Below are 144,179 nucleotides of genomic sequence, written 5' to 3' on the forward strand. Positions count from 1 at the left end.
CATGGAGCTCACTACTGACCCCGGGCCCTCGGGCAGTGCCCGAGTTTCCAAATGGTCAGTCTGCCCCTGCATGTTAATGTTGGAATCTATAATAAAAATATGATTTTGTCTTTCACATAACTAAATGATTGAAATTAAACTTTGTTTTAGTCCTTTATCAAATAAGACTATTGATTTACACTGAGAAAGATGAACTGTCACTGTGTTGCATTACTAACCAGGGAGCATTAATGCATAAATAAGGACCATCTATGACTAAACATTTTTTTTAACAAGGACTTGTTTATAAGGTATGATCCCAATTACAGTACATATACTACATTGTCAAAAATACTAGGATACCCCTCCAAAAATTTGGATTCAGGTGTTCCAAACACCTTCTTGGCCACAGGTATATAAAATCAAGCACCTAGGCATGCAGATTGCTTCAACAAACATTTGTGAAAGAATGGGTTGCTCTCAGGAGCTCAGTGAATTCAAGCATGGTACCATGATGGCAGACTGGCTGGCGCCAAAGAGTCATGAGAAGGGGTGTGGCCACACCCATCAGCACACCCAAATTCACACTCATACGATAGCCCTTAAAACCGCCCTCTACATCAAGCACACAGAGAGAGAGTATGAGAGGAGCAAGATGAAGGGCATATGACCAGCATACCCAAAAGTCTCCATGCCGGAGATCTCCCTGGTAGACACAGGCATCCTCTTGGGACAGCGCAGATGTTTCAGCCTGGGGCTGGTCAGAGGGATGGACAGACATTGCTTGATTTGCCCTGAGTATAGGAGACCAACCGGCCTGATCAAAGCCTGGGTCAGGTGTGGGCACTGTCGAGAGATACTTAACCAGCTGCTGCCATGCAATCTGACACCTTGTGCATACAGTGTGGACCTGCTAATGGGGCTGTGTACTGAGAAACTGGAAAGCCGGAAGAAGGCTTGATGCCTGAATTGCAGAGCAGGGTCAAGTGTCGGGACTGCGACTCCTCTGCTCCTATGGCGGACTCTTGCAGTGGAGGATGATAGCCTGCTACTATCCACCCTTTGCCCGAAGATGTTGCTGGAGGGCCGATGCCCACAAGTGCTGCCCAGACAGAACCAGCTGATACCCCAGATCAGCCAGCCTCGTCTATCAGCCCTGACAGTTCTGCTTGGAAGGAGCCTAGCTGCGAAGACATCCAGTCCTCAGGTGAGACAGCAGAGAGTGTCAGAGATATATTAGGATTCACCTAGGCTGTTGGCAGAGTTTAGGCCTTTAGAAAGTGAGCAAGAAGGGTGGTCTTCAGAGGAAACAGAGGAAGAATGGGACTGGGGGGGAGCACCACAGCAGAGCTGGACTCACTAACGTGACCATCAGCGGAGTCTTATACACCAAACTCTGCTGGATGTCCCTGCAGGTCAGAGCCTGTCAGGATACCTACCCAAGCCTCAACATCTAAATTCTCCTCACCATAGATTAGGGCCAAGGCCAAGCCTACTGATCTGCAGAAGTGGGTCATCCGTTCTCCTCCATCCTGTGTGCAGCCAAGATTGGGGGACAAAAACTTCCTTCCCCCTTTCTCCCATCTACAGAGAGAGATACAGAAGAGGGTAGCTTTGGTTTGGGGATTGGACTACTCATATGTCCCTCAAGAAGTCATGGACAGTTGAGGAGTCCAGGGCTCAATGGGAAGAGAACTTGATCTGGGACCATATGCATGTCCTCAGACACTTGAGAGGGCCCCATCTGGAGGAAGCTTGGGCCCGTGTTCATGATATGAAGCAGAAATGGAGCAAAAGTCGGGCTATTTACAGGGACCTTTTCTTGTAAGTGACCAACCAGAAAATTATTTAAAGGTCACCAAATCGCGCCAGATGCTACTAAATAGACTAGTATATTATATTATATTGCTGCCACTTATCTTCCAGTATAAGACATAAATTTATATAGTATCACCTCTACTTTAGTAATTAATAGCGATGCATAACATGTGTGATATATATTAATAAACTCTAATTAACATTCACGTGCATCACTTTCTGTCTTCATTAATATTCCTGTAACATAAAAATAATGTGCAAAAATTAAAAAATTCATATATGTGACTGTGAACATAAACAGTGATGTTCCATAAAAAACAAAAAATATAGAATACAAAATATAAAATAATAAGTCCCGTGATAGAAAAAATTAAAGTCCAGTATAAATGTTGCACAGTGTGAATCCAATTTAAATAACTTCCAGTGAAAAAATATATAAATACGTTGAAACCTTGTGCTGTGCCCGTCATGCACCCCCACTCAGGTGTGCACTCACCAGAACATAGCCTTTAGTTAGCCTGATCATAAAGGTATCCACTGTTGAGATCAAGAGGTTCCTCCAAGAATCACCCTTATGAATGGTTGCCAGGATCATAGTAAATACTCCACTCCATCATTACATAGAGAAAACATTTCGCTCCAATCGTGTATTACCCAAGGTAAACAACTTTAATAAGCCAAATATTGCACTTACAGCAATTAAAAAAATCAATAATTCCTTTAAAATATTCAATTCAGTAACACAGATGCCACATGGTGCTCTCACCACCTCCGGAACTGCCAGCCAGAACGCTGTCACGTCACTTCCGGTTACAGATCTGCGTTACTTCCGGTCCGCCGCACCATCACGCTTTGACGTGTTTCGTCAGATCCTGATTTAATCATAGGGATCCCTATGATTTGTTCATATGTATTTGTATTTGTATGTTATTGTATATATTTTTGAATTTTGTTCTTGCCATTAGATGTGGGGAGGTAGCTAGGTTGTAAATTAGTACATTTGTATACAAATATTTTTTTATACTAATTTATTTGTATATATTTTATTCCTTCTTCCCAGTTTTTGTACCCTGTTCCCCTTCCATTTTTTTTATATAGGATGCCCTGCTCTTGGGCTTAGGAGCTATTTTTGTTCTTTTTGTCCTCAGCCAATGAGGACATGACTGTTTTCCAGTGGAGGGTGAATGTACCACAGTCCTAGTTTAGCTAGGGGGAGCTGATAGAGGGGAGGGCTGAGTAGCAGCCTGGGTGTGAAAGCCAGAAGATCAAATTGTAGTCAGAATCTGAGAGGCTCTACAGGCCAGCCCCTCTGGAATTTTTCCCTACTCTGTAGCTTTGGAGGAAGGCCTAGAGACAGTGGGTGGATCTGAGGAGTGGTTGGCTTTCATTCTTGAGGGATCCTAGCCAATCCCCAACAGAAGGCTTGGCAAGGGGCTGGGCACCCTTAAACATGTTGGAGCCTGCTCAGTTGCAGGAGAATTCGGGTGGAGGATAGTGGGGCAGATGTGAGGTGAAGGGCTGTGGGGAAGCACAGTGGGATGGGGCCTACCTGCAGGCCTGGAACTGGGGGAAAGGAGAGCTCAGAGCTCACTGGCCCCCGGGGCAAGGACTGCCTGTGTGGAGGGGAGGGAGCAGCTGAGCTGATGGGCCTTGTGGCGGCCACTGGCCCACCAGTGGTGCAGGAGAGAATCTGGGTGAGTGCACCCCCTAGGAGGACAAGGGAAGGAGCGCTCTGGTGAGAAACCAGATTAGCCACCTACAAGTGACTGTTCATCTCTTAAGGTGACATGAACCAGTTCCCTTGTTCATGGATATCTCCAGATTGCTGGGTGAAGAGGAGAAGTTCATCTAGGGTCTGGGGTGGTACATTGGGAGATTCTGGGTAGCTCTCCAACAGAGACGGTGCTGCAGTGAAGGATTGTACATAGTTCCAGAAAGTTGTCCTCAGTTCTTTAGTATCCTTAGGCATTCTGTACACCCCTAACCTCATCCCAGTTCAAATCCCCTAAATAAAACAACAAAGCTCAATGACTGATTTCTGCTTCTGGATGCAAGATATGTGATGCCTGGCTGTGCAGGACTATAGGAGGACCCAAATCTTCTAGTGAATTCTAAGCTACACACTGCTTTTACAGCAGCTAAACATGGGCTTTTGCAAGAGTGTACCGATCCCTGCACCTATATGAATGAGCCCCAAGTGGTGTCAGTGACTGCAATAATAACCACCAAAATTGGTGACAGTGGACTTAGCAACAGCCCCCAGCTTTGGTGTCAGTACTATTAGCAACTCCATCCTGTGTATTAAGGGTCAGTGGCAGTGAAATTTACAACCAGGAAAGTGCATGTCCAGGGTCAGCAACCCATTGATCGCAATCTGGGCTTGCCATCCCAGAGTGTCAGAGTGCATCGAATCAGTGCTGTTAGGCCACAGAGCGAGCATTGGGTGCACAAGCCAATGCTTCTTCTGTAGTGCCAGCTCCTGTCCTAGGTGGTATGATACCAAGTGCACTTCAGCTGGGATCTTTCAAGCAAACTGGAGAGCGATGGAAGCAGAAGCTGGAAGAGGAAAAGAAGGTTGTGCATTAAACAGCACATATACTGCACTTTTGCAATGAGCATATTAGCAACTATAAAAGAGTTAATAACTATTAGGCTGCTTTCACACTGATCCTCAGGTGCAGTGCAGTGCACATGCGGCTTTCCTGTAGGTTAGCTCCACTGAGCTATAGACTTCCATTAAATCCTGTGGGTTTGGTGCTCTTTCAAAACGTACACCACGCCAAGAAGATATAATACAAATTAGGAGTTGCAGAGGTTTTTGGGTCCCCCTATAGTCCTGCACAGCCAGGCAACATACATTTTCCACAAACTTGCATTCTGGAGATGGTGAACAGTCCTTGAGCTTGGTTTGTAAATTTTATTTGTGGAATTGAACTGGATGGGGTAACGGGTGTATGGGATGCCCAAGGAATTTCCTGGCAACTATGTACAAGTCTTTCACAGCAAAATTCTTCTGGGAGAGCTCTCCAGCCTCTCCTGGTGTACAACGCTCCCACCACACAGACCCCAGATAAATCTTCTTCTTTACCCAGCTGGAGGAATCCCTGGGCAAGGGGGTCCAGTGCCTGCCACTTTAATTTGAACAGTCGTACTCTTTTCCCCTTAACTGGCCCAGGAGGTGTAGGATTACTCACTCAGTCCTTTTCCTGTGAGCTGGTTTAGGTAAGTGGCTGCCTTCAGGCTTTCTGCTGGGTTGGCCTCTTTCCTGATGTCACGGATCCACAGTAGCCACCACCAACATGCGACTAACAGTATTACATCACGCCCACGGCGTCAGACCCCAGACCTTCTCACCAAACTCGTGACCGAAGGACCGGCCGATCTAAAAGCGTGGTGTGACGCGCGTAACAAGGCCCCACCCAGCTGCACCCTGCACAGCGATTGTCCAGCTAATGGGCTACAATCGGTGCCTGCAGCCTGAATGCGCTTGTTACTGGGTCAGGTTAATTACACCACAAACCCTTCACACTGCCACCACCGTCATGAAATGTACAGAGAAGACGGACGCTGTCAGAAATACACTATAATGATTGAAAAGTCACCTGTCCAATATGGTCAATTGGGCAGGGAGTAAACAAATACAGTAGCGTCTCTTCAAAAGGCAGGAATTTGTGAATTGCAGGTAAGCACTTAGAAACAGTTTGACTCTTTTAGTAATAAATCTTTCTTTCTGAAAGTGTTAAACAGGTGCAATAAAATATTTACAAAGAGATATCACAAAAATATATATATATGTATATAAAGACACAGCAGAGATAATAATAAGAAGATTATAGGGTTAAGTTACTCGCCCTTAGCCTGGGTTTGCAGATCCAAGTTGCAGAGCAGGACGATTCTTTATCTCCTCCTTCGATGTTAGCTGGGAGATCTGTGTAAAAACTTAAACTAGCTTGTCTCTTCTTAAAAGTCCCTCTCAAAGGGGAGGGGGGCTCTGACTACATGTTTTGGGAGTGGTCAGTGGGAAACTCAGTTAAAACTAACAGCTTCATAATCCATGACATGAAACACACAGTTGACCTGAGGAATGTTCAATTCTCTTTTAAGTCCGGGAGAGAAGCTATTATCTGTTTTATGATGTGGGGGCTTACACAGATTTGGGATCAGTGCTTCCCAATTCTCTGAGAAATGCTGGCCTTATCAGAATGTAGGTGAGAGGTTATATTTCAGCAGACTGCCTGGTACCTAGACTCAGGATGCTTAACCTGGTTGACCCACACCATCTATCAGGAGATAACGTTTGCCTCTCAGGACTGGAAAGGGGGAGTGTGAGGAATGATGGCTAAGAAATAGAAAATATCTCGAATAAAAAGAGAAAAAATGGAAAAGGAGAACTCTGATGAGCTAGTTTGCTACACCTGACTCCACAGGTAGTCCTCCCTTCGGGGACTGGTGAGGCTCAGTGATCCTCCTGTCCAGGTCCCAGACTGTAGGTAGGCCCCCTTCCCACTGGACCCCCTCCCAGGTCCCTGCATCTCTTCCTCTCTCACATCTTCCACTCAAACTCTCCTGCTGCTGAGCAGACTCAGTCATAGTTAAGGGCTGTTCTGACCCCATGCCAAGCCTCCTGCCTGGGGATTGGTCAGGATCCCCTAAGTATGCAGATCAGCACCTCCCCACCCCCGCCCACTGCTTCTAGAATATTTTCCAAGATTCTAGAGTAGGAGGAGGTATCAAGGAACTGATCTGCAGAGCCTCTCAGCCATTACCCAAATTTGACCCTGCTGACTATTCCCCAGGCTGCTACTCAGCCTTTCTAACTAACAATCAGCAACTAGCTAACCCTGGCAACCTAGTGTGGTGCTACAGAAGCCTATGTCCTAGCGCAGCTAACCCACAGGAAAGCCACAGGTGCACTGCCGTGCACCCACAATGTGGGTAAACCACAGCGCATCAGTGTGAAAACAACCTTAAAAGGGGCTGAGGACAGTAAGAGCTCATTGACATTTGCGGCTTGGGGGCAGTAAAACCCCTGAGCTGAGATGTGTTTTTACCCCCAACCACTGGTGTAATGTCAAGGGTTGCAATGGCCACACCGCTTCATGCTTCAGGGGACCCGTGCAGCCTCCGTCGCGTTTTGTTTTACACTTGGAAAAGAGGGGAAGTGGGGTCGGCATATGCAGGAGCCAATCCTCTACATTTTCTTCCTGCAACCACTAAAAGCCAGCTTCTCCTCTCCTTCCTACTGGCAATTAACAGCTGCAAGATAAAAATGTTCATTATGCTATTCAAAACAAAAAATTCAAAATTTAGAAATTTCATTATTTGGTGAAGCTGGTTTTAACTAGTTTCCAAGAAAAAGAGGCTCCACAATATGCATAGCAAGTAGGCTGTGTACTTTGCAAAGGAAGTTGCACATTGAAATAAAAGTTGCCCCAGAGCTTAGTAAATGTGGTAAAGTTTCACTTTACAAAGAACATCCAATCACCTCGAAGGAAAATAACAACAAAAAAAATCAGTATTGCTTGCACATGATTGGCTTATGGAGAGCAGCAGAGCTTAACTTCATTCACTAAGCCAGTGTTTCTCAACTCCAGTCCTCATGGACCCCCAACAGGTCATGTTTTCAGGATTTCCCTCAGATGAAACAGCTGTGGTAATTACTAAGGCAGTGAAACTGATCAAATCACCTGTGCAAAATAATGGAAATCCTGAAAACATGACCTGTTGGGGGTCCATGAGGACTGGAGTTGAGAAACACTGCACTAAGCTATGAGGCAACTTCCCCTTGCAAAGTGAACAGTCCAATTGTCTTTATAAATAAACCCCACAAGACCCTTCTTCAGAAGAAGATATACACAGATATACACTTAGCCAAAAACTGTTTATTATTCTTTTTTTTTTTTAAACATTCTTTATTGAGTTTTTTACTGAGATATACAAAAGAAGCAAAATGGCTAGGCCAAAAGAAGAGATGGTACAGTATACATTGTGTCATAACATCTAAATAAAAGATAAATAACAGTAGCCCATAACATAATTATACTTGCTCTAAGAGTTAAAAGGAAATAAAAAGAAACCTACTAATAAAAACTGCTGTGTGAGTGAGACTAGGTTTGATACCTGATAAGAAAACATGGATGGACAAGCTCCTTTGGGCTTGAATAATCACTTATAGTTAAATGGTATTATTATGGTGCCTAGTGATAATGTGCTAAATAATAATAGTATTGTGCCCATGCTGTATCAATAATGTGGATTTACAGCTGCCCTCGAAAAGTGAAACGATACTTATACAGATATCAATAGTGAATAGGTAGGCGGTGGAGAGCGGGTTTCTCCTCTCAGCGGAGGAGAGTGGACCTCTCCTGCACCTGTCCCCTCAGCGGCGCTGCCAGTGTAATGGCGGTTCCCGAAGAAGAAGCCAGAAACCAGAAGTTGGAAACCAGAACTCGGCTTCACAATGAGGCTTGGAGCGCAGGTGGAGCCGCTCCATCTGTGCTCGCCACACAAGGATTTCCCCTCGCATTTGGCGAGAGGGCGAGCAGCTTTTTCAAACCCTGATACATGATTCAAAAGGAAACATATACTCCAAAACCAAGGACATCACTACTGGACAGTTTTAACTTATTATGAGGGGATGTACAACTTGGTTGCTCCTTCCTAAGGGCTCCTTCTAGGATGGAGCTTCATATGGACCCCCAACCATCTCTGATCAGGAGGCTTCCAACCTAGAATACCACATTACTTAGAAGAATTTTCTCAGGCATTGAAACAAACGAAGCCCGGAAAGAGTCCAAGGCAGTATAGCTTTCCTGTGCAGTACTACAAAACCCTAAGCCAAATACTAACCCTGCAATTTGTGACTGAATTTAACTCACTAACTTTCCTTTCTCACCCCTCCTTTAAAGTGATACAAAAGCCTTTTTTTTTAAATAACAAACATGTTATATTTACTTGCTCTGTGCAGTGGTTTTGCATGGTTCAGCCCAGATCCTCCTCTTCTCGGGTCCCCTGCCGACACTCCAGGCCCCTCTCTCCTGTCTGGTATCCCCACAGCAAGCAGCTTCCTATGGGGGCACTGAAGCAGATGTGCTCCCAAGCCACGGCTCTGCATGTCCATTCACACACAGAACCAGGGCTCGGTCCCATCCCTCCCTCTCTTGTTTTCCTCGCTTACTGTGATTGACAACATCGGGAGCTAATGGCTTCCGCTGCTGCCTCAACCAATCAAGAGTGAAAGTGCTGAATCAGGATGGGGCCCAGGTAAGTGTTAGGGGGGGCTGGGAAGGCTGCTACACACAGAAGCCTTTACCTACACCTTGAACCTTTACAGCAACTATAAGGCATGTAGGGCCTTATAGAATGTTATATTCTGTTATGAATACTGCAATCCTATTTTATGATTGCAAAGATTTGTCTTTAAGATTTTTTCCATTTGGTTATACTGAGTGGATACCTGTTCATCCTTACTGCCTCCTTTGTTGTTTATCCTATTTACATTTTCATACAAAATTGCAAGTAACAAACTGGCAAGTTTCAGAGGGTCACTCAATAACAATGCAAAATGGACAGTCTGAGAGTCTGATTGTATTAAGATACTTATGACATTTAACCTCCCTGGCGGTCTAACTAATCAATATTTTTGAATGTCAAAGCGGTACATTGTTTTGCATGGAAATTTGTTGTTTTATTTTGTAGGCCTGCAATTCTTAGGAATAACTCACTTAAATCTGTCCAAACAAGAGTCTAATAAACTTCCCGGGTATGATAAAGTTTGAAACACGAAATCATAAATTATAATATAATAAATATACAAAATAATAATATAATAATAATACATTTAATTCAATAATATAATTAAACCAAAAACAATGAAACTTGAAATAAAGCGCCAAGTTCGCATATCACTGAGCTCAGTCGCAGAATCATTTTCAGTGTCAGATGACGAATTTTCCCAGGAATCATTTTCGCTCAATTCTGCTAGTGATTCTAATTCACTATCGCTGTTTTCTAGCTGGTCTAAAACCGCTTTTGACCTAAAGGGACACTTTTTGGATGTCATGAACGTTCTCAAGTTTCCAGGTAGAAAGAAGAGTAAAAGTGCAGGCAGGGCACTGGACAAAGCACTAGGAACAACATTTAGGTGAAATGGTTTGATACAGTAATGTAATACTAACAGATTACAATGTATTGTGTGTATGTCATATTTTTACTTTTTTGAATCTCCCACTGGTTTCGCCCTCCTGTGTACTGACGCTCGCAGGGAATGGAACCCAGAAGACGGATGCCGGCATCGGCCGGAGGACATGGCCGGAGGACACAGCAGGAGGATATCACAGGATAGCAGGACAAGGTAAGGATTGGGGGATCGCAGGAGAACACTATAGAGGAATCCCGAGTGTAGCTTTGGGTTACCGCTTTTGGTACTGTAAATTAACCCCCGAGTCGCACTCGGGATTACCTCTAGGGAGGTTAATAAACACAAAGGGGTTGATCTACTAAAACTAGAGCACTCAGAATTGGGTGCAGCTGTGCAGGGTATCCAATCAGCTTCTAACTTCAGCTTGTTCAGTTAAGCTTTTGCGAAAAAAAAAAAAAACTGTACGCTAATTAATTTCTATGCAGAGCTGCACCAGATTTTGCAAACTCCAGTTTTAGTATAATCCTCAAAGTGTATTAAGAATTTCTATAAACCTACCTTGTGTTGAAGGCAGGGGCAGACTGACAACACATGGGGCCCCCGGGCAGTAAGAGATAATGGGGCCCCCTGTTCCCCCACCTACACTCAAGCCACACCCACACAACACCCTACCTACATATTGCAGCTCAGCTGCATAGAAGTTGCATTGAAATATTTACTGCAGCAAAGACTGCATTAATGTTCCCAGCTTCTTTTTGTAGAAGCCACTGGGCACTTCCAGGTTTAAAGATGGCTGCCATGTGGAGGAAGTGAAAGAGAGAGGGGAGTGAGAGAGAGGAGGAGGTGGAGTGAAAGAGAGAGGAGGGGATGAGAGAGGAGGGGTGTGTTTTAAATTACGCTAAAAATTTGGCATGGCTTAAAACGGGTGTGGTTAAATAGTGTTTGAGATGACTTATATAGTGCAGAATGAGGTAATGTTAACAGGGAATGTACAGTGCGGAGTGTATGGCTGTGGGTAGTATGTACAGGGAGAGGAGTGCAGACTGTATGGTGGTGGGTAGTATGTACAGGGAAAGGAGTGCGGAGTGTATGGCTGTGGGTAGTTTGTGTAGGATGGTGTCAGGAGGTGGTGTCAGTAGCTCTTCATTTTTATTAGTATTATTTTATTTTTTTTTTACAATTTTATGATTTGTTTTACAAATTAATGTTTTATTATTTTTATCATTTTTTCAAAATGCTTTTGGGTGGCCAGTGGATGGTGTCCGTAGAGCAATGGTGTGGGTGTCAGGATTTTTAAAATTGTTATTATCTAATTTTTAATGATTTTTTACAATTTACTGTATTTCTGTATTATTTTTTTCACAATGATTTTGTGGGGGCAGTGGACAGTGTCAGTAGGGAGTGAACAGGGAGCACTAATATATGCTGGGCTGTCATTAGCTTGGGATGAATAAACAGAACCTGTACCCCCTTATATTGGAAAAAAGGGAATGGATGGAGGTAGGAAGGAATGAAGGAAATAAATAAACTGGATGGAGGAAAGAATGAAGGAAAAGGAAGGGGAAGGAGGAAAGTAGGAAGAGGAAGGAAGAAAGGGAGGGAGGGAGGGAGGGAGGAAGGAAGGAAGGAAGGAAGGAAGGAAGGAAGGAAGGAAGGAAGGAAGGAAGGAAGGAAGGAAGGAAGGAAGGAATAAAAAGGGAGAGAGGGAATGGATGAAAAAAGAGGAGGGAAGGAAGGAGGGGTGGGAGGAAAGAATGAAGGAAGGGGATGGAGGAAGGAAGAAAGGGGAGGGAAGGAAGAAAGGGGAGGGAAGAAGGAAGGAAGGAATAAAAGGAAGGGAACAGATGGAGGGAGGAAGAAAGGGGAGGGAGGAGGGAGGGAGGAAGAAAGGAAGGAAGGAGAGGGAAAGAAGGAAGGTTGGGAGGAAAGACTGAAGGGAGGGGATGAAGGAAGGAAGAAAAGGGAGGAAGGGAATAGATGGAGGAAGGAAGGAAGGAATGAAGGAAGGAAAGAAAATGGATGGACAAAGTAATGAAGGTAGAGGAGGGAAGGAAGGAAAGGAGAGGAAATGGATGACGGAAGGAAGGAAAGGAAGTAAGAAAAGAAAGGGAATGGATGGAGGAAGGAAGGAATGAAAGAAGGTGAGGGAAGGAGGAAGGAAGGAATGAAGGAAGGGGAGGGAGGGAAGAAGGAAGGAAGGGATGAAGGAAGGGGAGGGAGGGAAGGAAGAAGGAAGGAATGAAGGAAGGGGAGGGAGGGAAGGAAGAAGGAAGGAATGATGGAAGGGGAGGGAAGGAGGAAGGAAGAAAGGGAGGAAGGGGAGGGAAGGAAGAAGGAAGAGAGGAAAAGAGAAAAGAATGAAGGGAGGGGATGGAGGAAGGGATGAAGGAAGGGGAGGGAAAGAATGCAGGAAGAAGGGGAGGGAGGAAGGAAGAAAAGGGAATGGATAGAGAAAGGAAGGAAGAAAAGGGATGGAGGAAGGAAGGAAATGGATGGAGGAAAGAATGAAGGAAAGGGAGGGAAGGAAGGAGGGGAGGGAGGAAGGAAGGAAATGAAAGGAGGGGAGGGAGGCAGGAAGGAAGGAAGGAAGAAAAGGGAGGGAATATATGGAGGAAGGAAGAAAAGGGAGGGAGGGAGGGAGGGAGGGAGGGAGGGAGGAATGAAGGAAGGGGAGGGAAGGAAGGGAGGGAGGAAGGAAGGAAGAAAAGTGAGGGAGGGAGGGAGGGAGGGAGGGAATGGATGAAGGAAGGAAGAAATGGATGGAGGAAGGGGAGGGAAGGAAGGAATGAAGGAAGGAGGGGAGGGAAGAAGGAAGGAAGAAAAGGGAATGGATAGAGAAAGGAAAGGAGGGAGGGAATGGATGGAGGAAGGAAGGAAATGGATGGAGGAAAGAATGAAGGAAAAGGAGGGAAGAAAGGATGGGAGGGAGGAAGGAAGGAAGGAAGGAAATGAAAGGAGAGGAGGGAGGAAAGAATGAAGGAAGGGAGGGGATAGAGGAAGGAAGGAAGGAATGAAGGGGGGAGGAAGGGAGAAAGGAAGGAAGGATTGGAGGGAGGAAGGGGAGGGAAGGGGGAAAGAAGGAAGGAATGATTGAAGGATGAGGAGGGAGGAAAGGAAAAAATGAAGGGAGGGGATAGAGGAAGGAATGAAGGTAAGGAAGAAAAGGGAGGGAGGGAGGGAATGGAGGAAAGAAGCAAAGAAGAAAATGGATGGAGGAATGAATGAAGGAAGGGGAGGGAAGGAAGGAGGGGAGGGAGGAAAGAAGGAAGAAAAAGGGGGGATGAAATGAAGGAAGGAAGGCATGGAGGGAGGGAGAGCGAAAGGGAGGGAGGGAGGGAAAGAAGGAAATAATAGAGGGAGGGGATAGAGGAAGGAAGAAAAGGGAGGGAGGAAGGGAGGGAATGGATGCAGGAAGGAAGGAAATAGATGAAGGAAGGGGAGGAAAGGAAGGGAGGGAAGGAAGAAAAGGGAGGGAGGGAATGGATGAAGAAAGGAAGGAAAGAAGGGAGGGAAGGAAGAAAAGGGAGGGAGGGAATGGATGAAGAAAGGAAGGAAAGAAGGGAGGGAAGGAAAAAAAAGGGAGGGAAGGAATGGATGGAGGAAGGAAGGAAGGAATGAAGGAGGGGGTTGGAAGGAGGAAGGAAGGAATGAAGGAAATGAAAGGAGGGATGGGAGGAAAGAATGAAAGAAGGGGAGGGAGGAAAGAATGAAGGGAGGGGATGGAGGAATGAAGAAGAGGGAGGGAATGGATTGAAAAAGGAAAGAAGGAATGGATGGGAGAGAGAGAGAGAGGGGGGGGGAGTGAGAGATAGAGGGGGGTGGGGGAGAGGGAGAGAGAGAGGGGGGGGTGGAGTGGAAAGGGATAGAAAGAGAGAGGCGGGGGAAGGAGAGGGAAGGAGAGAGAGAGGCAGGGGAAGGAGAGGGAAGGAGAGAGAGGAAGGGGAAGGTGAGGGAAGGAGAGAGAGAGGGAGAGAGGGAGAGAGAGGGAGAGAGAGAGAGGAGAGAGAGAGAAAGATTGTACATTCAGAAGCATCACAGAGCTGCCGGCTGATCTGGATAGGGGAGGCAGAGCAGATCCTCTCTCCTGTGCTCTGCCATGGAGGATGGGGGGGAGGGGCTGGACACTGTCAGAGAAGACAAGGCATCAAAGACCTGCGAGGGGGAGGCTGAGGAGCACAGAGGGGGGCAATCCAATGCACAGTCAGGGATGATCAGTGCAGTGGAGGAACAGTGACAGCACCAATCTCCCTGCATGGATTTCAACAAGGCAGCTGGAAGCCTCCCCTCCCATCACCCGATTCACTCTGCCACCACATGAAGTGACAGGTGATCTACTTCTGGGTCGGGATCTGAGACTGCCTTCTCCTCCGTTCCCCACACTGTCACTGGACAGTGATCCTCTCACAGGCCCCCTACTGACCCCAGGCCCTCGGGCAAAGCCCGAATGCCTGAATGGTCAGTCCGCCCCTGGTTGAAGGTGCTAACTTTTTTGAGTGGGGTCCAAAAATAATCAGCGATCTTTGGAAACATGAAGAACAGAGCTCATACATTAAGGACAATTGAATGAACCCAGTGGTTTTACTGACCAAATTTAACAACTTGGTTAGGAATATTGAAATATTTCCTACAAAAACTGGGTACAATATTTAGATTGAAGGAGACCTGCATGCAGCAACTCTTTAAACAATATGTCTGTTCAATCTTCTCAGAAATACATGACACTAACAAAAACAAGTTTTCAATACCTCTTCTCTTGATGCGGACTCAGATATTTGCTCAAGAGGTACTGGAAGGAGTCCCAAACAAGGGAAAAAGTGGTCGAGACCTGTAATTATACAGGTCCAATCTTGGAGGTGACGCAGTGATGAATGGTGGAGGGCATCACTATGTATGTTTGGTGTGGAGTATCACTAAAGGTGGAGTGTAGTGATGCGAAGTATCACAAGAAGTAGAACGTAGTTGTCAGGGATCTCCTCGATCCCCGCCGCGATGGTCCCGGCGCAGGCACAGTGCACCGCCCTGTGCAGGGACACGGGCACTAGGTCCTGGCCGGACGCGGCGTTCGAGTTCACGCATGCGCAGTAGAAGCCGCGGCCGCCCGCTGGGCACCAATGGCAGCGCAGGGCGGGATATTTAAATGGCCCTGAGCTTTCATTCAGTGCCTTCTGGTCTTACCTGCATCCTGTGAATCTGAACCTGTACCTAGTAAGTTATTTGACCCTGATTGTTCTTGACCTGCTGATTTCTCCTGCCCAGACCCTTGCTTTGCCTGACCTCTCTTCTGAATGCCCCTCATTAGATCTGACCTGCTGTTGCTGACCTGGCGTGTGACCCGAAGATTCTCTGCCCGCTCCCTTGTACCATACCGTCCTCTACGTTACCGACTCGGCCCGTCTGACTTCGCACTTGCTCAGCCATCCATCCATCCCATCGGGGTCACCCGACCTCCTCATATCAGGCTCTCCCTGGTTGGAGCCCCTGGCGAACACCCCTACCACTGACAGGTGTGCTCAGTAGTTGCGACCTGGTCTCGGGGTACTCCAAGTCCATCCCCACCATCAGGGGCTCTGGTGAACAAGTACCCTGGGACTTAGACTCTGCGCTCTGGGCACGCCTGACCAGTGGAGTGCTAGTGGTGCCGCTAGGCGGTCCCTCACAGTACCAGAAGGCCATGACTGAGCCTCGAGGAGGACCCTCCCCGATGGAGGAAGTTTGCAGACACCTGGCTACCCTGACGCAAGCTGTGAACGTGTTACAGGACAGATGTTTACAGATTGAGAACCGGTTCCAGGCCTGCACCATATCTGTTCCTGTTTCACAAGCCCCGGCTCCTGCACCCTCGGTCATAGCAGCCCATGAGCCAGCTCCCGGGCCTTCCGCATCACTCCCTGTGGCGGAACCCCGAGTACCCTTACCTGAGTGCTTCCACGGGGACCGCACACGCTTCCGGTCGTTCCGTGACTCCTGCCTGCTCTATTTTGAACTGCAACCACGGACCTTTCTGACAGAATCAGTGAAGGTGGGGTTTGTTATCTCCCTGTTGCAGGGTGAACCCCAAGACTGGGCCCACCGACTAAGGGGAAACAATGATCCACATCTTGTTTCGGTTGACAATTTTTTTAACGCTATGGCCATCTTATACGATGATCCACAATGGGCAGCCTCGGCCGAGGCCACATTATATGCACTCCGACAAGGTCGGCGAGTGGCAGAGGAATACCCCTCTGACTTTAGGCGTTAGATGGGGGACACACGCTGGAACGAGTTTGCACTTTTGCACCAGTTCCGTATGGGCCTATCAGAGGCTCTGAAAGACGAGCTCGCCCGGGTGGAGGTGCCCGAGACATTAGAGGACTTGATTGCACTAACCATTAAAATTGACCGTAGACTACGGGAACGGAGGTTGGAGAGGTCTGGTCAGGGTCGCGGAAATACCTGGGGGTCATTCCAAGGATCCAGTCAAACTACTAGGCCAAACATCCAGAACCTGCCGTCTGAAGATGCTCCCGAACCCATGCAGCTAGGCCTGGCACGGCCTAAGCTATCGCCAGAGGAACGCCAGCGCAGACGCTCCCAGAACCTGTGCCTCTACTGCGGTGAAGCTGGTCACATGGTACGATTCTGCCCGCAGAAACTGAGTAAGTTCACCTCGTCTTCCTTATCTATTGGCAATATGAATCCGTCCCAATACTTAGTTGTGCCCCTCTCCTTTCAGCTTTCAGAAAGGACCATGGAGGTGATGGCCATAGTTGATTCGGGGGCATGCAGCTGTTTTGTGGATATCAATTTTGCTCACCAGCAGGGTATCCCCCTCCATCCAAAGGAGAAGGGGTTCCACATCTTTTTGGCCGATGGTTCCCGGATAAAATCAGGGGTGGTTAACCAGGAGACCCCTTCCATTGTTACTTCCATCGCCGGCCAGCACCGGGAGCTCCTCCGCCTGGATGCTATTGCATCACCCCTTTTCCCAGTCATTCTGGGGCTCCCATGGTTACGGGCCCATAACCCCCAAATTGACTGGGAAACTGGGGTTATCTCGTTCCCTTCCCCATACTGTCGGGAACTTTGCCGAACTTCGGGCCCGGAGGTCCCCCAGGTCCTCCTGTGCTCTGAAGGTGATGCCAGCTTAAAACAAGTGATTCCTGCAACCTATCATGAGTTTCTTGATGTGTTCAGTAAACGGGGAGCAGATACTCTACCCCCCCACCGCCCGTATGACTGTCCTGTTGACCTGTTACCTGGTTCAGAGATTCCCTTTGGTCGAATTTTCCCCCTTTCTGAGCTCGAATTAGGGGCCCTGAAGGAATATATTGAGGACAGCCTCCGGAAGGGATTCATCCGCCCCTCCACTTGTCCAGCAGGGGCAGGGATCTTTTTTGTGGAAAAAAAGGACAAGACCTTGAGACCGTGTATTGACTACCGGGAACTGAATAGGGTCACAATCAAAAATCGTTACCCACTACCATTGGTACCGGAATTATTCCAGAGTTTAAAGGTTGCAGTAGTGTTTACCAAGCTGGATTTAAGGGGAGCCTACAACTTGGTTCGCATAAGGGAGGGGATGAGTGGAAAACGGCCTTCCGCACCCGTTTTGGCCATTTCGAATACCTGGTCATGCCTTTCGGGTTGTGCAATGCACCGGCCACCTTCCAGCACTTCGTAAACGACATCTTTAGGGACTTCCTGGATATCTTTGTTATTGTCTACTTAGACGACATTTTGATTTTCTTATCTTCCCTGGGGGAGCACAGGGTACATGTAGCAAGGCTGTTGGGGCGGTTGCGGCAGCATGGGTTGTACGCTAAGGCAGAGAAATGTTGCTTTGAACAGTCTAGCATTACATTTCTGGGCCTGATTATCTCCACCGCGGGGGTCGCAATGGACCCTCAGAAAGTCTCCGCGATCCTGGATTGGCCTGAACCCACGGACAGGAAAGGCGTCCAACGGTTTATCGGGTTCGCAAACTTCTACCGGAAGTTCATCAAGAACTTCTCGGGTCTGATCTCCCCCATCACTCAGTTAACCAAGCTTGGGACCCGATTCAGATGGACGCCAGAGGCACAGGAAGCTTTTGCAGCGTTAAAGAGGTTATTCACCTCGGCACCCATTCTGGGTCACCCTGACGCCTCCCTACCCTACACCTTAGAGGTAGATGCGTCAGAGAACGCGGTTGGTTCCATTCTATCCCAACAAAAGGGCACCAAGGAATTACTCCACCCGGTAGCATTTTTCTCACGGAAACTTACCCCTGCAGAGAAAAATTATGACATTGGCGATCGAGAACTACTGGCTATCAAGACAGCATTAGAGGAATGGAGGTACCTGCTGGAAGGTGCCTCACACCCCATCCTGATATTCACAGACCACAAGAACCTGGAATACCTGAGGACCGCCAAACGTTTACGCCCACGACAAGCGAGGTGGGCATTGTTTTTCTCAAGATTCCATTTCCATATCACATACAGTCCAGGATCAAAAAACACAAAACCAGACGCGTTGTCAAGCATGTACGAGGACGCCAAGGAGATCCCAGTACCTGACACTATTCTGCCCGCAGGAAACTTCTTGGCCCTCCAGACGAACCTTCGCTCCAGGATAATGGGAGTATCCACAGCCATGTCAACCCCAGATGGGGCGCCCCTCCAGAACAAGGGGGGACTCCTATGGAGAGAGGACCGGATTGTGGTGCCGGAGGAAGCCCGAACCCTAGTCTTGGGACAGTGCCACGACCACCCGATGGCAGGACATTTTGGCCCGGTCAAGACCCTGGAGCTTCTCCGACGTTCCTTCTGGTGGCCAGACATGGCCAAGGATTGTAAGAACTACGTGGGCTCCTGTGTCATCTGCCAGAGGAACAAGCCTTCAAGGAATAAGGCTTGGGGTCTGCTGCGTCCGTTACCCATTCCTGAATGGCCTTGGCAGAAGATCTCAATGGACTTTATAGTCGAACTTCCACCTTCACTAGACCACACAGCAATTCTCGTGGTCGTGGACCGTTTATCCAAAATGGCCCATTTCGTACCATTACAGAAGACTCCATCGGCAGCCGAGACGTTGCAAGTTTTCATTCGAGAGGTTGTAAGACTGCATGGGGTCCCTGAAGACATCGTCTCAGACCGAGGGGTTCAATTTACCTCGAGATTCTGGAGGGCATTGTGCAAAGCCCTGGATATCAAACTGTCCCTTTCCTCGGCATTTCACCCTCAGACTAATGGACAGACCGAAAGGACCAATCAGACCCTGGAGCAATACTTGCGATGTTACACATCATTTACTCAGGACGACTGGGTGCCACTTCTCCCTTTGGCGGAATTCGCGTACAACAACGCTTGCCATTCAGCAACAGGGCAGTCTCCGTTCTTCTCCAACTATGGGTTTCACCCTGTCTTCCTCCCGGATTTGGTCCCGGAATGCCCAGTTCCAGCAACACAGGATGCACTAACATTTTTCTCTTCAAACAATACGAAACTACAGGAAGCCATCAGTCGGGCCCAAGAAGACTACAAAAAGGCATTTAACAGGAAACGAAGAGGAGATCTGGTGTTGCGGCCCGGAGAGAAGGTTTGGCTGGCTACATCTAACTTGAAGATGCTCTGCCCTTCGAAGAAGTTGGGACCTAAATTTATAGGCCCCTTTTGCATTAAGCGGATGGTCAATGAAGTGGTCTATGAACTTGTTCTCCCTGAGACACTCAAGATCCACCCAGTCTTCCATGTGTCCCTGCTGAAGCCGGTAGTCCCAGATGCCTTCCCGGAATGAGAATCCAGACCCCCAGAGGCCATAACGGTCGAAGAGGAAGAAGAATTTGAGGTGGAAACAATCCTGAAGTGCCGAAGAAGGGGGGGCCAGACCCAATTTCTTATCAAATGGAAGGGCTATGGCCCTGAGGACAATTCTTGGGAACCAGCCCATAATGTCCATGCACCCAGACTTGTCAGGAGGTTTCTTTGTGACCACCCGTGGTGGAGAGATCGGGTGGGCATCCGGAGGTTGCCCGTAGGGGGGGGCAATGTCAGGGATCTCCTCGATCCCCGCCGTGATGGTCCCGGCGCAGGCGCAGTGCACTGCCCTGTGCAGGGACACGGGCACTAGGTCCTGGCCGGCCGCGGTGTTCGAGTTCGCGCATGCGCAGTAGAAGCCACGGCCGCCCGCTGGGCACCAATGGCAGCGCAGGGCGGGATATTTAAATGGCCCTGAGCTGTCATTCAGTGCCTTCTGGTCTTACCTGCATCCTGTGAATCTGAACCTGTACCTAGTAAGTTATTTGACCCGGATTGTTTTTGACCTGCTTATTTCTCCTGCCCAGACCCTTGCTTTGCCTGACCTCTCTTCTGAATGCCCCTCATTAGATCTGACCTGCTGTTGCTGACCTGGCGTGTAACCCGACGATTCTCTGCCCGCTTCCTTGTACCATACCGTCCTCTACGTTACCGACTCGGCCCGTCTGACTTCGCACTTGCTCAGCCATCCATCCCATTGGGGTCACCCGACCTCCTCATATCAGGCTCTCCCTGGTTGGAGCCCCTGGCGAACACCCCTACCACTGACAGGTGTGCTCAGTAGTTGCGACCTGGTCTCGGGGTACTCCAAGTCCATCCCCACCATCAGGGGCTCTGGTGAACAAGTACCCTGGGACTTAGACTCTGCGCTCTGGGCAAGCCTGACCAGTGGAGTGCTAGTGGTGCCGCTAGGCGGTCCCTCACAGTAGTGATATATTATGTGCAAATGAGAGAAGATATTCACGATTTATATATGGACACTCACTGTTAATATTTTATGCATATATTCACTTTTAGTATTTTGAATAGCATATTTATTATTTATAGGATTGTATATTGGATTGATGTATTGGATTGCGAGGCATGGCAATCTATATCTTTTTTCCTTGATGTACATTGGTTGGGGGAACACAACTACATTGCTAGCAGAAACTCCCTTTAAGCACATAATATAACATTATTTGGTTCATTTTTTCATTTGATAGAGGCACGGGATATTTTCACTCTTATTTTTTGTCCTCCCAGAAGGAGCCAAGTGAAGATATAAAAACTTTTTGGTAGCTGATATGATTGACATTATCGGAGATTATGTGAAATAAATTTGGAGGAGAATGGTAGGCGAGATCTCAAACATAAATGTTGGCATTAATGGCATACCTGGAGATATGGAGAACTGATGAAGTTTTATCTAGATCCTTTTAATTACATTCCTCTTTGACTCTTTTGTTTACAAATGATTTTATTTGTCTTTATGAAATAGGCTGCAAAGACAAAATTACAGCATCAAGTAACATATAAAACAGAAACAAGGCACATCTGTAATATACATTCCAAAAAGGTACAATCATGTAAGACATAAAAAAAAAGTGTATGCGCAAAATAGTTAAGAGGGTAGGCAGAAAAATAATGGCACCAACAGAAAAACACGATCAATTGAATCTTAAATATTCATTATTCAGATAGTAAATGTCTATGAGTTTTCCAAACCTCCCACTTTCTGTCGAATAACTGCATCCTAACCAGTAACATGTGAATTCTCTCCATGAGCATCGCTGCATCAACTCTATGCAAAACCGAGGGCAATGGCACCGTGGGCGACCTCCAGTGCAGGGCAATGGCCCTCAGGACAGAAACACAGATGGTATGGATTAGCCTCATAGCCCCCGTCAGGTGCACCTGCCACAGCAGAGGCCACTTCAGAGACTTTGCGCCATACCAACGAAAGACTTGGGCAAGCCCAAAATGTGTGCACCAAGGTACCAGCTAGGCCACAACCCTGGAAACACAGGTGGGACATCCCCGGGACATGACACTCAGCCTAGAAGGGGTATAATACCAGCGGGTTAGTACTTTGAGGGCCGTCTCCCAAACAGATAGAGAAATAGAGCTCTTACATGTACTATCCACCATGGGGTCCCAATCCTCTTCAGAAAAAGTGACACCACTATCTGCTTCCCATTTCTGTCTCTATAAGGGGGGTGAGGAATAGATAGTTACCGAAATAAGACCCCTGCCCTAGGAGAGTTACGGCTAGTACGTTCAAAGAAAGTAATCGGGGACGACGGTGTCAAATCAAAATGTGTATGAAAAAAAATTCTAATTTGCCTATAATGATAGTATTCCCAGAGCAGGATATCAAAAAGTGTGCATAGCATCTCAAAAGTGATATAAGACCCTCCTCTTTGAAAATCAGATAAAGGAATGATCATACCACCAACGAAACGCCTGTGGAGACGAGAATGCTATAATGAATCTTGGGTCTCCAAAAAAATGATGAACCCGGTGGGACAGAAGATATAAGATTTAATTTAAATTTATAACGGGACCAAAGCATCAGTGAGTGGGCAAGGATAGAATTATGGGACAACAACATGCGAGGGAGGAATTTTAGTCCATAAAATATTATTATACAGGATTTATATAGCGCCAACGGTTTGCTGAACGCTTTACATTATAGTGGGAGACAATACAATAACAATACAGTTCAATACAAGAGGGATTAGAAAGTACCTGGTAAATAGAACGGACGTATAGATTGAGTGATTCTTTTGTTATCATAAGAGTCCACTTGATCGGGTAAGAGTCCATTGTGTGTGTGGTGGTGGTGCACTCAGGTTTTGAGAAGATGTGTGGGATATACATTCATCTTCACACTATATTACACAATAATATCTGAACTTTTCTTCATCACTTTGACTTTTTATCTGATTTTCCTATATAGCTCTTAGTTAGACCTCTTATAGAGTACTGTGTTCAGTTATGGAGTCCTCACTAAAAAGATATTAATAGGATAGAACAAGTCCAGAAAGGGGCAACTAAAGTGGTGAAAGGCCTGGGAGATAAAACATATCTGGAAATACTTCAGGAATCTAATATGTATAGTCTTGAGGAAAGAAGGGAAAGGGAAGACAATATTGAAACCTTTAAACACTTTAAGGGTGTGAACAGGGGAGAACTGACAACTCATGGGGCCCCCGGGCAATAGGGGGTCATGGGGCTCCTGTGTCCTTGCCCAAACTCAAAAAAGCCTATGAAAAATGTACCAGGGGCATCTTATGGGGCCCCCTACTGACCCCGGGCCCTCGGGCAGTGCTCGAGTTTCCAAATGGTCAGTCCGCCCCTGGGTGTGAATATGGTTCAGGAGGGCAGGATTTTCAATATGAAGCTAAGATCAAGAACATGGGGAAATGACCTTAAACTAGTAGGATGAAAATTCAAAACTAATCTGGGAAAACTGAAAGTTTAGTCGATGCTTGGAATAGACTTCCATGAGTAGTGAGCCAACCACCTGTGAGTGGATTCAAACATGCCTGGAGAAAAAAATATTAATAAATTTAAAAAAAATGATACAGAATCAATGGACCACTGCCATCTTACTTCTGAGTGTCTGTTTCATCTATATTTTTACAATTATGGCACTTTTGAATATATAGAATATAATGAGACATTTTAACAGGGAATTTGAAGCAAAATGGAGGGCTGAAGAGAAGTTTAAAAACTATCTAACTACTTTGACTGCGGAATCTGACTCATGACTCTGACATCTGACAAATTGACTGACTTCTGAAGCTGTCTCCTGTTTAGATATCATATTACTTTAAAGCAGATAGTATGTGAATTGCAGTGCCTAGGGAAATATCTACATAGTAGATACAAAGACAGCAATATAAACCTCACAGAATGTATAACTTCTGCACACGTTATCCAAAAATAAAAATAAAGTTTACCTGGAATTGATACATTATATAAAAGGAGATTACAATTGGTGTGGGTCAAGTTCTATATTATGTTTATACCTTTTAAACAGAGGTGCTTTATATCAACACTATCACAGATCATAAGGTTCTTGTAAAAGTAGACTGTCGCATTTAGAACTGATTTAGAAAGAGGTGAGCACGTGCAATAGCATATGCCAAAAGAGTATCTACAGGACGCAAGCAGAAAAGGAATACAATTAGAATTCAAAATCCTGTATAGAGCTGATGTTGCTATTTAACTTTGAAGATTGTGTACATATTTATATATCAAAATGTGTAGAATTATTTCTTCCGCATTTCTATATACTAGTTTCTGTAGTTAGAAATATTGAAGCATTACATTCCTATAAGTGATGCTTACACCACTCTATGGAAAATTGCCAGATCTCAAGTAGATTTTATAAAGCCCCTTTGGCATTTGATTGTGTATTGTTTACAAAGGATGCATATACACTTTAGAGTAAACATTATTAACTAGATTTTGATAAAATAACACTGACTTTATTCCATTAGCATCTTAAGAGTTATAACTGAATTCTTTTTTTTATGTTGTGATCGGTTTTCTCAGAGTGGATAATATAAATTCTGCCAACAGTAATGTATGTTTTGCAAACCTCTTACTCCATACCAGCTCCTTGAAATAGCCTTATTCCTGAAGGCTTGTTTTAATTAACTCCCAAAATGGGAAAAAAAAGCATTCCCTCTTCAACTGTCATCCCAGCACAATTTCTAGTGAGCAAAAAATAAAGCATGCTAGTATCATTATGAAACACATATCACACAGTGGAGTGTGTAGTTATTTGAGGCTCTACTGGAATATAGATTTAAACTGAGATTTCTATTTTTTGATGTGAAAAAAGGCACTCTGTACTTGAGTGGGTTATAGGTTTATCTTACTAACTTTAAGAGTTTTTATTTTTCACTTTGTATGTATTCATTTTTATATGCCTCTAGCTGTAACAAATTCATATCCGCAGTGGTTGAGATCCTACACTGTGGATCAATATAAAATGTAGGAGGATGGGTAATCAGCTGAATGATCAGAAAAACAGTAACTGTAATTTGCAGTTTACTAAACAGGTGCAAATTTAGAATCAATAATGCAAAACAGGGTCAGAATGGTAAAGCACATGCATGCACTGCAGAATAATACAATTTAGATTATAAATGTGGCACAAACAAGGATTCTTCACAATATCTCTGTGGTTGAATCAAGGTAACATGTAGCTGCATAGCAAAGACTCTAAAAGACTTTGTAACAACAGAAAGTTAAGCAAAGAATCACTATTCAGAGAAAACAGCTTGGAACACAGCTACTTTCACTTATTCTCATAAACAGAATTTCTCTAAGTGAAGTCCATGTTAGCTCTGGTAACACAAGTGAACAGCCGGAGGGATTTAATAATGAAGCACCACACTACTGGAACTGGACTACTTTGGTATAAATTGTGGAAGGATTTCCACAATAGCTGATCTTTTGGAGAAGCAGCATGCTATTAGGCTCCTGTCTAGCTGCCCGTACACCTGTTCTGACAGTGGAGGGCCCATCACCTGGCTGAAGATCACTTGCCCATCTACTTGACTCGTTAGGTGTGGCCTTTCTGATTTACACAGGGAATGAAATGGAGAAACAAATCTTCCCTGGGATTGTCCAGAAACCCAAAATGTTATGGGAAAGAAAAAAAAAGAAGCCAGTGCCTGCATCAGAGCATAGTGAGTAAATGGGCACTCCACTACACTAACAGTTTTTGCTGTCTAGTTTCAAAAGTGATAATGCTTATAAACTTTAAATTCAAATTAATTCTTGAGGAATATTATTTATAAATGGAGATTGCATCTAATAATGTGCCCAGTTCTACTGCCAGTGCCCCCTAATGTAGATAAAAATTTCAGTAGGATTTAAACAAGCATACCTACTTACTGCCCCTTCATACTTATGTGTGCAAATTGATAGATTTTTTTTGTGTGTGTTGATTTTGAACTGGTCATGTCCATTCATTTTCAACAGGTCTTTAGCTTGCTTCAATAGAAAATAAAACATATGTAAATGGTTATGCAGCGCTCAGCAATAATAAATCAAAATACTCAAAGTGGGCACTAATGGTAGTGTGTGAATGGTGAATTGGTGATTACGTCAAAATGGCGATGTTCGAGTCCATTATAAATAAACCAATTGAAGTAATAATAATGGTGAGTTCAAACACTGAGTGGTAGAGTTCATCAAAAATAGTGCTCCTGTGCTCCGTGTCTTATGATGATAAACTCCGGTACAATAATGTACTTACCAGAAGTACATATAATAAGAGCATTATATGTATATAAAATATAATTATTGTACCGGAATTTATCATCATAAGACACGGAGCACAGGAGCACTATTTTTGATGAACTCTACCACTCAGTGTTTGAACTCACCATTATTATTACTTCAATTGGTTTATTTATAATGGACTCGAACATCGCCATTTTGACGTAGTCACCAATTCACCATTCACGCACTACCATTAGTGCCCACTTTGAGTATTTTGATTTATTATTGCTGAGCGCTGCATAACCATTTACATATATTTCTTATGAGGTGTTGAGGTTTGCCTTTTTATGCCAGCAGCTGTTTGTACATTTATTAGGTACTGTGCTCACATATTTTCTTGTTTTACTGAGAAAATAAAACACAACAACCTAATTTTTCTCCAGTGATCATATCTGAAAGGTAGGTGCATTTGTTTTAGCCATGTTTGTGCACTGAAGTGCTTTTGAAAGTGAAGAATACAGAATGTGTTGTATTGCATGTTAATATGTGGTACAAAGCACATAAAAGTATGAAGTGACCCTCTGTGTTCATAAGGGATCATACGGGTGATATTGCTTTAGAACTACAGTAAATCTGTACTTGACTCTTGTATTTTTTGTCCACTAAAAAGTTTAAATTAGTCTTTCGGTATCTTACACTCCACAGCAGAAACAAAAAGCTAAAGGAAGCATAATATTTTTGCAATACCACATTTATTGCGTAACATACACTGGCATGTGATAACTGTGTCCAGCCAAGGAGTCACAGTTACATTAAGTTGACCAGACTACGAATATGCTGGTATGAAATATATGAATAATATAATTAAAATATGTACTCTATTATTTCATAAAATATGATTTACTCTTACTTAAAGTGGAAGAAAAGACTACCTATTTTACACCTATTTTTAATCCAGTTTGGTCTGTTCACATGATTCAGCTCTGGCTCCCCTGTGTAAGAGAACAATTGACAGCATTTGTGAATTTCTGGAACTCTGATATCACCCATAAGCTCCTATGGCCCAGCTGTTGTCGACAATTCCCTCCTTTCCCCTGCAGCAGCCACTCACTGACACAGGGGAACCAGAGCTGCTAGATCATGTCACCCAACTAGACCACTATAAACATAGGAAAAGTACACAGGGCATGGAAGATAGGTAGGAAGAGTGGGGAGGGGACATTTTTAGGAATAGCTAGAGTTAGTTTTTTCTTCCAGTTTAAAGGAGAACTACAGTTTAAGAAATATTAGTGGTTATCCTTAACACAGCACCCTTATTCATCATTTATATATTTATTGCTAAGTGAGACATCTACGCTTGCCCCTCTGAAACATGCAATCTCTTTTGTGATTCAGACAAAGGTATTAGTAGTGCATACACAACTATAGTCACTCACTTTGGCTTGTCTTCAAGATACAGTAAGTTCCTCTTACACAATGAGTTAAGGACATCTCGATTTTTAGAGAACCTCTTTAATTGCTCCATATTTTTTATAATCATCTCCATGAAGATCGTTGAATAGATAAGGCAGGTTTATCAAACACATTAGTAGGTTAAAGTGTATTTTACCCCCCAAAAATAAAATCCTGTATATGTTTGGTGTTGTACATATAGTCCCCATTACATTCATCCTGTAACATTCCTATTGCCTATGTTTTTGCTATATACCTGGTAATCCAAACAGGTTGCTGTTTCAAAGTTGCCATGCTAGGCACAGAAGCAGATCATTCCTAACTTGGTCAATTTGCACCTTTTTGCCTGACTCTGGAGTTATGGGATGTCATGCCTCAGCACATCATGCATTCCATAGTCTGATTCAGCTTCCTAGCCCCTGTCCAACACTCCACAGTCTGACTGATAGGTACAGGAACCGCACTGTCTGCAGTGTATGATGTTGGCGGAAGCCATCAAGAATCTTCTGCAGGCTCCATCCTAAATTACCCAAGATTTATGAGAGGAGAGAGGGGCAGTCACAAGTCAGTAGCAAAAACAGCTGAAAATGCATCTACCGGTAAATGTTTTTTTAATTGCCATGAAGCTTTGTTAATGTAACAGTGCCTAGTGTAATTGCTTGGTTTTTACATCCTTTCCAAATAGCTACAGTTTAACTGCTCGCTGACCAGGCTATAGCCAAAAGACGTCTACGGCGCAGTTGTCTAGTTCTAGTTCCTCCCAGAACCCTGCCCCCTTGCGTGCCCCAGAGACGTGCATCAGGCCCACTTTGTGATTTTTGTGTCCTTTGGGCACAGCTGATCACAGATTGAGGTGAAGAGCCAATCACATCGGCCCTTTACCATGTGATCAGCTGTACCCAATCAAAGCTGATCACATGTAAACAGACTTGCCAGTTATCAGCAGTCCTTTCCTTACATGCTGTGTCTGCGTGAGAAAAGGATAGTTGATGACCTGCAAGACCGTGAGCATATGGTTAACACTGATAACGAGGACACTGATTATCAGTGCAGCCTTCTCAGTGCCCATCAGTGCAGCATATCAGTGCCTTATATCAGTGCCCATCAGTGCCACCTTATCAGTGCAGGCCCATAAGTGCCTCCTCATCAGTGCAGCTTATTAGTGCCTCCTCATCAGTGCCTATTAGTGAAGCCTCATTAGTACAGCCTTATCAGTGCCCATCAGTGGAGCCTAATCAGTACAGCCTTATCAGTGCCCATCAGTGCAGCCTCATCAGTACAGCCTTATCAGTGCCCATCAGTGCAGCCTTAGCAGTGCCCATCAGTGCAGCCTCATCAGTACAGCCTTATCAGTGCCCATCAGTGCAGCCTCATCAGTACAGCCTTATCAGTGCCCATCAGTGCAGCCTCATCAGTACAGCCTTATCAGTGCCCATCAGTGCAGCCTCATCAGTACAGCCTTATCAGTGCCCATCAGTGCAGCCTCATCAGGGCACATCAGTGTGAAGAAGAAAAATTACTTGCAACATTTTATAAAACAAAAAAACCTTTAAAAATGTTTTCAGGTTTTTTTTTTGGTTTACCAAAAAATACAAGACCCAGTGGTGGTTAAGTACCACTAAAAGAATCTGTTTTAAAAAAAAGCTAACAATTTCATATGGGTACAGTTTTGCATCACTGCCTCCTGGGCTGCCACTGAACCCCAGCAAAAATGCTAAACTAAAACCCCGCAAAACTGGAATAGCTGCTAGCACCCAACTATATAACCAAATAGTGAAGAACCGCAGAGAAGAAGGTGGTGCTGCGCTAATCTAATCTATATGAAGATCAACGAAGAAAGATGGAAAAGATTAATACCCGCAAGTACTCAATCTTAAATGAAATAACAGCCCCAAAAAAACACGTTCTCAACTAAACACAGTGGACACAAACAGAAATGTGCTATAATAGTTCTTTAAATAAACTGAACATATAAGAAAAAAAGCACAAAAAGTGAAAACTATAAAAGGTATATATCAGTGGAACCGTGACACAAAAAATGTGATAAATGTACACAGCCATCTAACGACACATGAAACAACATAAAACCCAAATGTGATGAATAATAGTGAATATATCATAAATATGCATGAGGAAAATAATAAATGCAAGCACATGAGCACACGTGACTAGTGATGCCAAAAATGAATAGTATGCATGTGAAAAAAAACAAATGCAAACACATGGGCACACTTAACTGATTACGCCACAAAAAATATGAGTAAACACAAAAATGGTGTAAAAATCCACAGGAACAACTGCGTGCAAAGTCCAATATTAACTTCCCATGTAAAACTTAAGAGGTGACAGTAAGGGTGATCAACTGGATAAATAATCCACCACCAGCTAAAATGCCTCGTCATCTCCACACTGCGACCCCTAAGGGCCAACACTCATCAAATGTGCTCAACACCAAACGACAAAATCCCATGGGGGCCTTACAGAATAGTCCAGGAGCCGTCATCAACAGTGGTTGTATCCCCTTCCTAGTGAAAATGCACTGGACAGCCTTTCAACCGATCCCAATAAAGAGGAGAGAAAGAAGCACTTTAATATAATTTATTAGGCAACAAACACCAAATGCCCACTTACATAAATAAACAGAACCTGCAGACCCACAAGCTCAGAAACAGCATGTAACAAACTGGGTATACTTTCATGGGTGTATCGAGATGGCGGCTGCCGTCCACGCCGGAACCGATCTCACCACGTCTCCGTCCTACGCGTTACGTCACGGGTCACGTGCCCTGAGGAAGACACACCTTCACACAGCTCATAGGAACAGAGCTGAGGCTGTCATTCTTCTGGAGGTACCTCCTCTGTAACTATTTTTCTCTTGGTGTCAGGAAAACTTGTCAGAAGAGACTCATGCAGATAGAAAAGGAACACAGCAACAGATAGAAATGACACTTAGTGCCCTTAACCACTTGTCCTCCTGAGGATTTGCCCCCCTTCTTGACCAGGCCATTTTTAGCGTTACGGCGCTGCGTTACTTTAACTGACGATTGCGTGGTCATGCAATGCTGCACCCAAAGAAATTTACATTTTTTTCCCATGAATTGAGCTTTTTTCAGTGGTATTTGATTGCCTGTGAGTTTTTTTTTTGCGCTATAAAAAAAAAATGAACATTTTGAGAAAAAATAATATTTTGGATTTTTTGCTATTAAACATGTCCAGTAAAAAAAATTTAAAAATCAAATTTCGTCATAAATTTAGGCCAAAATGTATTCTGCTACATGACTTTGCTAAAAAAAAATCCCAATATGTGTAAATTAATTGGTTTACCTGAAAGTTATAGCGTTTATAAATGGTGGTAGAGATACTGGAATTTTTTTTAAATGTATTTTTACTAGTAATGGCAGCAATCAGCGGCTTATAGCAGGACTGCAGTGGACATTCTGACACTGGGGGGAACTGACTTGATGTCACTGACATCCCCAATACACCCAGTGACACCAATACAGTGATCAGTGCTAAAAAAAAGCACTGACACTGTACTAATGGCACTGGGCAGGAAGGGGTTAACCCAAGGGGCAATCAAAGGGCTAACTGTGTGCAGGGAGTGTTTTACTAGGGGGCCATGTCTGTGTGCTTTACTGTAAGCACACTGTGCACAGCCATCCAAAGCAGTGTGCTTGAACTGACAGGGAGGAGAACTGTTAGTAAACAAAACAGTCCTCCTCCTCGTGGAAGATCCTCTGTAATCACCGGCCTGAACCTGGTGATTGACAGCAGCAGACGCGAATGGCAGCGTGCCCCCTACCCAGAAATGCAAAAACACGTATACATATGCGTGCCACCCTGTAGCAGTATTTCTACTATAGGGTGGTCAGGATGTGGTTAACTGAGACAAATACACAATATAGAGCGATATGCTTTGTTCAGATATTATCTTTTGTAGTTAATCCTGTTACTCTTTTCCTCTTTTGAAGTGTTTTTTTTGTTGTATGTGACTTTTCAACAGATATTGGGAAAAAAGCACCCATTTTAAAATATACCCCTAATAAACACTCTGGAGTATTTTTTTTTTCCATTAAGGTCTTTATATGATTTTGTTTGAAAATCAGAAAATGTGCCACTGAAAAATGGCAGATTGAAAATAAAAATAAGAACCATTAACTCTAGGATCTGTATGTGCTCTTGCAAGCAGAATAAATAGCTCTGGATATATTCAGGTATCTTTCCTTAATAGTATGTTTTTGATTCTAAAGTGAAGGAAATACAGTATAAATTACACCTAAGATGACATCTAGAATGATTTTGATTGCAAACAATATGATGTCAGGAAATGAGACAAATAAACTGTAAAAAATGTAACCTTCAGACCAACATGGAAGCCATTTACTCTTAGCTCTCTAGTGACCATAAAGCCTTAAAGCACACGTGAGATATCCACATAATCAGACATAGCTGTAGAAACATTGAAGTGTTTATATTCATTAGCTAGTTGTAAAATTTGACAGCTTGGTAAAAAAAAATATATATATATATATATGTGTGTGTGTTCTGAATAAAAAGCAGGAATAGGTTACAATAATTTTATTACTAAAATATTTAATAATTTTTTACATTTATTTTTTCAGAATAACAAAGTTATGCATGAAAACAAAATTGGATAGCGCTTTTTAAAATTTGTTTATACCTTGTATCATGGTATTGTGTTGGCTGCTACAAATTAATCCTCTAGACCCAAGTGCAGATCCCATCCCCATATATGAAAACAAAATTGTATTTGCGATAGGAAAAGTGAGTTGTATCTATTGTTGAGGTACAATATGCATGGATGTAAATGTAACCATGTCTCTTCCAGAGACATAGAATGTACTGTGACAAAAACTGCTTCTCGCTGGCCAGCTCAGTATGTTTTAGGTCGCTGGCATTCCCCCTTCTGTTATAAGCTCACAGCCAATTCAGTGTCCATGAACTCATCCACTCCCTCATCATATCATGACTCGACTACTGCAACTCCCTCCTCACTGGCCTGCCTCGCCGCTGGCTATCCCCGCTTCAGTCGATCCTGAATACGGCTGCCAGACTCATTCACCTTTCCAACCGCTCCGTTTCTGCCACCCCCCTCTGCCAATCCCTCCACTGGCTTCCGATTGCGCAACGGATCAAATTCAAAATCCTAACACTGACGTACAAAGCTGTCCACTATACTGCCCCGAACTACATCACCAATCTAATATCCAAGTACCACCCAACACGCACACTCCGCTCCTCACAAGACCTCTCTCTCTAGTTCCCTGGTCTCCTCCTCCCATGCCCGCCTCCAGGACTTCTCCAGGGTGTCACCCATCCTCTGGAACTCCCTGCCCCAACCCATCAGATTATCACCTACTCTCCTTTAGGCACACCCTGAAAACCCATCTCTTCAGGGAAGCCTACCCCACCCCCTGCTAACTTGACCGACCTCCTCCACTCTTCCTACCACTCCATCCCCCACAGCTATCTCCTCCTGTGCCACCATCCCCTCCCTCCTAGATTGTAAGCTCAAAAGAGCAGGGCCCTCAATCCCCTCATGTTTTGCATTGTATTAGTATTGTTCTGTCACATGTTCTGTCCCCCTTTGTAATGTACAGCGCTGAGTGAACTATTGGCGCTTTATAAATACTGTATAATAATTATAATAATAATATTAGTTGAACTGTACAGCAGACTGCTGAACAAACTAATAGCTGTTATCAATGGCTGACATTGATCAGAGCTATTCACCTAAAATATGGTGACAGCACTTCTCTGCCTTGTGTCTCCCCTGCTTCCTGCTGCTCCACATCCCCCCACCATTGTGCTGTGCTCTAATGGCCCCCACAGCACAGATCCCCTGAAACACCACCGATTTCCCTCAACCCAACATGACCCCCCTCCATTGCACAGATAGCCTGTGGCTTCCCTGCAGCTGACAGCTTCTCTTCCTCTCTGCTCTTGCCAACTTTGGGTGCTGCAGGGGAGCCTCAGTGTGATTTAACTATCCAAAAGATCCCCAATGCTGCTCCAACCCTCCAGTACTGGGAACTTCCACGTCAATCCCTTAGCTCCCCCTTCCTGTAGCACTGCTGGTCAGCTTCCCCTCCTCGCCATCCCACCAGCTGCTGCTGTTATTGGGGCAGGATATCTTTCTCGGGATGGCGAGTGATTGGGGGGGGGGGGCTGGTACACGTCTCACGTTTACTAGCCCCTTCCTGAAAACAGAAAGGAAGTGAGACTCTATGTCCTCAGTCACTTTCTCTGTCTGAAAAAAGAGACATCAGGTGTCTGTTTAGACTCCTGATGTTTCACCAACTCCTCCCCACCCTAACAAAATGTAAAACATATTAAAAATAAAATAAAAAAAAATTAAATGAATAAAATACATAGTAAGGCCTTGTTCACATGGGAGACATTACAGCTAGAGATGAGCAAATCGAACATGACGAAGCGGAATTCGTTTCGAAGATTTGGAAAAATTCGATTTGCGACGAATCCGAAGATTAGCAAACTTCGGATGCACGAATCGAATTTTCCCAAAAATGGCGGCGACATGTGTGGCGACAGGAGAAAATGGACAGAGAAGATGGGGCGGGGATCTCTGGGAAGGCGCGCAGACAAGGCGTGCTGACCCATAATGCTTTCATGAGTCATGAATCATGACATGTGATCGCATTAGCCAATCAGCAGCCAGCCAGCCAGCACTGTGTAATGGTGGAGCTATAAATCGCGGCCATCTTCGAATTCTCCATTAGCCTCCGGTCATTCAAGAGAGACAGACCTCTGTGTATTGAGGGACAGAGTTAGGGCCACAGAGACTTTAGGGCCACAGAATCGTTACTCAGGGACACAGAATTGTTACTCAGGGACACAGAATTGTTACTCAGGGACACAGAATCGTTACTCAGGGACACAGAATCGTTACTCAGGGACACAGAATCGTTACTCAGGGACACAGAATCGTTACTTATTGTACGTTCAAAGAGTTAAATCCATTTAGACGCCGGCTGGCGGTAATATTTTTTGGGTGATTAGTGCATTCCAGTGACATAAACGTACAGTTTCCAGCCAACGGCAAGCTGCAATTGACCGATTGTGCAAAATAAACTGACTTTCTGCTTCACAACCACTATTGTACGTTCAAAGAGTTAAATCCATTTACACGCCGGGCGGCGGTAATATTTTTTGGGTGATTAGTGCATTCCAGTGACATAAACGTACAGTTTCCAGCCAACGGCAAGCTGCAATTGACCGATTGTGCAAAATAAACTGACTTTCTGCTTCACAACCACTATTGTACGTTCAAAGAGTTAAATCCATTTACACGCCGGGTGGCGGTAATATTTTTTGGGTGATTAGTGCATTCCAGTGACATAAACGTACAGTTTGCAGCCAACGGCAAGCTGCAATTGACCGATTGTGTACAATAAACTGACTTTCTGCTTCACAACCACTATTGTACGTTCAAAGAGTTAGATCCATTTACACGCCGGGTGGCGGTAATATTTTTTGGGTGATTAGTGCATTCCAGTGACATAAACGTACAGTTTCCAGCCAACGGCAAGCTGCAATTGACCGATTGTGTACAATAAACTGACTTTCTGCTTCACAGCCACTATTGTACGTTCAAAGAGTTAAATCCATTTACACGCCGGCTGGCGGTAATATTTTTTGGGTGATTAGTGCATTCCAGTGACACAAACATACAGTTTCCAGCCAACGGCAAGCTGCAATTGACCGATTGTGTACAATAAACTGACTTTCTGCTTCACAACCACTATTGTACGTTCAAAGAGTTAGATCCATTTACACGCCGGGTGGCGGTAATATTTTTTGGGTGATTAGTGCATTCCAGTGACATAAACGTACAGTTTCCAGACAACGGCAAGCTGCAATTGACCGATTGTGCTAAATAAACTGACTTTCTGCTTCACAACCACTATTGTACGTTCAAAGAGTTAAATCCATATACACGCCGGGTGGCGGTAATATTTTTTGGGTGATTAGTGCATTCCAGTGACATAAACGTACAGTTTCCAGCCAACGGCAAGCTGCAATTGACCGATTGTGCTAAATAAACTGACTTTCTGCTTCACAACCACTATTGTACGTTCAAAGAGTTAAATCCATATACACGCCGGGTGGCGGTAATATTTTTTGGGTGATTAGTGCATTCCAGTGACCTAAACGTACAGTTTCCAGCCAACGGCAAGCTGCAATTGACCGATTGTGCTAAATAAACTGACTTTCTGCTTCACAACCACTATTGTACGTTCAAAGAGTTAAATCCATTTACACGCCGGGTGGCGGTAATATTTTTTGGGTGATTAGTGCATTCCAGTGACATAAACGTACAGTTTCCAGCCAACGGCAAGCTGCAATTGACAGATTGTGCTAAATAAACTGACTTTCTGCTTCACAACCACTATTGTACGTTCAAAGAGTTAAATCCATATACACGCCGGGTGGCGGTAATATTTTTTGGGTGATTAGTGCATTCCAGTGACATAAACGTACAGTTTCCAGCCAACGGCAAGCTGCAATTGACCGATTGTGCTAAATAAACTGACTTTCTGCTTCACAGCCACTATTGTACGTTCAAAGAGTTAAATCCGTTTTTATTTTTGGGGTGCTTATTGAATTAAAGAGTATGTCAGACAACACGCAGAGGAGTGGCAGAGGAGGCAATGTTTCAGGAGCGAGCAGACGTGGCAGCAGAGGAAGGGGTCGAGGCAGCACTAGTCGCAGCCAGAGGCCAGTGCTCCCGGTGTCATCCAGCGGTCGTGTCTCCACCGACAACCCTGCCGTCATCGATTGGTTGACTCGGTCGTCTTCCTCTTCCCAGGTCACCTCTGACACCTACAGCCAACGGTCGGTGGGTACGTCAGACACAACCGTTAGTTGGCATGGCCCGGGAGCAAGCCCACTGAAATCACGTGTCCTCGACCTGCCCCTGTCCTTTGGTGTTCCCTCACCAAGCGAAGTATCGCATGCTGTGGGCTCAGCCCCACTGTACAGTGAGGAAGAGCTAACAGAGGACGGTCAGGAACGGGGGGAGACATCCGCCTCTTCAGCAGCCAGGCGAAGAAGTACTGGCGAGGAGAGTGGCTCGGTAGCCGGTCTAGAGACAGGTCTGTCTCCTGACCCACACGCAGCCGAGGGGGCTAGTAGTGACGCGGAGACCCTAATTGATGATGATGAGGCTGATCGCACTTGGCAGCCTTGTCGTCATCAGGCTATTGCTTCCGCATCATCAGGAGAAGAGGGTGCCAGCTTGCCAGCGAGCAAAACAGTCGGTGGGTTGCCCAGGAGGCAGCAGGGTCACAGCAGTGTCAGTGGAGGCAAACGGCCACGGAGTAGAGCACCAGCTCCACTGCAGCCTACCACCACGGCCAGTAGTGGTGCCGGTGTGCACGGAGGAAGTAGCAGTCAGCCAGTGAGGAGTAGCGGGGGCAAAGTTTCCTACTCGGCGGTGTGGCAATTTTTCGTCAAGCCGCCCGAGGAAGTAAACGTAGCCGTATGTCGACTATGTGGCCAGAAAGTCAAGCATGGCCAGGGGGCCCATGTTGGGACTACAGCGTTGCGTCAGCATATGCAGCGTCGCCATTCGGTGGCCTGGGAAAACCGTGATAAAGATACGGCGGTTCTGCCTGCCCCAGCCCCCGCTCCATCACCCGCTCCGTTACTTGCTCCGTCACCCGACGTCAATCGCCCTCTATCAGCCAGTCAAGGCTCCAAAACCTCTGCTGAGGGGAGTTGTCGCTCGTTGGCATCTTCCGCTCGTTCAGATGCTCCTTCTCCTGCTACTCCTCTTCATGGATTCCGTCAGCAGTCTTTCTTGGAATCCGTTTCCAAGAGACAACAGTTTGCGAGCACGCACCCGACGGTGCAGAAGCTGAACGTCCTCCTGTCCAAGTTGCTGGTGCTGCAGTCCCTCCCTTTCCAAGTGGTGGACTCAGCACCTTTCCGAGAAATGATGGCTTGTGCCGAGCCGCGGTGGAGAGTGCCAAGCTGGCATTTCTTCGCCAAAAAGGCAGTGCCAGCCCTGCATTCACATGTAGAAGAGATGGTGGGCCAGTCTTTGAGCATGTCGGTCTCTGCCAAAGTGCACGGCAGCGCCGACGTGTGGAGCTGTAACTACGGTCAGGGACAGTACATGTCATTTACGGCCCACTGGGTGAACGTGGTGCCGGCACAGCCGCACCAGCAACTTGGACAGGTCACGCCGCTTTTGCCTCCACGTTTGCACGTCCTTGGTCCAGCAAAGATGTCCGCCTCTATCACCTCTTCTTCCGCCGTGTCCTCAGCCGCCACCCCCGTGCCAAGTCCCATTACCCGACCGGCATATCACATGTGCAGGGCGCAACGGTGTCACGCTGTGCTGCACCTGATATGCCTTGGCGAACGTAGTAACACAGGGGAGGAACTTCTGAGTGTAATGAACAGAGAAATCGACAGATGGCTGTCTCCGCGCAAACTGAAAATCGGAACCATGTTGACCGACAACGGAAAGAACATGGTGTCTGCTCTGCGTCAAGGAAGGTTGTGCCATGCGCCATGCATGGCTCACGTGTTCAATCTGGTTGTCAAGCGGTTCCTAAAATCCACCATCCCACTGCAAGACATCCTTAAAATGTCACGTAAACTTTGCATGCATTTCAGCCATTCCTACACCGCAAAGCACACCCTCCTTGAGCTGCAGCGGCAAAACGGAATTCCACAGCATCGCCTGATCTGCGACGTTGCAACAAGGTGGAATTCAACCCTACACATGTTAGACCGCCTTTACGAACAGCGAAAGGCCATCACCGATTTCCTGATGTTACAAGCGGATAAAGGTACTCCCCTGTGTAACTTAGATGTCAGCCATTGGCAGCTCATGCGTGACACCTGCCGCTTGCTCAGGCCCTTTGAGGAGGCCACGCTATTCGTGAGTCGGCAGGACTATGGGATGAACGACGTCATTCCTCTGTTGCACGTCCTGGAACAAATGCTGTTAACAATGGCTGGTCAGGGTGCGGTAGACGTGGCGCACAGATCTCAACGCCACATGACCCCTGTGGGGGCAGGACAGGAAGAAGAGGAGGAGGTAGAGGAGGACATTGGTGCTCAGGAATTATTGAGTGAAATGGGTGGTTTTTCCACTCAGAGGACAGGAGTGGAGGAGCAGGAGCATCTGGTAGAGGAGGAGACAGAGGACCCAGACGCACCGTGGCAGTATGCTGTGGAGATGGAGGCAGGGAGTCCCTCGCATTCCTTGGCACAAATGGCCCATAGCATGCTCGCTTGCTTGCGTAGCGACAGCCGAATAATAACCATCAGACAGAGGGATGACTTTTGGCTGTCCACCTTGTTGGACCCTCGCTACCGTTCAAAAATGGTGGCCTTTTTCACACCTGCTGAGAGGGAGGCCAAAATAACGTACTATAAAAACCACCTATGTAGTCAGTTGGTCTCTGCCTTTCTGCGCCAACGTCCATCCTCAGACACTGTGGGCCCTGTGCGCTCGTGTTTTACTGCCATGGCAGCAGGGGAGGGGTGGGGTGGTAGGAGCAGTGGCAGCTCCACCAGCAGCGGCTTCCTCAGTCTGCAGTCGATGATGAGTAGCTTTCTTCACCAGCGCAGTGAGGAAACTACTAACCAGCCGCAGCAGCAGCAGCATCAGGTGGACCTGGAGCAGGACCTCAAACAACAGGCTTGGGCCTACTTGGACAGCACCCTGCCAACCGAGGTAGACAATCCCCTTGACTACTGGGCAACGAAACTTGACCTTTGGCCCCAACTAGCTGAATTTGCCCTTGAAAGGCTGTCATGCCCGGCCAGTAGCGTGGCATCGGAGCGCGTGTTTAGTGCGGCAGGAGGTATTGTAACTCCGCAGAGGACACGACTGTCCACCCAAAGTGTGGAGAGACTCACGTTTGTGAAAATGAATCAGGCGTGGATTAGTCTGGATTTCAAACCACCAGTTCCTGACACAACTGACTAAATCCGCCATGAATCATGCCCCAAACATGTTATTAGGGACAAATAGGCCGCTGTCTTTACAACTTTATAATTCCATGCAGTATATAGCCCTATCGGCCACTTTCTGGCATCCAGTTGCTGTAGCCCCCATCACCACACTGTGCCACGGGCCCCTGTACCGCCTTCTCATACTGCTGCCAGATCCATCCTCTGCCATGTGCGTCTTTGTCGTCTGCTCACGCTGCTGGGTTCCAGTTTTAAACCTAGGCCTGTGTATGGCTTCCGAATACTGCTGCATCCACCGCCACCCTGCGCCATGTGTCTCTGTCGTCTGCTCACGCTGCTGACGGCTTCCGCTTTTTAACCGAGGCCTGTGTTTGGCTTCCGAATACTGCTGCATCCACCGCCACCCTGCGCCATGTGTCTCTGTCGTCTGCTTACGCTGCTGACGGCTTCCGCTTTTTAACCGAGGCCTGTGTTTGGCTTCCGAATACTGCTGCCTCCACCGCCACCCTGCGCCATGTGCCACTTTCAGGTCTCCTTACACTGTTGGTGGGTTCCATTTTGTGATAGGGTGCTGTATGGCCTTCCATTGCTGCTGCCTCCACCGCCACCCTGCGCCATGTGCCTCTGTCGTCTGCTCACGCTGCTGACGGCTTCCGCTTTTTAACCGAGGCCTGTGTTTGGCTTCCGAATACTGCTGCATCCACCGCCACCCTGCGCCATGTGTCTCTGTCGTCTGCTCACGCTGCTGACGGCTTCCGCTTTTTAACCGAGGCCTGTATTTGGCTTCCGAATACTGCTGCATCCACCGCCACCCTGCGCCATGTGTCTCTGTCGTCTGCTCACGCTGCTGACGGCTTCCGCTTTTTAACCGAGGCCTGTGTTTGGCTTCCGAATACTGCTGCCTCCACCGCCACCCTGCGCCATGTGCCACTTTCAGGTCTCCTTACACTGTTGGTGGGTTCCATTTTGTGATAGGGTGCTGTATGGCCTTCCATTGCTGCTGCCTCCACCGCCACCCTGCGCCATGTGCCTCTGTTGTCTGCTCACACTGCTGACGGCTTCCGCTTTTTAACCGAGGCCTGTGCTTGGCTTCCGAATACTGCTGCATCCACCGCCACCCTGCGCCATGTGCCTCTGTCGTCTGCTCACGCTGCTGACGGCTTCCGCTTTTTAACCGAGGCCTGTGTTTGGCTTCCAAATACTGCTGCATCCACCGCCACCCTGCGCCATGTGTCTCTGTCGTCTGCTCACGCTGCTGACGGCTTCCGCTTTTTAACCAAGGCCTGTGTTTGGCTTCCGAATACTGCTGCATCCACCGCCACCCTGCGCCATGTGCCTCTGTCGTCTGCTCACGCTGCTGACGGCTTCTGCTTTTTAACCGAGGCCTGTGTTTGGCTTCCGAATACTGCTGCATCCACCGCCACCCTGCGCCATGTGTCTCTGTCGTCTGCTCACGCTGCTGACGGCTTCCGCTTTTTAACCGAGGCCTGTGTTTGGCTTCCGAATACTGCTGCCTCCACCGCCACCCTGCGCCATGTGCCACTTTCAGGTCTCCTTACACTGTTGGTGGGTTCCATTTTGTGATAGGGTGCTGTATGGCCTTCCATTGCTGCTGCCTCCACCGCCACCCTGCGCCATGTGCCTCTGTCGTCTGCTCACGCTGCTGACGGCTTCCGCTTTTTAACCGAGGCCTGTGTTTGGCTTCCGAATACTGCTGCATCCACCGCCACCCTGCGCCATGTGTCTCTGTCGTCTGCTCACGCTGCTGACGGCTTCCGCTTTTTAACCGAGGCCTGTGTTTGGCTTCCGAATACTGCTGCATCCACCGCCAACCTGCGCCATGTGCCTCTGTCGTCTGCTCACGCTGCTGACGGCTTCCGCTTTTTAACCGAGGCCTGTGTTTGGCTTCCGAATACTGCTGCATCCACCGCCACCCTGCGCCATGTGTCTCTGTCGTCTGCTCACGCTGCTGACGGCTTCCGCTTTTTAACCGAGGCCTGTGTTTGGCTTCCGAATACTGCTGCATCCACCGCCACCCTGCGCCATGTGTCTCTGTCGTCTGCTCACGCTGCTGACAGCTTCCGCTTTTTAACCGAGGCCTGTGTTTGGCTTCCGAATACTGCTGCCTCCACCGCCACCCTGCGCCATGTGCCACTTTCAGGTCTCCTTACACTGTTGGTGGGTTCCATTTTGTGATAGGGTGCTGTATGGCCTTCCATTGCTGCTGCCTCCACCGCCACCCTGCGCCATGTGCCTCTGTCGTCTGCTCACGCTGCTGACGGCTTCTGCTTTTTAACCGAGGCCTGTGTTTGGCTTCCGAATACTGCTGCCTCCACCGCCACCCTGCGCCATGTGTCTCTGTCGTCTGCTCACGCTGCTGACGGCTTCCGCTTTTTAACCTTGGCCTGTGTATGGCTTCCGAATACTGCTGCATCCACCGCCACCCTGCGCCATGTGTCTCTGTCGTCTGCTCACGCTGCTGACGGCTTCCGCTTTTTAACCGAGGCCTGTGTTTGGCTTCCGAATACTGCTGCCTCCACCGCCACCCTGCGCCATGTGCCACTTTCAGGTCTCCTTACACTGTTGGTGGGTTCCATTTTGTGATAGGGTGCTGTATGGCCTTCCATTGCTGCTGCCTCCACCGCAACCCTGCGCCATGTGCCTCTGTCGTCTGCTCACGCTGCTGACGGCTTCCGCTTTTTAACCGAGGCCTGTGTTTGGCTTCCAAATACTGCTGCATCCACCGCCACCCTGCGCCATGTGTCTCTGTCGTCTGCTCACGCTGCTGACGGCTTCCGCTTTTTAACCTAGGCCTGTGTATGGCCCTCAATTGAAGCTGCTTCTGCTCCTCCACTCTGCCATTGGACTCTTGATAGTCGTCTCCCCACGCTGCTGCTGGGGGGACTTTTTAACATAGGCCTCTGTATGGCCTTCAATTTTAGCTGCTTACGCTCCGCCACTCTGCCATGGGCCCCTGTACCGCCTCCTCATGCTGCTGCCAGGCCCGTAATCTGCCATGGGCCCCTGTACCGACTCCTCATGCTGCTGCCAGGCCCGTAATCTGTCATGGGCCCCTGTACCGCCTCCTCATGCTGCTGCCAGGTCCAGAGTGTCTCATGGGTCCCTGTACGGCCTCCCATTGCTGCTGTCTCCATCGCCACACTCTGCCATGTGCCACTTTCAGGTCTCCTCACACTGCTGGTGGGTTCCATTTTGTCATAGGGTGCTGTATGGCCTCCCATTGCTGCTGCCTCCACCGCCACACTGTGGCTCCACACTCTGGTTTTGGCCCCGTGACTGCCCAAATGAGTGAAGTGTGCGGTGATTCTAAGATCGACGGCACTCATCTGCATGTCATACTGACTGACAGTATTATTTCTCTTCCCCAGCAGACTCCAAGGGCATTTAAATTAAAGGTACAGTGTTCTGCACTAATATAAAGGCTCTCTGAAGCCTAGAAACACCCTTTTTATAAGTTAAATTCGCAGCGAATATATTCGCCTCGAATCTAATTTATTCCGCGAATTCGGCGAATCAGCCGAATCAAATTTTTGAATAATTCGCTCATCTCTAATTACAGCGTTTGCCTGTGTGAGGCTGTGTTTAACTGGTGTTCTGCAAGGGGATGCACAGCTGCTGCTCCCAATTTGACATCTATATGGATGTGGGTGCATGTCCCTGAACTTTTACTTTCTGTGTTTGGGGTCATGCGTGTATACCCACATGGATGTCAGATTGGAAGTGGCTGTTTCTGTCTCATCAGCTTCTGGTGCTTGGTGGAAAACTGTTGCTTTGTAATACTTTATGCCTATAAAGTATAACTGAAGTGTATTTCAGCAGGCGCAATATCTATCTGCACATGCCCAGTCTCTCACAAGACCCATTGACTGTCTTAAACTGAGTACACACTATACGAATTTTGGCTGGATCCTGAGGAACTTAAAAATTCGCTAAATGGGTGGGCCTGTCAATCTCCCATCCTTCAATTGAAGAATGCAGTCACTGTTCAAGTATTCTGACAGGTGTCGGCTGCAGCTGTCAGAATACATAAGCCACAGCAAGAGATTCCTCATTCTGCTCTGTATAGTGTGGATGGGTGAATCCTGAAGGATGAATGAAAATAATGTATGCTCGTATAACCGGCATTAGACTATCCTTGACATACCCCCTGGGCTCCAAGGGGTGTCAGTCACAGCCACTGTGCTGCTCAACTTTTATAGAGTTAGAGCATAGAGGTTTCATGTCTACTACTGTTCACATTTAAGATAGAAAATGTCAGATAGATTTTGAAATAAGGAAAGAAAGTACCCAGAGGGAAATGTAAAAATATAGATTGCTGCAGACTTGAGTTCTGCTTACACCTTTTCATTTCTTTATACTCCTCTTCCCCCCATGTCATGATTTATGACTACATTTTATTTGGAAATGACTAAAATAACCTTAAAAAGCAGTAAATGCTGCACTTTCTACAGTGTTCTATGATGGGCAATTGAGTGACAGTCAGACCCCTCAGCCCAAAATTCTTTCTTTACACTTACTGTTGGGGGGGGGGACAACATGCAGTTTAGCCACGTTTTTAACACCCTTTAGTGCTTCTCTTTAAGCTGCAAAGGTACTGGAAAGGGGTGTACACATGCCGTTGTTGTGATGCAACGCAAAAAGTATTCCTCGTGTCACTTTCAACAGACAGTACTCCCCAAACTACCTATTCAACTGAATGGGGCAATGCCACAACCAAAGACAATGCATGTGATTGTACGCATGGCAGTGGAGATTTTTGAAAAACAGGTAGTAAAAAGGAAACATAACACCTCTTTCCCACCTGTCAAATTCCCTCTGAAAATCAATCCACAGTGGACCATTCTTCTGAGGTCAACACCGGTATAAACAAACTCTTACAGACTCACATTGCAGAAAAGAAGTGGGGGGGTGTCTGACCAGGTCTGTCGCCGTAACAAGAAAGTACAGGCATGTGAATATGAAAATGCAGGTTGTACGATGTCTAACAGAACACATCTATTTCTGGGACCTTGGTGACTTTGGTTGGACTTTAATGTATCCATTCAGTTTAAATTAGATAAAAAGGATGAATGACAAATGTGTAGATCAATATTCTACCTTTCCTCTGTCTGCACCAGAATTGAATGCTCTGGTGCAGACAGGGGAAAGGTATAGGTTTAAGGGGGAAAAGTAGAAAACTGTTACCGTACCTCTAGAATCCACTTTTGTACCGCATTAGACACAGATCTTCCCATCCATCTGCAGTGTATGGATGTTTTTTGACTATGGTCAGTCATATGCATGAGTGTAATCCTGTTGGCAAGAATTGCCTGACCCTGCTTGTGGCTGATTACCCATTTCTGACTGTATCTTTTCCTGATAATTCCAGACACTTACCAACTACCTACCTGGACCTCAACCTGAATACTAATACTCTCTCCAATGCCACATGATTTAACCCATGCCTGGACACTGACTACACTTTTGCCTTCCCCCTAACCCAACCTCTGTTTCTTTGGTGTTTGGTACCTTCTGTTTGCATTACAGCCACTTTGTTCCTGCAACCTCTTGGTGGGGTGATCCTGAGGGCCACGATATGGTGATAGCTCACAGTAAATCAGCCCTGGGGCCACTGTCCTGTTGTTTCTTGCTGGATGTTCTAGTGCAGACAGAGTTGTCAGTTGGACTCCTTGCCTCCTTGGGTGAGTCAGACTTATCTGCCAGGGGTTTCACTCTTAACAACTATTCATGAAAAAGCAAACTGACCACCATGTTTTGGCAAGATCTAAAATTCTCCAGGGTTTGGCCTGAAATATTTTACATTCCCAGAATATGTTTCTAAAGAAGTCTCTTGACAGCCTCAAAAGCAGAGTTTTGGGGAAAGACGGTTTGAAGCCTCTGAGATGTGATGTGCCACCTGGTAATACACTTGACAGCTTTTTCTCAGATAGTAAGTAGGCATATTTTTTCTTTTTATAAAAAAAATAATAAATATGTTATGCCTTTGTTATGTACAGATACAGCACATTCTCCAAAATATGATCTCAGGCTAACACATACACTGTACTTGTTATCTGTTGTAATTAGTTAAAAATGATATATCAGGGTGATCCTTCTGGGCAGGTTTGTACCTATATCTTCAAATAAAAATGTATGTCACGAATCTTCTATATAACCAAGTAAAATTGTGTGTGTTAGCAGTGGTGTCTCCACTGTATTTGATATGAGTTGTGTCAGGTTCTGATTGACAATATATGTTGCAGGTCATGAGTCAGGAGTGCACTATACTACTTTTCAGTGAAAGCACCCATGAAAGTATCATGCATTTAAATATAGACCTTTCTATTTGACAATCAAGAAAAGAATATCTACGATATACCTATTTACAAGGTGTGATTACAATGGTTTAAAATAATTGTACTTGTCCATATGGGGAAAAAAACTTTACATTGCTTGTTGAAATGTCTAGTGATCCTTACTGTACTGAGCTGTTATAAAAGCAATAAAATCATCTGAGGCATAAAAGCAAAATCAAACACATTTGACCTTGCAGCACTAGTGGGACAACAGAAAGACTACAGATACTAAATGGAAAAGCAAAGCAACAGATTCATACAAATTAGAACAGTCTAAAGAATACACTGATATCTACAGAATACAAAATATAAATTTGGAAATTCAGATACTATGTATGTTTATTTTAAACAATTTTACAATTAAATATAAAGCAAAATACACTTTCAATCACATTTGTTTGTATTTAATATACTACAAAGCAATGGATAGATATTATAAAATATCTGTTAAAAATGTAGATCATTCTGTGTCCATAAGGAGTCATTTTGAAAAAACAAATATGTAATTTAAATAGATAAATGAAACATAGTGCTTCATAGGGCATTCGTTCTGTGGAAAAAGATGTGCTGCTCTTCAAACACTATGGTTACAGTACATTCTCAAAGGACTCTGATACTGAGAATGTCCTTATGCTGACTTGGAGAGTCATTCTCAAAGCTCCATTATTTTTTGGCTAGAAGCAACCCATTAATTTTAGCCTAGAAGCAACATAGCTATGAAAGCCAAACTCCAGGATCCTGTTAAGTTAGCAGATCTTCTCCCCAGCCTGTATTAGAATGCTTACTAAATGTAAAGGAGTAAGAGAGAAGACTAGGTGATGGAAGAGAGGTAAAGAGTTTAAAAGAGTATGAGAGAGAGAATAAGTAACAGAGAAAGTAAATGTAGCACTACGTTTCTCAAGGTAGTATAGGATGAACCCCAAGAAGCTTAGCAGGCTTACATCTCATAGGGCGCCAGTCTACTTTCCTTCCTGTAGATCCTGGGCACATCCACTCTCAAAATGGAATCTTTGGCCTATGGAGGGGTAAAACGTTGGATGACAGTCATTTTAATAGTTTTTGTAAATTTATGACATAAGATGTCTGGGACCAAAGGTTTCAGGATACCCAGAAAAATGATTGCGGCACTTCCTACGCACACAGGTGATACTAGGTATCCACCAACAAACCCCAAACTTTCCAATACCTTGCGTTCCCCTTCTTCCTTGTTCAGCTGGTAATCTTTGGCCCTGTAAATACAGCAATTGTTCAGGCTTATGGGAGTGGCAACAGTTTATTTTCCTTTGCTAGGTAACCTTGAAGTGTATGACATTGTAAAAGCAGTCAGAGTCTCTGTACTCAAACGCAGAGAATATGGCCCTTTATAAGAAGCCACGGGTATCTTTTTATATAAACAGTGAATTCTTCTTGCCAGGCCAGCTGCAGCTTCTAATCAGCTCTCCCTGGAATTTTTTCAGCACAGGGGGTTCTCTGTTCAGAAATCCTCCTTCAGGAAGGCATCTATTGCACAGTTCCCTCTACACAAACATCCCATCAGTGCAAACATGGCAGCATTACACCATATGATGCAAGCTCAGAGGACAGAACACTCTGGAAGGTTGCTCTAAACATGTTGAACCTTCTCTCATGCAGTAGGTCTCAATAACCTGAGCATTCACACAGCATACCTAGAAGCCTAAGAAAAACTTCCTACCTTTTTATATAATTCTGAAAAGAAGGTGTCATGGCTGACTGAAAGCATTTCTCAATATGTTCAGTATCTTAATAGAAAGGCTTATGCCAGGTACAAACGGGCTGGAAATCGGCCAAAATCAGCAAGTGCAGTAGACACCAGGTGTGTACAGGTCTCACGACCTGCTTCTGTCAAACTAGCATGCTGGAAAACCGGCATCTGCTCAGTGCTGGCAGTCAATGGCTGCGATTGCTGACCTGTCTGTTCTGGGGGGGTCCAATCACAGCAGGGGAGATCTCTGTACTAACATCACTTGTGTTAGCAAAATGATCTCTCAGTTTTTTTCATTCAGCCCACTGGAACAGGGAACAGGGTAATAGGGTAAGCTCGCTCTCATTAACATACAATGGAACAGCCCAGCTTGTAAATATTTAAGCCTTTGTTAGGACAGACCATGTTCAAATCTAGTATACAACTGATCTGCTAGCACAGCAAAGACAGGGTTAATTATCACAAACACAGCTCCTCAGCCCCCTCATAAGAGAACCAGTAGAATTATTTAGTGCCAGGGTTTGCAGAAAAAGAAAATCTGAAGAGGGTAAGATGCAATACTTACATTTTTTTTTTAAAGGTAGGCTATGTAAGTGAGAACATATAATAATTTTAAAGTAGGTATTTGGCCAGTTTGGCTACACAAAGTAAAAGTACACCTTACAACATGGTTCCTACACAAAACATGTGAGAGAAAAGGAAAGGGCAGCACATAAACAGTTTAAAAAAGACAGATCTACACTCCCGTGGGTTGAATCAATAAAGGTAAATAGACTGTGCATTTAGCAAGTGCAGTTGCACTTTGCAAGGGAATTATGCCCAGAGCTTAGTGAACGTGGTGATTCTCTGCTGATTTCCATCATCCAATCATGTGCAAGCAAAAATTCTGTTTTCTTTATTTTCCTTGCACCTGATTGGGTATTTTTTACAAAATGAAGCTTCACCACATTCACTAAGTTCTGGGGAAAAATTCCCTTGCAGAGTGGAACTGCACTTGCAAAGTGCGTAGTCAGTTTGCCTTTAGTAAATCACCCCCATAGTTTAGTCAGACAGAAAAATAAAAACCTACAAAATGTAATTTGACACATATCTCAAAATAAATCCAAGTGCATTCATCAAACATGTTTGTGAAAATAAAGTATGCATTTAGATTGGGTGATTGACTGAGTCGTACCAAATTTCTTTACTATACATTCCACATTTCAGGAATTATTACGAAGTTTAAATGTAAAATTATGCTTTCATAATCACTTTGATCTGTACAAAATATCCAAGGCTACACAATGACATTTTTAATATTTACATGAGGCAAAACATGTTTCAAGGTGGTTACTGTTTGCAACCTAATTAACCACTAATTAAGCAAATCGGGACTTCACTTCTCTCTGTTGTATTTGGAGATGTGGCTGCATTTAAATACTAATCAAATTATTATGGTGTTTTCCATCGTTAGAAAACATAAAGACATACTAACACCAGTGCACAGAATTCAGTTTTTGCATATTCCAGGTTATTGTTATATAATGTAAAGTATTTACAATGATTTACTTTTACTCATTTCCAGACATCTAATTACATACTTTTCATTTTGTTGAACATCAGAAAATAATTATACACTTGGCTGGACAATATGTGAATGATTATTTTGTTGCAAAATGCTTTCTTTACATAAGAAGTTAGTGTATTGAAAGCACATACTATTTTCCTCAGTCTTTTCCTTTACATTATAAAAACATGTTCTGACTTGTGATTCTCATACAGAGTGGTGCATTAAAATTGTTTCATGAAAGGCTTTTATCAAAGTAAATAATAATTCCACATTTATACCGTATTTTATTTCTCTTTTTGTCAGAGATTCGAAGGAAACTCTTCTTAGTAAAAATAAAAACAACCTTCAAGGAGATATCTTCTAGAAAGGCTTTTCTATGGTGGTTTTATTTTGTCTGAAGCAATTGAAAGTCTTGGGACAAAGCAGCAGGCATGCTCTTGTTGCAACTAATTTATTTCAGATCAATAAAAATCACTTGGTAGCTTGTGGCCTTTGCCGTCTGCAAATTGTATCTGTCTTTACTGTTTAGCATGCCATATTGTCCAGACAGGCCTTGGTTCTTCAAAAGGTGAAATGTAGTAGGAGATTTAAAGGGCATCTTGCTGGCCAAGGATTTCTGATACTATGGCCAGTACAGTGTGCTGATAAGAAACAAAACAGCTATAGTGTTTATAGTCGCTTTCTTTTCTTTATTTATTGAACATAACTATTTTTATATTTTAACAATAACTTCTAAAAATAACAAACAACAAGAAAGAAAAATTCCCAGCTCAATTTACCAGCCAACCTGCAACAAACCGAATTGTCCTGTCTAACAGTTCACAGGCTTTAGTTTGCACACATTTGCAAATACATGCACAAGTTGCAGAGGTCATGTCACGGCACCCCAGTATTATCTGCAGTCCTAACTCTATAAATTTTGAGAGCCCCCCTAATAGGAGAACATATATACAGTATCTTCTAAAAAATACCCATTTGTCATACAGATTATCTTTTTGTCACAAAATGATGCTCAATCTACACATAGACATCAGAAAGTTAAAGGATTTGACACCATCCTCTAAGTTTACAGAATTTCCTCAGTCACCATTTCTTAATGCAAAATCTAATCCACTGACCTTTACACATTCATATGTACTGTGCAGGGTCTCTTATGTAAAAATCAATCCTCTTAAGGGTAATTTTTTTAAATTTATTTTAGGACTTTAATTTAGTTTTTTCAAAATATCCAAAGGAAGCCATTACATCTCACACTTTATGACATACATCAATCAATGTCCACGGATACAGTAGAACAATAGCTACATAGTACCATTAGTTAAAATAAATATTTATCCTAACAGTCAGTAACAAAAATGGAAACAGATGAAAAATGATTACTGAGTTGTTGTTCACTGTGGGATTTCTATTCATATTTTTGTTTAGCAGGGTATGAAAGGATAATAATGGTGTCATAAATAAACAATGTTGTGGAACCTGTAAAGAGCAATAGGACATCTATTGTAGTGTGATAACTAACAAGAGTATGTTTTATTGATAAAGAGGAGGAGGGAGGAATTAGGAAGCATAAGAGAAGACGGGGGGCAAGGGAGAGGGAGCAGGTAGGATCCCAAATGCCAGGCAGGCCTTAACCATCCCTGGTATCTATTCTGGTGTTTGTTGACAGTTCACTAGGGCTTATTAAAGTGGTTGCAAACCCTTACATATACCCAGAGAAGCCAGTAGCCTCAGGCGGTACACAGAGATTAACACCTTGACTCCGATCACACACAAATATGCGGCCTTACTGCACTGGGCCTTATGCCATGGGGCCACATATTTGCGTATCTCCCTTTGTGCTTGGAGCATGCCGCATCATCAGGACAAGGAGAATTTATTTTGGGTTGTTCTTTTCTGGTAGCTTATGGTAGTAACAAGAAATATACAGTTACATTTTTTAAAAAATGATTTGTTTACTATTTTGGGCCAGTTTTCCTTTGATAATTTTAAAACTTTTAGGAGATATCCAATACCATTTACCACTAAATAAAAGCACAATTTGTCCTGAAAAAAACATGATATAATTCACCTGGATGTACAAATTAGTTGTGATATATACAGATTTACTAACACATAGTTTTGCAAAGTTGCAAAATTGTGCTTAGGCGTTTTGTTTTACTCTTAGGTGTAAAGGTGTTAAACAAATCCTCCTACATAAGATATATTTGTTTATTTGCAGCCCTCTCTCCTCTACATCCCTTCCAAGTCCAGAATGCATAAAGTTTGTCTGAGCTTTTACAGAAAGCAGGGGGTGGGGAGCTACACTCTGAGCAGAGCTCAGTGAGAAGGGCTCTGAGAGCTGATTGGAGGGAAGGGACACACCCCCTCCACACAGCACACAGGAACAGAGCTGAGGCTGTCAATCACAGGCTGTGTGCTGGACCTTTCTCTTTTGTCACCTTTTTAGCTCTTGGTGTCAGTGAAAAGTGGCAGAAATGACTCATGCAGATAGCAGAGCAAAAAGGCAGCAGACAGAAATGACACTTAGTCCTCTGCATTGAGACAAGTACACACTATAAAAGGATATGTTTTGTTCATATTTCAGGTTTATAACCACTTTAAGATATGTGAGTGTAAGTTTATTTTAACCAGGTCTATCCAGGTTTTTTTTCGTGTTTTAAAGCTTACTTGTGTAAAAATGTATAATTATTCTATCAATTTCCATATTGAATTTCAATCATTTCTAGCATATTCCTATTTATTTGGATGATCCTAAAATTTGTAAATGTACTTTGTGAAGAATCCCCACAGCTACTTCATTGAATTTCGTGACACCTATTCGCTATGCCCTGTGAGTAGGCACTGCTGTGTCACAGAGTTCACAAAGCCTGACTTCTGAACTACAGAGGTGCTAAGACAAAGAGTTTCAGGAGGTGGAATCAGTACAGGAATCGCTGCTTGCAGTCAGCAAGGTACCATGGGATATGTAGTTCTTAGAAGTCAAAAGAAAACAGAGGAAAAGCTGCAAAGCATGCAGGGAATGCAGGAGAGAGAGTAGTAAGTTAGTAAATATAGTAGAAATAGATAGCCAGCAGACACACAGCACTCTTAATCCACGAGGAGGTTTTTCAAGTAAGTTTATATTGGATTATCAATAATAACTGTTGTTTGTATAGTCAGAGCACAGTACAGAGGATGTTTTTTCAGTCTCTGGAAGGCAATGGAGTTGATTTACTAAAATTGGAGAGTGCAAAATCTGGTGCAGCTGTGTACGGCAGCCGAGCTGATTGGTCTCTCTGCAGAGCTGCACCAGATTTTGCACTCTTCAGTTTTAGTAAAACAACCCCAATGACTTTCCTAACCTGTATCTTTGATTAACAGTAGCTATCTGAGTGAACAAAAGAGACACATGATCTAGAGGGTGGGGGGACAAAATAAACATATCAAATCAAAAATAAACAAATTGCTGTCTCGCTACACTACCAATGGATGCCAGTAGACATGACTATATAAATATAGAGAACCAATCAGCACAGCAAAAAATTGACAAATAAGAAATATATAAATACATTGAGAATTAACCCTTCAGATGGGCGATATAATCATGTGTTTCTAGCACTGGAGCAATGTTCTAACAGGAGCCTCTTCACCATTGTCCGAGCTATCTGTCATGTGCCACTGCTTTTTACAGGTTCATATTCTGAGTCTGATTCTAACGGTGAGGGCTCCCCTTCACTCTCATCTGTCATGCGCAGAATCCTTTACATCTACTCACTAATATACTTTTTTGGACATTTTGGGCACTAACTTTACAGGTACCTAGTGGAAAATATGGGAAAAAGATCTCCTGGCTATCAATCAAGGCTTGCTTGTGCACTATAGATAAGATGAACTGCTAGTACTAGCAGAGATCAGCCCTGAACTTGCTAACACTGTGGACAATGTACAAGAGGCAGCAGTGATCTGAAAAGTTATACTGACACTGCATTTGTTGGGGGGTGGAGCTAAATGCAAATGCTGGCAGTGATTAGGGTGATTAAGACTGCATTTTTGGGGACACTATACTATTGGGGACACTAGTACAGTTTTTACTGTGACTAGGATACTGACTCGAACAGATAGTATACTATTAATATTGGTATTGTGTGACTGTAATTAGTGTGTCAGGCAATCAGGGACTGCAGCTAACTGACATTGTTTGTGAGGGACACTATCTGATGTCGTTAGTGACACTTATACAGGGATCAGTGATAATAATGTACAGTTTGTGGGGGACACTATCTGATGTCATTAGTGACACTTATACAGGGATCAGTGATAATAATGTACAGTTTGTGGGGGACACTATCTGATGTCATTAGTGACACTTATACAGGGATCAGTGATAATAATGTACAGTTTGTGAGGGACACTATCTGATGTCATTAGTGACACTTATACAGGGATCAGCGATAATAATGTACACAGTTTGTGGGGGACACTATCTGATGTCGTTAGTGACACTTATACAGGGATCAGCAATAATAACGTACACAGTTTGTGGGGGACACTATCTGATGTCGTTAGTGACACTTATACAGGGATCAGTGATAATAATGTACACAGTTTGTGGGGGACACTATTTGATGTCGTTAGTGACACTTATACAGGGATCAGTGATGATAATGTACACAGTTTGTGGGGGACACTATCTGATGTCGTTAGTGACACTTATACAGGGATCAGCGATAATAATGTACACAGTTTGTGGGGGACACTATCTGATGTCATTAGTGACACTTATACAGGGATCAGTGATAATAATGTACACAGTTTGTGGGGGACACTATTTGATGTCGTTAGTGACACTTATACAGGGATCAGTGATGATAATGTACACAGTTTGTGGGGGACACTATCTGATGTCGTTAGTGACACTTATACAGGGATCAGCGATAATAATGTACACAGTTTGTGGGGGACACTATTTGATGTCGTTAGTGACACTTATACAGGGATCAGTGATGATAATGTACACAGTTTGTGGGGGACACTATCTGATGTCGTTAGTGACACTTATACAGGGATCAGTGATAATAATGTACACAGTTTGTGGGGGACACTATCTGATGTCGTTAGTGACACTTATACAGGGATCAGCGATAATAATGTACACAGTTTGTGGGGGACACTATTTGATGTCGTTAGTGACACTTATACAGGGATCAGTGATGATAATGTACACAGTTTGTGGGGGACACTATCTGATGTCGTTAGTGACACTTATACAGGGATCAGCGATAATAATGTACACAGTTTGTGGGGGACACTATTTGATGTCGTTAGTGACACTTATACAGGAATCAGTGATAATAATATACACAGTTACTGTAAAAATGAACTTTACTGGTGACAGGGGTGATCAGGAGGGCAATCTAGAGGTTATCTATGTGCCTAACAAGTGTATGTGTGCTGATTTTACTCAGACTGGCTGACTTTCCTTTGTAATCTCAGTTATGAACAGTAAGTGAGGTCAGGAAGCAGAACCAGCCAGATCCGGGTTGTGTTTTTACTAACATATTGATCTCTGTGATGTGGTTGTTCAAAGTCATGAGCAGGTTTACAGCCAAAATTATTGACTGTGAGCCTTTTCAACCACAGCAGGAGCAGCAGGGGGTGCGTACGCTTGTAAACCAGGATGTTCCCCCACGACATACGTTTCTGTTGTGGGGGAACAACAGGGCCGCTGGCCAGCAGTAAAAGTTAAACTGCTGGTCAGAAAAATAGATAAATCATATGTTCATACTAGTATGACACACTAAAACACATCTACTAACTTAGCATAACAACCCCCCCCTCCAATCACATGGTTCCCCTGGGCAGTGCCCACCACCATGCTATTTATGACAACCCCTTGCCCATTATCCCGGGAAATGGGCATTTTTGATGTGACAGATTCAAGGTTTGGGTTCCACATCCAAACTTCTTTGAAGTTTTCTGAACCCCACTCGAACCAAACCCAGGGAAGCTCAGCTCATCTCTACCCGGACATTTTCTCATGAAAGCTGCAAATTAGATTCATATTCATCCATGTATGCCTTGTTGCCTGCATGCCTTAGTAGCACAGTAGCAAGACTCCATCTTTAGATCTAACATGCATTACAATCTGAGACTAAGGGGCAATAAAGCTGGATCACCGAGATACCATTCATAGGTAATAGCCCACAGTAAAAAAACAGAGGGGAGAAGGAGCTACAGCAAAGCAAAGAAACTATTCAAATAAATGCACACAGCCTATAGGACAGAGTCAGGAGGAGAAGTAGCAGAAGTAGAACATTGCAAATGACAGCACACAACACAGATCCAATGGAGAGAGGTAACCACGCTGCAGCAATGGAGAATTACAGATGATAGAACAAAGCAAGGAAGAGAAGTAGTTGCAGAATTGCTGTTGCAACAGCAAAATAGCAGGACAGTGACAGCACAAAGATGGGAGGAAAAAGTAGCTGCAATGCAGGAGTGGAACAGTACAGATGACAGCACACAGCATACAAAAGAGAGCCAGAGGAAAAAAAACACTGAAAGTGTATAGAGCTGTCAGGATGCATAAACTTCCAAGGGGCATAAAGCTGAATGTGTTATCCTGCAGGACAGGAAGCAATACAAGCTTGTCTATCTTTATATAATACAAGATATAATTAAAAAGGGAAATCAAAGAGAAAAAATATGTGCGTCTTTAATTTTTAACTTAAATTGGAGTAGTGTTACTTATGTAATTAATGAATTTACTTGTATTGTACCATTTTTCTGCTTAAGAAACAGAATACATAATTTTATGTGCTATGGTTTATAAGGAAACCTTTTGATTTTTTAAAAGAAAAAAAAACACTAAATGATAGTTTATCATTACAAATATGCTTCTGTTTACATCCTTATTGGCTGTTTGTTGCCAAGAAATTCTTCTTTAAACTACAGCAACATACTTCTATCCATCTGGCTATTTAACTTAAGTATGTCTTGTGAAATGTTAACACGAGCTTTAGTTTGCAGTCTACGTGTTAACACTGCTATACACAGGGACACTGTGAGAGGAAATGTTGTTCCTAGGAGATAACTGCAGAATCATTTGCATTTCCATTTTGATGATATTACAGGGAACATTAGAAAATATGCATTTGGAAAGGAGTACCATGAACCTTTTACCTGGAAGCTATTCAGCTTGTGTCTAACTGGTTAATGCTTTGATGGGAATTGTGTATTTGTATATGTCATTTTGCATTTGTCTGGAACAAAACAGTAAGCATATCTAGACTAAACATTTTTAATGTTGTTTTTTTTCTTCTTAGTCAATCAAATAGTAATAACTAGATGTGATATTATGTAATATGATATGAGTTACATATCATATTAGCCCAGTGACCTACCATGGCAAAAATATGCAGGTTGCCAGTGCTGCCCTCCTTCTAAGGCTCCATGTAAATTGGCTTACAAAACGCTGCTTATCCCTTTGAGGACCAAGGGACGTATTTGTCCCATGTTTTTAATTGCGTGTATCATCTGAGCAAGAACTTAAAACTCTTTTTTTTTTTTGGTTTGAGTCAAAATATTAGTTCTTATCAACAAACAACAAATGGATCTAGCTTTTCGCCATTTCATGAAATGGCTTAGTTACAGCAACTGAAGTGTACGAACTTTAAAAACAAAAAAATTGATTCTTTTGACGTTCCAAAATCTTACGGTCCTCAGAGGGTTATAGCCAAGTTTAGCGTTTTGCCAGTGGAAGCAACTAATATTATCCTATGTGTCCATGCACATTAAATAGTCTGAAGGTCTGAGTCTTAAGCTCAGCATTTAGAGGCAGAAAAAAACCCTTCTGTTTTGCGTTTTTGAGAAAGTTTTTGTGGAAGAAAAAACACTAAACGCTCCAAAACACTGCTAAACGCTCCTAAACACTAGTACATTCAAAAGTAGCACTTTTTTGTACCAAGAGCACTGGTGTTTTATTTTAAGCCAGTGTGCATGGAGCCTAGAAATGCTAGTTTCCTGGTGACCACACATATCACAGGCGATACTGAAAATGTCAATTCACTATGTGAATTCACTATGTGAATGTGCTAGTATGCGGTATTTACCACAAATATCAAAAGCGCTCTGTAAATACCGTATAAAAAGACCTTAACCTCCTTGGCGGTATGATTATTTCCGATTTTTGGTGCTGAAAGCGGTACCATTTTTTTGCATGGAAATATGTAGTTTTTTTATTGTAGGCCTGTAATTCTTAGGAATAACTCACTGAAATCTGTCCGAACAAGAGTCTAGTAAACATCCCGGATATGATAAAATTTGAAACACGTAATCATAAATTATAATTTTATAAATAATCATAAAAAATAATAATATAATAATAATACATTTAATTCAATAATATAATCAAACCAAAAACACTGAAATGTGAAATATAGCGCCAAGTTAGCACATTGCTGAGCAAAGTCGCAAAATCGTTTTCAGTGTCTGATGACGAATTTCCCCACAAATCATTATCACTCAATTCTGCAAGTGGTTCTGATTTACTATCGCTGTTCTCTAGCCGGTCTAAACCGCTTTTGACCTAAAGGGACACTTTTTGGATGCCATGGACATTTCTCAGCTTCCAGGCAGAAAGAACAGACAAAATACAGGCAGGGCGCAGGACAAAGCACTAGGGACAAGATGTATGTGAAATTGGTTGAGACAGCAATGTTTTACTATGTAAAATGTAAAAAAAAAAAAAAGACATTTTTTAAAATTTTTAAATTTCCCGCCGCCAGCGGCGCCCGTACGTCCCGACGTCACAGGGACAGGACACAGAAGCCGGATGCCAGCATCGGCCGGAGGAGATGGCCGGGGACGCTGCAGGGGACACATCGCGAGAGCGCAGGGTAAGGTAAGTGAAGAACAAATGCCGGAGCAGTGCCGCATGGTATTCCCGAGCATAGCTCGGGGTTACCGTTTGTGGTACTGAAATGTTACCCCGAGCTACACTCGGGAATACCGCCAAGGAGGTTAAAGTCAATTCACATAAGGAAATAAATAATTAAATGCATGCAGTAATTAAGTAGTGGTCTCGACATGCAGCATGTACTGGCTGTAAAGGAGCAGGTGGCAGCTGGCATCCTTAACAACTAGTAACTGTTGTGGTTGTTAAGGAGTGGGTGGCTGCCAGCATCCTTAGCAACCAGTAACTGTCATGGTTGTTAAGGAGAGGTTGGCTGCCCCATCATTAACAACTGATGAGTCATCAGCTGTTAGCAGGGTTCTCTGCTGACAGTTAAATGTAAAAAAGAGACAGAGAAGGGACGACGCAGGTGAGCACATCTCTGGACCCTGGGACAGGTAAGTGTGTGTTTATTAAAAGTCAGCAGTTACAGTTTTTGTAGCTGCTGACTATTAATAAACACAAAACTGTCTGGAACTCCGCTTTAACCACTTGTCAACAGAATGACGGCTACAGCGTGGTTGTCCAGTTCTGGGAAGGCATTATATGACGTCCTTCCAGATGTGCCCTCCCGCGCACACCCAGCGATCTCCATGATTGCTGTGTCACATGATGAGGTAAAAGGCCAATCACAATGGCCTTTTAACATGTGATCAGCTGTGTCCAATGACACAGCAGATCACAGAGTAAATACAGTTGCCGGTTTTCACCAGTATGTTTCTCATGCTGTCATAGCGTGAGGAAAGTACTGCTGATAACCGGCAATTGTCACAGAACAGATCGGCACTGATCATCATGGTACTGATGATCAGTGCCTTGATGATCAGTGCACAGCAGTGCCACCCACCAGTTTCCAGCAGTGCCACCCACCAGTGTCCATCAGTGCCCATAAGTGCTACCCATGAGTTCCCCCATCAGTGCCCAGCAGTGCCACCCATCAGTGCTGTCCAGCAGTTGCACCAATCAGTGCCCAGAAGTGTCACCCATCAGTTGCACCCATCAGTGTCGCCAGCCAGTACCATCAGTCAGCACTGCCCATGAGTGCCCATCAATTCCACCTATCAGTGCCCATCATTGCTGCATATCAGTGCCACCTCATCTGTGCAGCCTGTCAGTGCCCATCACTGCTGCCTATCCCTGCCACCTCATCAGTGCCTATCAGTGCCCATCACTGCTGCCTATCAGTGCAGCCTCATCAACACACATCAGTGAAGGAGAAAAATTACCTGTTTGCAAAATTTTATAACAAAGAAAAACTTTTTTTTTTTAATTTTTTGCTTTTTTTGTTTATAGTGCAAAATATAAAACACCCAGCGGTGATTGATTACTGCCAAAATAAAGCTCTATTTGTGTGAAAAAAAATGTAAGAATTTCATATGGGTACAATGTTACATGAATGTGCAATTGTCATTCAAAGTACGACAGTGCTGAAAGCTGAAAATTGGCCTGGGCATGAAGGTGGTAAAAGTGGCCGGTAGGCAAGTGGTTAAGGGGACCTCCCCCCCTTACTTTAAGCAATGAAAAAATGACTGCCCATTAAAAATGGTACTTTCTGAATTTTTTTTCACTGATTCTTGTCTCTCAGGACAGTACCTGAATCCCCATACCCCTTTTATGGCCACAAAGTCGCATATAAGCCTTCAAAACGGGCACTTTTGAATTTCCAAGTTTGAGTCCCATAGACATGCATTGAGTTTGAAGTTCGCGGTCGAACGTTCATTAGGTTTGAGCGTTTCGAACGCGGACCAAACACGGGGGTGTTCGGCCCATCATTAAAAGTGGTGAACAAATGCGTTTTACCTAGGTAAGTGAATGACAAGCAGAAGGGGAGTATCCAGCGATATTTGATTCCCTGATCTTGGAGAGGCTTCAAGAATGGTTTAAAAGTTTGTCATTTCTTGGCCATGGACTGCGAGATGCCAGAAAAGATTTGAATATCATGGCCTCCTATCTGTATATTAGGGTTTTCTCTGGATTTTGTCATTATTCGCTCCTTGATTCCATAAAAATGGGGCTTAACAATGATGTCCCTAGGTGTTCCATTTGGACGGAGGGCCGTTAGGTCCCCTTGGGCTCAATCCAGCTCCAGTTTATGGTTCAGTTCATTATGGAGTAAAGATTGCATCGTTTCCATAACTGCTGCATGAGTGTCTGTAAAGGACTCGGGGGGACCTTGAATTCTGAGGTTATATCTTCGGGACCTCTTTTCCAGGTAATTGATTTTCACCAGGGCATCTTCCAGTTTAGCATGTAGCATGTAGCATTTGGTTAATATTCTGGTTCATCCTGGAGACCATAGCATCCAGCTAAGTTTCCAGGGTATTGATACGATCACCTAAGTCTTTGAATTCTTGCTTAAGCTCAATGGTAATGCATTTGCTCACCTTCTCCAAGCCCTTGTCCAGCAACACTAAAAATCTTGCTAATATGATGGGATGAAAGGGTTGGGAAGGTAAGGCATGCAGCTTGGGGCTGGCAATATGGCTGCTTTGGCTGGTAACAATCTCCCTTATAGCCCTATCTAATGAGGAGCTGGTGGACTAGGGGGGAGTCTCTGCCAGTGTAATCACCCTCTTATGGAAAGGCACAATGCAGGAGAGAGGGGTCTTGTTCACCCTGGTTGAGAAAGGAGAGGTCCGGTGATGCAGCTCCCTGAAGTTCAGCCTGCCACGTGGTGGATTCAGTGAGGGGAGCTACGGTAGCCATGTTGGTGTCTGCCTGGTCTGGGCTCAATTCTGCCTGGGTTGTGCCAACGCAGTCTTTTTTGTTTCTCCTTTGTCATGGGGGAGTTCCGTGTATGTAGTGAACTGGCGGGAGTGATTTTTGAGTGGCTAGGTCCCCACAAGCCACTTGAATCAATGCAGAGCGGAGTTCAGGCCGCTGCCATCACCCGCTGTGAGCTAAAGTATTATATTTTTCACAACAACATTTGAGTATATCTTTATAAGTTCACATTAAAACTCTAGACAGAAATACAGTCACAACTGCCACTGTCTGTCAAGAAGGCCACATGATTACTTACTTAGCACTAACATGATGGTCACATATTAAAAATAATGCACTAAGCTTAGTATTATTGTTGGTCCTGCTTATTTCCAAAGACACAGATCATTATGTTAATGCTGACATTGAATTATTTTTTGCCTAATGCAGTATGTATGGCAAAATTTGAGACTAATCCTCCTAAAATGTTGGCAAAGGTAAAAATGGTAATTTTACTGTGAAATCCAGTTTAGCGAGATCACTGCACTCAACCCTACTCAACATTTATATTAAAAATGTGATTGTTCTTTTCTATTTCTGTATAGCCATACATTAATATATTATGCATTATACATAACAGGAATGATTTAGAAAACCAAATGAAGAAGAGCAAGGATAAACTGCACAAGTATGCTTCTTTCCTGAGTACATGCATTGAATGTGATCCCTAAATCTTGCTAACAAATCATACACTGATATTCAATGGGAATGGTCCTTATTTATCTAGCATGTTGAATATCCAAATAATGCTGCTTTTTTACCCTTGTTGGCAGCATTACATAAATAAAAAAGATGCAAAAAAAAAAACTTGTGACCAACTCACTAATCACTTAAATGTTTATGTGCTAAGGAAAGCATTTGTTAAAAAATTCTGAATGCCATACTTTTAGAGCAAAAAAGCTGCATAATTGTGGGCATTTATTATTGTAAACTAAATTATGAGCAACAGATTATGAATATGAAATGGTGCACATAAGCTACTGGTGGCCACAATGAGCATATATGCACATTTGCACTTTTTATGCATGCACTATGACTTTTGCTTAGCAAGCACTACTTTGTTTTGGTTTTAGTGTTTTTACTATCTTTCTTAATGAGATCAGAGCACATGTGGTTTTGTTTTACATTAAATGATTGTGACGGAGGAAAGGCAGGACAGGACACACAGAGTAGATGACAAACGCACAAAGCTTTATTGAGACAAACAGACGGCAGTCCTTCAATAAGGGGGGTGGCAGAGAGGGTGAATTTGCCACTAAAAGGGGTAACGAGGGGGCCCCACCCACTTATAGTCCACCAGGAGAGCCAAGGGGGTGTCCCTGTAACAGGGGTAGTCCGACAAAGGAGGGGGGTGCGAGGGGTCACCACAGAAACAGTTCAGGTAACACGGGGGAAGCAGGTACCCACGGATCCAATAGGGTGCCTGGTTTCCCAGGGGTAGAAGCGGACCACAGGTACCTGTGGAGTCCGAATCAGGCGGGTGGTCTCTGGGAATGGCAGGCAGGCTGTGACAGTCTCTCCCCTTCTGTGGGGTCTCTGGCAATGGCAGGCAGGCTGTGATAGTCTCTCCCCTTCTGTGGGGTCTCTGGCAATGGCAGGCAGGCTGTCTCTGGCCGTCTCTCCCCTCCTGTGGGGTCTCTGTGAGGCTGGGGGTGGGCTGGCAGAGTCTAGTCACAAAGGTCCCGCCGTAGCTGGGGATCCTTTGATGACTGCACAACGGAATGCGCCCGGAGCGCCCGGCACCAGCCTCTTAAGCTCGTGCGGGACGCTTCCCAGTTGCCTTGGCAACCAGGGCCGAGCCAGCGCTGGCGTCAGCCAGACTCTGGAGCCAGGCCATCCCTGTGGGAGGTTCGCACTTCTCCATGGAGAGGTGTGAATCTTGCCACCTCCTGGCTGCCAGAGAGGAAGAGACAGGATGGGGTGGTGGAAGTCTCACCTCTCATCCAGTAGTGGCAGGATGAGAGGGGGAGGGGTGAACACTAGACCCCAGGGATGAATCAGGCTGGTGACAGTGACTTCCTGGGGGCAGGGATGATGTTGGCCTACATGAAAAGCAATTTGGGAGGTGTGTGGTGAGCTGGCAGGGCAGCTGGCCGGGAGGGAGGGGGGCCCACAGTAATTGAATTAGGCCATTGAGTTAGGCCATTTGGCAGAGTGACACAGGGGACAATTGGAACAATACAGAGCAGGATGCTGAGGGCATGTGATACAGGGCATTAATGGCATTAATAAGGGGATTAATAATTGGCAGGCCCCTATACCGTGACAATGATAATTCACATTTTTCTATTAGGTACATTACCACTTAGCTGATGTACTGTATGTTTGGAAACTGGAGCCTGCACTGCATAGAAAACCACACTTGTTAGTAAATTATTCCTTCATGTACTGTACAGTATATCATATATAATATATAACATTATATATTAAAGATAATATATATGTAAGTAATACAATCCTTTATAGTATACATACTGTAGTCCGTGTGTGTCCACCAGCACCACAGGCGCATGGTAAATACCATAAGAATATAATTTGCCTGTCCATGCACAATCTTTGTACATTGTATGTGCATAAGATTCACTAAATCAAGTCAAATATGTTCTAAAGACAAAGCTGGCAACAGATGGATTGAAATTAGGCCAGTTCAGCAGGAACTGGCTGAATTAATGTGAGGACAGTCTGTTTGACAGAAATTGATCTGTAAATTGACTTCTGTTGCACAGAAATCTTTGTCAATCAGCAGCTGCAGCCACTGTTTAGTGTATTCTGACAGTGGAGTATCCCCTTGTCAGGATACAATGTCGAGGCGTGGGGGATTCCTTCATCCACACACCATTCATTTTTTTCATTCAGCCCGCTGGCTGAATAAAAAAAAAAAATCATCCATGGCCAGGTTTCATCATTTCTAATTGTATTAAGACTATTCTGAGGATATACATTTTCATTTTCTGTATTCTTTATTAACAAAACAGGGTGGGTGAAACTATTAAGAAAAACAGGTGAGTTGAGAAAAACATGCAATCATTGTAAGAAAATAAAGAAAACACAATGAACAGTTAGGCTATAGGTGGCAGAAAGTCAAAGCCTGCCAGCGATGTTGCTTTAGGGCAGTGTTTCTCAACTCCAGTCCTCATGGACCCCCAACAGGTCATGATTTCAGGATTTCCATTATTTTGCACAGGTGATTTGATCAGTTTCACTGCCTTAGTAATTACCACAGCTGTTTCATCTGAGGGAAATCCTGAAAACATGACCTGTTGGGGGTCCATGAGGACTGGAGTTGAGAAACACTGCTTTAGGGAATGCACATCTCCCAAGATGCATCTCTTTCCTTTTCTCTCAGAATCATGGGAATTTTTATTAACTCTTATCAAAACAGTCTCTAGTTGTCAAACAGTAAAATTACTGGCTCCATCTAATGGTCAAATTTGATATTGCAAGCAGGTCAGGCATAATATATTCCCCTACTGGCGGCAGAACAATACTTGTCCAGACTATGGACATTAAACTAATTACATATTCTTAACACTAAAAGAGCTTAAGGCCAAGGCCATTTTTTTCATCATTTTTACTGCTATCACAAGGGATGAACAACATGACCTCTTTTTGGTCTATTAGATCCCATATCTCTTATCTGGCCTCCAAAGCATCTGATCAAACCAAGATTCACTTTAAAGAACAAATTCACTTTTAGTAAAAACTAGTCTATCCTCACTAACCCCCTGATGTTAACTAACCTAATAATTTTGATAATAATTTTTGCTTATTATCAATAATTTTATTTTATTTTATGTTTCAATATTTTTATTAAATTTTTCAGAGAAAAACAAGGAAGTGCGTTATGGTTCATTCATACAGTATTACATTAGACGATATATAGTTAAACATTTTTGTTGTTGTTCCACCCAATGGTAGGTGGAGGTGTAGATCTTGTTTAGCAATATCATCAGAGGTATTCATATATAGGATTGATGAACTTTGGTGGGGAGTTGGGTTGTTAGGGGGGTTTTGGTGGGGGGGTGGGGGAGGAGAGGATTGGGGGAGGAGGAATATAACTGGGTAATTGAGGAAATACCAGTCTTGGTTTGGGCAGTAATTCAACTAATAAAGTGTCATCAGGATTGTACAGAGCATTTTGGGTGGTTTAGCCATCGGGTCCATTGGTTATTAAATTTGTGAAGTATTAATTGCGGATATTTTTTCCATTTCACATTGGGTGTTAAGGTCTAATTAATAAAGTGATTTAACTAAACTAATAACAACTTAACCAGCTGCCCACTTATCTCACCCTGCTAGCTGCAGCCTTCTCTGCTGTTTATCTCCTCCATATTTTGTGAGAAGCCATTATTGTAGAAGAATTCAAACTACTGCCATGTGCAGTGAAAACATGATTTTAATTAGAGTATAGTATATACTTAGCACCTGCACAGCAAAGGGGAACATGCTAAATTGTTTACATATCAGAATACATTTATACCACTTTGATCATTTATAAAAGGAAGATGATTAACATTAATATACCCTTCACGCCGCTACGTACCCCATGGAGAGCATTTGAGGTACTCAAACAGGAGGATGTCCTTAGATGCCTTTCCCAGAACTAAACAACTACTCTGTAGCCTATGCCAACTATATGGAGGGCGTGAAATGGTTACCCTATCCAGCTAGAGGAATTAAGGGGAGCAAGACCATAACTAGAGATGAGCGAATCGAAGTAGGCGAAGTGGAATTCGTTTCGAATATTGGAAAATTTTCGCGCCGAATCCGAAAAATAGCCTACTTCGGACGCGCGAATCGAAATTTTTCCTAAAATGGCGGCGGACATGTGCGGCGACGGAGCGGGATGTCTGGGAAGGCGCGCAGACAAGGCGCGCTGACCCATAATGCATTCCTTAATGACATGTGATCGCATTAGCCAATCAGCAGCCAGCCAGCCAGCACTGTGTAATGGTCGAGCTATAAATGGCGGCCATTTTAGAATTCTCCATTTGCCTCCAGTCATTCAAGAGAGGCAGACCGCTCTGTATTAGGGACAGAGTTAGGGCCACAGAAACGTTACTTGGGGACAGAGAAACGTTACTTAGGGACAGAGAAACGTTACTTAGGGACAGAGAAACATTACTCAGGGACACAGAATTGTTAGTGAGGGCCACAGAATCGTTACTTAGGGCCACAGAAACGCTAGTTAGGGCCACAGAATTGTTACTCAGGGACAGACAGAATTGTTACTGAGGGCCACAGAATTGTTACTTAGGGCCACAGAAACGTTACTCACGGCCACAGAATTGTTACTGAGGGCCACAGAACTGTTACTTAGGGCCACAGAAACGTTAGTTAGGGCCACAGAATTGTTACTCAGGGACAGACACAGAATTGTTACTGAGGGCCACAGAATTGTTACTTAGGGCCACAGAAATGTTACTCAGGGACACAGAATTGTTACTGAGGGCCACAGAACTGTTACTTAGGGCCACAGAAACGTTAGTTAGGGCCACAGAATTGTTACTCAGGGACAGACACAGAATTGTTACTGAGGGACACAGAATTGTTACTGAGGGACACAGAACTGTTACTTAGGGCCACAGAAACGTTACTCAGGGACACAGAATTGTTACTGAGGGCCACAGAACCGTTACTTAGGGCCACAGAATTGTTACTCAGGGACAGACACAGAATTGTTACACAGGGACACAGAATTGTTACTGAGGGCCACAGAACCGTTACTTAGGGCCACAGAATTGTTACTGAGGGACACAGAATTGTTACTGAGGGCCACAGAACCGTTACTTAGGGCCACAGAATTGTTACTCAGGGACAGACACAGAATTGTTACTCAGGGACACAGAATTGTTACTTAGGGCCACAGAAACGTTACTCAGGGACACAGAATTGTTACTGAGGGCCACAGAACCGTTACTTAGGGCCACAGAATTGTTACTCAGGGACAGACACAGAATTGTTACTGAGGGCCACAGAATTGTTACTTAGGGCCACAGAAACTTTACTCAGGGACACAGAATTGTTACTGAGGGCCACAGAACCGTTACTTAGGGCCACAGAATTGTTACTCAGGGACAGACACAGAATTGTTACTGAGGGACACAGAATTGTTACTTAGGGCCACAGAATTGTTACTCAGGGACAGACACAGAATTGTTACTCAGGGACACAGAATTGTTACTGAGGGCCACAGAACCGTTACTTAGGGCCACAGAAACGTTACTCAGGGACACAGAATTGTTACTGAGGGCCACAGAACCGTTACTTAGGGCCACAGAATTGTTACTCAGGGACACAGAATTGTTACTGAGGGCCACAGAACCGTTACTTAGGGCCACAGAATTGTTACTCAGGGACAGACACAGAATTGTTACTCAGGGACACAGAATTGTTACTGAGGGCCACAGAACCATTACTTAGGGCCACAGAATTGTTACTCAGGGACACAGAATTGTTACTGAGGGCCACAGAACCGTTACTTAGGGCCACAGAATTGTTACTCAGGGACAGACACAGAATTGTTACTCAGGGACACAGAATTGTTACTGAGGGCCACAGAACCGTTACTTAGGGCCACAGAAATGTTACTCAGGGACACAGAATTGTTACTGAGGGCCACAGAACCGTTACTTAGGGCCACAGAATTGTTACTCAGGGACACAGAATTGTTACTGAGGGCCACAGAACCGTTACTTAGGGCCACAGAATTGTTACTCAGGGACACAGAATTGTTACTGAGGGCCACAGAACCGTTACTTAGGGCCACAGAATTGTTACTCAGGGACAGACACAGAATTGTTACTCAGGGACACAGAATTGTTACTGAGGGCCACAGAACCGTTACTTAGGGCCACAGAAACGTTACTCAGGGACACAGAATTGTTACTGAGGGCCACAGAACCGTTACTTAGGGCCACAGAATTGTTACTCAGGGACAGACACAGAATTGTTACTCAGGGACAGACACAGAATTGTTACTCAGGGACACAGAATTGTTACTGAGGGACACAGAATTGTTACTGAGGGACACAGAATTGTTACTGCGGGACACAGAATTGTTACTGCGGGACACAGAATTGTTACTGAGGGACACAGAATTTTTACTGAGGGACACAGAATTGTTACTGAGGGACACAGAATTGTTACTCAGGGACAGACACAGAATTGTTACTCAGGGACAGACAGAATTGTTACTGAGGGCCACAGAACTGTTACTTAGGGCCACAGAAACGTTACTCAGGGACACAGAATTGTTACTCAGGGACAGACACAGAATTGTTACTCAGGGACAGACAGAATTGTTACTGAGGGACACAGAATTGTTACTGAGGGACACAGAATTGTTACTGAGGGACACAGAATTGTTACTGAGGGACACAGAATTGTTACTGAGGGCCACAGAACTGTTACTTAGGGCCACAGAAACGTTACTCAGGGACACAGAATTGTTACTCAGGGACACAGAATCGTTTAATTAAAGAGTATGTCAGACAACATGCAGAGGAGTGGCAGAGGAGGCAATGTTTTAGGAGCGAGCAGACGTGGCAGCAGAGGAAGGGGTCGAGGCAGCACTATTCGCAGCCAGAGGCTAGTGCTCCCGGTGTCATCCAGTACAGTGAGGAAGAGCTAACAGAGGGCGGTCAGGAACGGGGGGAGACATCCGCCTCTTCAGCAGCCAGGCGAAGAAGTAGTGGCGAGGAGAGTGGCTCGGTAGCCGGTCTAGAGACAGGTCTGTCTCCTGACCCACACGCAGCCGAGGGGGTTAGTAGTGAGGCGGAGACCCTAATTGATGATGATGAGGCTGATCGCACTTGGCAGCCTCGTCGTCATAAGGCTATTGCTTCCGCATCATCAGGAGAAGAGGGTGGCAGCTTGGCAGCGAGCAAGACAGTCGGTGGGTTGTCTCCATCGCCACACTCTGCCATGTGCCACTTTCAGGTCTCCTCACACACTGCTGGTGTGTTCCATTTTTTGTCATAGGGTGCTGGCAGATTACGGGCCTCCCATAGCTGCTGCCAGGCCCCTAATCTGCCATGGGCCCCTATACCGCCTCCTCATGCTGCTGCCAAGTCCAGAGTCTGTCATGGGTCCCTGTACGGCCTCCCATTGCTGCTGTCTCCATCGCCACACTCTGCCATGTGCCACTTTCAGGTCTCCTCACACACTGCTGGTGTGTTCAATTTTTTGACATAGGGTGCTGGCAGATTACGGGCCTCCCATAGCTGCTGCCAGGCCCCTAATCTGCCATGGGCCCCTATACCGCCTCCTCATGCTGCTGCCAAGTCCAGAGTCTGTCATGGGTCCCTGTACGGCCTCCCATTGCTGCTGTCTCCATCGCCACACTCTGCCATGTGCCACTTTCAGGTCTCTTCACACTGCTGGTGTGTTGAATTTTTTGACATAGGGTGCTGGCAGATTACGGGCCTCCCATAGCTGCTGCCAGGCCCCTAATCTGCCATGGGCCCCTGTACCGCCTCCTCATGCTGCTGCCAGGTCCACAGTGTCTCATGCCATGTGCCACTTTCAGGTCTCCTCACACTGCTGGTGTGTTGAATTTTTTGACATAGGGTGCTGGCAGATTACGGGCCTCCCATAGCTGCTGCCAGGCCCCTAATCTGCCATGGGCCCCTGTACCGCCTCCTCATGCTGCTGCCAGGTCCAGAGTCTGTCATGGGTCCCTGTACGGCCTCCCATTGCTGCTGTCTCCATCGCCACACTCTGCCATGTGCCACTTTCAGGTCTCCTCACACACTGCTGGTGTGTTCAATTTTTTGACATAGGGTGCTGGCAGATTACGGGCCTCCCATAGCTGCTGCCAGGCCCCTAATCTGCCATGGGCCCCTGTACCGCCTCCTCATGCTGCTGCCAGGTCCACAGTGTCTCATGCCATGTGCCACTTTCAGGTCTCCTCACACTGCTGGTGTGTTGAATTTTTTGACATAGGGTGCTGGCAGATTACGGGCCTCCTATAGCTGCTGCCAGGCCCCTAATCTGCCATGGGCCCCTATACCGCCTCCTCATGCTGCTGCCAGGTCCAGAGTCTCTCATGGGTCCCTGTACGGCCTCCCATTGCTGCTGTCTCCATCGCCACACTCTGCCATGTGCCACTTTCTGGTCTCCTCACACACTGCTGGTGTGTTGAATTTTTTGACATAGGGTGCTGGCAGATTACGGGCCTCCCATAGCTGCTGCCAGGCCCGTAATCTGCCATGGGCCCCCGTACCGACTCCTCATGCTGTGACGTTGCAACAAGGTGGAATTCAACCCTACATATGTTAGACCGCCTTTACGAACAGCAAAAGGCCATCACAGATTTCCTGATGTTAAAAGCGGATAAAGGTACTCCCTGTGTAACTTAGATGTCAGCCATTGGCAGCTCATGCGTGACACCTGCGCTTGCTCAGGCCCTTTGAGGAGGCCACGCTATTCGTGAGTCGGCAGGACTATGGGATGAACGACGTCATTCCTCTGTTGCACGTCCTGGAACAAATGCTGTTAATAATGGCTGGTCAGGGTGCGGTAGACGTGGCGCACAGATCTCAACGCCACATGACCCCTGTGGGGGCAGGACAGGAAGAAGAGGAGGAGGTAGAGGAGGACATTGGTGCTCAGGAATTATTGAGTGAAATGGGTGGTTTTTCCACTCAGCGGACAGGAGTGGAGGAGCAGGAGCATCTGGTAGAGGAGGAGGAAGAGGAGACAGAGGACCCAGACGCACCGTGGCAGTATGCTGTGGAGATGGAGGCAGGGAGTCCCTCGCATTCCTTGGCACAAATGGCCCATAGCATGCTCGGTTGCTTGCGTAGCGACAGCCGAATAATAACTATCAGACAGAGGGATGACTTTTGGCTGTCCACCTTGTTGGACCCTCGCTACCTTTCAAAAATGGTGGCCTTTTTCACACCTGCTGAGAGGGAGGCCAAAATAACGTACTATAAAAACCACCTATGTAGTCAGTTGGTCTCTGCCTTTGTGCGCCAACGTCCATCCTCAGACACTGTGGGCCCTGTGCGCTCGCGTTCCGCTGCCATGGCAGCAAAGGAGGGGTGGGGTGGTAGGAGCAGTGGCAGCTCCACCAGCAGCGGCTGCCTCAGTCTGCAGTCGATGATGAGTAGCTTTCTTCACCAGCGCAGTGAGGAAACTACTAACCAGCCGCAGCAGCAGCAGCAGCATCAGGTGGACCTGGAGCAGGACCTCAAACAACAGGCTTGGGCCTACTTGGACAGCACCCTGCCAACCGAGGTAGACAATCCCCTTGACTACTGGGCAACGAAACTTGACCTTTGGCCCCAACCAGCTGAATTTGCCCTTGAAAGGCTGTCATGCCCGGCCAGTAGCGTGGCATCGGAGCGCGTGTTTAGTGCGGCAGGAGGTATTGTAACTCCGCGGAGGACACGACTGTCCACCCAAAGTGTGGAGAGACTCACGTTTGTGAAAATGAATCAGGCGTGGATTAGTCTGGATTTCAAACCACCAGTTCCTGACACAACTGACTAAATCCGCCATGAATCATGCCCCAAACATGTGCCACTTTCAGGTCTCCTCACACACTGCTGGTGTGTTCCATTTTTTGTCATAGGGTGCTGGCAGATTACGGGCCTCCCATTGCTGCTGCCAGGCCCATAATCTGCCATGGGCCCCTGTACCGCCTCTTCATGCTGCGGCCAGGTCCAGAGTGTGTCATGGGTCCCTGTACGGCCTCCCATTGCTGCTGCCAGGAGGCAGCAGGGTCGCAGCAGTGTCAGTGGAGGCAAACGGCCACGGAGTAGAGCACCAGCTCCACTGCAGCCTACCACCACGGCCAGTAGTGATGCCGGTGTGCACGGAGGAAGTAGCAGTCAGCCAGTGAGGAGTAGCGGGGGCAAAGTTTCCTACTCGGGGGTGTGGCAATTTTTCGTCAAGCCGCCCGAGGAAGTAAACGTAGCCGTATGTCGACTATGTGGCCAGAAAGTCAAGCGTGGCCAGGGGGCCCATGTTGGGACTACAGCGTTGCGTCAGCATATGCAGCGTCGCCATTCGGTGGCCTGGGAAAACCGTGATAAAGATACGGCGGTTCTGCCTGCCCCAGCCCAGGGTTCCATTTTGTCATAGGGTGCTGGCAGATTACGGGCATCCCATTGCTGCTGCCAGGCCTTAATCTGCCATGGGCCCCTGTACCGCCTCCTCATGCTGCTGCCAGGTCCAGAGTCTGTCATGGGTCCCTGTACGGCCTCCCATTGCTGCTGTCTCCATCGCCACACTCTGCCATGTGCCACTTTCAGGTCTCCTCACACACTGCTGGTGTGTTGAATTTTTTGACATAGGGTGCTGGCAGATTACGGGCCTCCCATAGCTGCTGCCAGGCCCCTAATCTGCCATGGGCCCCTGTACCGCCTCCTCATGCTGCTGCCAGGTCCACAGTGTCTCATGCCATGTGCCACTTTCAGGTCTCCTCACACTGCTGGTGTGTTGAATTTTTTGACATAGGGTGCTGGCAGATTACGGGCCTCCTATAGCTGCTGCCAGGCCCCTAATCTGCCATGGGCCCCTATACCGCCTCCTCATGCTGCTGCCAGGTCCAGAGTCTCTCATGGGTCCCTGTACGGCCTCCCATTGCTGCTGTCTCCATCGCCACACTCTGCCATGTGCCACTTTCTGGTCTCCTCACACACTGCTGGTGTGTTGAATTTTTTGACATAGGGTGCTGGCAGATTACGGGCCTCCCATAGCTGCTGCCAGGCCCGTAATCTGCCATGGGCCCCCGTACCGACTCCTCATGCTGTGACGTTGCAACAAGGTGGAATTCAACCCTACATATGTTAGACCGCCTTTACGAACAGCAAAAGGCCATCACAGATTTCCTGATGTTAAAAGCGGATAAAGGTACTCCCTGTGTAACTTAGATGTCAGCCATTGGCAGCTCATGCGTGACACCTGCGCTTGCTCAGGCCCTTTGAGGAGGCCACGCTATTCGTGAGTCGGCAGGACTATGGGATGAACGACGTCATTCCTCTGTTGCACGTCCTGGAACAAATGCTGTTAATAATGGCTGGTCAGGGTGCGGTAGACGTGGCGCACAGATCTCAACGCCACATGACCCCTGTGGGGGCAGGACAGGAAGAAGAGGAGGAGGTAGAGGAGGACATTGGTGCTCAGGAATTATTGAGTGAAATGGGTGGTTTTTCCACTCAGCGGACAGGAGTGGAGGAGCAGGAGCATCTGGTAGAGGAGGAGGAAGAGGAGACAGAGGACCCAGACGCACCGTGGCAGTATGCTGTGGAGATGGAGGCAGGGAGTCCCTCGCATTCCTTGGCACAAATGGCCCATAGCATGCTCGGTTGCTTGCGTAGCGACAGCCGAATAATAACTATCAGACAGAGGGATGACTTTTGGCTGTCCACCTTGTTGGACCCTCGCTACCTTTCAAAAATGGTGGCCTTTTTCACACCTGCTGAGAGGGAGGCCAAAATAACGTACTATAAAAACCACCTATGTAGTCAGTTGGTCTCTGCCTTTGTGCGCCAACGTCCATCCTCAGACACTGTGGGCCCTGTGCGCTCGCGTTCCGCTGCCATGGCAGCAAAGGAGGGGTGGGGTGGTAGGAGCAGTGGCAGCTCCACCAGCAGCGGCTGCCTCAGTCTGCAGTCGATGATGAGTAGCTTTCTTCACCAGCGCAGTGAGGAAACTACTAACCAGCCGCAGCAGCAGCAGCAGCATCAGGTGGACCTGGAGCAGGACCTCAAACAACAGGCTTGGGCCTACTTGGACAGCACCCTGCCAACCGAGGTAGACAATCCCCTTGACTACTGGGCAACGAAACTTGACCTTTGGCCCCAACCAGCTGAATTTGCCCTTGAAAGGCTGTCATGCCCGGCCAGTAGCGTGGCATCGGAGCGCGTGTTTAGTGCGGCAGGAGGTATTGTAACTCCGCGGAGGACACGACTGTCCACCCAAAGTGTGGAGAGACTCACGTTTGTGAAAATGAATCAGGCGTGGATTAGTCTGGATTTCAAACCACCAGTTCCTGACACAACTGACTAAATCCGCCATGAATCATGCCCCAAACATGTGCCACTTTCAGGTCTCCTCACACACTGCTGGTGTGTTCCATTTTTTGTCATAGGGTGCTGGCAGATTACGGGCCTCCCATTGCTGCTGCCAGGCCCATAATCTGCCATGGGCCCCTGTACCGCCTCTTCATGCTGCGGCCAGGTCCAGAGTGTGTCATGGGTCCCTGTACGGCCTCCCATTGCTGCTGCCAGGAGGCAGCAGGGTCGCAGCAGTGTCAGTGGAGGCAAACGGCCACGGAGTAGAGCACCAGCTCCACTGCAGCCTACCACCACGGCCAGTAGTGATGCCGGTGTGCACGGAGGAAGTAGCAGTCAGCCAGTGAGGAGTAGCGGGGGCAAAGTTTCCTACTCGGGGGTGTGGCAATTTTTCGTCAAGCCGACCGAGGAAGTAAACGTAGCCGTATGTCGACTATGTGGCCAGAAAGTCAAGCGTGGCCAGGGGGCCCATGTTGGGACTACAGCGTTGCGTCAGCATATGCAGCGTCGCCATTCGGTGGCCTGGGAAAACCGTGATAAAGATACGGCGGTTCTGCCTGCCCCAGCCCAGGGTTCCATTTTGTCATAGGGTGCTGGCAGATTACGGGCATCCCATTGCTGCTGCCAGGCCTTAATCTGCCATGGGCCCCTGTACCGCCTCCTCATGCTGCTGCCAGGTCCAGAGTCTGTCATGGGTCCCTGTACGGCCTCCCATTGCTGCTGTCTCCATCGCCACACTCTGCCATGTGCCACTTTCAGGTCTCCTCACACACTGCTGGTGTGTTGAATTTTTTGACATAGGGTGCTGGCAGATTACGGGCCTCCCATAGCTGCTGCCAGGCCCCTAATCTGCCATGGGCCCCTATACCGCCTCCTCATGCTGCTGCCAGGTCCACAGTCTCTCATGCCATGTGCCACTTTCAGGTCTCCTCACACTGCTGGTGTGTTCAATTTTTTGACATAGGGTGCTGGCAGATTACGGGCCTCCCATAGCTGCTGCTAGGCCCCTAATCTGCCATGGGCCCCTATACCGCCTCCTCATGTTGCTGCCAAGTCCAGAGTCTGTCATGGGTCCCTGTACGGCCTCCCATTGCTGCTGTCTCCATCGCCACACTCTGCCATGTGCCACTTTCAGGTCTCCTCACACACTGCTGGTGTGTTGAATTTTTTGACATAGGGTGCTGGCAGATTACGGGCCTCCCATAGCTGCTGCCAGGCCCCTAATCTGCCATGGGCCCCTATATACCACCTCTTCATGCTGCTGCCAGGTCCAGAGTCTCTCATGGGTCCCTGTACGGCCTCCCATTGCTGCTGTCTCCATCGCCACACTCTGCCATGTGCCACTTTCAGGTCTCCTCACACACTGCTGGTGTGTTGAATTTTTGGACATAGGGTGCTGGCAGATTACGGGCCTCCCATAGCTGCTGCCAGGCCCCTAATCTGCCATGGGCCCCTATATACCGCCTCCTCATGCTGCTGCCAGGTCCAGAGTCTCTCATGGGTCCCTGTACGGCCTCCCATTGCTGCTGTCTCCATCGCCACACTCTGCCATGTGCCACTTTCAGGTCTCCTCACACACTGCTGGTGTGTTGAATTTTTTGACATAGGGTGCTGGCAGATTACGGGCCTCCCATAGCTGCTGCCAGGCCCCTAATCTGCCATGGGCCCCTATACCGCCTCCTCATGCTGCTGCCAAGTCCAGACTCTGTCATGGGTCCCTGTACGGCCTCCCATTGCTGCTGTTTCCATCGCCACACTCTGCCATGTGCCACTTTCAGGTCTCCTCACACACTGCTGGTGTGTTGAATTTTTTGACATAGGGTGCTGGCAGATTACGGGCCTCCCATAGCTGCTGCCAGGCCCCTAATCTGCCATGGGCCCCTATACCGCCTCCTCATGCTGCTGCCAAGTCCAGACTCTGTCATGGGTCCCTGTACGGCCTCCCATTGCTGCTGTTTCCATCGCCACACTCTGCCATGTGCCACTTTCAGGTCTCCTCACACACTGCTGGTGTGTTGAATTTTTTGACATAGGGTGCTGGCAGATTACGGGCCTCCCATAGCTGCTGCCAGGCCCCTAATCTGCCATGGGCCCCTATACCGCCTCCTCATGCTGCTGCCAAGTCCAGAGTCTGTCATGGGTCCCTGTACGGCCTCCCATTGCTGCTGTCTCCATCGCCACACTCTGCCATGTGCCACTTTCAGGTCTCTTCACACTGCTGGTGTATTAAATTTTTTGACATAGGGTGCTGGCAGATTACGGGCCTCCCATAGCTGCTGCCAGGCCCCTAATCTGCCATGGGCCCCTGTACCGCCTCCTCATGCTGCTGCCAGGTCCACAGTGTCTCATGCCATGTGCCACTTTCAGGTCTCCTCACACTGCTGGTGTGTTGAATTTTTTGACATAGGGTGCTGGCAGATTACGGGCCTCCTATAGCTGCTGCCAGGCCCCTAATCTGCCATGGGCCCCTATACCGCCTCCTCATGCTGCTGCCAGGTCCAGAGTCTCTCATGGGTCCCTGTACGGCCTCCCATTGCTGCTGTCTCCATCGCCACACTCTGCCATGTGCCACTTTCAGGTCTCCTCACACACTGCTGGTGTGTTGAATTTTTTGACATAGGGTGCTGGCAGATTACGGGCCTCCCATAGCTGCTGCCAGGCCCGTAATCTGCCATGGGCCCGCGTACCGACTCCTCATGCTGTGACGTTGCAACAAGGTGGAATTCAACCCTACATATGTTAGACCGCCTTTACGAACAGCAAAAGGCCATCACAGATTTCCTGATGTTAAAAGCGTATAAAGGTACTCCCTGTGTAACTTAGATGTCAGCCATTGGCAGCTCATGCGTGACACCTGCGCTTGCTCAGGCCCTTTGAGGAGGCCACGCTATTCGTGAGTCGGCAGGACTATGGGATGAACGACGTCATTCCTCTGTTGCACGTCCTGGAACAAATGCTGTTAATAATGGCTGGTCAGGGTGCGGTAGACGTGGCGCACAGATCTCAACGCCACATGACCCCTGTGGGGGCAGGACAGGAAGAAGAGGAGGAGGTAGAGGAGGACATTGGTGCTCAGGAATTATTGAGTGAAATGGGTGGTTTTTCCACTCAGCGGACAGGAGTGGAGGAGCAGGAGCATCTGGTAGAGGAGGAGGAAGAGGAGACAAAGGACCCAGACGCACCGTGGCAGTATGCTGTGGAGATGGAGGCAGGGAGTCCCTCGCATTCCTTGGCACAAATGGCCCATAGCATGCTCGCTTGCTTGCGTACCGACAGCCGAATAATAACCATCAGACAGAGGGATGACTTTTGGCTGTCCACCTTGTTGGACCCTCGCTACCCTTCCAAAATGGTGGCCTTTTTCACACCTGCTGAGAGGGAGGCCAAAATAACGTACTATAAAAACCACCTATGTAGTCAGCTGGTCTCTGCCTGTCTGCGCCAACGTCCATCCTCAGACACTGTGGGCCCTGTGCGCTCACGTTATGCTGCCATGGCAGCAGGGGAGGGGTGGGGTGGTAGGAGCAGTGGCAGCTCCACCAGCAGCAGCTGCCTCAGTCTGCAGTCGATGATGAGTAGCTTTCTTCACCAGCGCAGTGAGGAAACTACTAACCAGCCGCAGCAGCAGCATCAGGTGGACCTGGAGCAGGACCTCAAACAACAGGCTTAGGCCTACTTGGACAGCACCCTGCCAACCGAGGTAGACAATCCCCTTGAGTACTGGGCAACGAAACTTGACCTTTGGCCCCAACTAGCTGAATTTGCCCTTGAAAGGCTGTCATGCCCGGCCAGTAGCGTGGCATCGGAGCGCGTGTTTAGTGCGGCAGGAGGTATTGCAACTCCGCGGAGGACACGACTGTCCACCCAAAGTGTGGAGAGACTCACGTTTGTGAAAATGAATCAGGCGTGGATTAGTCTGGATTTCAAACCACCAGTTCCTGACACAACTGACTAAATCCGCCATGAATCATGCCCCAAACATGTGCCACTTTCAGGTCTCCTCACACTGCTGGTGTGTTCCATTTTTTGTCATAGGGTGCTGGCAGATTACGGGCCTCCCATAGCTGCTGCCAGGCCCCTAATCTGCCATGGGCCCCTATACCGCCTCCTCATGCTGCTGCCAAGTCCAGAGTCTGTCATGGGTCCCTGTACGGCCTCCCATTGCTGCTGTCTCCATCGCCACACTCTGCCATGTGCCACTTTCAGGTCTCCTCACACTGCTGGTGTGTTGAATTTTTTGACATAGGGTGCTTGCAGATTACGGGCCTCCCATAGCTGCTGCCAGGCCCCTAATCTGCCATGGGCCCCTATACTGCCTCCTCATGCTGCTGCCAAGTCCAGAGTCTGTCATGGGTCCCTGTACGGCCTCCCATTGCTGCTGTCTCCATCGCCACACTCTGCCATGTGCCACTTTCAAGTCTCCTCACACTGCTGGTGTGTTGAATTTTTTGACATAGGGTGCTGGCAGATTACGGGCCTCCTATAGCTGCTGCCAGGCCCCTAATCTGCCATGGGCCCCTATACCGCCTCCTCATGCTGCTGCCAGGTCCAGAGTCTCTCATGGGTCCCTATACGGCCTTCCATTGCTGCTGTCTCCATCGCCACACTCTGCCATGTGCCACTTTCAGGTCTCCTCACACACTGCTGGTGTGTTCAATTTTTTGTCATAGGGTGCTGGCAGATTACGGGCCTCCTATAGCTGCTGCCAGGCCCCTAATCTGCCATGGGCCCCTATACCGCCTCCTCATGCTGCTGCCAGGTCCAGAGTCTCTGCCATGGGCCCCCGTACCGCCTGGTCACGCTGCTGCTGGGTCCACAGTGTGACATGGGTCCCTGTACCGCCTCCCATTGCTCCCACTCTGCCATGTGCCACTTTCAGGTCTCCTCACACTCCTGCTGGTTTCCATTTTGTCATAGGTTGCTGGCAGATTACAGGCCTCCCATAGGTGCTGCCAGGCCCCAAATCTGCCATGGGCACCCGTACCGCCTCGTCACGCTGCTGCTGGGTCCACAGTGTGACATGGGTCCCTGTACCGCCTCCCATTGCTCCCACTCTGCCATGTGCCACTTTGAGGTCTCCTCACACTCCTGCTGGTTTCCATTTTGTCATAGGTTGCTGTATGGCCTCCCATTGCTGCTGCCTCCACCGCCACACTGTGGCTCCAAACACTGGTTTTGGCCCCGTGACTGGCCAAATGAGTGAAGTGTGCGGTGATTCTAAGATCGACGGCACTCATCTGCATGTCATACTGACTGACAGTATTATTTCTCTTCCCCAGCAGACTCCAAGGGCATTTAAATTAAAGGTACAGTGTTCTGCACTAATATTAAGTCTCTCTGAAGCCTAGAAACACCCTTTTTTAAGTTAAATTCACAGCGAATATATTCGACTCGAATCGAATATTGTCCACGAATTCGCCGAATCAGTCGAATCGAATTTTTGAATACTTCGCTCATCTCTAACCATAACCTCTGTCCTGTAGCCTGAATGAAATCATGCTCAGTATTTCCTAACACCATACACCAAAACTACAAATAGATGAAGTATATCTTATTCAAGACTACTGTATGTGGGCTTACAGCACAGGCACAGTCAGTGCTGAAAAATAATTTGGTGCAGATGAGGTATACAGCAGGGAAGTCTTCAGTAAGTTAGTAGCTGGATGGAGGTTTCGAGGTTAGTTCAGGTTAGGGGTTCAGGGAGGTTACACTAATTTAGTTTTACTAAAAGCGAACTTGGCTACCAGAAGTGAACAATATAAAGCATTCCTATTTTCATCTGTGATCAATGACATCTTGTAATATACCGTGCATCACCTTGTTTATTGTAAATTGAGACATTTGTATGAATCACAGACTAAAGAATAAGTACTGATGCATAAAGACAAGTCAGCAAATTATTATCGTGGTTAATAACAATGACTCCTTTGTTTCATGTAGCTGCTGGAAATGATTTATGAACTGTATTGCCAAAATGCAGAAGATCATGTGGGTTCCTGTTATACTAACCTATACCAAAGTGTAATCAGTAAATTCACTCTTACAGTTACAAAATGTTCCTAAACCACAAGACTGAAAAATATGCTTGATTTTGGAAATAAAAAGGGAAGATATGCAAGTCAGAATACAATAAATTTTCCGAATGAGTATCATTCATGTGTAAAAATTATTTATACAGGAAATTTTGCAGAAACGCCTTTTTAACTGTATTTTGTATAGATAATTTTACTAATTTAAACTCTTAACATTAAGGCAAAGAACAATATTTTGTAACCCATGCCAACTAATTCTCCTTTCAGTGAATTTCCCACAATAAAAAGAAACCTGATTTGCTATGTTACTTGCATACTAACTGTTGATGCCCCACCTAAAATGGATCTGTATTTTATAGTAGAATTTTATATTAACCCATGCATTTTGTATTATTTTTATTAATCAGCATATGTGTTACTAATAATATAATGAATATTATTGATATTCGTATTGCTGTTGTTATTATTCATAATAATAATAATTCAGTATTAAGAAATAGTTGTAGTCTCTAGAAACGTGAACACTATCTCATAACATAGAAAATCTACATTTAAAAGTTGAATTCTTGACTACTATATTTTCTAAGATCAAAGATGGTACTCTTTAATTAGAAAAACAACTTTGACAAGAAATTAATGTCTGTATTGAATAAAGTGAAAGATTAGAAAACTATGCATGTTAATTACAGCTCCATAGATAAGGGTCTGATTATATTTTAAATAATATTTTTAGAAATATATTTAAAAGGGAATTCTCTCTCTCTCTCTCTCTCTCTCTCTCTCTCTCTCTCTCTCTCTCTCTCTCTATATATATATATATATATATATATATACACACTATACCTGGCTTTACATCATGCAGATGAACTTTAATGGTGTCATAGGGTTCATTATTGAGTTGGCCCACCCACTATAACAGTTTCCACTCTTCTGGGCAGGCTGTCCACAAGGTCTAGGAGTGTGTCTATGGGAATGTTTGACCATTCTTCTGGAAGTGCATTTGTGAGGACAGGCACTGATGTCAGACGAGAAGGCCTGGCTCACAGTCTCCACTCTAATTCACCCCAAAGGTGTTCTATCGGGTTGAGGTCAGGGCTCTGTGCAGGACAGTCAAGTTCCTCCATCCCAAACTCGCTCATCCATGGACCTTACTTTGTGCACTGGTGTGCAGTCATGTTGGAACAGAAAAAGGGCCATCCCCAAACTGTTCCCACAAAGTTTGAGCATAAAATTGTCCAAAATGTCTTGGTATGCTGACGCCTTGAGAGTTTCCTTCACTGGCCAAGCCCAACCCCTGAAAAACAACCCCATTCTGTGAAGCTCTCTACGCATTGTTGTTGTGATAATCTGAAGGACACACAAAGTTTAAAGGACTTTAGCAATTGACTCTGCAGACAGTTGGCAACTTCTGCGCACTGTGCGGTTCAGCATGCGCTGACCCCGCTCTGTCATTTTATGTTGCTGTTGTTCTCAGTCGCTTCCACTTTGTTATAATACTACTAACAGTTGACAGTGGAATATTTAGTAGCAAGGAATAACAATAATAATATACAAATTGCAACAACACATAGCAACTAATCATATTTTAGTGTATTTGGCAGATGATTTGCATTACTGTACTTCATACTGTATATTACTGGTATTAGCTTTTAACTTTTTTGTTAAAAGTAAACAGGATAGCTGAAAAAAATGTTCCCTGTGAAAACAAATTACCAACATTCAAAGATAATTTCAAGGATAAATTCATGTTAATGAGTTTTTAATTGTCTTAATTACTGTTCTCATCCTTAGCTTATAAATTGCACAGCACGGGCAATTGATTACTAGAGATCTATGCAGGATGGAATACAAAATGCTTGAAAAACATAGCAGTTCAGGCCAGTATGCCCAAAATATTAATTATGTGATAAATTATACTAAACACTGACTGGCTCCAACATCGATCCATTGCTAGCCCTGTACTCCTTTACCTTTCACAATGACATTGTCAATGGAAAGTCTAAATTAGTCTTGCTATGACTGAAAAAATGTTTTACTTTATTTGTGATTAAAACGAACAGGTAACGTGAGCTACATACACAAAAAGGTTTAATGACTTTATTCAGTATTAATAGATCATTTAATGTTGGTTGTTATTTTTTATTCACACATAAGGGCTTCTGACCTTTTTACCAGGATCATTTGGGACCCCAGAAATCCTAGCAGACACGGCATGATGAATTACATCCCAGCTGAGCAGTTCATGTTGTTCTGCTATATGATTAGCTAATAAGTGTACATGAACAATAAGTAGCCAAGCATGTCCAGTTTATATGCTCATCACCCCATCAACCAGCTCTCATCTAATGCAGTCTTTTTTTCTCCATAAATAGGTTGTTGCCTAACTTTGTGAGATTCCTTTATATTGTACAGTATATACAGGCATATGGGTATTCAACATCCTTCAGGGTGTAGCTATAATTTTCAAACTCTTGACTCTTTGGTTGACATTAAAGTACACTGCTAAAAAGAATTAATGGAACACTTTGAAAACACATCAGATCTCAATGGGGCAAAATATCATGCTGGATATGTATACTGATATGGACTGGGTAATGTGTTAGGAACAAATAAATCAATAACCTCCTTCACTATAATCCCACCAAAAAGTCACACTTTCTCCCTAGAAAGTTTACTGTAATAAAAACCTTTTTGTGATATACCATCAATAAAAATAAATATAAATAAATAAAATTCAACCATAAAGTGTCCAATTCCATTAAAGTCTCAAATGTGTCCAATAAAGTCCAAAATTCCAAACTTTCATCCAATAAGAAGGATTGGCTCCTATTAATTCAGTGAAAACCTCAAAAAAAATATATATTCTCTAGTGCATTACCTTTTAAATATACAAATAAACCAATTTGTGCAAATCACAAACCACTCCAAAATGGGCAAAGAAGAAAAGAAAAAAAAACAAACCTCTATATATATATGCACATAAAACACAAACTGTGAACACTCTGTGATCACTGCAACACTGTGTACACTACGTGGGCCAACACCCAATAGTGCTAAATACTATTACCCTCTGTGAGTATTCATACACATATCGATACTATGGAACCAGAATCTTCCATTCTCTCTTCAAGGATAATTCTTCCAAGGTCCTCATAAAGACAAGAAGACTCTTAAGATGGATCTCAAAGCATAGGGAAAAATGTAATAATAACTTACATTAAAATAAAGAACTCTGACAATGGCTCTTGTAAAGGCTTAACAAACACTGGCAAAAACCATGTGTAGGTAAGCAACAAAATGGCCGCGGCGACACTTTTGGTTAAATGATGCAGCTGGCTAGTCCATTTTGCTGAAATTTCATTGTGGCAACTCAAAATGGTACTCAGTAGTTTGTATGGCCCCCACGTGCTTGTATGCATGCCTGACAATGTCAGGGCATGCTCCTACTGAGACAACAGATGGTGACCTGGGGTATTTCATTCCAGATCTGGACAAGGGCATCACTGAGCTCCTGGACAGTCTGAAGTGCAACCTGGTGACATTGGATGGACTGAAACATAATATCCCAGAGGTGTTCTTTTGGATTTAGGTCAGGCAAGCATGGGGGCCATTCAGTGGTATCAATTCCTTCGTCCTCCAGGAACTGCCTATATACACTTGCCATATGAGGCCGGGCATTGCCGTGCACGAGGAGGAACCCAGGACTCATTGCACCAGCGTAGGGCCTGACAATGGGTCCAAGGATTTCATCCTGATACCTAATGGTAGTCAGGGTGCCATTGTCTAGCCTGTAGAGGTGTGTGCGTCCCTCCATGGATATGCCTCCCCAGACCATCACTGACCAAACACCAAAACAGTCATGCTGAACGATGTTACTGGCAGCATAACATTCTTCATGGCTTCTCCAGACCCTTTCTCATTTGTTACATGTGCTCAGGGAGAACCAGCTCTCATCTGTGAAGAGCACAGGGTGCCAGTGGCAGACCTGTCAATTCTGGTGTTCAATGGCAAATGCTAATTAAGCTCTATGGTGCCGTGCAGTGAGCACAGGGCCCACTAGAGGATGTCTGGCTCTCAGGCCACCCTCATGAAGTCTGTTTCTGATTGTTTGGTCAGAGAGATTCACACCAGTGGCCTGCTGGAAGTAATTTTGTGGGGCTCTGGCAGTGCTCATCCTGTTCCATACCGGTCCTACAGATGGGTTAAGGACCTTCTACGGCTCTGTACAGCTCTCCTAGAGTAACTGCCTGTCTCCTGGAATCTCCTCCATGCTCTTGAGACTGTGCTGGGAGACACAGCAAACCTTCTGGCAATGGCGCGTATTTATGTGCCATCCTGGAGGCGTTGGATTGCCTGTGCAACCTCTGTAGGTTCCAGGTATCGACTCATGTTACCAGTAGTGAAACTGACCCTAGCCAAATGCAAAACTAGTGAAAAATAGAAAAGTTGAGCATGGAAAAAATGTCAATGGCCTCCACCTATAAAACCATTCCAGTTTTGTGGGTCGTCTTATTGTTGCCCATCTAGTGCACCTGTTGTTAATTTAATTAACACCAAAGCAGCTGAAACTGAATAACAACCCTCTCTGCTACTTAACTGACTATATCAATATCCCAGGAGTTTAATTGACTTGATGCTATACTCTGATTAATAAGCGTTCCTTTAATTTTTTTTGAGCAGTGTATATGTGATAAAAGAGCAGGGCCCTCGAACCCCTCGTGTATTGTATTGTACTGTATTGTCTCATGTTCTGTCCCCCTCGCTAATATACAGTGCTGAGCAAACCCTTTGGCGCTATATAAATACTGTATAATAATAATCTGATCTGTGCAAGCAGAGGCACTACTTTAATACTTAGGCACTGGGATTTTGAGCTTGTATAGTCGGGGTCTCCTCTTCTATTGTTTCCTGTTATTGATAAGTTTTGCTAAACATCTGAATGTACAATATTTTGTACTTCAATGGTTTTTATTAACTTAAACAAATTCACAAGAAGGATTAAAGCAAAAGACACACCCAGGGGCTATCAATGGTACATAAAAAATAAAGAGAACAGTACTGTAACTCCAACAATGCAAGAGGTGCGCCCACGTAAGGGCCATCAATAGCAATATCAATATCTATCGCCTCACATAATCAAACAGAAAATAAAGAGGATAAAAGAGTAAAGAAGGAAGAAGAAAACAAGACCAGAAGCAGGGATCTGCCATACAGAATCATAAACCAAGACTAGGCCTGGTATGGGACAATGGAACAAAGCACACCGAGATTCCCAGTGTATGGAGAGATGGAACAAAGTGTAAAGAAGGCAAAAGACACGAGACCAAAAACAAATCAATCTCGGGCATGACCACCATAGATGCAACACATCTCCAAAATGGCCACAACCCCGAAAGCAGCAATCACTATAGGAAGGGTTTGCCTGGGCTATATGAGTTGGGACCCAATACGAACGAAAAAGTACTTTGTATACCATCTGCCACGTGGCTGTATTAAATGAACATTGACTAGACCTTATTCCCGTCCTCCAGATCCGCGACCGTCCCCAAGTCATGCTCCCACTGGACAACAGATGATAGAGAATTACGCATTGAGCACCTAGTCAAGGTTGCATAGAGTAGGGAAACAGGACCCAGGGCGCCCGAACGCTGGTGGCAAAGCTGTTCAAAGGCTGATTTCTGATATGGAAAGGTGGAAGTGCCACGCAGTGAGGTCAGCCAGTGTTGCAATTGAAGGTAACAGAGATATTCTGCCTGAGGGATATCCTGTGATTCCCGAAGAGAGTTCCAGGTGGGGAAGGATCGAGAGGTCAAAAAGTGTCATACCTGCAAAAAATCATTGGCCACCCACCAAGAAAATGCCCCGGGCTAATCTAAACCTGGCAGAAAAAGAGGATTATTGATAACTAGAAGCAAGGGCAGAAAGGGCGGCATCAAGCCACTAGAGTAGCGGCAATGCTCCCACACTTGTAGGCCGTGGAGCAAAATGCAAAATGGGACTCAACGTCTTCGGGCGCTGGGCCAGTGGGAGCCCTAAAGGCATCAATGTCACAATGGGGGCACAGTTAGGCAATTCCAAAAGGACCCAGAGAGGGACATCAGAGGAAGCGTGCAACATAGACAGGGGGACAATCTGGCTCGCTTGGTGATACTTAGCTACATTAGGCACCCCAAGACCTCCCTGCAGTCTATGGATGAAAAGCGTGTTTCTGGAGACTCTGGGGTGTCTGTCAGCCCAGATAAATTGTATAATCCTCACCTGAAGTAACCGGGGAAAATGAGGAGGAACCCACACTGGGAGGGTACAAAAATAATATAACAATTTAGGCAGGATAGTCATTTTCATCGAATTAACCCGTCTAATCCAGGACAGGTGTGGGAATTGCCAAGACTGCATATGGGAGGACACAGAGCGCAGCAATGGATAATAATTCGCAGTAAACAAAGAGCCATAGGTGGGGGTCAGGCGAATGCCCAAGTATTCCAGGGAAGAGGAAGCCCATTTGTAAGGAAAGTGGGATTGTAGGCATGAAACCAAATCTGAGGCCAAAGTGATATTGAGAGCGTCAGTCTTATCCAAATTAATACGGAGTATTAATCAACAAAAAAAGTGCAAGGACCCTTGTAAGTTTGGGAGCGTCGTCAAAGGATTAGTGATAGTCAAGAGGGCATCGTTCACAAAAAGGTTCAACTTAAATTCCTGTCCCGCATAGGGGACAACCGATATATTACAATCCACCCGGAGCGCCAAAGCCAGTGACTCAAGCACCAGGACAAAGAGCACCAGAGACCAAGGACATCCCTGTCTCGTCTCTCACCAAATGGAAAAGGGATCTGAGAAATACTGGACTGAAGCCAAGGGGGAAAAATACAAGGTCTGGATCCAAGAAAGGATAGAATCCCCAAAGGCCCAATGGGACAGCACAAACTGCAAATATTCCCAGGATAGGGAATCAAAAGCTTTTTATATATCTAAAGACAATAGAAATCAAGGAATTTTTCTCTGTTGTAGAAGGTGTGTAAGGTGAGCTACTTTACGAACATTATCATCAACCGCCTGCCTCCCAGGGACGAATCCCACTTGGTCCCTGTGGACTAGACTCCGCTAATATTTATTGATACTAAGACTGAGAATCTTGCCCAGTATCTTCAAATCCTCATTAAGAAGAAAAATGGGCCAAAAGGCTTGAGGTTCCTGGATGTCTTCCATTGTCTTAGGAATCATTGAGATATGAAATCTAAGCGCGTCCAGAGAAGGCAAAGAACCCTCTCGCAAATCATTAAAATAATCAGCCAAAAAGGGCACCAACAGGAGTGCAAAGTTCTTGTACTAGAGATCTGAAAAGCCGCCAGGACCCGGGGCCACAGTGGACAGTAAAGATTTGATAGCTTGAAGCATTTCTGATACAGTTACACCTGCATTAAGGGCCACCCACGCCGCTTCGGACAATCCAGGGAGTCATAGATCTTGAAAGAATGCTTCCGCCTGAGCTACAGGAAAGGGATCTGGTTTGGTGTATAAGTGTGAAAGGAAGTCTGCGAAACGCAAGATGACCTGCTGGGGATTGAAGGTGTAGCCCCCCGCAGGGAGCCCCAACCGGACCAGTTTATGGGGTCTCCCCACGGAATTGAGTTTCCTAGCCAGCATCAGACCCAGTTTATTAGCACAGGTATAGTGCCTGGGTGGACCTGGTTTAGTAGCAAGTGGCCTGGGTGGTCAATAAGGACTCGTTAATGCACCAGTGAAAAGGGCGCCATGTCAACCCCGAAATTATAAGAAGTAGAACCAGGGGATCATGGTCTGACCAGGGCGAGGAAGGGATAGATATCCGCCTGACTAAAAGGAGCTGTTGGACATGCAAAATACGTGGTCGATTCTGCAAAAACTATTATGAGAATTCGAGTAAAACGTGAAGTCACGCTCAGTCGGGTGAAGTTCCCTCCAAATGTATGCAAGCCCTGCAGCCTGCAGGAGAGAGCGCATGCGTTCCTCCTGCACTAAATCGTGAGAAGGGGCTGCCCCTTGAGCATAGCGCCTATCTAGATCAGAATCTAAGGTAACATTCAAATCCCCCAAAGGAAGAAGGCCCTTGGAGTGTTGGGAAATGATAGTACAAAGATGTGAGAATAATTTGTGCTGAAAGTGATTGGGAGCATAATAAGAAACAAGGGTGACCTCCTGATCCCAGAGGGTGCCATGCAGAAGCAAGAACCTGCCTATGGGGTCCGCTACATTCTGAGCATTTGAAGGCTATCAGAACGCCCTGTCATTTCTCAGGAGCCGAGGCTGTGTAGAAAGTGGGATAATGAGGTGAAAGATAGCATGGGGTGGAGGAGCGCCACATTTTGCAGGGTCAGTACAGGGGATTGCTGGGGTATCCCTGGCTCAGTGCCCATCTCATCTGCAGAATCCAGTGTACCTGCAGGCGGCTTCGGCGGCGGGCCAGAAATCGAGGCTGGGCATCCAGTTGCGGTCTCCGGCGGGTAGGCCGCAGATTCCAGCACGGCCTGCCGAGCGCTTGAGGCGTGGGCAGCCCCGGTTTTCTTCCCCATCAGATTGGCTGGGGAGGCAGCAATCCGGGGAGGGTCAGTGGGTAGCTGGCTGACCCCCCTGAGAGCCGACAAATTGGCCGATGTGCTTGGTAGGCGAGGAGCGCCCCTACCAAGCGGCCATCATTTTGAAACAATTTATTTACTGTATAATATGTGCTACCTTATTTTATGTCCTTTGACACAGCGGGTTACAAATCAGGGTTTAGAGCTACAGAAATTGACCCTGTACTATATGATTGCTGTGATGAATCACAGAAATCACACTTGTAAAAAAGAGGATGCATGATGAAGCCTTTGAACTGTTTCTTCTCAGCACAGTGTAAAAAAAAAATTTAAAAATGATGACATCCCCTGAGCAGTACTGTGTCACAATAGTGACATTATACTGCTTTGTCTTTTGATCAGACACACTGGCTGCTGCACTGATGACACTGTATGTCAATTCATTCGTTTCTCTGATCAATTGTGACACTGCACAATAAAAGTATAAATATATATGTAAACAGGGGAGGACTGACCATTTGGGAACTCAGGCACTGCCCGAGGACCCTGGGTCAGTAGGGGGCCCCATAAGATGCCCCTGGTACCTTTTTCATAGGCTTTTTTGGGTGTGGGTGAGGACACAGGGGCCCCATGATCCCCTATTGCCTGGGGGCCCTATGAGTTGTCAGTCCGCCCCTGTATGTAAATGTCTATTTATATATATTTTTTCTTTAAATACTGTCACCAGGGCAATTGCAGTATTACTATGGTGACATTGTACTGCTGTGGCTTTGATCATGTACAATGGCTGGCTATTATGATATCACTGTATCAGTGAGGCCAGCCATTGTCTCTGATCACTGCTACATCAGTACAATGTTGCCAGATCACTGCAGCCAGTCACAGTGTCCCTAATCACCACCACACCAGTCCCATCGTCACCAAAAGGCCTTGTTCACATGTGTGGTGCTCTCTGGAAACCCATGTTCCTCCACAATTCTCAACAGACCCAGTGCATATAGCAAAAGAGTTCCTGGTTGCCGCAACAACAATGCAGCCATCAGTGTTGCCAGACCAGTGTAAGCCATCAACAGTGCTCCTGATTGCTGCCATCAATACAGTGTCACCAGAGTCAGTGCAGCCAGTAACAGTGCTCCTGTTCACCAATGCACCAATGCAGTGTTGCCTCTTCCTGCAGCCTGGCCTATTTATTGATCACTTTTCTGCCTTCTGTCTGGACCAATCCTTTGCCTTTTTGCTGACCATGTTTCTGCCTACTGCCTGACTGACCCATCTGCACACCTCACTGACTACGTTCCAGTGAGACACCAGCCCCAGCCATCCCCTGTTGACAGCTGGACTCCTTGAACCACAGAAACTCTTTTGTTATTCCTTTCTTCAGTCCCCTGTACTTCCTGGCCAGTAAACATGACAGTTCTAGGGCAGCCACATACCAGTAGGCTAGGTGTGCTTGGCTTATAGGAATTGGGACTGCTATAGGTGCTACATTAAGCTATCTTCCATGACCACTTGTATAGAGGAAACTATTACAGTGCACTGTTTTTGATACAATTCTTTGATTTTTATGATACAGAAGATAAAACATCAAGTACATAATCAGTCTAAACGCTACAAAATTCTCACACATGTGGTATCCCCCTACTTGGGAGGAGTAGCAAAATGTGTCTTAGGGTGAAATTCTAAGTATGCCCATTCTGTGTGTGAAAAATATCTTAGTACATTGACAACTTTGTGTAAAAAAAAATATATTTTCTTTGCCCATTTTCCAAAAACCAAAAAATTAAGGTTTTGAAAAAACCATGCCTGTTAAAAATACCTTTTAGATGTTTACTCTCCAAAATGTAGTCATTTTGTGCGTGTTTCTGCTAGCCTGGTGTTCCAGGGCCTTAAAATGCCTTGGACTGTCTACTTTCCAAAAAGGGGTCATTTTGGGGTATTTGTTGACATTATAGGGCCTCAAGAAATGTGATAGGCAGTCACAACATCAAGATTTGTCAGTTTTCAAATATATATACTATAGTTTGTAGATTCTATAACTTTCACACAGATTAAATAATATACTTTGATTTATATTATGTTTTTTTTATTCAGCAAAAAATGTAGTAGAATATATTTTGCCCCAAATTTATGAAAATGAACGAATATTAATTTGCAAAGTTTATAACAGAAACTGAGAAAAACAAGTTTTTGTTTTAAAAATTTTTATTATTTTTTCTTTCATATAGTAAAAAGCTAAAAAAAAACCCACTGGTGATTAAATACTACCAAAGAAAATCAGAAGGAAAAATAATCTACAAAGAGCAAAAAGTTATTTATATTTTTACATGGGTGATGTAACCAAGGATTGTACAGTTAAATGAATGCTTCAATTTGTTCTATGAATCATCAATCAATACAATTTAGCTAAGAGGTATCCATTTACAGTGAGTAATACAATGTAGCATTAAAGGGCGTGATTACAGCTTCTCAAACTCTTCACCCATTATCACCGTGTTGCTTGATCTGGCATATATTTTTTTCTGCAGTCGTCTTATTAAGAAATAATGCTGTGCAAGCCAAGTCATATCTGAACATTTGTCCTTTCCTAATTATGCTGGTATGCATTATGTAGAAGCAAAGACATTGTCTTTGTGTGAAAGAAATATCACAAACCAAATACAAAAATCAAAGTGCAAAGCATTGGACCTTTGTAACGTTGACCTTATTTTATGATGAAACAAGGCTTGATTTTCTGAACTATCATGCTATTCCACCAAGAACAATGAAGCTTTTCTTACATATAGTAGCTGCAACCATGAAAATAGCAAGCAGAACTTTTCAAAGAATTACACCCAAGCTACATCAGTAATTGATGTTATACTTCTTTATGCTGTTAAATATAAGCGCCATTTAAATCATATTTTTTTTTACTAGAGAAACATGTTTTGTTACACCTTTAGCTTTCCTTTGTCTTAAATATGTGTAGTTAGCCTGTGTGTCATCAGCACGTGTTATCAAGTGTTTATATGTTAATTGTGTGTGTATGTATGTGTGTTTAAATTCATGCGCAGAGGGAAAGAGTTGTAAATAATTATAAATGACCCCAGAGTGGTGCTTTCTAGCAATTACTGTCCAGACACTGTATATGCAAATGCCATTACCATATTGTTGCTGCAAATCATTGCCTTCTTCAAGAACACATCATGAAATATATGTGTAGGCTGCCATGGCCTAAAATGTTCGTTTTATGCAGTTTTTTTTTTATTGCTGAGCAATGGTGTAACCAGTTATGTCGAAATGGGGGTTTGGAGCAACGCGGCCAGTAGGGTACCAAGGAGAGACTCATTGCCGGATCTAGGGGTGTGGTGCACCCCATCAAAAGCCATCCGCTCCCACTTCCGCCTCTACCATGGCCCACAGGCTGCATAAAAAAAAAAAACCAAAGAACATAGCATATATACCCAACAAGGACCAGCGACGTACTGGTAGATCACTGGACTTTGAGTGGTTATACCAGGATGATGCCTACAGCTGCAGGCATCATCCTGGTATCATTTGTTTCAGCTGGCGATCAGCTTTCAGCTGTAAAAGCAATCCTAGTGGCTAATTAACTGTAGGATTGCTTTTACATGCAGCAGGAGGCAATACCCCTCCTCCCCCGCTGCCTTCCACAGCCTTCTCGAGCAGTCCCGAGCCATAGGGGGAACCTGAGAATGCAGCCGGAGTTTCTGCCAGCTGACCATAGAGCTGATTGGAGACCAGAATGGTGCCAATCATCTCTATAGCCTAAGAATTTGGAAGCTACAAGCATTTCATCACTTCAGTTTCACAGGATATAAACAGCACCATTTGTAAATTGGGAAAGAATTTGATCACACCGATTTTGGTTTGATTAGATAATGTACGGGCAGAAGAGAACTAGAGTCTGATACACCCCAGATTTCTCAAAAAAGAATATATGACAATGCCAATTGAAGTTATAGGGGATATTTGCATTCGCTGTGATAGCATTAAAAGTGATAAAAAAAAAACAAATTAAAAAGGACAGTGTAAAAATAATTAAAAAAATCAAAATAACTTAAAAAAAAAGTACCCTTGCCCCCCGCGCATGCGCGCACCTGCGTTCATGAGCGTGGACCCTGTGCCAGTATGGAAACAGCAGTTGCACCATGCATGTGAGGTATCGCCACAAACCTCAGATCAAGGGCAGTAATTCTAACACTAGACCTCCTCTGTAAATCTAAAATGGTAGCTTGTAAAGGCTTTTAAACATTGCCCATAGATTTTAAAAACGTATGCAGTTTGTCGCCATTGCATGGGGCATGCACAGTTTTAACACATGTCATGTTTGGTATCTATTTACTCGGCATACTATCATTATTTATATTTTGCAAAATAATTGGCCAATATATTGTGTTTTTGTGCATTAAAAGTAAAAAAAGTATATTTTTAAAAAAACATTGCGTTTGAAAAATCGCTGCACGAGTACTATCTGCCATAAAAAATTGTAGTACCCGCCATTTTATTCACTATGGTGTTTGCTTTAAAAAAATATATGATGTTTGGGGTTTAAATGAATTTCCTAGCAAAAAGACTGATTTTTTTCATGTGAACAAAAAGAGTCAGAAAAGGCTTTGTCTTCAGGTGGTTAGGAGAGTGAATGATGTGTGGCATAAACGTCTAATGCTGGGCATAAAATGCCCCCACCCCCCAAAATGACCCTTTTTTGGAAAGTAGACACCCAAAACTATTTGCTGAGAGGCATGTTGAATCAATAGAAGAATTTATTTTTTTCCACAAGTTTTTGGAAAATGACAAACAAAAAAAAATTATTTTTTTTTACACAAAATTGTCACTTAAATGATTTACTGTTCACACATGCATTAGGTATATGTGGAATTACTCCCCAAAATACATTCTGCTACTTCTCCCGAGTATGGGGGTACCACATGTGAGAGACCTTTTGGCAGTCTAGCCAAGTACAGGACCCCAAAATCCAATAAGCACCATCAGGCTTTTAAAGGGCTTTATTTCCTCATTTCACTTTCTGACTACCTATCACAGTTTCGGAGGCCCTGAAATGCCAGGATAGCACCAACCCCCCCCCCCCCCCCCCCAAATGACCATTTTTTGGAAAGTAGACACCCTAGGGAATTTTATAAGAAGCATGGTAAGTATTTTGCAGATCTCATTTGTTGCCACAAGTTTTTGGAAAATGAAGAAAAAAAAAACAAAACATTTTTTCTATTCTTTTTTTATATTTCAAAACCTTGTGAGAAAAAATGAGATCTGCAAATGACTCATCATGCCTCTTTTTAAATTCCTTGGAGTGTTTACTTTCCAGAAAGGGGTCATTTGGGGGGGTTTCGTGCTATCCTGGAATGTTTCGGCCTTCGAAACTGTGATAGGTATTGAGGAAGTGAAATGAGGAAGTTACGCACTTTCAGGCTTTCAAAGTGGTCATTGGATTTCAGGCTCCTGTATGTGGCTAGGCTCCCAAAAACAAACAAGAGATCCCTGTGCTCAAATCCATACAGCTAGTGCATGCATTTATCCATCAGGTGCTAAAGGGGTGTAACCACATTAACTCTAGAAATTCTGAAGGACCCTCTGCACACTGGTATATACCCTTTCAAGCAAACTATGCAACAAATAGGGATATTTGGTTCACACATATTGCAATACATGTTTAAGCTGGTCAACTGCGTCAAAGTAATCCCTCTATGGCCAGTCCTACTCTGCCCTGCCTACGCAAGTGCTACTGTGGACACAATGCTAGCATAGGGGAAAAGACACAATGGGGAGAGCTACAAGGTTCAGGTCTGGCTACTGACCCAACAATACAACAAACAAGAGATCCCTGTGCTCAAATCCATACAGCTAGTGCATGCATTTATCCATCAGGTGCTAAAGGGGTGTAACCACATTAACTCTAGAAATTCTGAAGGACCCTCTGCACACTGGTATATACCCTATTTGTTGCATAGTTTGCTTGAAAGGGTATATACCAGTGTGCAGAGGGTCCTTCAGAATTTCTAGGCTCCCAAAAAGTCTCACACGTGTGGTATCCTCATACTCGGTAGAAGTAGCAGAATGTATTTTGGGGTATAATTCCACATATCCCCATGGCTTGTACGAGAAATAAATCATTTAAATGACAACTTTGTGTAAAAAAAAAAATGTTTTTATCATTTTCCAGAAACTTGTGGAAAAAAAATAAATCTTCCATGGACACAATATGCCTTTCAGCAGATAGCTTAGGGTGTCTACTTTACGAAAAGGGGTCATTTGAGGGTGTTTGTACTGTCCTGGCATTTTAGCACCTCATGAAATGTGATGGGCAGTCAGAAAGTAAAAGCTGTGTAAATTCCATTATCTACACCATAGTTTGTAGAAGCTATAACTTTCACACAAAGCAATAAATGTACACTTACTGGGATTTTTTTAACCAAAAACATGTAGCAGAATACGTTTTGGCCTAAATTTATGATGAACTTTTAGTTTTTTTGTATATTTTTTATGACCGAAATGAGAAAATATTGTTTTTTTGAAACAAAATTTTTTTTCTTCAAAAATGTTTTTGTTTATAGCGCCAAAAATAAAAAGTGCACAGGTGATCAAATACCACCAAAAAAAAGCTCTGTTTGTGTAAAAAAAAGGACGTAAATTTCATTTATGTACCATATTGCATGACTACGCAATTGTCCATTAAACTAGCGCACTAGTACAGTGCTGTATAGCAAAAAAACTGCGTAAATTGCAGTATCTATACCATAGCTTGTAGACGCTATAACTAGAGATGAGCGAATTATTCAAAAATTCGATTCGGCTGATTCGCCGAATTTGCGGAATAAATTCGATTCGATGCGAATTTATTCGCTGCGAATTTAACTTATTAAAAGGGTTTCTAGGCTTCAGAGAGCCTTTATATTAGTGCAGAACACTGTACCTTTAATTTAAATGCCCTTGGAGTCTGCTGGGGAAGAGAAATAATACTGTCAGTCAGTATGACATGCAGATGAGTGCCGTCGATCTTAGAATCACCGCACACTTCACTCATTTGGGCAGTCACGGGGCCAAAACCAGAGTGTGGAGCCACAGTGTGGCGGTGGAGGCAGCAGCAATGGGAGGCCATACAGCACCCTATGACAAAATGGAACCCACCAGCAGTGTGAGGAGACCTGAAAGTGGCACATGGCAGAGTGTGGCGATGGAGACAGCAGCAATGGGAGGCCGTACAGGGACCCATGACACACTCTGGACCTGGCAGCAGCATGAGGAGGCGGTACAGGGGCCCATGGCAGAGTGGCGAAGCGTAAGCAGCTTAAATTGAAGGCCATACAGAGGCCTATGTTAAAAAGTCCCCCCAGCAGCAGTGTGGGGAGACGACTATCAAGAGTCCAATGGCAGAGTGGCGGAGCAGAAGCAGCTTCAATTGAAGGCCATACACAGGCCTAGGTTACAAAGTCCCCCCAGCAGCAGCGTGGGGAGATGACTATCAAGAGTCCAATGGCAGAGTGGCGGAGCGGAAGCAGCTTCAATTGAAGGCCAATAGTGGTTGTGAAGCAGAAAGTCAGTTTATTGTACACAATCGGTCAATTGCAGCTTGCCGTTGGCTGGAAACTGTACGTTTGTGTCACTGAAATGCACTAATCACCCAAAAAATATTACCGCCAGCCGGCGTGTAAATGGATTTAACTCTTTGAACGTACAATAGTGGTTGTAAAGCAGAAAGTCAGTTTATTTTGCACAATCGGCAAACTGCAGCACCAACTGTGCACGACAGCCACCAAAAAAAAAAAGGGTGTATGTCACTTTAAATTTTCGATTCTTTGATAGCTGTGGCCCTAAGTAACAATTCTGTGTCCCTGAGTAACGATTCTGTGTCCCTGAGTAACAATTCTGTGTCCCTGAGTAACAATTCTGTGTCCCTGAGTAACGATTCTGTGTCCCTGAGTAACGATTCTGTGGCCCTAAAGTCTCTGTGGCCCTAATGCAGGCCATAGATGGGTCGAAAATCGGCCGATTTTTCGGCCGAAAATAAAATCGGCCGATTTTCAGATCGTTAGTGGGCTATTTGGTCGGCTGTTTTTCGGTATTTTGGCCGTTTTTTTTTTCTGTAAAGTTGGAAAAAAAATCGGCCGATTTTGCCGATCGGCCGATTTTCGCGGCAATAGTGGGCAAATCGGATGATTTTTTGCCGATAAAAAATCTGCGCATGAGCAGTGACCTGCAAGAGGAAGACAAAAAGAAGAAAAAGAAGAAGAGGAAGAGGATGAAGAAGAGGATGAAGAAGAAGAAGAGGAAGAAGAGGATGAAGAAGAAGAGGAAGAAGAGGATGAAAAAGAAGAGGATGAGGAAGAGGAAGAAGAAGAAGAAGAAGAAGAAGAGGATGAAGAAGAGGATGAGGATGAAGAAGAAGAAGAGGAGGATGAGGATGAAGAAGAAGAAGAGGATGAGGATGAAGAAGAAGAAGAAGAAGAAGAGGCAGAAAAAGAAGAAGAGGATGAAGAAGAAGAAGAAGAAGAAGAAGAGGATGAGGAAGAAGAAGAAGAGGATGAGGATGAAGAAGAAGAAGAAGAAGAAGAGGATGAGGATGAAGAAGAAGAAGAAGATGATGAGGATGAAGAAGAAGAAGAAGAGGATGAGGATGAGGAAGAAGAAGAAGAAGAAGAAGAAGAAGAAGAGGATGAGGATGAGGATGAAGAAGAAGAGGATGAGGATGAAGAAGAAGAAGAAGAAGAGGATGAAGAAGAAGAAGAAGAAGAAGAAGAGGATGAAGAAGAAGAAGAAGAAGAAGAAGAGGATGAGGATGAGGATTAAGAAGAAGAAGAAGAAGAAGAAGAAGAAGAGGATGAGGATGAAGAAGAAGAAGAAGAAGAGGATGAGGATGAGGAAGAAGAAGAAGAAGAAGAGGATGAGGATGAAGAAGAGGATGAGGATGAAGAAGAAGAGGATGACGGTGAGGAAGAAGAAGAAGAAGAAGAAGAAGAAGAGGATGAGGATGATGAAGAAGAAGAAGAAGAGGAGGATGAGGATGAAGAAGAAGAGGAAGACAAAAAGAAGAAAAAGAAGAAGAGGAAGATGATGAAGAAGAGGATGAAGAAGAAGAAGAGGAAGAAGAAGAAGAGGATGAAGAAGAAGAGGATGAAGAAGAAGAAGAGGATGAGGATGAAGAAGAAGAAGAGGATGAGGATGAAGAAGAAGAGGATGAGGATGAAGAAGAAGAGAATGAGGATGAAGAAGAGGATAAGGATGAAGAAGAAGAAGAGGAAGAGGATGAAGAAGAAGAAAAAGAAGAGGATGAGGATGAAGAAGAAGAAGAAAATGAGGATGAGGATGAAGAAGAAGAAGAAGAAGAAGTAGGATGAAAATAAGAAGAATTCCAGTCCAGCAAAAAGTGTATCTGCAGAGAGCTCCGCTATTTCTGACAGTTCTCTGACAGTTCCTTCACATTTACAGCGGTTGAAACATTGTATCTATTTGTTTCCGAATAAAAACATCTGTATCCTAAATGGAAACAAATAGATACAATGTTTCAACCGCTGTAAATGTGAAGGAACTGTCAGAGAACTGTCAGAAATAGCGGAGCTCTCTGCAGGGACACTTTTTGCCGGCTGTAGAAGGGATGAAAATCGGTCGATCGGGGAAAATTCGATTCGTGCATCCGAAGTTTGCTAATTTTCGGATTCGGCGCGAATCGAATTTTTCCTAATATTTGAAACGAATTCCACTTCGTCATGTTCGATTCGCTCATCTCTAACTATAACGTTCACACAAAGCAATCAATATACACTTATTAGGATTTTTTTTACCAAAAACATGTAGCAGAATACATTTTGGCCTAAATTTATAACCAACTTTGAGTTTACTATATATTGTTTATAGCGTGAAAAATAAAAAGCGCACATGTGATCAAATACCACTGAAAGAAAGCTCTATTTGTGTGAAAAAAGGAAATAAATTTTGTTTGGGTGCAGCATTGCATGATTGCACAATTATCAGTTGAATTAGTGCAGCGCTGAGTAGCAAAAAGAGGTCTGGTAAGGAAGGGGGTAAATCCTCTGGATGGCAAGTGGTTAAGGAGCGTCATTAACAACCGATGAGTCCCCGCTAACAGCTGAATGTAAACAAAACAATTGTTGGCAATTAAAAATTATGAAAAACACAGTGTAGTGCTCCCCCCTAATCTATACCAGGCCCTTCGTGTCTAGTATGAATGTTAAGGGGAACCCCACACCAAAATTAACAAAAACACTGTGTGGGTTCTCTCAAAATCCATACCAGACCATTGTCTGAGCATGCAGCCAGGTAGGTCAGGAAAGGGGGGGACGAGCGAATGCCTCTCCTACTGAACCATATCATGCCACATACTTTCAGAATGAGGGGACTTTGGGACAGTGGGAATCCCCATGTTGATCAGGACAAGGACTCCGTCTCCACAACCCTGGCCAGTTGTTATGGGGGTCTGCGGGTGGGTGGATTTATCAGTATTTGGAAGCCCCTTTTAACAAGGAGACCCCCAGATCCTGCCCCCCCATGTGAATGAGTATGGGGTAGTACATTACACATTAAAAAAAGGAGTAAAAAAAATTAAAAATGCAACAACGGTTTTTGACAAGTTCTTTATTAAAAATTGTTTTTCCCCCTGTGTAGATCCAATGTCAATCATGATGAATGCCAGCCAGTGTCCCGAAAAAGAGAAACAAAAGGTCCTCTGACAATGAAGGCTCCCATTGCTAAATAAACTAAGGTGGCCCTGCTCCCCTGTGGCATCATTAACCCAGCATGCCCCAGTTAGCAATGTCATAAGGGGCTGGGGCACCTGGTGATGTCACCCTTAGTTAAAGTTGCGGCGACCAGCAGCGGAGCTTTCATTTAGCAAGAGCCTTCATCGGGATAAGCCTTTTTTTTGGTCCACTGGCTGGCGTTCATCATGATTGACGTTGGATCTACACTGGAGACAATTTTTATACATTTTTTTAATAAAGTACTTTTACATTTTTTTCATTTTTTTAATAAAGTAATCAAAAATCATTGTTGCGTTTTTACTCTTTTTTTTTTTTTTCCACTTTTTTACTGTGTAAAATCCATACCAGATTGGGGGGGAACCCCACGCCATTTTCCTCATAATTTTTAATTGCAGGCAATTGTTTTGTTTACATTCAACTCAGTTGTTCTGTTTACATGGCTGCCGCTTCCTTAACCACTTGCCCAGCAGAGGATTTACCTCCCTTGCCAACCAGGCCATTTTTTGCATTACGGTGCTGCGTCACTTTAGCTGACAATTGCATGGTCATGTAACGCTGCATCCAAATTACATTTACATTTTTCCCACAAATTGAGCTTTCTTTTGGTGGCATTTGATCGCCTGTGTGTTTTTTATTTTTTGAGCTATAAAAAAAAAAGATAATTTTGAGAAAAAAACAATATTTTTTACTTTTTTTCTTTTAAACATGTCCAGTAAAAAAAAATGTAAAAATCTAATGTTTTACATTTTTACACCAAAATGTATTCTGTTACGTCTTTGCTAAAAAAAATCCCAATACGTGTAAATTAATTGGTTTATGGGAAATTTATAGCATTTACAAATGGTGGTACATATACTGGGATTTTCTTTCTTTTTTACTAGTAATGGCAGCGATCAGCAACTTATAGCGGGACTACAGGGCTGCAGCAGACATTCTGACACTGGGGGGAACTGAATAGGTGTCACTGATATCCCCAGCTAAAAAAAAGCACTGACACTGTACTAATGGCACTGGGCAGGAAGGGGTTAACATGAGGGGCAATAAAAGGGTTAATCGTGTGCTGGGAGTGTTTTACTAGGGGGTGGTGTCAGTGTGCTTCACTATAATCACAATGCTTTGGATGGCTGTGCTGTGCACAGCCATCCAAAGCAGTGTGCTCAAGCTGACAGGGAGGAGAACTGTTAGTAAACAAAACAGTTCTCCTCTCTGTCGGAGATCCTCGGAAATCACCGGGTGCCGTCGAGTGATCACCAGCCGGGACCCAGTAATTGACAGCCGCGGCCGCGAATGGTGGCACGAGTGAAGTGTGCCCCGCGCGCCCCCCCACCCAAAAATGCAAAATCACATATATATATATATATATATATATATATATATATATACTTGATTTTGTGCGCCCGTGCCACCCTGTAGCAGTATGTCTGCTATTGGGAGGTTGGGAAGCATTTAACTATCGCATGCCGGGACCACTACTTATTTACCGCATTTATCTATTTATTTCCTTTTGTGAATTTACTTTAACTCCTGTTTTATGTGTCATTTACTATGCATTTTTGCTTTAAGTGGCAAATAATGCATAAAGCAAAAGTGAATTGACATTTTCAGGATCGTATGGGGTATTTGGGAAAACACCTAAATACCAGATGCAATCTGCTTTTTGTGAATGGAGCTCAATGACACTTAGATGTTGATTTTTCTGCTGAAAAGCTACAAGACTTTTCAATATTTGGCATACTTCAGCTGTTTCAGTGCTGACTATAGAGTCTGTACATTATATTTTTTTTTGTCTCAGAAATAATATATGCTAAATTGCATTTCATGATAAAATCTGCCTCCTCTCTCCCTGTTATATTGCACCCTAGTAAAACCACTTACATGATGTGTAGCATGTCTGTTCAATATATTAGTGGCTGCTGTCTCTGGAATAATGCACTCTAATTTTTATTACTTGATACAAACTGCCTTGCTACTCTATCTTACATTTTAGCCACATCAGTCTGCTTACTTACTCTTCAGTCACTGTGCTATATATGTCTGGCTATTTTCTGTAACATAGCACAGTAATTTTATTTTCAGCAAAGTAACTCCCTCGACTTTGGAATGTAGTGTTTGGGATTTGAAGTGTTTTGTGTACCCCATGTTGACATTTTATTAAACTTTGTAGATAATTCAGTGTGAACAAAAAGAGGATCAAAAGCTGTGCTATGAAACTGTTGTGTCACTGTTTGGTAATTGGTACTTTAGATTTATTTTTTGGAAGTGTAATCCTTCCAATAGCTTCTAGATCTGTATTGTCTACTACTTCCACAGCTCAATTACTACTGAAAGAAGATATTTTCATGTTGAAATAAATCAAATTAGGGTGTTGCCATTGTATTTCAAGAAGTCAAGAAATAATGTGAAAGTAAAAGTTTTCTGTGGATTTTTTATTTGTATTTATTTTTATTCCATCAATAGTCAAATATCAAAAGATTTGCTTTTATTTTGATTACTGTTGTTCGTTATTTTTATGGCCAAATTGAAAATAAAATGTTTTTATTTCTATAATAATAATAAATAATTTCACTATGCTTTGTAATATAAATGTTAGTGTAACTTTAAATGGGGCAGGTTATAGTATAAAATACAAACCTTTATCCACAGGAATACTAGTTGTTTAACCAGTTGGTACATATACTGTGGGAGGGTGACAGCTACAGGCTAAGTGACATACCCATTTATTGCTTAATATATGCACACTTGCGTGCCCGCCTGGAAACCTCTGTGTCCTCAGGACACAGCAGATTGTGGGTGCCAGTACCCGGCCTCTTTGATCGGCCAGGGGATCATGTGAACACATGATCACATTGTCAACAAAGCTGTTATGAATGAATTCTGTTCATAGCAGCTGTGTTTCCTATAGTGAGTTGTGATTGGCCCACTGTCACATGGTACATATGAGCCAATCACAGCAACATGTACCATGTGATAGCTGTGGGCCAATCACAGATCACAAAAGTAAAATCACAGCTGTCATGAATGTAACCCATTCATGACAATTGACAGTTGAAAACCTTGCTGTTACAGTGAACTTCACTTTAACAGCAAATCCAAGTGTAAGTGTAAAAAAAAATCCCTGATCACCCCCCAGAGTAGTTCAGTGTTACTATGGTGACACGGAACAACTCTGATGAAGTATGAAAAAAATAGTAAAAAAAAGGGCAAACTGTGGTGTAGCTGTGCATGGTCAGCTTTTGCCTTCAGCTTGTTCGATTAAGCTTTGACAAAAAAACTGGAAGCTGATTAGTTTCTATGCAAAACTGAACCAGATTTTGCTTTCTCCAGTTTTAGTAAATCATTCTCACTGTCACCAGTTAATGCCCCTGATCCCCACCACACCAGTCATATTATAACGTGGTGCTGCACTGGTGACAGTATGTAAAAAAAAAACAATTGCGAAAATAACACATTTTTTAAAATATCTTCATTTTACAAAAAATTGTGACAAAGAAAATTCAACTTCAAAGAACTCACCATGCCTCTTACTAAATAGCTCAGTCTGTCTACTTTACAAAAAGCGGTCACTTTGGGTGGTAATTGTACTGTGCTGGTGTTTTAGGGACTCAGGAAATAAGATAAGCTGTGAGTGCATCAAAATTGATCAATTTTCAAAAATATATAACAGGTTGTAGATGCTATAATTTTCACAAAAACAAATTAATATACATTTTTTATTTTTTTTCACTAAAGACATGTAGAAGAATACATTTTGACCTACATTTCGAAAGGAAATTGCATTTTTCTTTTTACTTGATATGTTTTATAACGAAAAGTAGAACATGTATATTTTTTCAAAATTTTTTCATCTTTTTTCATGTATATAATAAAAAACAAAAAACTCAGTAGTGATCAAATACCACTGAATTAAAACTCTATTTGTGTGAAAAAAATTATATAAATTTAATCTGAATATTATGTTATAGACTGCATGTGTACCTCATCCCTAGTAAACAATTTAGAAAAAAGAAAAAAAGCAACATAATGGGACTTTACTGGTACAGTATCAGACAGACTCATTAATGAATTTACATATTTATTTGAAATACATCTTACAATGACATCATTTAAAAACATCATTTAAAAACAATACATAGACTTCCGGTACACTATCCCTCCGGCATACAACACCGGCTCCCCGCTCCTGGGACTCGCACTCCGGGCTCCCCCACGTATAGCCCCTGCATCCGGTCTATAATAGCCAAGTACCTCAATTACGCTAATAGACTGGCTATTTTAAACTCCTTCCGCAATTCCCGCTTACTGCAAATCGAAGGCCACAAATTATTGATCTTTGCGGAATATTCACAAGAAGTATCATGCAAACGATATTTGCGCTTCCCTGCACCAAAGGAGTTTGAAATTCACCCTTGCATATCCAGCTACCCTATGGCTCTCTAAATCCTCTGGGGAGGCCAAAACCTTCGTCCAACCGGAGGAGGCAATTCATTTTATAGACACCTATCTGGATGACATCACTGACCCACCAAACCTTCAACACTCCCTTCATGAAAAAGGTCCCAGAGATCAACGCAGCCCACCTAAAGATCCTCTGAAAAGACAAAGAGTGAATCACCTCACAAGCAAGCTCCGACCTCCTTGACCCTTCTCCGGCCTATCTACAAGCCCTCTTATCCGAGACGCTGTCAGTCTCCAATCCCGAGATCTCTTCCTGTTTACTGTTTGCTCAGTCCTCAAACTACGCGGTTCTCAGATACTGTGTCCTTACTATGCATATATATGATCATTGTACTCCGATATTATGTTGTGTTTATTAACGTATTTTGACATATTCCGTTGTTACTTGTTTGTTACATTCCTCATGGTCCTCCTTTCTATAGCAACATCGCCAGAGATCTTGGAAAGCCAGAAATCACTTACGCCCAGAGTGGGTTCTATATCTTATATTTTTTCCGGTTACGTGGGTCGTAGTGAAGGGAATCATGCGGAATAAGGTGAAGTCCAGGCCACCTCGGTGGTTATGTTCACACATTTGTTGGATACTGAGCCCCTGTTGGGCCATATCCATACCCTCCCTACCTCCCTCTTTCACTTTGCTCACTCCTCTCTTCTCTGAAGTACCAAGGTCCTCACCCCACAAGCTAAGGAACCACATCCTACTTCCATATTGGCACTGGGCAGTGGAGGAAATACCTCTGAATCACATTAGCTGCAAAAAATCCCATTTAAACAACTCTAAAATGATTTCCATCATATCTTGGAATGTCAAGGGCCTGCAACCCCCACATAACAGCATGGCGGTATTACGCCACCTACGATGACTAAAACTGACATTGCGCTACTACAAGAAACTCACCTCACTAGTGCTGATTTTCCATGTATGAGAAAGTTATGGGTAGGTCAAGTCTCAGGTTCCCCCTCTATTAAAGGCAAAGCAGGTGTAATCATGTTAATTCACAAGCGGCTATCAGCCACGATCATTTCCACTGAGCACGATGATGAGGGTCACCTCGCCACCATCCACGTCAAACTAGGCTCCAAGGACTTAATCCTTACTAATATTTACGCACCCAACTCACCTACTAAAAAAAGTTTTCAATCCATGTCTTCACAGGTGATGAAGTTTGCCCACCTACTTCTCTTGATGGGGGGTGATTTCAAAACCTGTATGGATTGGTGGGAGGACAGATCAAAAAACACAGCCCACCCAGTACATGACCCAACGTGCTCTCCCCCCATTACCTCGGTTTTGGCCGACTTCACTAGAGCGTTACAATTGACAGACATATGGCGCTTATCTCACCCGGACGGCAGGGACTATTTTATTCACATGCTCACCTCTCCCTTTCTAGGATAGACTACCTTTTTTGCAACCCCCTCCTGTTACAAAATATTACCAGTTCCACTATTCATGATATAGCTATCTCCGACCATGCCCCAATTTCTGTGATCATGGAATACCTGGATTCAGGCACCCCCCCCCCCCCCAAATCTGGCGCTTTCCCTCATACTTGGCCAATAATAAAGACCTTCTTCATCTAGTTGCCACAACATGGGCAGACTTCATGGCTACAAATGCAGCTCATCACACCACCCCAAATTTGTTCTGGTAGACAGGCAAGGCTGTGTTAAGGGGCAAAATAATAGCTTTTGCTCGGCATTAAAAAAAAAAGTTTTACTCAAATTCTCAGCAGCCAGTGACTGGCTGAGACATGCTCAGAGAAGGCTATCAGACTCAAATTCTTTTGACAATCGAAAACTCTGGCTCAAGGCCAAACACCAGTTTGACGAGGGCTAAAGCACAAGAAAACAAGCATCAATCATATCTCGACTTACAGTATCATAAATTCGGCAATAAACCTGAAAAACTTAGCCCGACTGTGTAGAAAACCCTTCACTCCATCTCATTTTGCAGCCTTGAAAGACTCCCAGGGATCCTTGCAGTTCACACCGAGTAAAATTATTTCCATTTTAGAACAATTTTACGCACAACTATATGGCTCAGATCCAATAGACATCTCACGTGCTAATGCGTTCTTACAACAAATTAATCTTCCACAGGTTGATCCAGCCGCACTGACCACTCTCAACACTCCTATCTCTGCTTCAGACATTACCTCAGTGATACAGTCGTTGGCCAGTGGCAAAGCCCTTGGCCCCAATGGCTATACAGCTGAATTCTATAAACTTACATCCAAAATTCTCACCCCAACCTTACTGTCGGTATTCCAAAACATTCAAAATGGAGGTAGCTATATCCCTTCTGGCTATCAAGCTCATATTAAACTGTTAGCAAAAAAGTTAAAGATCCCACGGAACCAGGCTCTTATCGTCCAATCTCCTTATTAAATCTAGATGCCAAAATCTTATCCAAGATAATTGCCAACAGGTTAGCCGCCAAACTACCCTCACTCATTCACCCATCCCAAGCTGGCTTTATACAGGGGAGATCAGCGGCCTCCAATATCCGTAAAGTGCTCGCGATCCTTAATCACGCCCAGCACAGCCCTCTCCAAGATTTAGCAATTATATCACTCGATGCTCAAAAAGCATTTGATAGTGTAAATTTTACATGGCTTCAATTGGCCATTCAGAAGTTTGGCTTCTCAGGTCCCTTCGTTCACCTGATCTGTTCCATGTACTCTAGCCCCACAGCACAAGTCATAGCTGCAGGACTTATGTCCAAGTTTATTCCCTTACACAAGGGTACCAGACAAAGATGCCCACTCTCTCCCCTCCTCTTTAACTTAGCCTTGGAACCTTTAGCCCTCTATCTACTCTTTAACTCACAACTTCACGGCATTCATTTAGGACATTAGGAACTTCGTGTCGCTCTGTTCGCAGACAACATCTTGATATTTACCTCTAACCCGAGTTTAGACATACCTCACATCTGTGACATTTTTTCTGCTTTCTGCCTCCGCATAAATTTTGAAAAAAGTGAAATACTCCCCCTCTACCACACTAGATCCCCCCCCCGGGCGCTATCCAATATACTTAAACTAGCCACACACCATATTACCTATCTGGGGTTCAAAATAGGGAAAACTCCCTCCTCCCTATATTCGCTCAATTTCATGCCTACAATTGACAACATTTTGGGATATGTGGGCGGGTCTGCCACTCTCGCTCCTGGGAAGATTGCACCTTTTTAAAATGGGGAGTTTTCCAAAACTTCTGTACCCTCTTCAAACCATCCCGCTTTTGCTCCGACATGGAGACGTACTCAAACTAAACAAAGCTATTTCCAAATTCCTGTGGAGGGGTCGCCGCCCTCACATAGCACTACAAAAACTCTATCTCCCAAGGGGCGAGGGGGGGGGGGTCGCAACATCCATGTGTACAATATTGATTGCTTATTACACATAAGCCTAGATTGGCTATCTGGATCCTCCAATTATTTCAACTACTCAATTGAATCTGGTATGGTTCATCCATATAGGCTAGCCGCAATTTTCAATTGCAATGTAAACCTGTTCCCACCCCATTTGAAAAATAACCCTCTTATACGAGACATTTCTGTAGCATGGAGAGAAGTCAGGCGTAAACTGGGCGTATCCCCACGGGTGTCCCGCTACCTCTCAATACATGGTAATCCCTCCTTCCCTCTCCCCCTCTGAACATGCTGCATATGCTATTTGGCACGCACATGATCTTACACAAGTATCACAACTATTTGACACCTCTACCAGCACTCCTAAACCGATGCAACCTACCCTACAGAGCCTGGACTTTCCCTTCTATCATTTCATATACGTCATGCAAGTATTAAATTATGTGACATCTTTAGTCCCTGACAAGCTTAAGAGTTTTCGGTCATCATTGATTGACACCCTTTTGAGCAGAGGCAATTCAAGATATCTGACATTTACAGCCCACTGAACCTACATTGTACCAGACCCTTAGAGTTCACATCAACAACTTCTTGGGTCAAAGACTTCCAAAACTCACTTACAATAGACCAAATACTTACAGGCTTCAATACCACCTGTGCCTTCACCACGAACAAATTTTGGCTGGAACAGCAGCTTAAAATTATGCATCGTGCCTATATGCCCTGTGCCTTCTCCAAAACCTTCTCCGACAATCTCTCAGCGTCCTCTTTGCAACTGTCCTATGCCAACTCTCAAACACGGGTTCTGGCTCTGCCCTCAAGTCTCCAAATTCTGGGACCAAGTGCTTTGCCTTACGCAATTTGTGACTGGAGTTCAGCTCCCAAAGTCTCCGATACACCTTCTATTCGGCAACCTGGAATCTACATCTTCTTCATCTCTTATGGAACAAAACTTACTTCTCTGAAAGAACAAACCTTAGTTATCAACTTGCCTTAAGATGGCAAGAAGAGTCATTCTGAAAAAATGGGTAGAGGCTACACCTCCCACTATATCAGATATTAAACAAGATCTTATTCTTCCCTTTCACAAGGGCAAGCTTGATTTACTTTCTTCATGCCCTTATAGATCTGAATCCTTTGCACGCAAATGGCAATTATATATATCCAGATCATTCTCTTTGTCAGAACAAAGTATTCATTGTCCTATGGCAACTCTTGCCCCTATCCACCCCCCCTGTAAATGTTATAACATGACATAATCTCCTGGTATAGTGCCTGTATATCTTTTGCTCAATGTATTCCTCTACTGAATTGATGCTGGTATTATTATTAGGATGTTAACCATTCGGGTGCTTTGTTACTTGACTGTCTAAACATCTCTACATAAAACTCCAGAAGTAGTACACCCCCTGTCGACCTCCCTAGAGGCCTAGGTACTCACTTACTCCATCATCACACATCAGAACTCTGTGAATACTCCTTATCCCCCTACTCTTCTTTCGCCTCCTCCCTCTTATCCACCTTTCCTCCCGCCTCTTCCCCCCTCCCCCCTTACCCTACCACCCCCCAACTTTTCCTCAATTTTCCTTCTCCTCTTCCTTATTCTCCTTTCTTTACTTTTACTTGTTTATTTTCTCCTCTCTCTTATTTTCCTTTTCCTGCTTTGATCCTCATTTTCTGGTGATCTTACACTCGTACGTTGTGATATATGAGCGTACAGAAATAGCATTTCTGCATATTTGCCTGAAGCCTTCTGTAGAGACCTCCCAACACTTCACGATGCAGCTGCATTATCACAAGTTAGGTCCATACTAGATAACCTGCCCATAGTCAAATGTGCTCCTCAGGTTTCATTTATCCAAGGTTAATTTTATGCTACCTTTCCTCCCTGCCTCTTTGATTGATGTTATCTGTACAACTATTCTCTGTATGGCTGTTTTGTATCATTTCAATGTGCAACTGATTTCATAAAACCCAATAAATATTTCTTTAAAAAAAAAACCAAAAAAAAACAATACATGGCTAACCAGCCCAAATAGTAATGGCATTGTCTTCTATAACATTATATCTAGAGATGAGCGAATCGAACATGGCGAAGTGGAATTCGTTTCGAATATTGGGAAATATTCGATTCGCGCCGAATCCGAAAATTAGCCAACTTCGGATGCACGAATCGAATTTTCCCAAAAATGGCGGCGACATGTGTGGCGACGGAGCGGGGATCTCTGGGAAGGCGCGCAGACAAGGCGCGCTGACCCATAATGCATTCATTCATGACATGTGATCGCATTAGCCAATCAGCAGCCAGCCAGCCAGCACTGTGTAATGCTGGAGCTATAAATTGCGGCCATCTTACAATTCTCCATCAGCCTGCGGTCATTCAAGAGAGACAGACCTGTCTGTATTAGGGACAGAGTTAGGGCCAGAGAGACTTTAGGGCCACAGAATTGTTACTTAGGGACACAGAATCGTTACTTAGGGACACAGAATCGTTACTCAGGGACACAGAATTGTTAATCAGGGACACATAATTGTTACTCAGGGACAGACACAGAATTGTTACTGAGGGACACAGAATTGTTACTGAGGGACACAGAATTGTTACTCAGGGACACAGAATTGTTACTCAGGGACACAGAATTGTTACTCAGGGACAGACACAGAATTGTTACTGAGGGACACAGAATTGTTACTGAGGGACACAGAATTGTTACTGAGGGACACAGAATTGTTACTCAGGGACACAGAATTGTTACTCAGGGACAGACACAGAATTGTTACTGAGGGACACAGAATTGTTACTGAGGGACACAGAATTGTTACTGAGGGACACAGAATTGTTACTGAGGGACACAGAATTGTTACTCAGGGACACAGAATTGTTACTCAGGGACAGACACAGAATTGTTACTGAGGGACACAGAATTGTTACTCAGGGACAGACACAGAATTGTTACTGAGGGACACAGAATTGTTACTGAGGGACACAGAATTGTTACTCAGGGACACAGAATTGTTACTCAGGGACAGACACAGAATTGTTACTGAGGGACACAGAATGGTTACTGAGGGACACAGAATTGTTACTCAGGGACAGACACAGAGTTGTTACTGAGGGACACAGAATTGTTACTGAGGGACAAAGAATTGTTACTCAGGGACACAGAATTGTTACTCAGGGACACAGAATTGTTACTCAGGGACAGACACAGAATTGTTACTCAGGGACACAGAATTGTTACTCAGGGACACAGAATTGTTACTCAGGGACACAGAATTGTTACTCAGAGACAGACACAGAATTGTTACTGAGGGACACAGAATTGTTACTCAGGGACACAGAATTGTTACTCAGGGATAGACACAGAATTGTTACTGAGGGACACAGAATTGTTACTGAGGGACACAGAATTGTTACTGAGGGACACAGAATTGTTACTCAGGGACACAGAATTGTTACTCAGGGACAGACACAGAATTGTTACTGAGGGACACAGAATTGTTACTGAGGGTCACAGAATTGTTTATCAGGGACACAGAATTGTTACTCAGGGACACAGAATTGTTACTCAGGGACAGACACATAATTGTTACTCAGGGACACAGAATTGTTACTCAGGGACACAGAATTGTTACTGAGGGACACAGAATTGTTACTCAGGGACACAGAATTGTTACTCAGGGACAGACACAGAATTGTTACTGAGGGACACAGAATTGTTACTGAGGGACACAGAATTGTTACTCAGGGACACAGAATTCTTACTCAGGGACAGACACAGAATTCTTACTCAGGGACACAGAATTGTTACTCAGGGACACAGAATTGTTACTGAGGGACACAGAATTGTTACTCAGGGACACAGAATTGTTACTCAGGGACAGACACAGAATTGTTACTCAGGGACACAGAATTGTTACTCAGGGACACAGAATTGTTACTGAGGGACACAGAATTGTTACTCATGGACACAGAATTGTTACTCAGGGACACAGAATTGTTACTCAGGGACAGACACAGAATTGTTACTCAGGGACACAGAAGTGTTACTCAGGGACACAGAATTGTTACTCAGGGACAGACACAGAATTGTTACTCAGGAACACAGAACTGTTACTCAGGGACACAGAATTGTTACTGAGGGACACAGAATCGTTACTGAGGGACACAGAATTGTTACTCAGGGACACAGAATTGTTACTCAGGGACACAGAATCGTTACTGAGGGACACAGAATCGTTACTGAGGGACACAGAATTGTTACTCAGGGACACAGAATTGTTACTCAGGGACACAGAATCGTTGAATTAAAGAGTATGTCAGACAACACGCAGAGGAGTGGCAGAGGAGGCAATGTTTCAGGAGCGAGCAGACGTGGCAGCAGAGGAAGGGGTCGAGGCAGCACTAGTCGCAGCCAGAGGCCAGTGCTCCCAGTGTCATCCAGCGGTCGTGTCTCCACCGACAACCCTGCTGTCATCGATTGGTTGGCTCGGTCGTCTTCCTCTTCCCAGGTCACCTCTGACACCTACAGCCAACGGTCGGTGGGTACGTCAGACACAACCGTTAGTTGGCATGGCCCGGGAGCAAGCCCACTGAAATCACGTGTCCTCTACCTGCCCCTGTCCTTTGGTGTTCCCTCACCAAGCGAAGTATCGCATGCTGTGGGCTCAGCCCCACTGTACAGTGAGGAAGAGCTAACAGAGGGCGGTCAGGAACGGGGGGAGACATCCGCCTCTTCAGCAGCCAGGCGAAGAAGTACTGGCGAGGAGAGTGGCTCGGTAGCCGGTCTAGAGACAGGTCTGTCTCCTGACCCACACGCAGCCGAGGGGGCTAGTAGTGAGGCGGAGACCCTAATTGATGATGATGAGGCTGATCGCACTTGGCAGCCTCGTCGTCATCAGGCTATTGCTTCCGCATCATCAGGAGAAGAGGGTGCCAGCTTGGCAGCGAGCAAAACAGTCGGTGGGTTGCCCAGGAGGCAGCAGGGTTGCAGCAGTGTCAGTGGAGGCAAACGGCCACGGAGTACAGCACCAGCTCCACTTCAGCCTACCACCACGGCCAGTAGTGGTGCCGGTGTGCACGGAGGAAGTAGCAGTCAGCCAGTGAGGAGTAGCGGGGGCAAAGTTTCCTACTCGGCGGTGTGGCAATTTTTCGTCAAGCCGCCCGAGGAAGTAAACGTAGCCCTATGTCGACTATGTGGCCAGAAAGTCAAGCGTGGCAAGGGGGCCCATGTCTCCATCGCCACACTCTGCCATGTGCCACTTTCAGGTCTCCTCACACTGCTGGTGGGTTCCATTTTGTCATAGGGTGCTGGCAGATTACGGGCCTCCCATTGCTGCTGCCAGGCCCGTAATCTGTCATGGGCCCCTGTACCGCCTCCTCATGCTGCTGCCAGGCCCGTAATCTGTCATGGGTCCCTGTACGGCCTCCCATTGCTGCTGTCTCCATCGCCACACTCTGCCATGTGCCACTTTCAGGTCTGCTCACACTGCTGGTGGGTTCCATTTTGTCATAGGGTGCTGGCAGATTACGGGACTCCCATTGCTGCTGCCAGGCCCGTAATCTGTCATGGGCCCCTGTACCGCCTCCTCATGCTGCTGCCAGGCCCGTAATCTGTCATGGGTCCCTGTACGGCCTCCCATTGCTGCTGTCTCCATCGCCACACTCTGCCATGTGCCACTTTCAGGTCTCCTCACACTGCTGGTGGGTTCCATTTTGTCATAGGGTGCTGGCAGATTACGGGCCTCCCATTGCTGCTGCCAGGCCCGTAATCTGCCATGGGCCCCTGTACCGCCTCCTCATGCTGCTGCCAGGTCCAGAGTGTGTCATGGGTCCCTGTACGGCTTCGCATTGCTGCTGTCTCCATCGCCACACTCTGCCATGTGCCACTTTCAGGTCTCCTCACACTGCTGGTGGGTTCCATTTTGTCATAGGGTGCTGGCAGATTACGGGCCTCCCATTGCTGCTGCCAGGCCCGTAATCTGTCATGGGCCCCTGTACCGCCTCCTCATGCTGCTGCCAGGCCCGTAATCTGTCATGGGTCCCTGTACGGCCTCCCATTGCTGCTGTCTCCATCGCCACACTCTGCCATGTGCCACTTTCAGGTCTCCTGACACTGCTGGTGGGTTCCATTTTGTCATAGGGTGCTGGCAGATTACGGGCCTCCCATTGCTGCTGCCAGGCCCGTAATCTGCCATGGGCCCCTGTACCGCCTCCTCATGCTGCTGCCAGGTCCAGAGTGTCTCATGGGTCCCTGTACGGCCTCCCATTGCTGCTGTCTCCATCGCCACACTCTGCCATGTGCCACTTTCAGGTCTCCTCACACTGCTGGTGGGTTCCATTTTGTCATAGGGTGCTTCCAGATTACGGGCCTCCCATTGCTGCTGCCAGGCCCGTAATCTGTCATGGGCCCCTGTACCGCCTCCTCATGCTGCTGCCAGGCCCGTAATCTGTCATGGGTCCCTGTACGGCCTCCCATTGCTGCTGTCTCCATTGCCACACTCTGCCATGTGCCACTTTCAGGTCTGCTCACACTGCTGGTGGGTTCCATTTTGTCATAGGGTGCTGGCAGATTACGGGACTCCCATTGCTGCTGCCAGGCCTTTAATCTGTCATGGGCCCCTGTACCGCCTCCTCATGCTGCTGCCAGGCCCGTAATCTGTCATGGGTCCCTGTACGGCCTCCCATTGCTGCTGTCTCCATCGCCACACTCTGCCATGTGCCACTTTCAGGTCTCCTCACACTGCTGGTGGGTTCCATTTTGTCATAGGGTGCTGGCAGATTACGGGCCTCCCATTGCTGCTGCCAGGCCCGTAATCTGCCATGGGCCCCTGTACCGCCTCCTCATGCTGCTGCCAGGTCCAGAGTGTGTCATGGGTCCCTGTACGGCTTCCCATTGCTGCTGTCTCCATCGCCACACTCTGCCATGTGCCACTTTCAGGTCTCCTCACACTGCTGGTGGGTTCCATTTTGTCATAGGGTGCTGGCAGATTACGGGCCTCCCATTGCTGCTGCCAGGCCCGTAATCTGTCATGGGCCCCTGTACCGCCTCCTCATGCTGCTGCCAGGCCCGTAATCTGTCATGGGTCCCTGTACGGCCTCCCATTGCTGCTGTCTCCATCGCCACACTCTGCCATGTGCCACTTTCAGGTCTCCTCACACTGCTGGTGGGTTCCATTTTGTCATAGGGTGCTGGCAGATTACGGGCCTCCCATTGCTGCTGCCAGGCCCGTAATCTGTCATGGGCCCCTGTACCGCCTCCTCATGCTGCTGCCAGGTCCAGAGTGTGTCATGGGTCCCTGTACGGCCTCCCATTGCTGCTGTCTCCATCGCCACACTCTGCCATGTGCCACTTTCAGGTCTCCTCACACTGCTGGTGGGTTCCATTTTGTCATAGGGTGCTGGCAGATTACGGGCCTCCCATTGCTGCTGCCAGGCCCGTAATCTGTCATGGGCCCCTGTACCGCCTCCTCATGCTGCTGCCAGGCCCGTAATCTGTCATGGGTCCCTGTACGGCCTCCCATTGCTGCGGTCTCCATCGCCACACTCTGCCATGTGCCACTTTCAGGTCTCCTCACACTGCTGGTGGGTTCCATTTTGTCATAGGGTGCTGGCAGATTACGGGCCTCCCATTGCTGCTGCCAGGCCCGTAATCTGCCATGGGCCCCCGTACCGACTCCTCATGCTGTGACGTTGCAACAAGGTGGAATTCAACCCTACATATGTTAACCGCCTTTACGAACAGCGAAAGGCCATCACCGATTTCCTGATGTTACAAGCGGATAAAGGTACTCCCCTGTGTAACTTAGATGTCAGCCATTGGCAGCTCATGCGTGACACCTGCCGCTTGCTCAGGCCCTTTGAGGAGGCCACGCTATTCGTGAGTCGGCAGGACTATGGGATGAACGACGTCATTCCTCTTTTGCACGTCCTGGAACAAATGCTGTTAACAATGGCTGGTCAGGGTGCGGTAGACGTGGCGCACAGATCTCAACGCCACATGACCCCTTGGGGGGCAGGACAGGAAGAAGAGGAGGAGGTAGAGGAGGACATTGGTGCTCAGGAATTATTGAGTGAAATGGGTGGTTTTTCCACTCAGCGGACAGGAGTGGAGGAGCAGGAGCATCTGGTAGAGGAGGAGGAGGAGACAGAGGACCCAGACGCACCGTGGCAGTATGCTGTGGAGATGGAGGCAGGGAGTCCCTCGCATTCTTTGGCACAAATGGCCCATAGCATGCTCGGTTGCTTGCGTAGCGACAGCCGAATAATAACCATCAGACAGAGGGATGACTTTTGGCTGTCCACCTTGTTGGACCCTCGCTACCGTTCAAAAATGGTGGCCTTTTTCACACCTGCTGAGAGGGAGGCCAAAATAACGTACTATAAAAACCACCTATGTAGTCAGTTGGTCTCTGCCTTTCTGCGCCAACGTCCATCCTCAGACACTGTGGGCCCTGTGCGCTCGCGTTCCGCTGCCATGGCAGCAGGGGAGGGGTGGGGTGGTAGGAGCAGTGGCAGCTCCACCAGCAGCGGCTGCCTCAGTCTGCAGTCGATGATGAGTAGCTGTCTTCACCAGCGCAGTGAGGAAACTACTAACCAGCCGCAGCAGCAGCAGCATCAGGTGGACCTGGAGCAGGACCTCAAACAACAGGCTTAGGCCTACTTGGACAGCACCCTGCCAACCGAGGTAGACAATCCCCTTGACTACTGGGCAACGAAACTTGACCTTTGGCCCCAACTAGCTGAATTTGCCCTTGAAAGGCTGTCATGCCCGGCCAGTAGCGTGGCATCGGAGCGTGTGTTTAGTGCGGCAGGAGGTATTGTAACTCCGCGGAGGACACGACTGTCCACCCAAAGTGTGGAGAGACTCACGTTTGTGAAAATGAATCAGGCGTGGATTAGTCTGGATTTCAAACCACCAGTTCCTGACACAACTGACTAAATCCGCCATGAATCATGCCCCAAACATGTTAATATTTTTAACATAGGCCTCTGTATGGCCTTCAATTTAAGCTGCTTACGCTTCGCCACTCTGCCATGGGCCCCTGTACTGCCTCCTCTTGCTGCTGCCAGGTCCAGAGTGTCTCATGGGTCCCTGTACGGCCTCCCATTGCTGCTGTCTCCATCGCCACACTCTGCCATGTGCCACTTTCAGGTCTCCTCACACTGCTGGTGGGTTCCATTTTGTCATAGGGTGCTGGCAGATTATGGGCCTCCCATTGCTGCTGCCAGGCCCGTAATCTTCCATGGGCCCCCGTACCGACTCCTCATGCTGCTGCCAGGTCCAGAGTGTCTCATGGGTCCCTGTACGGCCTCCCATTGCTGCTGTCTCCATCGCCACACTGTGCCATGTGCCACTTTCAGGTCTCCTCACACTGCTGGTGGGTTCCATTTTGTCATAGGGTGCTGGCAGATTACGGGCCTCCCATTGCTGCTGCCAGGCCCGTAATCTGCCATGGGCCCCCGTACCGCCTCCTCATGCTGCTGCCAGGTCCAGAGTGTCTCATGGGTCCCTGTACGGCCTCCCATTGCTGCTGTCTCCATCGCCACACTCTGCCATGTGCCACTTTCAGGTCTCCTCACACTGCTGGTGGGTTCCATTTTGTCATAGGGTGCTGGCAGATTACGGGCCTCCCATTGCTGCTGCCAGGCCCGTAATCTGCCATGGGCCCCCGTACCGCCTCCTCATGCTGCTGCCAGGTCCAGAGTGTCTCATGGGTCCCTGTACGGCCTCCCATTGCTGCTGTCTCCATCGCCACACTCTGCCATGTGCCACTTTCAGGTCTCCTGACACTGCTGGTGGGTTCCATTTTGTCATAGGGTGCTGGCAGATTACGGGCCTCCCATTGCTGCTGCCAGGCCCGTAATCTGCCATGGGCCCCTGTACCGCCTCCTCATGCTGCTGCCAGGTCCAGAGTGTGTCATTGGTCCCTGTACTGCCTCCCATTGCTGCTGTCTCCATCGCCACACTCTGCCATGTGCCACTTTCAGGTCTCCTCACACTGCTGGTGGGTTCCATTTTGTCATAGGGTGCTGGCAGATTACGGGCCTCCCATTGCTGCTGCCAGGCCCGTAATCTGCCATGGGCCCCCGTACCGCCTCCTCATGCTGCTGCCAGGTCCAGAGTGTCTCATGGGTCCCTGTACGGCCTCCCATTGCTGCTGTCTCCATCCCCACACTGTGCCATGTGCCACTTTCAGGTCTCCTCACACTGCTGGTGGGTTCCATTTTGTCATAGGGTGCTGGCAGATTACGGGCCTCCCATTGCTGCTGCCAGGCCCGTAATCTGCCATGGGCCCCCGTACCGCCTCCTCATGCTGCTGCCAGGTCCAGAGTGTCTCATGGGTCCCTGTACGGCCTCCCATTGCTGCTGTCTCCATCGCCACACTCTGCCATGTGCCACTTTCAGGTCTCCTCACACTGCTGGTGGGTTCCATTTTGTCATAGGGTGCTGGCAGATTACGGGCCTCCCATTGCTGCTGCCAGGCCCGTAATCTGCCATGTGCCCCCGTACCGCCTCCTCATGCTGCTGCCAGGTCCAGAGTGTCTCATGGGTCCCTGTACGGCCTCCCATTGCTGCTGTCTCCATCGCCACACTCTGCCATGTGCCACTTTCAGGTCTCCTCACACTGCTGGTGGGTTCCATTTTTTCAAAGGGTGCTGGCAGATTACGGGCCTCCCATTGCTGCTGCAAGGCCCGTAATCTGCCATGGGCCCCCGTACCGCCTCCTCATGCTGCTGCCAGGTCCAGAGTGTCTCATGGGTCCCTGTACGGCCTCCCATTGCTGCTGTCTCCATCGCCACACTCTGCCATGTGCCACTTTCAGGTTTCCTCACACTGCTGGTGGGTTCCATTTTGTCATAGGGTGCTGGCAGATTATGGGCCTCCCCTTGCTGCTGCCAGGCCCGTAATCTGCCATGGGCCCCCGTACCCCCTCCTCATGCTGCTGCCAGGTTCAGAGTGTCTCATGGGTCCCTGTACGGCCTCCCATTGCTGCTGTCTCCATCGCCACACTCTGCCATGTGCCACTTTCAGGTCTCCTCACACTGCTGGTGGGTTCCATTTTGTCATAGGGTGCTGTATGGCCTCCCATTGCTGCTGCCTCCACCGCCACACTGTGGCTACACACTCTGGTTTTGGCCCCGTGACTGCCCAAATGAGTGAAGTGTGCGGTGATTCTAAGATCGACGGCACTCATCTGCATGTCATACTGACTGACAGTATTATTTCTCTTCCCCAGCAGACTCCAAAGGCATTTAAATTAAAGGTACAGTGTTCTGCTCTAATATAAAGGCTCTCTGAAGCCTAGAAACACCCTTTTTATAAGTTAAATTCGCAGCGAATATATTCGACTCGAATCGAATTTATTCCGCGAATTCGCCGAATCAGCCGAATCGAATTTTTGAATACTTCGCTCATCTCTAATTATATCCTCCAAAGGTCAACGTGTTTTGCTTGTCAGCTTCTTCAAGACCCAAAAATTGGAGACAAAGAGATCAAATGCCTTAGCTAAGAGAACATACATACAGGTGAAACTCAAAAAATTAGAATATCGTGCAAAAGTTCATTTATTTCAGTAATGCAACTTAAAAGGTGAAACTAATAAATGAGATAGACTCATTACATGCAAAGCAAGATAGTTCAAGCCGTGATTTGTCATAATTGTGATGATTATGGCTTACAGCTCATGAAAACCCCAAATCCACAATCTCAGAAAATTAGAATATTACATGCAATCAATAAAACAAGGATTGTACATAGAACATAGATGCGTTCATAGCTATAATATAAATATAACAATACATGAAAATCAATATGGAATTGTCCGTTTCTTAGGGACCCAAACTCCTACCCATAAGGCAAGAGAAGATGCATAGAAGGTCTAATATCCAGCCTCAATATTTTGTGATATGAACCCGCTCCTTTAGGTGACCACATATATCAATACAAGATATCTTCTTTATCAATGGCTCCTGTAATAGAATAAAAAGAGCCATGCTCAAAAATCCCCCAATATCTCCTCTCTCTCTCTTGTCAGCCAATATGTCTCATACCTCTAGATCACTCCATTTCTAATGTGTAATCTGAGTAGTGTTACTTGACTGCACAATTGCCAGTCAAAGTAGCGCAATGACGAATAGCAAGGGGGAGAATAAGTGGTTAAAAATTAACACTGATCGAACTAGAGAAAGAGCATTTATTGTTAATTGTGTTACATTTTTGTCCAAAGATTGCATAGAAATAAAATAATTTTCCCAAGATAATATTTACAAATGCAAGTCATGCTCAGAAATGATATACAGTATGCATTACTTTGTTACCTGAAGTAATGACAACATTTTAGCTGTTGAAATAGACCCACAGCTGGAATGTAAAATTTGCTGATTCTTATTAGATTATGTATTGTTGTCCTTTTTGTTTGTGGTATTTCAGCAGTTCAAAGAGGAAATAAAATACATGCATGCTTCTCACACAAACTTAAATTAGAAAGTAAAATTTTTTGGATTCTGATATGAGGTGTTCACAAATCATTTTTTTTAAGGAAAGCAATTATCTATAAAACCTTACTCGTGACTAACATCAGAAATATGTTTCAAATGGCACAATTCCTCCCCTTGTATCCTTCTGCAAACAGAATTCTTTTTACAAAATTGGACAGAGGTAGGTTTACCAACTTTTGCTGTAACAAGCAAAGCCTAAATAATAAATGGTGCACTAATAACAGAACTAAAATAATCAGTATAGGTTGAAGAATGGTAAATAAAAACTTCTAAATCATCCCATCCATAAAAAGGGTTACAACCTTATTTTTCCAAATCCCTGGCTTCTACTTGTAGACAGCAATATTGGACAAAACAGTGTATAAAATCCAGTTTTATCTTTTAAGGAGATTGTTAAATTACTCCTATGGTACTTTTTTAATAGCTTGTCAAAATAGATACTTTCACTATACTCTCATCATATCTTAGATATCTGGTGAGCAAGTGACAACTGCAGCGCAGGGACTGAAAAATGTAGAACTCATATCATCTCATATCATATCCCCTCATCAAGACCAGAGAAGTCCACTTGGCAAAGAAATCTTCAATTATACAGTATGTGCAATTATTTTGCCACCACAGCAGATGGAGTTTTGACATATTGGCACAGAAAGCTTAGTTGCTGATAATGGCCTTGAAGTAGTTGAATGTTGTTGAAAGCATTTGTATCATATGGCTTTGAGTTGATGTAATTGAGCTTAAGGCAGGATATATTTAAGGGTTCCAATTACTGGACTGTCAGTTCAGCATTAGGCAATTAAAGCTCAATTAATGCACATAGCGTTTTTTTATCATTTTATATTTTTCCATGCCTCCCCCCACATGTTACAATTTGTGACTCATTTTTGGAAGAAAATGCCCTAAAATATTTTTTCTTTCAGTGAAAATGCTATTTGCAGACCTCACACTGTAGTGTCATATATTGGCAGAATTGAATTACAGCCACACCTTTCAGCATAAAAGAGGAGTAGGGCTTTTTTTCCCTCATTTATACTTACCTAGGTGGATGAATGCAGCATCGGTCCAATGCTGCATCTGTCCCCCGCCGGCTCTAAGTGTGAGAACTCAGTGATCACATGACTGCTGGTTGCTGAGTTCTCACAGCTGCTCTGAGCAGAGAGCAGGGACTGTCAGTGACCGCTCCCTGCTCTGCTCCCCCAGAGCTCACTGGAGTGCTGGGCCGTGGAGGGGGGGGGGGGGGGAGGGGCTGGCTTAGGCTCTCAGCACTTTGCTTAGAGGCTGAGCCAGGTGCCGGTCCAGATCCCGACTTTAAGGTTGCGTTCTTTCCCCAGCTTGGTCTTGCTGAGTGACATCAGCTGACAGCAGACTTCAGTCCCCTGTCTGCTGAAAACCGGTCACAGGAGTGCAGAATAAACTGCACTCCTGTGATCCACAGGAGAAGTACAGCCAAAAGAGCTTTGGCTGTACTTCTCCTTTAAGTCTACTCCCACACACTTGTATTACAGAGAAGGGAAACAGTTGTGTATGACCAAGTCTGGCATATTGCTGAGAGCAATGGGTTTTACTTTCATACTTACTGAATCGCACGTTCATATTTAGACACCCTTCATACCTATTGCAAAATACAGAAAGAGATACTCTGACTGCATATCTATTTTTGTGGCTTTAATTGGACTTTACTAATTAAGCCCATGTATGTTTTTAAAGCTTTTCTGCTAAAATCTATGTAATACAATAAATATGTAAGATATAAAAAATAAATTTTAGGAAATTGACAAATTACTGTTACAGTTATAATGTGTGTGAGTATAACCTGCGCAGAGGACTGATCAATTAGACTGGCTGCTGCTAGCAAAATCACAAATATGTACCGGTGAACAAATGTGTGAGTGCAAACATAAAAATTGCTGAGCTGCCTCTCCCAAAAACTACTTTAAATAGTCAATTAAATTAATGAGTGAACTCCATACTACACAAAGGGTCCCAACAAATGTGCATATGCTATAATGCCCCGTGGACTGGCAATTATAAACCAATAAGTAAATACAAGGTGCTTAAATGACAATAATGCTACAAATAGCACATATACAATGCCATGAAACTGTGTATACAGTGAAGTTGTGTAAAACTATATATATATATATATATATATATATATATATATATGTCCCAATAATTGTGCAAACATAAAAGTTCAAAAAAAATTTAAAGTTCCAAAAAACCCCAAAGAAACCCCCATCCAGGGTGAATATTAAGTGATACTGTAGTAAATCTTCTCATCCATAGCAATTCTCTGTGTGTAGTGCTCCAATTAGTGCTCCCCCTACAGAGCCCCACTCACCACAGATAATTGACCACCTGGAATGGTAGGTGAAATATTGCATGAGATGTTGCAGCGCTCTCCTGCAGGAACGTTGGCCGTCTGTGTGGTATTGACACCGCTATATGCTGATGACAGACTCCATAGTGGAAACACCTCTAGATCAATCGTTCGCGGTAAAAAACATGTAAAATTTCACTTGTATAAAAACCATGTGTATGTGACGCTCAAGTCCCGCTCCTGATGACGTCATACGACGAAACATGTAGAGCAGGCTTGATAGCGCTACACTTGTCCTCTGAGAAGGAATTGCTTTTTGCTGGGATTTAAAGTGCCATACACATGGCTTTTATGCAAGTGCAATTTTAAATGTTTTTTTTACCTAATAAATACGGTGTTACGCTATGGAAGTTTCCCTTTAATGTTTTTACGGTGGTGGAAGAGTACTGTGGAGGTTCTGGAGGAGTTTTGTCGCAAACAATTGATCCAGAGGTGTTTCCACTATGGAGTCTGTCATCAGCAGGAGTGGGGCTTGAGTGTCACATACACATGGTTTTTATACAAGTGAAATTTTACATGTTTTTTACCGCGAACGATTGATCTAGAGGTGTTTCCACTATGGAGTCTGTCATCAGCATATAGCGGTGTCAATACCACACAGATGGCCAACTTTCCTGCAGGAGAGTGCTGCAACATCTCATGCGATATTTGACCTACCATTCCAGGTGGTCAATTATCTGTGGTGAGTGGGGCTCTGGAGGGGGAGCACTAATTGGAGCACTACACACAGAGAATTGCTATGGATGAGAAGATTTACCACTGTATCACTTAATATTCACACCGGATGGGAGTTTCTTTGGGGTTTTTTTGGAACTTTAAATTCTTTTTGAACCTATATGTTTGCACAATTATCGGGACTTTAATTTATATATATATATGTTTTTTGTTTTTTTTTTTATACAATTTCACTGTATACACAGTTTCATGGCATTGTATATTTGCTATTTTTAGCACCTTGTATTTACTTATTGGTTTATTTGGGATTTAGTCACTGGGGAGGAGGGATATAATTGCCAGTCCACGGGGCATTATAGCACATGCATATTTGTGGGGACCCTTTGTGTAGTATGGAGTTCATTAATTTATTTAAAGTAGTTTTTGGGAGAGGCAGCGCAGCAATTTTTATGTTGCACAGTTATAATGTGCTACCTTGACTTTCTGCACTATTCTGGACCTAAGTAAAGACTGATACCAACTGTATTCCTAACTTGACAACATAAGGCTTCATGTACATGAGCCTACCCTGACTGCCGGCCACGGGAAAATGCAAATCGTGGCAAAAACATGGTACCGTGGTTGCCGCATTTTGACGCATTTTGCTTTTCCCGGGGTCAGTCATCAAAACGTTCCTATCCTTAAAGCAATTCTTCCGCATTCAGGAGAGGGAGGTTAAACATGGAAGCTCCTAAACTCTGCTAAAAGCTTATGTGTACATGGACACATAGGCTTTTATGGAGTTGAGTTTAGGAGCTTTGGCAAAAAAATGCCAAAAGCTCCTAAACTCGAGTTTAGGAGCTGCTCGTGTACATGAAGCCTAATAAAGGTCATTAAGGTATGCATTCTGCTTTATACACAGGGCTTCTCTTAAACTTTGCAAATAATATTTCACCACTGCCACCATTGTAGTGCTTGCCACTTTTTTATTTTAATTTAAGTTTTCTTAAAAAGATAAATACATACAAAATCAGCATAGGGAAATTACTCACCTTCAGTATGATGTGTCCCTTGTGCTGCTGTGTTCTGGTTTAGCAAGAATCTTCTCCTGCGATGCCCCCACCATCGTAATTTTCAGGTACTACAGCTTCCATGAATGAAATGTGGTCTATGAATAGAAGGGGTGGACCTTTCAATCGCCTGATCCTCCTCCATTTACTCATAGAAGCTGCAGTATTATTTTCAATTAAATGAGGAGCTGGGCAGAAAGGTTGGGCATAGGTGGGCATTTTCGATTAGTTCCTGTCAGAGCCCCTTAGTTCTATAAACCATCGCCACACTGGATGATTACAGCATCCAGTGGCGGGGGGCTTCAGGGAGGAAGATTTCAACTAATAGAGAAAACAGCAGCACATCACATTGAAGGTAAAAAAGATGCTTTGTGTTGATTTTAATTAATAATTTATTTATTTTTAAGTAAGCTTAGATTTTAATGATCTTGAAAAGATCTCCAATTGCCAGGCTGATACTGTTAGCCATCACATGTTAGGTTTCACAGAGATGTTACCACTATTTTGGCTGATTTGAACGGGTGTTGACTGATAGCAATATAGTAGGTGCTCTATATATGCAAGGACCTAATATTATAGATACATAAAACTATACAGTATGTCTTTGCTGGTAAGTTATTAGCTGGTGGCCACACTTTTCTGTTTTGATCAAACGTATTAAAAATAAAAGAAAAAAAGCATATCGCTCATAATTCTGTCTAACAAGGGTTAAATCTTACAGGACAACTATACATTTGGTACAATTGTCCATTAATCAATTCCCCCTACCACCCCTAATGTTGTCCTGCCTGGTAATCCAGTAAACCTTTTCAGCAAAAACATCCTTATCTCTTTGCACATGTGCACTATAGCACCATTCATTCCTATTTGTAAACTGTGCTTTTTTGGACCATTGAAGGCTACAGTGAATATAGCTTGCCTATAGGTATTCATGAGGCTGTAGCTTGCATGCATACTGAGAGAAAGACCTGGCGGGGGTCACCTTTGCTGGTAAGCAGGGGTGGACTGACCATTTGGAAACTCAGGCACTGCCCGAGGGTCAGTGGGGGGGCCCCGTGAGATGCCCCTTGGTACCTTTTTCATAGGCTTTTTTGAGTTTGGGCAAGGACTTAGGGGCCCCATGATCCCCTATTGCCCAGGGGGCACATGAGTTGTCAGTCTGTCCCTGCTGGAAAGACTGCAAAGTAAAGATAGCTGGATTAAGGAAAGGTAGGCATTTGTCCAGGTGGGCAGCACTCAGGAGATGAGAGGAATTGATTAAATGCCAATCATAGCAAACATACAGTTGTCCTTTAAAAATGGAAGATCAGGTCATTCTTCACAATTACAGATCACATGGTCATCCACTTCAAATGTCTCTTTTATATGAAGACAGTACACAAAGGAATGAAATTTCCACATAAACACATAATAGTGTACAACATGTAAATGGAATATCTGTGTCGCCAATGGTCACTGCCAGGAGCAATCAGAACCAAGTTTCAAAATTAAAGGGAGGAGCAAATATGTAGTCAGGAAACACACCAGTTAAACTGCAATCAGAAGTAAAGGCAAGCAAAAACAAGCAACTAAGGTAAATCCAATACACAGTATGAATCATGTGAATGTGCTGCAAAACGTTAAAGTGCAGCAAGTTGCCTTAAGAAACAAAGCTAAATAAATCTAATACACTGTGATACATATTAACCCAGAGGTCATTTTTGCCACGCCCCTTCAGGTGGAAAGAATGCCATAAAGATAGTGCTGTTGCATGATGGGTGGACTCTCTAGAATGGTCTGCAATGTATGAGCACCAGCAAAAAAACTGAAGAGCAGCAACAACCAGAAAGTGTAACAGAAGAAATTGAAGGAAAGGTGTCTGAAGGATAAGGCAACAAAGAAAGATTCATAGATGATGATCTGACCCATATGGAATAAAAATATATTTGAAATACATTTTAAAAATATTCTTCCCAAATATATTGCCATATATTTGAAATGCTACAATTTTGGCCATATTCAATATATTTAAAAAATAAATATATATATATCTATATATATATATATATATATATATATATATATACACACACACTACATGTTCAAATGTGTTTTTATTAAAAGATATATGAAAAATATTTTAAATAAAACATTTCAAATATACTGTATGTCTGTAAAAATACAAATCTACATTTTTGGAATGCATTTACAAATATATGTAAAAGTATATGTTAAAATGACTTTTTTATATGTTAAAAAAATCTGAATAATATATTTAAAAAAAATATTTAAAAAAAAAATATTTTTAAATATATTCTAAACAGATGATTGTCAATCTTTTTGCTGGATACCCACAAAGCAGTTACGTTCCTGACATATATCACTAAAGCTTGATAATTCCATACTAGACTGACCAACTTTGTTGCATAAACATATTAGTGAGAGTACACAGAAACACATATGCATGCACCACTTTAAGTGCTTACAAATTAGAATGCAAAGCTTAGTTCAATTTGTAAGCATGATTTCAAACAGAGATAATTAAAAAAAATATATTTATTCCTCTTTGAGTGACATAGGATTCAGAGGATATACTGCCAACTGCTGCAGGATTTGGACATTTGCAAACAAAAAAACTGACCAGTCCCGTATAACCTCTTCCGCTCCCAGTAGGCCTCAGTTTTTCCCCACTAAGAGGAGGATGGACATTTTTCCCCACAAAGAAAAGTTTAGCTGTTTTTACTAGCCATTTTCATTTTTGCTAGGTTATTTCTTTATTTAGTCAAGTCTAAATCTAAACAATCTTTGAGCTAGTTTCATTATGCAGCCATCTGGATTGGCATATCTTTAGTAATATCTTTGAAGACTGCAATCAGACCAGGGTGAACAAGATGATTGTGGAAACTATCTGTAATGCAGGCCATAGATGGGTCGAAAATCGGCCGATTTGTCGGCCGAAAATAAAATCGGCCGATTTTCGGATCGTTAGTGGGCGATTTGGTCGGCCGTTTTTCGGTATTTTGGCCGTTTTTGTTTTTCGGTAAAGTTGGAAAAAAATCGGCCAATTTTGCCGATCGGCCGATTTTCGTGGCAATTAGTGGGCAAATCGGCCGATTTTTTACCGATAAAAAATCTGCGCATGAGCAGTGACCTGCAAGAGGAAGACAAAAAGAAGAAAAAGAAGAAGAGGAAGATGATGAAGAAGAGGATGAAGAAGAAGAAGAGGAAGAAGAAGAGGATGAAGAAGAAGAGGATGAGGATGAAGAAGAAGAAGAGGATGAGGATGAAGAAGAAGAAGAGGATGAGGATGAAGAAGAAGAGGATGAGGATGAAGAAGAAGAGGATGAGGATGATGATGAAGAAGAGGATGAGGATGATAAAGAAGAAGAGGATGAGGATGAGGAAGAAGAAGAGGATGAGGAAGAAGAAGAGGATGAGGATGAGGATGAAGAAGAAGAAGAAGAAGAAGAAGAGGATGAGGATGAGGATGAGGAAGAGGATGAGGATGAAGAAGAAGAAGAAGAAGAGGATGAGGATGAAGAAGAGGATGAGGATGAAGAAGAAGAAGAAGAGGATGAGGATGAAGAAGAAGAAGAGGATGAGGATGAGGATGAAGAAGAAGAAGAAGAAGAAGAAGAAGAGGATGAGGATGAGGATGAAGAAGAAGAAAAAGAAGAAGAAGAAGAAGGATGAAAATAAGAAGAATTCCAGTCCAGCAAAAAGTGTCTCTGCAGAGAGCTCCGCTATTTCTGACAGTTCTCTGACAGTTCCTTGACATTTACAGCGGTTGAAACATTGTATCTATTTGTTTCCGAATAAAAACATCTGTATCCTAAATGGAAACAAATAGATACATTGTTGCAACTTCTATAAATGTCAAGGAACTGTCAGAGAACTGTCAAAGAAATAGCAGAGCTCTCTGCAGGGACACTTTTTGCCGGCTCTAGACGGGTAGAAAATCGGCCGATTTTTTTTACCATTGATGGTAACGTCGGCCACTTGAACAACCGATTTTTCGTTTTTTAAAAGAAAAATCTGCAGTTTTTCTCCCCATCTATGGCCTGCATAAGTGTCACATATTTTCATTTTCCTTTCACATTTTCCAAAAACTTGTGGCAAAAAAAAATAAATTTTCAAAAGACTCACCATGTCTCTTAAAAAAATCTTTTGGTGTCTACTCTCCAAAATGTACTCATTTTATGGGTTTTTCTACTATCCTGATGTTCCAGTGCCTCCAAAAAATGTGATTGGTAGTCAGATTAGATTAATAACTTATTTAATTGTATTCCCTTTTCTACTTTTCTATGTAGCAGTACAACCCCGTTTTCTCAGGATCCAGTGTTCCAAATAAAACCCAGAACATTTTTTTTAAGGTCAATACATTAATTCAATTCAATGTCTCCACTGTTAACACTGTGTACAGAAGATGTACATTTATTTAAAGTGTTACTAAACCCAGGACCCTGCATTCACTCTGTCTGGTCTCCCACAGGACACACAACATGGAAATGCAATTATTTTAGTAAATATAAACTGCTAAATACCTTTTCTCATCAGAAGCATATAGCAGTCTTGTGCCTTCTATCAGTGTCCAGCTGAGCACTGGTTAAAGCTTGTAGGAGGAGTGTTAATTCTGCTATGACTGTTCTATGAGGCTACATGACCCCTGACTCTCTGTCTGGACAGCGCTGATTGGCCCTGTGCCGATCACATGCACTCTCCCAACAAAAATAAAACCTCTCAAACAATACACACCAAACTGTGCAGCTTGCTCCCAAGGCTCTGTTCTATCAGCAGATGGATTGGGGACAGAAGAAGGTGAGGATCAGAGAAGACAGGATCAAACATCACTTTTACACAATGCAAAGGATTAACCCCTTAGGTTCTACAGTGAGTATAACAAGCATGCTTTACTGCATATACAGACTGATTTTATTGTTGTGGGTTTAGTAACACTTTAATTGTACAGGGGCAAGTGGTTATATCCTTATTCAGTCTGTTGGTTTTTTGAGTTATAGCTAAAAATAATTCCTGAATAGCATAGAGTGGAACTCCAGCCAAAGCATTTATGTTTCAAATAGTGGGAAAAGAAGAATATCTAATGCTGTACTTGTTTGATGTGTATTATGTATTTCTAATTTTCTGTATTCCTTGTTTGCCATTTTCTGCTTCTACAAAAGAGCATAGACAGTACATCTGGAAACACCTGTCTCCTACAAAATGTATGCTTGGAAGAGACAACAATCTATTGTATATGATTGTGTTTTGTTACTTTACTTCTGCCATTAAATTATCTATTTATTTCAGGTACTTATATAGTGCCGTCAATTTACGCAGTGCTTTACATATATATTGTACATTCACATCAGTCCCTAACCCTCAAGGAGTGTACAATCTAAGATCCCTAACTCACATTCATACATACTAGGGCCAATTTAGACAGGAGCCAATTAGGCTACCAGCATGTCTTTGGAGTGTGGGAGGAAAGCCACAGAGGCATAGAGAGAACATGAAAACTCTAGGCAGGTAGTGCTGTGGTTGGGATTTGAACCAATGAGCCTAGTGCTGATGGTTAGCCACTGCCCTGCTCTAATTTTTGCAATATACTTTATTTATTTAAAAAAAAAAAAAAAAATATATATATATATATATATATATATATAAATACTTACTGAAGTACAGCCCACCCCCTACTTTAAAGCAAAGCAAAAATACACCAAATAACAATACATCCCAATTTTAAAATTGATTGCCTATATCCAGTGGTATAATGCCTGGCATACAGCCAGTAAAAGGCCCTAACATCCTGCATGACACCACTTTGACCCCTGTACGACACCAAATGCTGGCCCTTAGAGTACCCCTAAAATCCCATACAGCCCAATGTCAGATGTCCAAGCTAGTTCACAAACTCATCCAGTGCACCACAGATCCCAGCCTTCCAAGTCCAGTAATCAAAACTACTCTAGAGACATGGGAAACAAGTCTCAGGGTTATGCAGCCCAGCTATTCGACACTGTGCTATTTCAACTGGTAATTGCGCAGTCATGCAATGCTGTACCCAAATGAAATGTACATCCTTTTTTTCACACAAATAGAACTTTCTTTTGGTAGTAATTGATCACCTCTGGATTTTTTTATTTTTCACTATAAACAAAAAAAGACTGAAAATTTTGAAAAAACCCCCAATATTTTCTAATTTCAGTTATAAAAAATATTCAATAAACTCAAATTTCGTCATAAATTTAGGCCAAAATGTATTTTGCTACATGTTTTTGGTAAAAAAAAAAATCCCAATAAGTGTATATTCATTGGTTTATGTGAAAGTTATAGCGTCTACAAACTATGGTATAGATATTGGAATTTACGCCATTTTTTGCTGCACGGCGCTGCACTAGTTCAACTGACAATTGCGTAGTCATGCAATGCTGTACATAAATGAAAGTTATGTCCTTTTTTCACACAAATAGAGCTTTCTTTTGCTGGTATTTAATCAGCTCTGGGTTTTTTTTTTTTTTTTGCGTAATAAACAAAAAGAGACCAACAATTTTGAAAAAAAAAACAATATTTTCTAATTTCTGTTATAAAAATATCCAATAAACTCAAATTTCATCATAAATTTAGTCCAAAATGTATTCTGCTACATGTCTTTGGTAAAAAAAAATCCCAATAAGGCTAGGTTCACACCTATGCAGGTTGTTTTCGAGCTGTTTCTGCATTGCGTTTTGTGTTGCGTTTTGAGTTTTTGCACATGCATTTTTGTTGCTTTTTCGCCACGTTTTTGATGCGTTCTACATTTTTCTTTTAATTTTTTTACTTGTTGCTAGGCAAAATGAAATCGCAAAACGCATCAAAAACACAGAAAAAATGCATCAAAAACACAGAAAAAATGCATCAAAAATACAGCAAAAACTCAATACATGTTTTCTGCAGCATTTCCATTGAAGTCTATAGAACCACAACTGCAACTTGTTGCATTCATAAAAGTCCCTAACCATTTCCAAAAAACTCACTTGGTGAAAGCGCACAGGTGTGAACATGTCCCATGAATCATGTTAAACGGACTGTACTGTGTTTCTGCAAAACATAAAAAGCTGCAGAAATCGCTTAGATGTGAACCTAGGGTAAGTGTATATTCATTGGTTTGTGTGAAAGTTATAGTGTCTACAAACTATGGTCTAAATACTGGAATTTACACAGCTTTTACTTTCTGACTGCCTATCACATTTCTTGAGGGCAGTACAAACACCCTCAAAATTACAAAAAAAAATATTGTCATTTAAATGGTATATTGCTTACACATGCAATTAGTATATTTGGAATTACACTCCAAAATATATTCTGCTACTTCTTCTAAGTATGGGGATACCACATGTGTGAAACTTTTTGGGAGTCTAGCCGCATATTGGAGCCAAAAATCCAATGACACCATTGGAAGCCTGATGGTACGTAAATTCCTCATTTCACTTCCTCACTACATTCACAGCTTCGGAGGCCATGAAATGCCAGGATAGCACCAAACCCCCCAAATTACCCCTTTTTTGGAAAGTAGATACCCAAAGAAATTTAAAGAGGCATAGTGAGTATTTTGCAGATCTCATTTTTTCTCACAAGGTTTTAAAAAAACAAAAAAAGAAAAGAGAAAATACATTTTGTTTTACAAAAACTTTTGGCAACAAACGAGATCTGAAAAATACTCACCATGCCTCTTATCAAATTTCATGGTGTGTCTACTTTCCAATAATCACTTTTATTGTTATCAAAGTGAATGTAAATATCCCCTGTGATAGCAATAGGCAGTGACAAGTATTCTAAGAAATCTGGGGTCTATTAGACTCTAGATACCTCCTCTGCCCTTAAATCATCTTATCAAGATCTTAGACTGTAGAGATGATTGGAGCCATTCTGGTCTCCAACCAGCTCTATAGTCAGCTGGTGGAACTGCCGCCTGTATTCTCAGGTTTCCCTGATGGGACATGACTGCCTGAGAAAGCCGTGAAAGGCAGTGGGGGACATCTAGTCCCGCTGCCTGTATTAGCCAATAGGATTGCTTTTACATGAAAGCTGACCTCAGGCTGAAAAAAATTATACCAGGATGATGCCTGCAGCTGCTGATTAAATATTCTGAAAAGGCTGAAACTGTAGGCAGGGGACCCTGCCAGAAAACAATAATGTAATAAATGAACTGACCATAGAAAATTACTTTGCCATTACTGGCAAAGGGATTGTTTTTCCAAATACGGGATTGTTCCCACAACCCCATTGTTAGATTTGTATAACACAGTGCAAAACTTGCTCCCATAGCCGTGCCATATGTTTGGATGTAATATTCCCCATCAAAAATAAAATGGTTATGCTCAAGACAAAACTGACCTGCCCTCAAAATGAATTGGGCGTTGATTCCATTGTTAGATATCAGGAAGTGTTCTAGAGCTCATAGACCCACATCATGATGAAGGGATGTATACAACAAATTCATGTCCAAAGATAACCAACTATAATTTTCAGCCCATGAATATTGTTTAGGAGTCTCTAAGAGATGGAGAGAGCCCTAATATACGCTGGCAAAGACTGACTAGGGGCTGCAGGAATGTATCAATATATTGAGAAAGGCCATTAATTAGGATTTCCATTGAGGCAATAATGGATTACAAGGGTCCTTATGAACTTTGGGGATGTGGTAAAAATAAGGTGTCTTCATGACCTCCCGATAAAGAAATGCATATTTATTTTTATTAATCACTTTATCTCCTAGGGCCATATCAGTGAGGATCTTAAAATACTTTCTATATTAATCTAATCCATCTGATCCTTGGTTAGATGACAGTATTTAACTGTGTCAGATAATAAACGTTTTGCTTCTGCAATGTAAGTGGCTCTATCTATAGTCGTACTATACTGCCTCCCTTATCAGCTTGCCTGATAATCAATTCAGTATCTGGTGTCAGTAATTTTAAAGCTTTATGTTCCAATTTAGTTAAGTTGTGTATATGATAGAGAGGAAATTCATTTGTTTGATTACACAGTTTCAAAATATCTGAATATGTCATTTGGTAAAAGGTTTCTATAAAAGTACATTTAGCATAAGATGGATAGAAAGTAGACTTAGGATGGGAATTAGTATGTTGTATAGGAGGTGTGTATCCTATAAGTTCCTCTGGATTTGGAATGTAAGTACTTCAGAAGTTCTTCAAGTACCTCTAAACTACAAAAGTACTGTTCATCAAATTATTGTGGTAATTCAACTTTATCTTCACTAGTATTGGTAACACCATCACAATCATCAGAAGTAATGTGAGTTTTTGAGAGTGACTGTATATAATACCTTTATAAAGTAAGGTTCCTCACAAATTTATTCAAACCCCTGAAAAGCGTGAATGGATTAGGATAATAGGTCAATGAAAAATGTAGTTCTTTTTGTATTAGGGAATGTTCAGCTGAGGGCTCGTGAGGACAAATTGAATATGTTTATGGTTTAATTGGTGCTATATTCTGTTCTATGCTGCTTTTTTTGCTTGCCTCCTCTTTTTCCTCCTATTTTCCTCTTATTTTTCCTCTTATTTTTCTTTTCTCCTTGAATTTGCTTAAAGGAATCTCTAAAAAATACTCTTGGTTGTGGGGTATTCTAGGGAGATCATTAGTGGTGTGCAAGGGGGGACTGAGGCAATCCAAATGTATCAAAACTTCAAATGAATTCCATGTGGTAACAGTATATGAAATCAACTGTGTTTCCATACTAGTGGTGGTATCTATATGTGTGGTCTCTTTCCTAGTGTCAGCCTCTACAACAACAATATTTCTATTAGTGTGAATACATACTTTATTTGTTTCATTCCTCTGATTTGAGTCTGTGAACTCTATGGATAGTGTCCTATTTGTTGTAACTGTTTCTAAACAATACAAGGGGGGACTCGCCTGGGAGATTTTAATGTCATTTGGATTCTGATGTTTAGTATGAGGGCCCGTGTTATTTGTATGCCTAACCTTTTTCCGAAAACAAAAAGGGGGATTGACATTTTCTCATGGGGCCAATATTAAAATTTAGCTTGGGCTTAAGATCCATAAGGGCTTGTATTGGCATGATTTGCCATTTCTTTTTATTTTTAGACCATGTCCTCTAAATCCCATTTGAGTTTATTTAATTTAGTGTGAATCAATTAATCCTCAAATTTTTTTTAACATTATGGGTAAGTATACAGAACTGATGATTGATACTCTTCCAAGTCTTTTACTAGGGACAGGACTAATGCATGGTAATGTTCTCTCTTCCTCTCTTTCTGGGTGATAACTATTTTATTCCACTTAGTGGTTCAGAATTTCGATAATTGCTGCCATTCTTTGGATAAATATTCCTCCAAAAAAATCACATAACTTCAAAATTCTGAGACCTCTAGGGCAGGCATCACTAAATAGCGGACCTAGGGCCACATGTGAACCGGCTCGTTTTCCTGCCGAGACCGCCGCAGTCCTACCATTTAGAAGCCTGTTGCACCCTGCCTCCATCACCGCTGTCATCCTTGTAGCCTACAATGGAAGGAAAGAGCTCAGCACCGAGGGTTTGCTTACTGAGCTATCAGGCAGCTGATTGGTTGCTAGGTCAGTCCTAGCAACCAATCACCAGCTTGCAGCTCCCGATCTCTGACTTCCTGTGCCTTCCACTCTCCTGTGTAAGGTAGGACTTGAGGGTGGGGGAGGGGGGAATGTAAAGTAAGGCTGCTTAAGACAATAATGGGGGGATAGAACAGTAATGTGGGGGGCTGAGGACAATTAACCTCCCTGGAGGTATTCCCGAGTGTAGCTCGGGATAATCGTTTCAGTACCACAAGCAGTAACTCCGAGCTACACTCGGGCTTACCATGCGGCGCTGCTCCAGGATCTCTTCTTCACTTACCTTGTCCTTTGCTCTCACGATGTCCCTCCTGCAGTGTCCCCTATAATGTCCTCCGGCAGATGCCGACATCTGTCTTCTGGGTTCCGTCCCCTGCGAGCGTCGGGACGTACAGGGAACCGGTGGGAAATTTGAAAGTGACAAAAAGTGACATTCACTAAAATCACTAAAATCACATTGTAAAACATTACTGTATCAAACCATTTCACATACATTTTGTCCCGACTGCTTTGTCCTGTGCCCTGCCTGCATTTTTACTGTTCTTTCTGCCTGGAAACTGAGAAATGTCCATGGCGTCCAAAAAGCGTCCCTTTAGGTCAAAAGTGGTTTTACACCAGGTAGAGAACAGCGATAGTAAATTAGAACCACTTGCAGAATTGAGTGATAATGATTCGTGGGAAAATTTGTCCTCAGACACTGAAAACGATTTTGCGACTTTGCTCAGTGATGTGCAAACTTGGCGCTATAATTCAAATTTCAGTGTTTTTGGTTTGATTATATTATTGAATTAAATTTATTATTATTATTATTTTTTATGATTATTTATTAAATTATAATTTATGATTTCGTGTTTCAAATTTTAACATCCCCGGGATGTTTACTAGATTCTTGTTCGGACAGATTTCAGTGAGTTATTTCTAAAAATTACAGGCCTACAATAAAAAAAATACATACCGTATTTTCCGGTGTATAAGACGACTGGGCGTAAAGGACGACCCCCTACTTTTCCTGCTAAAATGTAGTGTTTGGGCTATACTCGCCGGTTAAGACTACCCCTCTTCCAATGCACACCAGTGGGAGGAATAGTGCCCCATCATTGGTGTCAGTGGGAGGAATAGTGCCTCATCATTGGTGTCAGTGGGAGGAATAGTGCCTCATCATTGGTGTCAGTGGGAGGAATAGTGCCCCATCATTGTATTAGTGGGAGGAATAGTGCCTCATCATTGGTATTAGTGGAAGGAATAGTGCCCCATCATTGGTATTAGTGGAAGGAATAGTGCCCCATCATTGGTATTAGTGGGAGGAATAGTGCCCCATCATTGGTGTCAGAGCGACAAATCGTGCCCCATCATTGGCGTCAGTGGGAGGAATAGCACCCCATCATTGGTGTCAGTGGGAGGAATAGCACCCCATCATTGGTGTCAGTGAGAGGAATCGTGCCCCATCATTGGTATCAGTGGCAGGAATAGTGCCCTATCATTAGTATCAGTGGGAGGAATAGTGCCCCATCATTGGTGTCAGTGGGGGGGGGGAGGAATAGTGCCCCATCGTTGGTGTCAGTGGGGGGGGAGGAATAGTGCCCCATCGTTGGTGTCAGTGGGAGGAATAATGCCCCATCATTAGTATCAGTGACACCAATGATGGGGCACTATTCCTCCCACTGACACCAATTACACTTGCTGACCGATGTTCTAGTATGGTGCTGCTGCAGCCAGCATATGTGGTTGCAGCAGCACCTCTACACTGCACACTTACCGGCCGCTCCTTCACTCGATTTTCTCAGGGCCGCTCGGCTCCGCCCCCTCACCGGTGATTGGCTGCCTCTGTGTTCCTTTCTTGAGCTACAGTTCTGGCGGCCAATCACCGGTGAGGAGGCAGAGCCGAGCAGCCGCGCTAACTTCCAGTGGCCAAACTGAAGGAGCAGCCGCGCTTCCTGGACCGGATCGTCGTGGGACCGGATCCAGGTAAGAAACAGCAGCCCCTGCCCACCCCTGTACTTAGTGTCCCTTCCGTTGGAAGGGGGGGCAGCGGCGGCACCGCGCCGCCCCCCTAAAAAGTGTCAGTATGCCGTATACCGGCGTATAAGACGACCCCCGACTTTTGAGAGGATTTTCAAGGGGTAAAAAGTCGTCTTATATGCCGGAAAATACGGTATTTTCATGCAAAAAAATGTACCGCTTTGAGCACAGAAATATGGACATAATCAGACCGCTAGGGAGGTTAAGGGAGAGCTAAAGACAATTACAAGGGGGGCTGAGCATAGTAAAGGGGGGCTGAGGACAGTAATGGGGGCTAAGGACAATTATAGAGGGGCTGAGAACTGTAATGTAAGGGGAGGGGCTGAGGAAAGTAATGTGGGGGCGGAGGACATTAATGAGGGGCTGATGACAGTAATGTGAGTGGGGGGACTGAGGACAGCAATAGGGGGCTGACAGTAATGGGGGGCTGAGGATAGTGATGTGAGGGGGGTGCTGAGGACTTTAAAGGGAACTGAGAACAGGACTGAGGACAGCAATAGGGGGCTGACAGTAATGGGGGGCTGAGGACAGTAATTTGAGGGGGGCTGAGGACAGTAATGTGAGGGGGAGCTCAGGACACGTGGTATCTGAGGACATTTATGGGGGAGCTGAGGACAATTGTGTGGTACCTGAGGAAATTTATGGGGGAGCTGAGGACAATTTTGTTTGGACAAGACAATTTTAGCGGGGCTGAGGGCATTAATGGGGGAAGCCAAGGACAGTAATGGGGGGCAGAGGACAATTATGGGGGGGTGAGGACAGTAATGTGAAGAGGGATTTTGATGTGAAATGGAGGGAACTGTGATGTAAAGAGAGAAGTTTGCATGCACGAATCATAGGTTGGGAAGCCCATTCATTTCATAGTGCTGCCTTACCCTAAAGAAAGACAGAGAAGACGTTCCTGAACCTTCTTTTAAAATCGTGCTGCACCAAGGCGCTTGGTGTGTATGAAAATGTGCCATAGGTGGCAATGTGTGGGGGTGAGTTTAAGAATTATTGGCACCCTCGCACATCTGCTGAAGTATAGCACATTTTTCTGTGGGTTGGGAAAATGTTAAATTTCACAACCGTTCTCCAGCCAAAGAGATATGAACCTAATAGGAGATAGGGATTGTGATGTGAAGGATCTGAATCATAGAACAAACATGCGATCTGGAACTCTGTTGGAAGAATCTTTTACTGACTGGACCTCCATTAAATTCAATTCAGTACCCCTGCTCTAAGGGTAATATTTAATTCTAAATATTTAGCAATATCCCACCACTGAGCATTTGTCAGAAAAGTGTCAAAACTACTTATCTGTATACTTGTTTCAGTTCAGTGATTCATACAGCATTGAAGTCAAAGCAACAGAATGACATCCAGGGAACGATCTTTCTTAAAGCAGAATTCAGTAGCCTCTATTAATCTCTCATGACAGTGTCCCTTTAACTACTTTGGCTCAGCTTACACATTTGGGATGATTTAGTTAAAATAGGGATACATTGCTATGGGTCCACTTGCATTGTGTGTTTTTGTACTCGATGATACACTGCTTCAAAAACAAAGAAAACACTAACTACTACATACAGTACTTTACTAATTCCTAGTTTGACATTTTCAGTAAGAACCTAAAATGCACCTTTTCATTTTTAAAATTCTTGAAATGTCATCAGTAAGGCCATTTGTTTCAATTTGTAGATGAAAGTCAAAAGTTATGTTTGTTTTTAAAACATAGGCAAAAAGTAGTTTTGTTCTTAAAGTATATTTGTAAGCAAAACCTTTTTGTAGCTTTTGGTATAGTGGGAAAGGTTAGACCCACTGTAAAAAGTTTTTACTGCTGTGTCCACGTAGGGGAGATTTACCCCCTATTTGTACTGAAGACCATTGTAACCTAGAAATAAAGGTGAGAAATCCAAAATATTAAGGGTGTCCCCAAAACAAAATGTATAGTTTTTTACACATCTATGGCTGTAAAGTGGGCTCTGTTGAAAGAGTGAACGCCATGTAGTAAAGAAAATGTGCGGATAACAGGCAAATATAACACAGCACACAAATAAGACAGACTTGTAAATATGCACAATTGTAAACAGCAAAATACTGATAGCTTGACTATCAACAAAAGAGGTCCTATGTAAACTAGTGGCTAGTACACTTGAGTACAGTTATTTGGCATTGCGACTCAAACACTGACTCTCCACAGGCAGTGATGTTAGTGGTGATTCACATGTTTGATGTGGATGGAAGCTCAGGTTTCACAGCTAATTGACACAGTAGTTGTTTATCGGTTCAGGTCAGGTTTACATCAGGTTCAGGACAGGCTTAGATCACGTTCAGGTTGGGATTTTATCCTGTTCACAACTGATGACATGTACGGTTTAGAAACGTCTCCCACAGAAGTCAATAGCCTGTAATCTGCATCGGAACTGGACCGCACTACTCAGAAATTGGACATGACTCTTTCAATCCGCACTTAATCCGCAGTGCCAGTGCACTGGACATATGTGAACAGGCACCATAGGAAGCAATGTTATTTCACATGTCATGCGGACTGGATTCGGTTCAAACCGCATCCAATCCGCAGATATGTGAACCAGCACTTAAGCAGCAGTAACAGAAAAAAGTGGCCAGAAGGCCTCACATGACTTCAGATGGTCCCTGATATCCTCAGTGGTGGTATTTCTTTGTTTTACAGTCTTCAGCAGCTGCATTTTACAGTATCTGCAATAGTTCAGTATATGGCAGACACAACGCAGCACTGTCCTCACAACAGCAAACATCTCTGTCAGGTGCAGTATGGTAGCTATCTCTGCAGCAGCACAGAAACTGAAACAAAGGAACACTAAAATCACAAGAACATCTAAACAGTTTATAGTTGTTATATAACAGCAACATAGTCTCTGGCAGCATGCTCAAACATTTACCCATTTGGCCAGAGCTAAATGTCATGTAATACATGAGAGTTTCTCACTGTCTATGGTTGTTAAGGAAGCCAGAAGGTGCAGGCACTGCTGAGTACCTAACAATCAGTGACATCACTGGCCCCATTCATATACATGGCCATACCAGACCCTTATCCAAGCTCTCCCCACCCCTTCCTCTTGAATCATGCCAGGTCACATACATAGTACCATGGTTGTTAAGGAAGCCAGAAGGTGCAGGCACTGTTGAGTACCTAACAACCAGTGACATCACTGGCCCCATTCATATACATGGCATTACCAGACCCTTATCCAAGCTCTCCCCACCCCTTCCCCTTGAATCATGCCAGGTCACATACATAGTACCATGGTTGTTAAGGAAGCCAGAAGGTGCAGGCACTGTTGAGTACCTAACAACCAGTGGCATCACTGGACCCATTCATATACATGGCCATTCCAGACCCTTATCCAAGCTCTCCCCACCCCTTCCTCTTGAATCATGCCAGGTCACATACATAGTACCATGGTTGTTAAGGAAGCCAGAAGGTGCAGGCACTGTTGAGTACCTAACAACCAGTGACATCACTGGACCCATTCATATACATGGCCATACCAGACCCTTATCCAAGCTCTCCCCACCCCTTCCCCTTGAATCATGCCAGTCCACATACATAGTACTTTTATTCATTCACAAAAAAATTAAGGTGTAAGCAAAAACACAAACAATTTTTTTTGTCTGGCCTGGTATAGTTCAGAAGGGGGGGATACACGTTTCCCCCTTTTTCTGGCCTGCCAGGCTGATATGGATTTTTTGAGAATATCATGTTTATTTTTCTTGATCTTTGCATGTATTTCCCACTTACTGTGTAATCTATACCAGACCTGAAGATTCTGGTTTTAAATTTGGAAGGACCTCATGTCATTTTTTTTTGAGTGGGGTCCTTCTTAACGTTCATACTTGAACTATATGGTTTGGTATGAAGGGGGAGGGGGCATGCCATTCTTTGTTTTGTGGTGATACCCGATTAACATCTGTACCAGGCCCTCATCTAGGATAAAGGTCTGGTATAGATGAATGGAATTGTCAGCCGCTTTGTTTACAGACAAAATTTAGATTATTATTTTATGTATGAACTCGTCTGCTCCAAGTTCCAAGGCAAGTTACTTTTTCCAACTGTACTGAACTTTCTCAATCTTCTCCAGCTGCCATAATCACCCAACCACCTAACCCCCTTTTGTTGGGGCTTTATGTTCCTTAAACAACCACTGCTACACTGACTGCAATATAAGGTGCATATCTTCTGATATAGAGTCGTTTTGGGAGGCAATGCCCCTAAGGGTCATCTTACTAGATCTGTGTTGATTCCCTCAATAAAAGAGCTCCCTGTGGACCCCAGGGGCTGAGAAAACAGAAAATTGAATAACAGATACTTACCGTAATTTTCCTTTCCTGATGAGCTCCATGTCAGCACAGCTGGTAAGGCCCCCCCCCCCCATGCTTTTTAGGATCTAACACCTATATTTGAGCCCACCTGCAGCCTTGGCATTCAGTAACTAGTCCTACCAAGCTGGGTGGGAATTGTGCTGACATGGAGCTTGTCAGGAAAGGAAAATTACAGTAAGTACATGTCAATCAATTTTCCATTTTCCTGACAGCTCTATGTCAGCACAGATGGGAACTAACTAGCGCCACAAGAGAGGAATTATGCTACACACTCCTCAATTCTGGCTAAAAGCAGAAGTCAGGATGCCTCTGCCAAGCTCAGCTGTCATTAAGACTGCTACTATACAGTAATGAGTCATGAACGTAAATATATTTATGCCCACGTAGCTGCCTTGTAGCTAGTGTCTGGGAACACTCAACCTGCTGCAGCTCACAAGATTGAGACCCTTCAAGTGGACAGTGATGTGATCCCCCTGGCACAGCCAACTCTTTCAACTTGTAGGCCAAGGAGATGAGCTTCACCAAACAAAAGGCAATCTCTTATATGATCCACCTGGAATGACAAACAAGTGCTCTGACTTCCTCATGTGAGACGTCGTCTTGATGTAACATTTTAAAGCTTGGCCCACATCTGATGGGCTAACTTCTTGGGTATGCCCCAAAAGGGATGTAGGAAGGACAACTTTTTGTGTGAAATGGACTCTGAAGGCACGATCTTGAGCTTCAACCTTAGTAACACCCAGTCTGGGGTTAATGTACCAGGTGGTTAATGAACCAAACCTTGCCCCGCTAGAGAACAGGACATGATGAATATTTATGAAGAGCAACAAAAAGGTAGGAATTTGCAACATAACTTCAATAATATTCTGCATTATACACAAACCATCCAAGGAAATTGTTAACTTTTTTTTTTTGAGAAACTGGAGAGCACAAAAATAAAAAGATATCCTATACCTCAACAGGCAATGCTGGCTATAGTAGTAATCCACAGGCAACTCCTCTACCTTCTCTGGGAATGCTGGTATTTTGAGGGGGTTGGCATAATAGCACAATAGTAAAGCAAACATGAGAAGCCACCAACAGGTTAATGCCATGTGTGAACAGACAAAGTATTACTTTGTACACCTGATATGCAAAGTGCTATATGTGGGGAAGCTCAAGGTATGCACAGTGGCTGCAGGGAGCAAGGTAAAACAATACCTAGCAGTGCAGCATTCATTTGGATACAAAGCATTTTTAAAATCAGCTCTCCCAACCTCTGCAACTGTTATCAGTGGGACTGCGAAGGTGCACCTGCCTAGGAGAGTCTCTGCTGACACTGTTGTCAACTTCACATGGACCTAGCAGACCCCTGACAAGGCTGTTAGATGTGATAAAAGCCGCCCTTAGGACTAGCAGTAGGACTTCCTGGATTATGGGTCATTTAGCTGGTACACCAGGGACTGCATCCAGCTGAAACCCACATGCATGGACAGACAGACAGCCCTTTAGACCAGCCAGGTAGAGGAGCACACCTAGGTCCTTCATATGGGAGAAAAAAAGATGAATGCCAAGGCTGCAGGTGGGCTCAAAATTATGAGTTAGGTCCTGGAAGCATGGGGGGGGGCCCTTACCAGCTGTGCTGACATGGAGCTCTCAGGAAAACACAATGGCCAGTGAGTAAAAATGTCCTTGGTTATCCCTGATTAGAGGATCAAAATGACAGTGTGACCTGTATGTATCCATTGTGGGGGAACTTTTATGCTTCATTGTCCCAGATCTCCAAATCTTCCAACATTTGCAGAGCCACGTTTTTCAGGTGCTTATAAAAATCTCTGCACAGCAGGATCCCATGTGTATTCGAGTCAAAGAGGGCCCTCATAAATATGTCTTTTCCTTGAAGGGCTTACTAGCTTATCAAGAAGTTTGCTTCAAACATTTGGTGTCGCAGATCTTGTCTGGTCTTGCATTCCTGTATTTCTTTTAGGATGTTTCAGTAGTTGGTATGCATTGTTTTCTTGTGATAGGAAACCTGATAGAGAAGGAGGCATTTTTAACAGTTCTGTAATGAAGCAGATGAGGCTCCTGAAAGACATGCCCAAGGTGTAGCTACACCAACCAGCTTGAGAAAGTTGCTATACAGGTGACAAAATGCATTATAGTTACTGGTGTATTCATGCTTAACCACAACCTTTGGCATGCCCTCTTTTGAATTTTCTTTATCAGAAAATATGACTTTCCTCACTGGATTCTTTTTTCATTATATGAATGGACAGTGTGGGCATGGCCCTAGACCATGTGGGTCTGATGCACAGATGGTTCAGGACAAAAACAGACTGCGTCGTGATCCTTGCATCGCACCCACACAGATTTACACTCTTGCACATGGATATCTGTGCAGATCCATGCAAGCCTTCTGTTACTGATTTGAAAAGGCTACCTGCCTCGTCTGCATGGAACATCCCATATGGGTGAATACTAGCCCTGGTGTATTGAACAGTATGGCCATTTGAATGATGCCATAATTAAATCCTACATAATTAATCTGCCCTTGGACTTTATTATACACAAAAGGGCTGATTTACTAAAGGCAAATAGACTGCACTTTTCTGCAAGAACAGTTACTCCAGAGCTTAGTGAATGAGATAAAGACTCACTTTGCAAAGAATACCCAATCATGTGCAAGGAAAATAGAAAAAAACAGCAGTTTTGCATTCACATGATTGGATGAAGGAAGTCAGTAAAGTATCTGCTCATTTACTAAGCTCTGGAACAACTGCTCTAGCAGAGGGCAACTGCACTTTGAAAAGTGCACAGTTTATTTACCTTTAGCAACCCCAATATTTCTCTATACTGTGTGCTCAGTTTTGACTAGGCCATTAGTTCTTTTGAGGTTGACTTTACTTGATTATATTCTATCAGGATTATTATATTGAAAAAATGGGGGAAAAAACCTGTGCTACCCCAGACAATACAATGTGTGAATAAATGTGTGAAAAAAATATATATTCTGAAACAATAATGAAACAATTAGTGAACTGCTGCTACTCTTTCCCTGAACACCGGAAAATTCAAAACATATAAAAAATGAGTGTGCTGTACACTAAATAATCATAAACAATAATCAATCAAAAAATGCTGCTACATAAAAGAATTATTATATTGCTGCATTATAATATACTGTATATCTGTATTCTTTGTAATTCTACTTGGAGAGGAACCTATAAGGAGTATATCATTTTTGGCTATTGTTTTTATGTTTTGCACTCAATATAACTTGGTATGTTGTGTGCAGCTATAGATAATGATATTTTCATTGAATCTTATTTTTATTATATTTTTTTATATGTATTATTTTTTTTATATAATTGCTGAATTTCCAGCTCTACACATTGATTTCTGTCAGGGGATGTGGTTTATGCTAATTATTTTAAGATTTTTTAATGTAGATTGGGGTTTGGTGGCACAATCATATGAATAATAATATGAATAAAGATGAATATGAATAATAATATGAATAAAGATGAATATGAATAAAGATATTTTTGTACACTTATTGATTTTTGTTGCTTTGTTTATGAGTATGTTGTGGGATATTTGGTGTCACATTTCCCCTTCCACCCCCTTTTCTTTGTGGTTGGGGCTGTTCTTTTTTTAAATTTTTGTTTGATTTTTTTAGCAAATATGCAAAGTATTGAAGCTGTGAACAGATTCTGCAAACATGTAGTAATTATAACATTGTTCAAAGTAGATGAAAAACCAAGGGGTGGTTT

Source organism: Staurois parvus, unplaced genomic scaffold (genome assembly GCF_062004578.1).
Source record: "Staurois parvus isolate SC_StPar_1 unplaced genomic scaffold, SC_StPar_1.0 ptg000468l, whole genome shotgun sequence".
Classification (NCBI taxonomy): domain Eukaryota; kingdom Metazoa; phylum Chordata; class Amphibia; order Anura; family Ranidae; genus Staurois; species Staurois parvus.